This window comes from Gymnoscopelus braueri, assembly GCF_963280865.1.
Source record: "Gymnoscopelus braueri genome assembly, chromosome: 22".
Lineage (NCBI taxonomy): Eukaryota > Metazoa > Chordata > Actinopteri > Myctophiformes > Myctophidae > Gymnoscopelus > Gymnoscopelus braueri.
Genome location: NC_137624.1, coordinates 2,041,388 through 2,185,566, shown reverse-complemented (window position 1 = coordinate 2,185,566; position 144,179 = coordinate 2,041,388). Strand labels below are relative to the sequence as shown.

General features: G+C 40.5%; 5 protein-coding genes and 2 long non-coding RNA genes across 8 annotated transcripts; 4 read left to right on the top strand and 3 right to left on the bottom strand.

The window, feature by feature from the left end:
- The first annotated feature begins 19,762 nt into the window (after window positions 1–19,762).
- Window positions 19,763–25,960, top strand: LOC308078064. Of its 2 annotated transcripts, none has more exons than XR_013932489.1 (6): window positions 19,763–19,915; window positions 23,341–23,421; window positions 23,919–23,968; window positions 24,345–24,443; window positions 24,748–24,786; window positions 25,753–25,960. It is a non-coding gene; the product is annotated as an uncharacterized lncRNA (long non-coding RNA). The 2 variants fall into 2 exon arrangements; XR_013932490.1 differs by having other exon boundaries at window positions 19,763–19,927.
- Window positions 25,961–32,912: 6,952 nt separating this feature from the next.
- On the top strand, window positions 32,913–52,512 carry LOC308077890 (3-hydroxy-3-methylglutaryl-coenzyme A reductase-like; the record flags this gene model as incomplete). Its single annotated transcript, XM_080418867.1, has 20 exons — window positions 32,913–33,074; window positions 33,549–33,660; window positions 34,332–34,419; window positions 34,999–35,083; window positions 35,335–35,440; window positions 37,385–37,491; window positions 38,281–38,400; window positions 39,196–39,332; window positions 39,916–40,049; window positions 40,551–40,787; window positions 41,255–41,361; window positions 41,864–42,058; window positions 43,159–43,317; window positions 45,154–45,311; window positions 46,965–47,070; window positions 48,061–48,231; window positions 49,057–49,197; window positions 50,648–50,806; window positions 51,146–51,300; window positions 51,888–52,512. The coding sequence occupies 20 exons, from the start codon at window positions 32,913–32,915 to the stop codon at window positions 51,922–51,924; spliced, it is 2,676 nt and encodes an 891-aa protein (XP_080274993.1). The 3' UTR covers window positions 51,925–52,512.
- Window positions 52,513–61,535: 9,023 nt separating this feature from the next.
- Window positions 61,536–69,446, top strand: LOC308078188 (GTPase IMAP family member 8-like; the record flags this gene model as incomplete). Its single annotated transcript, XM_080419312.1, has 5 exons — window positions 61,536–62,232; window positions 63,350–63,462; window positions 64,198–64,201; window positions 64,909–65,646; window positions 69,264–69,446. The coding sequence occupies 5 exons, from the start codon at window positions 61,536–61,538 to the stop codon at window positions 69,431–69,433; spliced, it is 1,722 nt and encodes a 573-aa protein (XP_080275438.1). The 3' UTR covers window positions 69,434–69,446.
- Window positions 69,447–74,148: 4,702 nt separating this feature from the next.
- On the bottom strand, window positions 74,149–123,582 carry LOC308078373 (ceramide transfer protein-like). Its single transcript, XM_080419500.1, has 20 exons — window positions 123,323–123,582; window positions 119,667–119,785; window positions 115,360–115,494; window positions 110,323–110,439; window positions 109,692–109,757; window positions 89,496–89,612; window positions 88,735–88,870; window positions 86,390–86,473; window positions 85,119–85,276; window positions 84,679–84,771; window positions 84,180–84,266; window positions 83,482–83,577; window positions 82,663–82,710; window positions 81,901–81,996; window positions 81,593–81,725; window positions 81,131–81,201; window positions 79,469–79,597; window positions 79,220–79,349; window positions 78,570–78,706; window positions 74,149–77,872 (listed from the first exon to the last, which is right to left on the bottom strand). Exons 2-19 carry the CDS (start codon window positions 119,778–119,780, stop codon window positions 78,579–78,581), a joined length of 1,938 nt encoding a protein of 645 aa, XP_080275626.1. The 5' UTR covers window positions 119,781–119,785; window positions 123,323–123,582; the 3' UTR covers window positions 74,149–77,872; window positions 78,570–78,578.
- Window positions 92,724–104,525, top strand: LOC308077988 (uncharacterized protein). The gene is made up of 13 exons (XM_080419018.1): window positions 92,724–93,131; window positions 95,745–95,913; window positions 96,001–96,150; window positions 96,402–96,504; window positions 96,605–96,731; window positions 99,965–100,263; window positions 100,390–100,480; window positions 100,600–100,716; window positions 101,121–101,196; window positions 101,327–101,584; window positions 102,411–102,582; window positions 103,168–103,316; window positions 103,423–104,525. The coding sequence occupies exons 1-13, from the start codon at window positions 92,778–92,780 to the stop codon at window positions 103,620–103,622; spliced, it is 2,265 nt and encodes a 754-aa protein (XP_080275144.1). The 5' UTR covers window positions 92,724–92,777; the 3' UTR covers window positions 103,623–104,525.
- LOC308077889 lies at window positions 104,994–106,484 on the bottom strand. The gene is made up of 3 exons (XR_013932468.1): window positions 106,288–106,484; window positions 105,334–105,564; window positions 104,994–105,193 (listed from the first exon to the last, which is right to left on the bottom strand). It is a non-coding gene; the product is annotated as an uncharacterized lncRNA (long non-coding RNA).
- Window positions 123,583–131,535: 7,953 nt separating the features above from the next.
- On the bottom strand, window positions 131,536–134,163 carry LOC308078187 (glycine--tRNA ligase-like; the record flags this gene model as incomplete). Its single annotated transcript, XM_080419311.1, has 1 exon — window positions 131,536–134,163. One exon carries the CDS (start codon window positions 134,161–134,163, stop codon window positions 131,536–131,538), a length of 2,628 nt encoding a protein of 875 aa, XP_080275437.1.
- Between the last annotated feature and the right edge of the window lie 10,016 nt (window positions 134,164–144,179).

The window sequence follows — 144,179 nt, the reverse complement described above, 5'->3', positions numbered from 1 at the left end:
ATTGATTGATTGAATGCTTAATTAGTTAGTATGTAAATGTGTGCACGAGGTACAGTAAGACATTAAGGCCAAAAGGATAACACAAAAAAGTCCTGGGACTTGTTGCCATTGTGGTCCTATGTATTCAATTAATCAACATAGCATAAAAAAAGTACACAAACATGTCATCAACAATTACAAACACTATATGTACAAAGGAGAAAAAGGTAAAACGGCGGCAGTGAATGACGCCTCCTTTCTATGGGAATTTACATTTACCTCCCCTTGTGGTCTCCTGATAGATGATTATCAGGCCAATTTTGAAAGAAACCAGGGTTACACATCCTTCAATGGATGGTGTCAGGGCATTATATAGGACAGTGTTGGACCTGTAATGGGGTACCTACCGAAAGAGCCTACAGTATATATGCTGTTATTGTCAATTGTGTGAGGCCCATGGGTCCATTGTCTCATAATCCGCCTATATGCTGGACATGACTGAGTCTCACTCCACTCTACCACTAAATGCACATGGTGCAATGAACTGGTAAACACTGTGTGTGTGCGTGTGCGTGTGTGTGTGTGTGTGTGTGTGTGTGTGTGTGTGTGTGTGTGTGTGTGTGTGTGTGTGTGTGTGTGTGTGTGTGTGCGTGCGTGCGCACATGGTGTAGTGTGATATCTAGTGGCTGAATGATATACAGCAGCTGCATTTCTTAGGTTTCCATTTCTTACTTTATTTCCTCTTGCTCAGGTGCTACATGTGCTTAACTTGAGTTTAGATATGAGTCTCGTGCTGAAATAACAGTTGACATTGCACAATCAGGGTGTGTGAGCTATTGACTAAAGATCCTCGCGCTAACCTCTCTAAACTTGTTTTGTGGGGACTTGCAATTTAAACCTATTACTATTATGGAGATTTTGGTATGCTTAAATATTGTCTCTAACTTTCTAACCTTTGTATTTGAGATGCAATTGAGCAATCAATTTAGAGGAAGTTTATACTGCGGACATTAAATATACAATTTAACATTTATTTGAGTATATAATAGAGCCTTAGTCAATAAAACATCAACTGATGCACTTAATACAACAGTAGACAGCCCAAAATGTTGCATGTACAGTGAAACATAGCCTAATTCATTCATTGGCCCTCGTGAAAATGAAGTCAAATATCCTCTGAAGTTACAAGTTCAGATTTTTTTTTTTTTTATCATCTAACTCCGTTCCAATCGACTCCAAATGGCCTGAAACGTGCTCCTAATAGTTTTTTGGGTGGTCGATTTTGGCCACAACACTGCTTGATTTATCCACTTTCCCAAAGGTTTTGGAAATCGAGACCTATTAGAGAACTAATAAGCAAAATACCAGTGAAAGCAGGGCCACTACAGTGCAGAAAAATGATAAATTATTCCACTACATGTCATAATGACAATTTCTAGAAAGGTCTTTTCTCTCACTGTGCCACAACACTAAAACTGTGTGTGTGTGTGTGTGTGTGTGTGTGTGTGTGTGTGTGTGTGTGTGTGTGTGTGTGTGTGTGTGTGTGTGTGTGTGTGTGTGTGTGTGTGTGTGTGTGTGTGTGTGTGTGTGTGTGTGTGTGTGTGTGTGTGTGTGTGTGTGTGTGTGTGTGTGTGTGTGTGTTAGGGCTTAGCTTACCACAATGTCAGGTTACATAAAGTCACGTTGGTCCCTTCACTTTGTCTCTTCTAAGAAAACAAAGGTGTTAAAACCACACTGCTCAACTAAAGCACACGCCTTTCACACATCATGTCAACATGTTTAGAACACACAGAAAACTTTCCAACCGCAAATGTCAAGTGTTGATATTACTGCCCGGTCCCAAGGGGTCTTTGAGGGGTTCCAGGGAGTACTACAGCCAAATTAGTTTAATAGCAGCAGGATCTGCTTAATCACTTTAACCATATTTTATAATTTGGCTAATCAAAAATAAAAGATCTACAAGGCCCACAGCGCGCCGCGATGTAACGCTTTGTGAGCTTGTAGATCGGCTACTTTTGAACAGTTTTGAAAATGTTTGAGAATAATAGATTTGAAAATGTTTAACACAACACTAATCTTATGGGGATCCCTGGCAAACATTTTTCAGATGGGGGTCTGCAGACAAATACATATCAATTTGGGGTTCCTGAATTAGGGAGACCTGAGTCACAATGGTATGTGATTAAGGTGTAATAATCACATTTCAAACCACCTGGAAATGATTTAAAGGTACAACTTAAACTGGATGGATCACTTAAGGTTATGTTTTATTTTCTTTGTTTATGTACTTGTTGCACATTTCTGTTATTGTCTTGTTGTTTTGTTGTTTTTTTATACTGCTTTGGTCTAGTCTTAATCAGGTGTCACTGACACATTAAACATCAAAAAAAAAATCCTGCCAAACCCAACAGGCTGGCAGGGCGCACACCGGTAGTGCTGAGGTGCTGACCACGGTGCAAAGGTATAATAACAATGAAGAGAGGTCACACAGCTCGTAGCCAAGATGCAGACATTTATTTTACAATGAAACCAACGTTTGGACCTTAAACAGAGGTCTTCTTCAGGGAACAGCACAAGTTAAGGTGAACATCATGTAGGACACAGGTTAGGGTGTGTCCTCAAATCAGGGTACCCTAACCAAGGAGGGGCAACCAATTATCTATACTAGTATTACTACCACAATATACAAGATAATGATAAGAACAATTCACAGAAACATTATCAGCAACATTTAAACATGTTTTGAATACACTTACAAGAGAGAAACATAATAGTGTGAAGTACAACACTCAAGCAACAAGAGAAAAGACAAGTTCCCATTAATGGACATAATATGATGTTTCTGACATGATTGTATTTTAGTTATTTGTTTTAATGAATAATTTCAATACGTTATATTTATTTGGCTGTGTTTTCTTATTAATGTTATGTTTCTGCAATGTTGCCTCTTCTCTTTAAGGTCCAACCTATTTCAATAATTAATTCCATACGATTTACATTTTGAGATACTTTTAACGTTTATCTTTGTGTATGAGGTTTGATACGATTGTATTTGTGTGTGTGTGTGTGTGTGTGTGTGTGTGTGTGTGTGTGTGTGTGCGTGCGCACATGGTGTAGTGTGATATCTAGTGGCTGAATGATGATTTCTTACTTTATTTCCTCTTGCTCAGGTGCAACATGTGCTTAACTTGAGTTTAGATATGAGTCTCGTGCTGAAATAACAGTTGACATTGCACAATCAGGGTGTGTGAGCTATTGACTAAAGATCCTCGCGCTAACCTCTCTAAACTTGTTTTGTGGGGACTTGCAATTTAAACCTATTACTATTATGGAGATTTTGGTATGCTTAAATATTGTCTCTAACTTTCTAACCTTTGTATTTGAGATGCAATTGAGCAATCAATTTAGAGGAAGTTTATACTGCGGACATTAAATATACAATTTAACATTTATTTGAGTATATAATAGAGCCTTAGTCAATAAAACATCAACTGATGCACTTAATACAACAGTAGACAGCCCAAAATGTTGCATGTACAGTGAAACATAGCCTAATTCATTCATTGGCCCTCGTGAAAATGATACGATTGTTGGCAGTTATATTGAACATTTCATCATGATTCCAAATGATTCTTGTTTAGATCATTGGTGTAAATATTGTGCATATTTTCTGATTTATATCTATGAATCATCTTCATCTCTCACACTCATCACATCAATCTGGCTTGCAACTTCACTTTCATGTCCTGAAGAGGGCGATATTGTCCAGCATGTCTCAATCATAAACCTTGTCAGGTGAGTAGTATGAACTTCATAATAATAATAACTTAGTATGAACAGCTTCAGACAAGTATGGGTAACTGCAGGCAAAGATGGCGCTGGAACATGGGCGTGTTCACACCACACTGTGGTCTGTGGAATAGGCTATCATCACCTGATTCAAACCATATGTGTGGAGGTTATCACCTGATTCAAACCATAGTGTGTGGAGTAGGTTATCACCTGATTCAATGCTCATCAATGGTAAAGGGTGCAGCGCCGTTAACCAAAGCACTTGATAATGTGCATTACATTCACACTAGAGGTGTAACGATATAGTAACTGCATCGAAAAATCGTTTAGAATTTTCAACGATCTACTATATCGATATGCAAAGAGCAAAATATCGTATTGTTTGACTTTGTATCGTATCGAATCGTTTTGCAATGTAAATAATCATATCGAATCGTTCTGCAATGTAAATAAACGATTTTATCGATACTAAGTACTTGTGTGTTATATTTAGCAATTTTAAGAAGAAATATAGCTGCAAGCAGCGATAACACGGGGCCAGTGAAAGAGAGAGAGAGAGACATGGAGACTGAATAGATTGAAGAAAGAGAGAGACAAGGAAACTGGAGATGGAGAGAGAGAGACATGGAAACTAGAGAGAGAGACATGGAAACTGGAGAGAGAGAGAGAGATGGAAACTGAATAGATTGAAGAGAGAGAGACAGATCATCATGATCGCCTCAACACATTGTCGGGGACAGGGATCGAACCGGTGACCTCTGGACTCATAGGCTGCCTTTCTTCTCATTGAGCTAGAGATATGATAGTCCTGATAGTGTCTGTTGATATATATAAGTCTTTCCGTCCCTCATGGACCAGGCCTTTGTTTCGCTAACTACTCTAGATCACTGGTTCCCTAACCATCTACCGATAGAGAAATTGTATGTCTCCTCGGAACAGAAACCAGTGAAAGTAGCCGATCTACATGATGATGAGAGAGAGGCAGAGAGAGAGAGAGAGAGAGAGAGAGAGAGAGAGAGAGAGAGAGAGAGAGAGAGAGAGAGAGAGAGAGAGAGAGAGAGAGAGAGAGAGAGAGAGAGAGAGAGAGAGACATAATAGATTGAAGAGAAAGAGAGAGAGAGAGAGAGACATAATAGATTGAAGAGAAAGAGAGAGAGAGAGAGAGACATAATAGATTGGAGAGAGAGAGCGAGAGAGAGACATGGAAACGGAATAGATTGGAGAGAGAGAGCGAGAGAGCCATGGAAACGGAATAGATTGAAGAGAGAGAGAGAGAGAGACATGGAAACGGAATAGATTGAAGAGAGAGAGACACGGAAACATAATAGATTGAAGAGAGAGAGATGGAAGCAGAATGGATTGATTGGACATCTCAACCTATTGCCATTAACAGGAATCGAACCATTAACCTTTGAATTGACAGGCTGCAACACTACCTATAGTGCTATAGCTTTGTCCAGGCTGAGGTTGTCTGTTGAAGATAAAAGTGAACCAGTGAAAGCAGCCGATCTACAAGCTCAGAAAGAACGTTGCTATCTGAAAGGTTTTGAGATTGTAGATCGGCTATTTTCAGAATGAAGTATGTCATACATACTTCATACCCTCTCAAATAAGCATTTCAGGTTATCTTTATCAATTGCATATGTATTAAGTGACACAATTACTGGTAGTGTCTGTTGATATTTATAAGTATTTCCGTCCATTATGAACCAAGCCTCTGTGTCCCGAACTACTCTAGATCACTGGTTCACAAACCATTTACCAATAAAGGCATTTTTGTGTCTCCTCGGAACGAAAACTAGTGAAAGTAGCCGATCTACAAGCTCACAAAACGTTGCTATCTGAAAAGTTGTGAGATTGTAGATCGGCTATTTTCACAATGAAGTTTGTCATACATTGCAAAAACATACTCTCTCCAAGAAGCATTTCATGTTACCTTTAACAGTTGCACATGCATTAATTGAGAGAGAGAGACATGGAAACAATAGATTGAAGAGAGAGAAAGATGGAAGCAGAATGGATTGATTGGACGTGTCAACCTATTGCCATTAACAGGAATCGAACCCTCAACCTTTGGATTGACAGGCTGCAACACTACCTATAGTGCTATAGCTTTGACCAGGCTGAGGTTGTCTGTTGAAGATAAAACTGAACCAGTGAAAGCAGCCGATCTACAAGCTCAGAAACACGTTGCTATCTGAAAAGTTTTGAGATTGTAGATCGGCTATTTTCAGAATGAAGCATGTCATACATTGCAAAAACAGACCTTCTCAGATAAGCATTTCATGTTATCTTTATCAATTGCATATGTATTCATTAATACAGTCTTGTTGTTTGCAATGCACTTTAAATGAAGTCTCCACCAAGTGAGCCTTGAACCGGCAACCTTGGTGTTGTGAAACATTCACTTAAGCGGGAAGCCATTGGACCAACAGACCTGTTCCAGTGAAAACGGAGGTCAGACAGATGATACCATTTCACGCAAATAACTGAAAAATTCTGGGTTTAAGTGTTTTTCAAACTGCTCAAAATTGCAGACACTCTAAGGGCGGAGAGAGAGACATGGAAACGGAATAGATTGAAGAGAGAGAGACATGGAAACAATAGATTGAAGCAGAATGGATTGATTGGACGTGTCAACCTATTGCCATTAACAGGAATCGAACCCTCAACCTTCGGATTGACGGGCTGCAACACTACCTATAGTGCTATAGCCTTGTCCAGGCTGAGGTTGTCTGTTGAAGATAAAAGTGAACCAGTGAAAGCAGTCGATCTACAAGCTCAGAAACACGTTGCTATCTGAAAAGTATTGAGATTGTAGATAGGCTATTTTCAGAATGAAGTATGTCATACTAGAGTTCTCAACGGGCCTGAAAATTAAGGCTCGGCCCTAACTGGGCCCGACTGGGCCGGCCCGAGGCTCGGCCCGAACCCGACTATTTATATTTTATATTTATATCTAAAAAAAAAACGAGGAAAAAAAAAAGAAAAAATAATTTTTTTTATTTATTTTTTTTAAATATTTTTAATATTATTATTCTGTTCTGAATGTGTATTTATCTATTATGAAGATGGCGCTGACGGCGCTGACTGACATTAACTTACACTGTGCTTACACTGTGCTGATTTAAATGAAGTTAAATCCTTGTCTTGCTCACGCACCTCTGTGCAATGCAAGGCATCGTCTGCATTTCTCTGCCTCTCTCGACCGAGTCTTTGTCCCCCCCACACACACACACACACACACACAATAATTTGCAACATAATAGCAAGAACAGGAATAATACCACGATAACGCAATGGTGACTAATGACTATGAACCAGCAACAGATTCCACGTACCCAAAACAGTTGGAGGGTTATTTTCCCAAGCTGAAATCTGCGTTTAAACTGCAAGGCTGCATGGTTGTGTTGTTTAACACATACACAGTTTAACGTCGGGAAAGTTACACGACTCACTCGCCCAGGTGTCACTAATCACCGTAATCATAACAAAATTCAGAATCACATCGCTGCCTGTTTCGGATTCCGCACGTTAAAGTATATTTATTCATTTGTTCGTCTATTTATTAACTGCTACTGTAGTCTTACCCTGCGGTACATAAACTCCCGTTACAGTCATGGATCAACTTCAACCTGGTGTTTGCACTTTCTCCATTTACGGTCCGTACATCTATAGAAACGTTCAGATTTCAAATATAAATTGCTTACCCTATGGCCACGGATGTTAAAATGATGCACGGGACTCTCAAAAGTACCCGTATATTCTGTATTGTTCAATAAAAAGCATTTTAATCCGATCGGTGGCCATTTTCTCATAGAGTTATAATGTATCAGAGTGCAATACACCTACCAACCGATAGGGTCGCTTGGTTGAAAGTATATGGAGAAAATGGCCACCGATCAGATTAAAATGCTTTTTATTGAACAATACGGATGATACGGGTACTTTTGAGAGCCCGTACATAAATGTAACATCCGTGGCCATGGGATAAGCACTTTATATTTGACATATGAATGTTTCTGTAGATGTACGGGCTATAAATGGAGAAAGTGCAAACACCAGGTTGAAGTTCATCCATGACGGACGAGACAGACGACCGTCGTGTATCCATGGCTATTACTCCCTCTAACATTTCCCGTGTTTTTAGTTTATTGAAATAATGTCATGCACATTTGTCCAGTTCATAGCCTACTGCAGGCCTTGTTGACTAGATTTAGAAGAGATTTTGAAGCTATTGCTGCTGATTATCGATTATTTTTAAGGGGAAAAGCCGTCATTTAACATGCAAGTCAATGAGTGAGAAGCAGAGGGTGCCAGGCGCTGCCAGGCCTGGGTGTGACTAACTTCGCACCACCAGTCACCGAGTGGAGTGGGTGGGGCTTAGCGAAGGGTCCATTGATTTCTGAACGAACCTGACCACTGAATGTACACTATTGTTGAAGGCTGGTGTACTGTAGACCGAAATTGCCGTGGGTTATTGTATTAAAAGGGCCCTTGATATGGATGCATCATGCGGTAGCCCTGAAACATGAATGTGAACCATGGCTACATATGCGGCAATGGATTACAAGAACGCTCGTCCCCTAACACACTCGCCCGGGTCTAATCCGGCGGCCTCTGCCCGCGAAATGAATGGGGGTGAGTGTGTTTTGGGGCGAGTGTTCTGTTTACCACCGGAACGCTCGCCCAGAAACGCTTTTTTTTTACTCTCTCTCACTCTGCTGCTGGCTCAGTGAGCGTGAGCAGCGCAGTGCAAGTTAACGCCAGTAAGTCAGCACCGTCAGCGCCATCTTCATAATAGATAAATACACATTCAGACAGAACAGAATTCAAAAATATATTATAAAAATAAATAAAAATTCATAATCATTTTTTTTTTTTTTTCATGGAGCCCGAGGCTTGGCTCGGCCCGACCAATTAGCATACTTTTGAGGCCCGGCTCGGCCCGAAAACGTCGGGTCAGGTCGGGCCGGGTCGGGTTCGGGTAGAATTTGAGAACTCTATGTCATACATTGCAAAAACATACCCTCTCAAATAAGTATTTCAGGTTATGTTTAACAATTGCATATGTATTAATTGACACAATCATGTTGTGTGCAATGCAACTTTAATGAAGTCCGTATCAAGTGAGGCTTGAACTGGCAACCTTCAGGTTGTGAAGCACACGTTTAAGGGAGAAGCCATTGGACCAACAGACAAGAACCTGTGAAAAAGGAGATCACTCAGATGATACAATTTCACGCAAATAGCAGAAAAATCTTGGGTTTAAGTGTTTTTCAAACTGCTCAAAATTGCAGACAATCTAAGGGCGGAGCTTACTGGTCAACGTGATACATGTGTTCCTCATGAGTCAAGGCACATGTGTAAGCAGGTTTAATGGCTGTCGGCCAAACGAGGCATGACTTTTGCCTGTTTAAAGTTTGCATTTAAAAAAAAATGCTATAGCGCCCCCCTTTGACCAATTGGAGTAAGATTGGTTTCAGTGATATTTGGAATGACCCTCAACATTACCGCAAAGTTTCAAAGAAATGTGAGTCTGCATGTATATGTTAGGGGCAGATGAATAATTGTCATAAAACTGCAATATTCATTGGCTCATTAAAGCTTAATTTTTTCACTTATGGAAAATCTTTTGCACATGTTTGTCGGCATAGGTCCAAAGTTCATGTGTAAAACGTTTCGTGCAGATTACTAAAAAATCCCAGGAGGAGATAGGTTTTAACTGTTTTTCATATTATTCAAAATGGTGGGAGATCTAAAGGTCAGAGGTCAAAAGTCAGAGTGTGAAAGTTGTTGATCATGAGTAGACGCATATGTATATTGAAGTTTCATGGCTGTAGGTCAAACAGGGCATGAGTTGTACCTGTTCAAAGTTGGCATTTTGCTATAGCGCCACCTTTTGACGAAAGATTGTGAGAATTATTTCTTGATAGTTTTTCATGACCATCTACCATATGGCCAAGTTTCGTAAAAAGCGTATGCACGGTTCAGCCAGAACTGCCAAAAGTGGCGGAAGAAAAAAGAGGGGAACATTAAAACAGGTCCAGAGCTGAGAGCTCTGGCCCCGTAAAAATGAGAAAGAGGGGTTTAATTACTTTTCCATTACATATCACTACACTTGGTTTATCAATAAATGTGTGTAATTGTTCATGTCAAGGTGCGGGTTTGTCCATATGTGTTCAAATACAATGTCCATATATTTGCCAGAGAATCATGTGTTTACTTATTTATATCCATAATAATTCATTTTTCCGTAAAAAAACCTGCACTATCCACACGTTTCACACAGATATTTGTTTTTGTTAAATAGTTACTGTATCGATTTTAAATCATTGAATCGTATCGTATCGCCATGAATGTACCAATATCGTTCATGTATCGTATCGTCAACCATGTATCGTGATGCGTATCGTATCGCTGTATTGGGGCTGTAATTAGGGCTGTACTGTTACAGCCCTAATTCACACACAGACACACATGCACGCGCGCACACACACACACACACAAACACACACACACACACACACACTGCGGATATTAGGGCGTATTCATATTCCCTGATAATCCAAATGTAATAAATACTTGATATTTGCCATGAGTTCAAATTCTTGCACAAGAGGCTGAGGTATGTATAGGCCTACTTATTTGTTTTAGTACACACCGTATGCATATTTGATATTGTAGTTTTGTCATTACTTTTCTTTTGTTATGTACTGCAAGTTGAGTAAGTTTGCAGGGTAAATAATTTCATCCATTCTTTTATATCTGTAAATGTGTGACGTCAAGTTGAAGTAAAAACAAGACAAAAAAAATAATAATCAACCACTAGATGGTGCTGAGTATCCAATATCATCATAAAGATTGAGAGATCCTACAGCCAAAAGCAGCAGCTTTTTTGCATGTCATTAGTCCAAGGACGAGGTGGAATGTCTGGTCGTGGGAGATCCAGTGGTTTCATCACTTGTCAACGAGTCTTTCTCTCATCTGTTTCTGCTCACTGTCTTAGTTCAGAGAAATGAGTCCTTTGAGTGTGAATCATGATTATAGAAACATTCTCTCTCTACAATTGTCGCCATTTATCAGTCAGTCGGTTGCAGCCAGATTCATCAAGGACGTGGTCGTATAAGCTGATTCCAGGGCTCGAATTTAAGGTGGTTTCTACGTTGCATTGATAAATGAGGGCCACTGTGTCCTCTCTCAATTCAATTTAAAGGGGCTTTATTGGCATTAGAAAACATACGTTTACACATAATATATAACACCTAGCACCTTTTTAAACAATGTTACAAAGTGCTTAACAACTTAAAATCAGACAGTGAACAATAAAATACAATTTGCAACAACAAGAACAACACACAACAGTATCAGTGAGTAAAATGAGAAGCACCGAAAATCTGCTGTTAAGAGGTTAAAAAGGCCTTTCTATAAAAATGGGTCTTTAATTTAGTTTTAAAAATGGCTATGGAATCAGCAACCCTAACATCCAAAGGGAGGCTGTTCCAGAGTGTAGGGGCCCTGACGGCAAAGGCCCGATCACCCTTGGTCACCAGCCTAGATGTAGGGATATCAAGTAGGGCGGCGTCAGAGGACCTTAGGCGGCGGACAGGCACATGGGGATCGAGCAGGTCAGTAAGATAGTAAGATATTGTGGTCATTAAGAGCTTTAAAAGTTAACAATAAAATCTTAAAATCTATTCTAAAAGTTACAGGCAGCCAGTGCAATGCCGCCAGTACCGGGGTTATGTGCTCAGATCTCCTAGTTCCAGTAATGAGTCTGGCGGCGGCATTCTGTACCAATTGTAGACGGTGTATGGAACTTTTATTGAGAGTGGAGTATAGGGCATTACAATAATCTAGGCGGGATGAAATTAGGGCATTAACGACTTTGTGAAGGTTAGGAGTGGAAAGTATTGGTCTGATATAGCAGATCCCCCCCCTCTCTCTCTCTCTCTCTCTCTCTCTCTCTCTCTCTCTCTCTAACAATTGTTTTTATTGCAAATCAAATTTTGAAAAACACATTCACAATAAACATACTTTTAACAAATTACCTACAAGCTCACATGTGTTGTGAGCTTGTAGATCAGCTGTGTTCGTTCTTCGTGGTACAACAGCGTATGTAGGGTGTCTGGGTCGACTCCTAAAACACCTACAGTATGTGTCTCTTTGTGCAGAAGGTGCTTTTCAGACACATCATTTGTATTGGAATGAATCTAACCAGTCACTTTGACACCAGTAAAACACACACACACACACACACACACACACACACACACACACACACACACACACACACACACACACACACACACACACACACACACACACACACACACACACACACACACACACGTACATTTCCAGTCTGTCTTTCTGGAACCACTGTCAGTGTCAATGTTGTACTCACCGATAAAAACCAAGTAAATCAGTGTTTCTCAACCTGTGGACCGGGGCTCACTGGAAATTGCAAGTGGGGCCCCCAAATAATTGGCAAAAACCCTAACATTTAACCATAATATAACTTAAAAATGTAAGAAGAAATAAACTTTGTGTGTGGGAGTAATCTAACACACAAAGTTTTTTCAGTGTTCCAGTGGTTTCCTGTCACAGTACTGCTGTTGTGGTAGAGCACCCGGGTTAACTAGATCGCTATGAGTCACTAACTGGGCTTGTTGTGGCTATATCACACAAACTATGTGACTATGAGTCACAATCCCAAGAGTCACTAACAGTTCGCTATAACTCGCTATAAAAACCTAGAAAAATACCTTTTATTAAATAATCAAATACAAAAGCAATTGAAAGTGCAGAACGCATATTTTGACAGGGTTCCCGCGGATCCTTAAAAAGTCTTAAAATCTGGGGCAGAATGAATAAACGTGTCGCAAACAGACTAGTTGCTTTATCACTTGCTTTTTTCCCCCTGACTTATATATACTGTATACAAATCCACGGTGAGTCAGCCCATATGAAAACTTGTTACAGAATGATCCAACAGGCATCAGTCATGTCAGAGATGCATTATCCCAACCCAGAGATAACCTCTTTGCGGTTAGTTTTTTGTTGCTCATAGACTTATACATACTGTGGAGTATCGCTGGGAGATTGCCTGTTAGGTAAGCACCACACCTCAGAGAGGGAGCGGGACAGAGACAGAGAGAGGCTTCACAGACACAGCAGCAGGCTGGGCTGCGTCATAGAGGGGCGTTACCTACCAATTGCCCTCATGAATCAGCCCCATCTGAGCGCACCTGTGTGATCGCCTAGGTGTGGCACCAAACTACAAAACAGTCGCTCTGTCTCAGTCTCAGCCTGGCTCTCTTGGTGAACAGACGGGTGCTCAGGCGGTAAGCGATTCTCCACTGTTTTCCCTCACAACTGTGTGTGTTAGTGAAATGTGAAACTAAAAGGACATTCTCTGTTATCTTCATAGGCAACCTGCAGGAGGAGTGACAACGGATGTTATGATGAATGACAACAGAGGTTATGATGAATGACCATGGAAATTAAGATGCATGACAACAGAGGTTATGAAGAATGACCACAGATGTTATGATGTAATGCCCCGGACTCGGGAAGGAATTTATGTTGAACGTTAATATTATTTACCAAATATAAACATTGCTCTATGAGCCTGGCTGTTTCTTCCAATAAACGCCCTTGATTGGGTTTGTACCCTGACTTTTGCGTCTTGGCTTGTATCAGTTCCCCACAATACCTACGCCAGGTAGGTTACAATAACCAATTTTTAACTGGAGATTCATAATCATTTGAAGTCATTCTGTGCATGTGATTGATTTGAAGCTATATGGACAGCTGTGCATAAATGCCAGCCCAGCTCCACAAGTAAAACCAGAATCATCAGGCCATTCATACTTGATAGCCTAATTATTTTTCTGTAGGCTGCAGTGTTGCCACTGTAGGTTAATAATTAAAAGGGCAGAGGGACAAAAGTTGTAGACTATTGGTAACAAAAAGAACCCCTCAAACGTTCTTAAATCTTTAAACTAGGGTTTCCCACAGTAAAGTCAAGAGCACTATTCATTCTGTTACCACTACTACAGGGAGCTGTGCATTTAGCAAAACAGACTACAGTAATGTTTCTAATTAATGTGGAAAACAAAACATCGGACATAATATCAATCTTAAATGTCATGTTATTTGATGACTTGGGGAAGGCCATTGTTTTTTTTTCCTTTTCTCAGTCAGATGGAGGGTCATGCCATTTCATTTTGTACTTAAGAAGTGTGCAGATAAGGGGGCACGGTGGCGCAGTCGGTAGCGCTGTCGCCTCACAGCTAGAAGGTCCTGGGTTCGATTCCCGCTGTGGGCGCTGGGGGCGTGTTCTCTCCTCCGTGTCATCAGTGACCATACCCTAGGTGGGGTTGGCGAAAGGGCCTTTCTGTGTGGAGTTTGCATGTTCTCCCTGTGTAGGTACCCTCACAAAAACATGCAGTAATCCTGGTCACTATACTGCCTCCCCCTGGCCAGCCAGGGCGCCTGATGGAGGGGAAAGGAACTGGTTGGAATAACGTGTTCCTTCCACGCGCTACGTCCAACCAGGTAAACTCTCCCCTGTCAGGTGACAAGAAGGTCAGTTGGCTCTCATGCATTGAAGGAGGCATGAGCTTGGCCCTGGCCTCCCTAGGTTGGCAGAGGGAAGGTAGTGCCCAGGATTACATAGACAATTCGCACTGGGTGTAAAAAATGGGGTTACAAAATCGTGGGATAAATTTAAAGTAAAAAAAAAAGAAGTGTGCGGATACCCTGTTTGACATAGTTGTTTTCTATGTTCGTTTGTGTAAAAACACCTCACCTCTTAAATGGATGAATCATTTAATTGTGTCACATTGAAAGTCTAAATGTCCCTTTAACAGTGACATTAAAATGTCACACACCAACACGTTTCTTTTTCTTTTGAGTCATGCCTTTTTCCACTCTTAGAATTCCCTTGTTTTACTTAAAATGGTCAATTATAAGGATCTCACCAATTCACTTTGAGTTCCTTGTTATCGAATCACATTTATGTATGTATTTATTAAGTTATTTAGTTAGTTAGTTAGTTTTTCCAAGACAGAAATGACAGTCGTCAAAAATGCTGAGGTTTGTGAGTGTTAGTGATGTACTGTATAACTGGAGCTGCTGTAGCAGCTCTGTGTGTGGGGTGTAGAGAGCAGAACTAGAGCATATGCATGCGAGTCAGGATGTGGTGTAACTATAGACAGTGCAGGCGGTGCAGTCATACCGGGGCCCGTGGGGCGTGGTGGGGGGAGAGGGGGAGAACAAAAATGGGAAAATTCTCATTCTACTGCTTTGTCACCAAAATGTGGAATGCTCTGACACCATCCATTAAAATATGTAAATCACTGGTTTCTTTCAAAACTGGCCTGAAAAAACATCTATCAGGAGACCACAAGGGGAGGTAAATGCAATGTCCCATAGAAAGGAGGCGTCATTCACTGCTGCCGTTTTTCCTTTTTCTCTTTTGTACATATAGTGTTTTGTATTTGTTGATGACATGTATTAATGTGTAAAAATGTTTATGCTATGTTGATCACAGTTTTTCACAATTGTTAACACACAAAAAGCGACAATTCGGCACAATTTGCACACCCTTCACTTAATATACTAATCGCTCAACCCAATTTGGCACTACTTCACACTCCCTTATCTGCATTAGACTCTGACTTTCCCTCTTTACACTCTGATGTCAATTACATTATCACCTTGTTGTCCAAACACTACACACAATGTTCAGTTGTTGCACACACTTCTCACGTAAAATCGTAGCATCAACCTACAACACACAAATATTCAAATCTCTAAACATCCAGGTCTGGTGATCAATTTTTCAATCTGGGACAATGTGAGTTTCTACCGGGTTGCTCAGTTGCGTGAGTGGTTCCAGGACCACCCACATGCTTAGTTGTGTGTACCGTAACGAATGGTATGTGTGTGTCATTTGAAAATATGGCTGTGTGTACCAAATGAAAACACGAGTTCCATTTTGTGAACAGTTACGTAAGAGATTTGATGGCAAAGAGTCATCTTGCGATGGGAGTGTAGGGTTTAGCATTTTGTGTGTGAGGTTTTCAGTTTCGTGTGTGCAGTTTTGAGAAAGCCGTTATTGTTTTGAGAAACGTGTGTTAACAATCGTGAAAAACTGTAATTGAATACATAGGACCAAAATGGACTGTCCCCAGGACTGTTTTGTGTTATCCTTTTAGTCTTAATGTCTGACTGTACCACATGCTGTTTACATTTCTGACTAATAAAGTATTCAATCAATCAATCAATCAATCATACATTTCAAACATAAAAGTGTAGAGCACTAGGGAGGTGGGGTGGGGGGGGGCCCATCCTAAATAGCCCACACTGGGGCCCCGTTGTTACTACATTACGCCACTGATCTGCCCTCTAATTGCATTAGAATCGATTAGAGGATGCTTAGTACATAGAATTGACAAATGTGCCTAACCAATCTACAACCACTTCAGATCACAACAGAAATACCGCTGTGAGATGCATATAGGGGAAACACTGTATCCTCTCTACCTGGGGGTGTGTCTGTCTGCACTACTAGCTACCCGCAAATATTTATAACAGGAAAACATATTTTCAGGATTAAATCGATAGTATTCTCTAGTTAAAGCAGCACTATATAACTTTTTTTTATGAATAAAATGTAATTTTGTCTAATCTGTATGATGGAGTAAGTTAATACAATATAACTTATACAATCTGTATGGTAGAGTATGTTAATACAATATAACTTATACAACGTATACAATTGGGGTGGTTGTATTTTGTCTCCGTGCTCTTCAATTGAGACATTTAGACAGTGTCAAAGGTCATGTCTCACCTATAGACACAGGATCTGACAACATTTTTGACCAGATGGTTCATTGTTTCCCCTGAGCAAGCAGGCAGGCTCTATTAGCTCAATGGTAAAACATTTTAGTACATGTGCAGGAAACAGGATTCAAATCCGGGGTAGATCAGGAAAGGTACATAGTGCAGCTATAAGGAAACTTTTTTCCCTACAGCCTTATTCAATTTGTGTAGAGCCAAACTATATTGCTACATGAACTAGAGCACTGCGCGGGAGTATTTTCTTAATCCCACTCCCTTCTGCTCCTGTTGTTTTTTTGACCACTCCCGCACGTTCCCGCATTGATTTTTTTCCTGGCCGCCCGCAGTTAATTACTGACCGCCGCTCCCTCCCGCAAGAAAAAAAAGAATCCCATTCTGTCCTGCGTCATCCCGCGGGTTGATTTAACATTTACTCCCGCAGCAGGACCGCGGGTTCATTTCATCATTAAATGATAAAATGAACCCGCGGGATGATGAAAGATTTGGTACCGCATCATCCCGCAGGTTAATTTTATCATTAAATGACCAAATGAACCCGCGGGATGATGAAAGATTTAGTACCGCATCATCCCGCGGGCAGGGGTGCAATGCTCACTGGACGGCCTTGCACGCCGTGCCGGAACCTATTTGACCAGGAGCACACGCAGGCACACACATAGATTTAAAACTACTTTAAATTAGCACCTCAACAAAGTTTTCAAAGGCTCCCGACTCACACCTACCGAATTAACATAGGAATAAGCCTAGATGCATATTGTTGCAATTGTCCATTGTGTGACTTGCAGTGTAGGTGTTAAGCGACGTGCGCGTCACGTCATTGAAATAGAGTGCAAGAACATACCAAATGAGCATTGCATGCCTGCCCGCGGGTTAATTCTATCATTAAATGACCAAATAAAAAAAAAAAAACGCTCTAAAACCCGCAATATTTCCATTGAGATCGAAAAACATTACATACAGAAAAAGAGTGAGAGCGTGAGAGATAGAAAGAGAGGCCGTCTCACGGCCATATAAGGACAGCAACAATATTATATATATATATAAGGACAGCAACAATATTATATATATATATATATATATATATATATATATATATATATATATATATAGGTGCGTTACGTCATCCGGTTTACTGCGGGACGGTGCGGGATTTAGCGGGCCCCGCAGGTTTTATTTTGACCGCCTTTTCCCGACTGCGGGTGTTTAAATACCGCCCGCACCCGCAAGATTTGCGTTGGGTCCTGCGGGTACCGCGGGATCCCGCTCCCGATGCAGTGCTCTAACATGAACCCTCAACATATCACTCTCAAGTGGTGCTATAGTGACGGCATGTGACAACATTGACCCAAGCGGCAAATGTTTGACGTTTTTACCCGTTCTCAAACCCAAGACGTAGGTGATGGCTAGTCTAAAAACCTGTTACAAAGATGGAGGCACGCCATCTGAAGTGGACTTGAGCCACGAGATGCTCAAGTCTGAGGCTGAGAGAGCCGCAGGTGAGCGTGTCGCTGAGCCGAACCCTGCGAAGTCCGCTTCAGCCAACTCAGTGTCAGGGACAGAATCGTAAAATCCTCATATCCCCCGTCAGCATGCAAAACGTCAATTAGTGCTGTATGGTCAAATCCATGCCCATGCCTGCATGTGTGTAAGAATGCGGAACCCTATCTTCCCTATTTTGAGGCGAACATTCTGCAAATGTAGATCTACAAACACGTTGCAACCAGAGGTGGACAAAGACCTCAACCCAGTACTTGAGTAAGAGTACAAGATACTCCTGGTCAAATTTACTCCACTACAAGTAAAAGTAGCTCAGTCAAAATGTTACTCAAGTAAGAGTAAAAAAGTAATAGCTTTTAAATATACTTAAGTATTCAAAAGTACATGCAATTAAAAATACGTAAAGTACAAGTAAAAGTAGAAGTCCTTTGAGGTCCTCGACTACCTCGAGCACTGTCCCATCGGCAGTGGTAATGATGTCCTCTGTGTTAAATACCGATACTTTTGTTTTCTTGGCATAGAGCTTGAGGCAGATCTTCCTGCAGTCCATTTCTACTGCCAGTAGTAGTTCCCTTACATTCTCTGCTGTGTCCGAGACTCGGGCAATGTCATCTGCATAGTCAATGTCAGTAATCATGATGGGAGTTACTAGCTTATCAATCAATCAATCAATCAATCAATCAATCAATCAATCAATCAATCAAACTTTATTTATAGAGCACACTTTCACACAACCTTAGTTGACCAAAGTGCTGCAAAGGGCTGCACAGGTAAAAGCAAAGCAATTACATCAAAGAACCAAAACACATTACATGTATAAAACACATAACATGTATGCATATAGGAGACACAGACACAGAGCGAGATTGTACATTTACACCTATGTACACAGAAGGTAGGAAACGTTAGAGAGGAGTTAAAATAGGAATATTATTTTCTCATGAGGAAATAACAGGAGTCACACATGAGTGACACATTGCTGACAAAGCTGCACTCAGATCACTATTATATTCCAGTTCTTAAAGTACTTTGGTGATAAAGAAAATCTATTTGGTACAAATTCTCAGATCCAGGGCCATGAACTGTGATACAATAATATTCAGCTTCAAAGAGACATGGAGCTAACTTTAAACTGAGGCCATCTGTTCAAAACAATTAATAATAACAATTGGGTGCCGGGGATGACTATTGTGTGATGCTTTGTAACGTGCACAGGATGCATGATGTACCCGCTCTGATACCGTGTGTTATTGTGAACAGATTTCTGTCATTCAAACTATCTCTCTGAAATCTGCAAACGTCCTTATGCCAGTTATGGTTTCATCATCAGCCAATAATCAAATTGTATGACTTTAAATGTAGTAAAAAAAATTCCTTTTGCACACCTGGGACAGGTGCGTAGGCAGACAGTGCATGAGACAGGAAAGAATGGTGATCGCGTACACTGTCTTCACTTACAGCAAAGGCATCCGTGGTTGCAGAGATGGTGGTTGCAGAGAGGCAGGTGTTGTTTTCACGGCATGTGGTTCTCATGCCGTGTGACCACATCCTCTGCTCTCATGAGAGCAGAGGATGTGGAACATTACCGGTACTTTTTAATATTTGTCACTAGTGGTAGAGTAGTAGAGTGACAATCATGTCAGGTATGAGTCTCCACCATGTCTATCATCTCAGCATCGCTGTGCTGATGGTCTTAAGCAATGATGGACACTATCTCAAATATGGATGGACAGAAGCACAACTAATTGTATGGATAAATGCCTGATAAAAACAGGTCGGTAAATGGGTATGTTATATTTCTACCTTTTATGATGGAGTAAAATCTAACTTAAATGTTTCTATTGATTTGAAAGAAGGGAAAGGTGGGAAGTTGTAAAAGTCTTCAAAAGAAATTACGGTTGATGTAATTTAAAATAGATTCAAAGTAGATTGGCCTTGGTTGACACTATAGACCCAGATGCCCATTTTAAATTTTCCAATGCTGTCATGATCAGCACTGGGTGATCATACAAGCATAATATAATAAGCAAATAGTACAAGCATAATATTTAAATCAATAATGTAATAATACAACTTAACAAAGAATGAGACAATACATCTGAATGCATTATAAAGGTAAGATCAATTCTGACTATCTGGGTAGAAAAGTGTTACATATATCAAACAAATAATAATGATAACTTTAAAAATACTAATGAGATCATACAATTATTTTGGCTACATTTTGGCCACTTCGTTTTAAAATACAAAATTACTAAAGAAAGTAGTGCGTTTTCTCAGTTATCAAGATGTTTATTTGATATCGACTCAATAGCCCCATTAGTCCAGGCAAACTAGCTCATTTTGGAGCTCAAAGTCAAAGTAATTGCAACAGAATTTTTCTCTTCACAGACATTTTTTATTAAGTCACCAGAACAACATACTAAAAGTCCTAATAAATCGTAGTTGAGGAAATATGTTTAATTGGCATCAATCCAAAATGGCCACCAATTATTGTCAAAGAGTCATAAAATTATGGTTACAGATTATTTTTCTTCACAGATCATTTCTATGAAGTCACCAGAACAACATACTAAAAGTCCTAAGAAATCTGAGTTTAGGAAATATGTTTAATTAGCATCAATCCAAAATGGTCAAAAAGCCATATAAAAGGATGGTGAGGCCAATTTTCATTCATCTGAGATTTGAATTGACTTCCAAATACATGTTGAGGAGAGGAATTCAGATAAAATATAAAAACAATATTTTTGCCATTTTTTAACCAATATAACAGAACTACAGGGTGTTATTACTAGATAGTCTAGCAAACTAGCATTTCAAAATTAGATTTTTTTTTCTCCAAACATCATTTCTATGAGGTGTCCAGAACAACATACTAAAGGTCCTAAGAGATCCTAGTTACGGATATATGTTTAATTGACATTGACTCACCATCATTTTATATGGCTTTTTGACAATATTGGTGGACATTTTGGATTGATGCCAATTAAACATACTTCCTCAACTAGGATTTCTTAGGACTTTTGGTATGTTGTTCTGGACACCTCATTGAACTGATGTATGGTGAAAAATAATACAATTAGTAGGCTATTTAGTTACAATTACTTTGATGTCAAATTCTGCTAGAATATCTGGTAATAACACCCTGTAGTTTTGTTATATTGGTTCAAAAATGGCAAAAATATTTTGTGGATATTTTATCTGATTTCCTCACCTCAAAATGTAATTGGGAGTAAATCTCAGACGAATGAAGATTGGACTCACCATCATTTTATATGGCTTTTTGACAATAATTGGTGGCCACCAATAATTGGATTGATGCCAATTACATTTTCGCAACTAGGATTTCTTAGGACTTTCATGTTGTTCTGGTGACTTCAAAGAAATGGTCTGTGAAGAAAAGAAATCTGTTACCATCATTTTATGACTTTTTGACAATAATTGGCGGCCATTTTGGATTGATACTAATTAAACGTATTTCCGCAACTAGGATTTCTTAAGACTTATAGTATGTTGTTCTGTTGACTTAATAGAAATGGTCTGTGAAGAGAAAAATTCTGTTGCAATTACTTTGATGTGAAATGCTAGTTTGCCTGGACTACATCTGTCTGTTTGATCAAGAAAACATGGTTGCCCACCTCCACAGGTTGTAGGTTGACACTCCTTAAGTAACAGCGCACTCTAGTGGCTGAAAGCCATATAACCATAATAACCAGGCCAACACATCTACATGCAAATGCTGAATTTGAATGCAACAGTCAGTGTGAAGTAATATTCTTTAAAACACACATGGGTATTTGGGTGTGGTGTGTGGCCAAATCAACCATTGTCTTGGAGGAGCAAATTGCATTTGGGAGACGGTTTGTATACAGGGATATCTTTTTTTGTTTCTGTCCAAGAAACATTATACAATTATGCTTAAGTACTGAAGTGTAGGGACATGAACCACCATCTTATGACAAATGAAGGCGGGTCGTTTGATTTTTCATTTTCCAGGCTCCTGAGCCACGGAAAGGTGCCAAATCCACGCGAGATGTTAGTTTTCTTGCCTGCCTTGTTTCGGCAGTCTTCCTCGTTAAATAAACCCTTTGTTTTTGAGTCTCCTCATCTGCATTTGGGTCATGTAACATTATGTGAAAGACATATAGAGATGGTTATGACACGTCATGTTATTTCAGACAAATTGCTTTTATACAGTATATTACGTGACACGTCACACACGTAAAAGGAAATGCCTGTAAACAAAGATGGCCATGGCTCACCCGGTAGTGAATACTAACCGAGTAAATACTAATTTAAAGGTAATATAACAAAATGTTTGATATTGGGGCCAAGTACTTGTTACTTGGCAATGCAGATGTGGACGACTCTGCATCGATGCTGTGACATTATGTAATCGATTACAGTCGTACTCAAGTATATTCAGCATCTCATTGAATTGCGACGTTCGTTACGCTACATGCTAGGCAAAACGATACTGGTGAAAATAACTACAAACCTATCTACAAACCTATCAACGAGCTCACACCAAGCGAACAGATCGACAAGCTCCACAACACATCACATCACAATGTGATGTGTTGTGGTGAGTTACCTGTCAACCGTTTGGTTGCATTCATTAATGTTAGCAGCATAATATATGAACTAGGGTCTAGTTCGTGCATTTAGAAAGCAGCTTCAAGATGGCTGGATACTAGGCCCAGTTCCTTGGCCCAGTAGCCAGCCATCTTTAAGCTGCTTTCAACCACCTGTTGTGTCCTTCGCTTATGGGTCTTGTCTCATAACTGTCCTAGACAACAGTGACCACAGCAACCATGGCCTGCTAAATGCCTAAACTGTTAACTGTAACTGATGTTATTTTGTGCGTTTTAAACAACTGAAAGGGTTTCAAAACAAAAGGTCCTTTGCTAAACTCTAACACAAAGCATTTCCTCTCATATGTATTTGAGTATATAATGATATTTTTTTCCTCAAAAGTTATATGAGCTCAGGTCAATGAGGCCAGGCTATAAGTTCTAAATATAAACGCAGTCACGCTTAGCAGAAATACTTTTAATAAAAACATCTACTATAACATCAGGTGATAATATATGTAAAATGATAAATGCATAAACAGAATTAAAGATTGTTGACTGTGAACACAAGTAGGAAATGTCTACAAGGATTTAATACAAAAACATATGTTTTATGTTTCTGCAGCTCTCAACCCAGTGTGTTGACAACCCATCTGGAGTTCCCGGAGCTGTAGTGAATGAAGAGAAAACATTTCCCCTCTCTGTGGTGAGTTACCTGTCAAATAATTTAAAACAGTGGGGGGTGATGGGAGTCCCAGATGAGTAAAGTGACAATTTAAGGACGTTTAAGACCTTTTAATACCTATAAAGAAAAAAGAAAATAAATGAAAAGAGACTATTACTACATCAAAAGTTATCAACAAACTATACTACACTAAAAAAACTGGTCAAACATTGGCCAAATTGTCAAATAACATAAGAAAGAGGCAAACATTGTGAAAATAGCTGATCTGAACTTATAGATCGGCTATTTTCACAATATTTATCTGTGGAACAGAGTTGGGGGGGGGGTTCAAAGTTCAAATATGATTATTTTGGGGAGTAGCGGCCTCAAAAGGTTGAGAACCACTGGTTTAAAATACACATGCATATAGTACATAAAATACACAATCAGCCTGTGTGTGTGTGCGTGTGTGTGCGTGCGTGCGTGCGTGCGTGTGTGTGTGTGTGTTTTGGGGTGTATTTTGTGTGTTTACCAACTAGGAGGTCAGTGCATCGCTGACAGTCTTTGGTGATGGACGAGGCCATCCAAGGTTAGTAGATTTGTACCACTGTATTACTTCTTGGTTCTTGCAATTATACTATGTATTACTTTTTAAGGAAAAGAGAAAATAAATAAGTAATTCAACATGTTTTGCAATACAATACAAAACAAAACAATTAAATTGAACCAAACCAAACTAAATCAAACCACTACAGTATATTATAGTAGGAGTTGTGCTGTACAGGTGGTGGTTTCATTATACAGTATGATCATGCATGTTTTGTAGCACGTTCCAGTTCTCTCATGATATGATCATGTATTGCAGCTCAGTGAGAGCGTTCCAGTTCTCTCATGATGTATGATCATGTATTGCAGCTCAGTAAGAGCGTTCCAGTTCTCTCATGGTGTATGATCATGTATTGCAGCTCAGTGAGAGCGTTCCAGTTATCTCGAGGACAACATGAAGATGTTCCCATGGAGGTGGATCCACCAGACACTGGAGATGGAGATCATTCACACACAGAGTGAGTGTCACCTCACCTCACACACTTCTCTGATTTACACACTACACGTTGCTCATTTATGTCCGTCCATCATTAAACTATTAAAACATATCTGAAGCCAACATGTCTGTGATGAGAGATTACATGATAAATTTAGCTATAGTTAACATCATTCAGTCCATCTGACCCATAGAACACATAGAGATCACCATAAGACAACATGACCACAAACACACTGTATACCACACTAATTAAAACAAAATAAATCCAAAACATATCTTACCTATGTATTTATAGGTATTGTGTTACATTGTCTTTTTTTCAGTGACATGGAAGTTGACCAGTGAGTGCCAGTTATCATGAGGTAAGCAAGACATCATTTGTGGTGAATTATTGAAGTGAGTATGCACTTTTCCACCGGGACACGCCCCCCTCATCTAGACTGAGTGGCAAAACATTGAGCAGCATGGAGCGTTGGAGTTTGGAAGCGCTCGTTGGAAATCACTCAACGGTCCTGTGTACCACCTGTTTCTAAATTGCACGTAATGCAGGAGGCGGCAGGACGTTGCGTTATTGAAAACGAGCGCTTCCAAACTCTGACACTTAGAAAAAGAATCAATTGCACAGAATTTATTGACAGAAAGTAGCTCATAATAACATGTCTACGGTGGATTTTTATGAAACAAAAACTTTGCAGATAGAAAGAGGACAATTCTAGCTTTCCGTACAGCTGCCATGTTGGCGAGTTTAACGTTGTTTAATACAATCAGATAGGACTTTTCTGTTTGGATGTGGGCTGTCAAGGCCAGAAAGTATTTTTTTGCTACTCAGTAGGCGTTCCCGCATAACCTCCAGGTACGATGATGTCACGTTCATAGCCTCTGTAGAATGTATTGTATGTAATATTGTTGATTGCTGAGCTGTCCGAATGGACAGGTCTCTCTTGAGAATGAGACCTCAGATCTTCATAGGTAGGCCTGAGCCCACCCATTTGGTTTTTCTGCCCACCCAAAAAAAATATATATATATATAATTTTTTTTCTTTTTTTTTTTTTTTTGCCATTTTGATAACAGTGTATATGTAGGTATCCGAAATCCGTCACAAACCCGCAAAAAAGGGATCAAAAAACGCAAGAAATCGCACCATTTTGCGCTGGCCACACTGCGCGCACGTGCATGTGTGCATGTGTAACCCTAACCCAGCCTTCAACAAATCATTGGGGCATTTTGGTCAAGTTGTACTGATTTGCACTGGTCCATTTGTTGCTTTGTTTCTCCTCCATGCACAGCTCACCGTTTCATCTCAGTGTCTCTGTCATGTCTTTTACAGCCACCTTCAACTTCATCATCATCATCATCATCGTCAACATCAACAACAATATCATTCCATTCTCTTCCATTGAGCTTGTGGTCTTAATTCAAATTGTGCAAATGTTGTGTAAACTCTTCACATGTTTTATGTCACCAGACCATGTGTCATGCATTTAAAACGGGTTTTTTGACAGTCTCTACAGAATACCATAAACTAATCTTTCACATGTTGCTTCATTATTATTTTAAATGGGTTTGACACTCTCTACTGCAGTGTGGGGTCCGGGTTCCTTGAGGTTTGGACCTTGTTCACTTCTTAAGTGACTGAGTATTTAGAAAAGCGCTATATAAATTGCATGTATTATTATTAGTAATAAGTAAGTAGTTGAACAGCCAAAACAGACCAGAATATCTCTGGACCGTGTGGTGCTGTGGTTCTCAAACCTTTTCATGTCAAGGAAGGACCCCCAAATTGATGTATTTGGCCGTGGACCCCCATCTGAAAAGGTTTTGTGCCAGGGATCGCCAGAAGAGAAGATGATAGATATTTTTCAAAAAGAATTAGCAGATGTACAAGCAGCAGTGCGGTACAAAGTGATGTGCTGTGAGCTTGTCGATCTGCTATTTTTGAATATCCAACATATAAGTGGATAGAGTGGTTAAAATGATTGTGATGCTATATTAACTACTTTATCTGGGGACCCCCTGGAACCCCCCCAAGGACCCCTGGGGGTCCCTGAACCCCACTTTGAGAACCACTGGTGGGGAGGACATACTTCGTTACAGTGTGATTCTACTGCCCCCATGTGGTACAAGAAAACCAAATCATGATCATAAAATAATCCAGAAAATTGGTATCCTGACCTGAAAGACGGGGAGACCCCTGTTACTGGACAAGCACTCTATAGCTGATGATTGCTATCAGAATATTGAGCTATTTAACACAAAAACCACTTACTGCATAAATACCTAACTACAAAATGGTGCCGGTTATAGGCCAGTTATAGCATCACCATGAGGGCGATTTAAAACAATTTAGGTGGCAGTTCTTTCTTGGCCTACTGTGAGTGTGCATGCTAAGTTTCATTGCAATCGGACATTGCGTTCATCATTTGTGGCATTTTGTGCAAAAGGGGGCCCTCCCACAAACTTTGGAAGCCAATCGTAACTATTCAGTATAGAATATGAAACGTTTGACTGATACGCTTTGATCACATCACTACAGAGATAATGTGATTGGATATAGGATTTAAACTAAATATTGTGTATTGTACATGGCAGTTTATAAGGAAAGCGACATGATGTCATGAATTGAGGGCCAGTGCCGGCCCTACGCAATATTTTTCCTGGCGCCCCCCCGCCCCCATTTAAATCATAAGAGCACCTCAGTCTCTTTAATAAACAGAAAGTAATACAGAGGACCTAAGTCTCTTGTGCAAATAAAAATAAGAGCACCTCAGTTTCTTTAACAAACAGAAAGTAGGCTAATACAGAAAACCTATGTCTCTTGTGCAAATTCAAATAAAATAAAACAGTGGACCCAAGTCTCTTGAGCAAATAAAGATAAGAGCACCTCAGTCTCTTTAATAAACAGAAAGTAGTACAGAAGCCTATGTGCCGTGTGCAAATAAAAATAAATGCACCAAACAAACAATTTAAAATGCAGTGGCCCACGCATACAGCTGCATGCTAGCTGGGGAGAGAATAGATTCACAATTGAGAACAAGGGGGTATAAACACACAAGGACTAACTAGACACAGGTGAACTCAACTGGACAATCAACACTGGGATAGGCTGGGGGACTAAGAGGACACAGGTGGAAACACTGGCAAATCACAGGACTGGTGAGACTAAACAGGTGCAGGTCAGCAACAGAGGAAACAAGGACACAATACTACAAAATAAAAGGTGAACAAGTGTAACGTAAACTCCAATCTGGGAACCCATCGTCAAAAAAAAATAAGGAAAAACAGCGCCCTCTGCTGCAGCTAGTAAACTCTAACTGCAACTGCGTCCCAGCGTTGCCATGTCTGCTTATTATAAGCGACGTTGGGCTTATTTTTCTGTAGTTGCTTATTTGGGCTTGTTTCTTAAATGTTGTTTAAACCAGTGGTTTTCATGTCAAGGACCCCCAATTTGTACACGGACCCCTGTACCAGATTTGTGTTGTTAAAAAGTTCAAAAACATTCCACTTTTGTCCCAACTTTTGGGAAAATAGCAGTTCTAAAATAGCTGATGTATATAAATGATATTATTATAATTACATTCAATTACATCATTATTTTTTTTAAAGTGCTCTCAGTCTCAATGCTTCTTTTAGGCTTGTTTTCATATACCTGTTTTCATAGACCTGGTTGCTTATTTCTCACAAAATCTGGCAACACCGTCCTCCTGGTCGTCGTCTCCGTGACGTCACCTACTGTAATGTGGACGATGTTCAAGCCTCCAGAACCGCGGTGTGACGGTGAAGCTGCCGTCGCCTGGTGGTCAAATCTGGGATAGCAACACTTCCGCATTTGAAACCCTACTGCGCCCGCGTGTATCGTCTTAAACGTTAGTGCGCATGCTCCATTGGCTCCGACATTGGAGCCAATCCAGGAAGTGGAGGTACTTCCGGGTGCTTCACGCGCTTGTGAGCAACTTTCATTGAAACGAAAAGTGGTGGAGAAAGTACTCAAATTGTTTACTTAAGTAAACGTATCAATACGGCAATGTAGAAATACTGTCTTGTTACAAGTAAAAGTCCGGAATTCAAAATGTACTTGAGTAAAAGTACAAAAGTATTGGCATCAAAATGTACTTACAGTAACACAACTAGAAGGTACTCATTATGTCCCATTATGCCCCAAATGTATAAAATGTATAAAATGCATACAATCTTTTAAAAATAGCATTTTCAAATGGCCGAAATGTATCTAGGGCTGTCCTGGCTGAAGTGGTTTTGTAATAATAATCCAAATCTACAAAGTAACTAGTAACTGAAGTTTTCGACACATTATAGTGCAATTAGTATTAATTATTCCACTTGTAAAATATGTGGAGTAAAAGTACAATATCTTCCTCTGCGATGTAGTGGAGTAGAATTAAAAGTGCTGAAAATTGGAAATACTCCAGTAAAGTAAAAAGAAATACCTCAAAATTATACTTACACAGGAGTACTTGTACCAGTGGAATAGGTGGGGGCAGGGCACTCTGTCCGTTCTCTAGATATCTATCATTCTAACTCTATGGCTGTGTTGTGTCATCAGGGTTCTGGGGTCGCGCAGCTGTAGCAAATGAAGGTTAAATGATCCATTGATTAACGGTGAGATTCTACACGTTGTTTCATTAACGTACACAACGACAGGAAAGACGTTTAACGGCGCTTTGTGCCGCCGCGTTAACGACGTTATTATTATGTAATGTGACGGTTAGCATCACTAGGCTAGCATAATGCTAACATAATGTAACGCAGTGCTAACGGGAATGCAGTGGTGTAAAGTAACTAAGTACATTTACCGTACATTTACAAGTACTGTACTTAAAATTTTGAGGATATTTTACTTTACTGGAGTATTTCTAGTTTGTTATACTTTTACTTCAATAGCCCTGAATCATGAGTGTCTTATCACGACAGTCATGGCGCAACTTGCTCGTGGTTTTTAAATTTCTCCATTTACAGATAAACGTGCAGATTTCAAATATAAAGTGCTGACCCCACGGCCACGGATGTAACAAGTTAAAACGCCCGGGTCTAAGTACCCGTATCTTCCGCATTGTTCAATAAAAAGCTTTTTAAACCTATCGGCGGCCATTTTCTCATAGAGTTGTAATGTATCAAGAGTGCAGTACACGTCGCAACCGATAGGGTCGCGTAGTTGAAAGCATATGAAGGAAATTTTTAGAAAATAGCCACCGATCGATTAAATTAAATGCTTTTTATTGAACGATACGGAAGATACGGGTACTTAGACCCGGGCGTTTTAACTTGTTACATCCATGGCCGTGGGGGCAGCACTTTATATTTGAAATCTAAACGTTTATATAGATGTACGGGTTGTAAATGGATACATTTACAATTTACATTTACAAAAACCAGGAACAAGTTGCGCCATGACGCTTGTGACAGATGAGCGTCATGTGAACCACCTAACTCCACTACATCTCAGAGGCAAATATTATGCTTTTACTCCACTACAATTGTTTGAGAACTTTAGTTTCTTACTATGTAGATTTTGAGTATCATTACAAAACATACATCAAACCATTTTAGCCCTATTTAAACATTGGCTATTTGAAAATAGCAGATCTACAAGCTCACAATTGTGAGCTTGTAGATCTGCTATTTTAAAAGTGTTTGTATCAATTTTAGACATAATGATAACCTGTGAAATGGGACATGCTGCATAATGAGTACTTTCTACGTGTGTTTTTTTAAAGTACATTTTGATACCGATACTTTTGTACTTTTACTCAAGTAGTTTGAATTCCGGACTTTTACTTGTAACTAGAGTATTTCCACAATTCAGTATTGATACTTTTACTTAAGTAAAACAATTGCTCGTTGTGAGCTTGTAGATTTGCTGTTTTAGCTACATTAGAAATAGGGTAGTGTTCAGGGGTCTCCTTTTTCTGACCAAGGACCCCTTAGCCAAGGGAGAGATGAAGCAGGGACCCCCCACTACATATTGTATAGCATTGTGTTGTAGAGTAAACCTTTTCATAGATTTCATAAATAACTTTATAGACTTGTTTGACAGAACTTGTGTGTGTGTGTGTGTGTGTGTGTGTGCGTGTGCGTGCGTGCGATATTATCTATTAACATGTTGGATTCATGTTAACATGTATTTTCAGACATTTACCCACTTAAACCCTCGGTGCTTAGTCAACTTGACCTTTGGCTCTGTACCTGGTCTGCTCTTTTTTTCCCTCAAGAGTTACAAGCTCACAATGCGACCTACATGCCCACAATGAGCTTGTAGATCTGCTATTTTTGGCGAATGCCCCCCCCAGAATAGGCATGCTAGGGTTAAGTGGTTATTAAAATCAAATAAAAGTTCCAATATCACACAGATTTGGTGGCCTCCCCTGTAGTAACTCTGAGAATCCCCCCCTAGTAGTGATGTGCGGGTCGGGTTTTTTCATGACCCGCCCCGCCACGGAACCCATATATAAATCTGTGGCTCAACCCGCCCCGCGGTGGGAAAAAAAAGATAATCATCATCATCATCATAATAGTACAGATTTATATAGCGCTCTTTTAAGTACCCAAAGTCGCTTTAAATGTTTACAGTAGCACAACATTGTCATGGGCTAAATAAACAAGCATGTTGTTCAAAATAGTAATTTTTTTTTTTTGGCGTGTGAGAGCGCTCACCCGCAGCCCGCATAATTACCTCTGAAATCCTGACTCGACCACCCGCGCCGCGGGTTGACCCGCGGGTTACGGGTCGGCCCGCTCATCACTACCCCATAGGGGTCCCGGACCCCCTGGTATAGTGTGTCATGGTACAATGTGGTCTAAATGTAACCTTCCCTACACAGCTGAGTCACTGATAGGGCCGTCACGATTCCAAATTTAAGTTGACGATTAATTGTCACTCAAATAATTGCGATTAACGATTTAATTGTGTGTTTGGCATTGAACATTGGAACATGTGAAGCCTTCAAAAATTGCACAGGGCAGATATGACAAATAACTGAAATTCACAAAGAAATTATTGACATATTCAAAAATGTTATACATGTAAAAAAAAAAAGCAGAAATAGCTGATCTACAAGCTTACAATGTGTCACGATGCATTGATCTACAAACTTAAAAGCTGATCTACAATCTACCATCTTATGAGCTGATCTACAAGCTTAAAACACGTCGTAAGCTTGTAGATCAGCTATTTCTGATTTGTTTTATATATTTGAAAATAGGTGAACATTTTTCAGCATGGAAACGATTATGACGATTATGTCAAAATAATTGCAATTATCTCAAATAATTGCGACTAAACGATTATTGTAACAATTGCGACAGTAATACGGGTACATGTACTCAAGTACTGTACTTAAGTAAAATGTTTAGGTATTTTTTACATTGCTAGTGTATTTCCAATTATCTATACTTTTACTTCTACTCTACTACATCTCAGAGGCAAATATTGTACTTTTACTCCACTACAATTATTTGAAAACTTTAGTTACTAGTTACTTTGCAGATATAAAAGATTACATTATAAACACTTTAGCCCTATTTTATACATAGGCTATTTTGAAAATAGCAGACGTGTTGTGAGCTTGTAGATCTGCTATTTTCAAACATTTTATTACTTTTACTTTTGGTGCTTTAAGTACATTTTGATACCAATACTTTTGTACTTTTGCTCAACTAAATTTAGAATTCCCGACTTTTACTTGTAACGGAGCACTTCTACACATTGCAGTATTGATACTTTTACTTAAAGGGCAAGACCACTTTGGTAGAGGTTTGGGTTGTGTAGTTACCTTGCCAACTCCAAAAGGTGGACAAGAAATCAAAAATAATTGCTCCATTGATTAGAAATTGATCATTCTAAATTTGCTCCTCATTGACTTACATTGTACGGTAAAACAGCTCTCAAAGTCACTCTTTTAGCACATAAACAAACACAAACAAAGTTGATTCAGACAATATAGAACATCACCAAACCCAGTACTGTTTTTATTTTTTATAAAAATGTTAACTTCCTGTTGATTTTGCTATTTTTATTAAGAAGAAAACCCGGACTGGATTCGCGGATCCGGATCTTCAAATAGTAAAATAAGTAGGAAGTTAACATTTTTATTAAAAAAACAAACAGTACTGGGTTCGGTGATGCTCTAGATTGTCTGAATCAGCTTTATTCGTGTTCATTTACGTGCTAAAAGAGTGAGTTTAAGAGCTGTTTTACCGTACAATGTAAGTCAATGAGGAGCAAATTTAGAATGATCAATTTCTAATCAATGGAGCAATTATTTTTGATTTCTTGTCCACCTTTGGAGTTACATCATGGCAAGGTAACTACACAACCCAAACCTCTACCAAAGTGGTCTTGCCCTTTAAGTAAAACATTTGAGTACTCTTCCCACCACTGATAAAGTGGTATATTGTGGTGTATTGTGGTATTAACGAGGTATCATTTGAACCTTTCTCCATACAGGTGACTCGTTAAGCATCAGGGACCACACCATGCTGGCGGGGGTGTTCAGGCGCTACGGCCTGCTGGTGGCCTCCCACCCGTGGGAGGTGATCGTGGGGACCATCGCTCTGACCGTCTGCCTCATGTCCATGAGCGGCCTGGCTGTCAGCCAGCAAGTGTGCAGCTGGGACGAGTGTCCTAAAGTCCAAGAGGTCAGTTTACTATGGGAACTAGGGTAGCAACCAGTACTGGTGGAAAAAGTACTCACAGTTTTTTTTACTTAAGTGAAAGTATCAATACCTGCAATGTAGAAGTACTCTGTTACAAGTAAAAATCCGGATTTCGAAATTTACTTGTTTGAAAATAGCAGATCTACAAGCTCACAACGCGACGCGTTGTGAGCTTGTAGATCAGCTATTTTCAAATAGCCTATGTATAAAATGTTGCCAAAGTGGCTAATGTATGTTTTATAATATAATAGTTTATATCTACAAAGTAACTAGTAGCAAAAGGTTTCAAATAATTGTAGTGGAGTAAAAGTAAAATATTTGCCTCCGAGATGCAGTGGAGTAGAAGTAAATAATACTCCAGCAAAGTAAAAAAAATACCTCAAAATTGTAATTGTACTTTAGTTACTTTACACCACCGGCCTACACATAACCGTGAACATGAATCTATCTCTACAGAAAGTCCTCAGCAGTGACGTCATCATCCTGACGGTCACGCGCTGCATGGCCATCGTCTACATCTACTTCCAGTTCAAAAACCTCCGACAGCTGGGCTCCAAGTACATCCTGGGTCAGTACCATGTCAAATGTATCCGAGTACATCCTGGGTCAGTACCATGTAAATGTATCCAAGTACATCCTGGGTCAGTACCATGTAAAATGTATCCGAGTACATCCTGGGTCAGTACAGTACCATGTAAATGTATCCGAGTACATCCTGGGTCAGTACAGTACCATGTCAATGTATCTGAGTACATCCTGGGTCAGTACCATGTCAATGTATCCAAGTACAGGACCTGGGTCAGTACCATGTCAATGTATCCGAGTACATCCTGGGTCAGTACCATGTCAATGTATCCAAGTACAGGACCTGGGTCAGTACCATGTCAATGTATCCAAGTACATCCTGGGTCAGTACCATGTGTTGTTGCATTTCGTGGCTGTATCGGGTGGTTTGTTCAAAACTGTTCTGGAAATGTAAAAAAGGAACCAGCTGTGATCCAATGTAGTCACAAGCTCTTGTTAATACTTTTCATTGGTTCAATATAAAAATAAATAAATAGCCGATCTACAAGCTCACAGCGCATCGTGATGCGTTGTGAGCTTGTAGATCTGCTATTTTTTTGTGTGACTGTAGAATGATAATTCTACAGATTCTGTAGAATGATAAAGTTTATTTAAATCCACACATCAACACTGTATGTGTGCAGCAATAATTTGGTATTTATTCTATCTCTGCAGGTATTGCGGGGCTCTTCACCGTGTTCTCCAGTTTCATTTTCAGTACCGTGGTCATTCACTTCTTTGGGAAAGAATTGACCGGCCTCAAGTAAGTCATTGCATTTGCATAGAGATCGGTATTTATCATATATTTTCATGTCAAGGACCCCCATTTGAAAAGATTTTGCGCCAGGGACCCCCATAAGAAGAATATTTATAGTTATTAGGGATGGGACGATTAACCAAAATGTGTGTCACTAACAGTTTAGGACTAAATAACCGAAATTAACCAAAATCAAGTCAAAAAACAGAATATTAATGGCATAAATAAATATATACTATCTATAATTGTTCATCATACAATATTTTGCAATACTTACAAAAAGAAAACAAAACATTTATAGGGAAGAAAAAAAACGTACATGAGATATAGACCTACAATCCATGTTTTAGGCCCTATTTGAACTGCCCACTTAAAGGACTGCAATTCTATTTATTGATATGACGTCATAGACAGTTAATCACCCACAGTCCAAACGTTACACGTTTACATAAAAGGCCCAAATGCCTCTCCCTAATATTGATAACATTACAAATTTAACAAAGAGTTTTCAATTCTCTTTTTGAACATATCCATCACATTGTGATAATAATGCAGGGTTGTCATGTGTGTGTGTTTTCATTGCAGTGAAGCTCTGCCATTCTTCCTCCTCCTCACTGACCTTTCCAAAGCCTGTACGTTGGCCAAGTTCGCCCTCAGCTCAAACTCTCAGGTAACATTTCACCCCTGACCCCCATCAAATACAACACCCACCTATTTATATTTATAGAGTGTGGGTATTCTTGACATGTAATTAAGTGTGTGTGTGTGTGTGTGTGTGTGTGTGTGTGTGTGTGTGTGTGTGTGTGTGTGTGTGTGTGTGTGTGTGTGTGTGTGTGTGTGTGTGTGTGTGTGTGTGTGTGTGTGTGTGTGTGTGTGTGTGTGTGTGTGTGTGTGTGTGTGTGTGTGTGTGTGTGTGTGCAGGAGGAGGTAAGGGAGAACATCTCTCAGGGCATGGCCATCCTGGGTCCAACCTTCACGCTAGACGCTCTGGTCGAGTGTCTGGTCATCGGCGTGGGAACCATGTCAGGTTAGTGCACATCCACTTGATGTCAGTATAGGTCAAACACGTCCTCAAAGGTTTTGATGCTTGGATCTGCTGTCTTCACAGCGTAACACGAGCATACAACAAAGTATGACATAGTGCTTAAGTCAGCCGCAAGGAACTTGGAGGGTATCCATACAGCCCTGTTCCTGAGACAGAAAAGTCCAATCTGTATTAAACAACTATCCATCCATCCATCCATCTTCAACCAATCCATCTTCAACAACACATTCCAATAATAATAACTAGACCATACCCGTCGGGGGATATGAGCACCCAAAGTGTGCAGTTATGGGTTATGCGCTGTGCACAGACAGTATATCAGGGATGGAAAGTGAGTTTGTATTCTGTGCGTTGTACTACACGACACACGCACGTGCGCATCCCGTCGCCGCGTCGTGGAGCCACAGAGAACACACACCGCTTATTATAAGCGACTTGGGCTCTCTTAGTTTGGGCTTGTTTTCATAGACCAGGTTTTGCTTGTTTCTCTCACAAAACCTGGCAACCCTGTAAAAATGCATTCATTCCATCGGGCATGCGCAGTAACGGCGCAAACTGCGGTCGCAGAGTTAGACTGTGTTTTCAAAAAAGGAAAATAAACAGCTTGAATTTGGGTAAAGTGAAAAACAGGCTTCCTCACGGTGGGCATGTGCTAATGATGAACGGCCTTGTGCAAGTGCAGAGCAATTGCTTCTACAGCCACTGAAGAGAACCAAGCACTTCAGACAGACTGACAGACTGACATTCCTTAAATTATATGTAGGATAATAAAAATACACTGATACTCAAAGTCGCTTTACAACAAAACAAATTAAACAACTTTATTAAGAGAAAATTAGTTTTAAAAAAAACTGAGCAAAGAAAAAAAAATATCAAGCTAAAACTAAAAGGCAGAAAGGGAGTTTTGAATTAGGCGGGGAAAGAGAGTCTGAAAAGGTGGGTTTTGAGGGACGCTTTGAACAGGGCAAGGGTGGGGGCGGCTTTGATGTGAGGTGGGAGTGGGTTCCAAAGGGAGAGGGGCTGCAACTGAGAAAGCCCTGTCACCCCAGGTGCGTTGCTTTTTTCTTTTGACCCAGGGACCACCATCCTGACTAAGATAGGGCTTTCACGACTAGAGATTATTACTGGTCGACTACTTTGACCCAGTGGTAGTCGACTAGTCGACTTAAAAAAAAGAAGAAAAAAAAATCATATATATATATATTTTTTTTTGCCATTGTTTTAATGCCATTACTATTATCATTATCCTCCTGCCTTTATGTTTATGCCGTTTTAAGGGAAGCGCTTCTGGCACAGCAGCACAGTAGCGTCTCCAAGGATCCTCAAAAGGGGGTTATTGCCCAATAATAGGCTATTATTGGTCATACTTTTGACCCCCTTTTGATAAAAAAAATAAGGCAGGAGGATAATAGTAATGGGCCATTACTATGGCATTAAAACAATGTTTTGTTTTTTTCTCGCCAACTATTCGACTAGTACCAACAAGTGGTTATACTAGTCGACTAGTGGTTATACTAGTCGGTGAAAGCCCTAGACTAAGAGCAACCTGGGGACCACCACTATTGTGTCGGGTGGGTCCATCATATACCCACCCCACGCAATAGTGGTGGGGGGTTCATGCACCATTCCATGGGTTAAGATTAGTTTTTTTTCTTACTTGTTACTCACTAATCACACTATTACAGGTTACATCATACATGGGCAACTGGTGGCCCGGGGGCGACATGCAGCCCCCACCTTCACTTAATGCGGCCCTTAGGTTAATATCGGAATACTGACATATTATTGATTTCAGCTGTTACAATTCCAAACATGCAATTACAATCACAAATCAAGACACATTCTCGTTCTGTATGCGTCTCTCTGAAAATGGACAGATCCATAATCAATAATCAATAATGATGAACTCTCGTTGTTTTCCTACAGGTGTTCCTCAACTAGAGATCATGTGTTGTTTTGGCTGCATGTCGGTGTTGGCAAACTACTTTGTCTTCATGACTTTCTTCCCTGCCTGCGTTTCACTGGTGCTGGAGGTAATTAAGATAAGATAAGATACAGGAATACACTTTAAGACAAGATGTGTGTGTTTGTGTATTAGCCCTTTAAGATCCGGGAACGCATCTGTGTCATTTTAAGATTTCTTTGGCTATTCAAAAAACAGCAGATCTACAAGCTCATAGATGAGCTTGTAGATCTGCTTCTTTTTTTTTTAATCGTGGAAAATGTGTGCAATTTTTTATATATGTGTGTGTGTGTGTGTGTGTGTGTGATATATATGTATGTATGTATGTATGTATGTATGTATGTATGTATGTATGTATGTATGTATGTATGTATGTATGTATGTATGTGTGTATGTATATGTTTTAAAGCGGACATTTATTACTCCAATCTGGGCTTCCAAATACATAAAATTTTGGGTGGTCCTTGACATGGAAAAGTTGGAGCACCACTGTCCTAACATTACTGTTAGGATTTAGAAAACATTTCTAGATATCTATTTGGCCGCGGACCCCCATCTCAAAATGTTTTGTTCCAGGGACCCCCCAGAAGCAAAGATTTGAGTTACAAATGTTCGCTTTAAAATATATATATTTTCAAAGATTTGCACACCTTTTCCACGATTTTTTAAAAAATGGCAGATCTACAAGGAGCTTGTATATCTGCTATTTTTGAATAGCCAAAGCAATCTGAAATGACAGAGATATGTTCCCGGTCTTAATAGATTAAACATAATAATGATAGTGGCAGAGGCAGCAGTAGCAGCAATATTCATAATCATATATTCATACAGTAATAGTGTATTTGTACTGTGTCTACAGTTATCCAGGGAAAGCCGCGAAGGTCGTCCCATCTGGCAACTGAGCCACTTTGCCTCAGTCCTGGCTGAAGAAGAAGACAACAAGCCCAACCCTGTCACCCAAAGGGTTAAAATTATCATGGTGAGAAAAGACCTCCGTTTGATATGAACACGCACATACAGTAAAAAACAATACACTAAAGAACCATTTAGTTGATTTAAAAGCATTTAACACATCAAGTGCAAGAGGTTTTTTAAAACAGGGTACATCCAGTGCCAGCGTTTCTTACCGTTTACGCTGATATGTTTAGAGCTGTAGAAGCCTCCACAAGGACCCTGATGTAAACGAAGGGTGTGTGTGCGCGATGGTCGAGGGTTCCGACTAACGACTGGAACAATAATATTTCTAACGCGATCCGCCATTGCAGAGTGATCGCCCGTCGAAAATGGCTTGTTTTCACCAATGTAAAAAGATATGGAGATGTGGACCTTTCTCTCAAGATCCTATCATTGGATCGGACGGAAGAGACGTTTTTTGGGCCCTTGTCACATCCGTCCATTCCATTTTACAGGTTTATGGCACTCGACGGGTGTATTTGCAAACACGAGAATTCTCGTGTTTGGCACTCAATGTGTTAATATGAACAGACTCATACATGTAGAGAACATCTCTCATCAGCCTCAGGCCTTGTTCTGTTGGTTCTGGTCCATTAATTGTTCTCTTAATGTTCTCTTATGTCCTCTTAAGTCTCTAGGTATAGTTCATGTTGTTCTCTCTCCACAGTCTCTAGGCTTGGTTCTAGTTCATATAATTCATGTTGTTCTCTCTCCACAGTCTCTAGGCTTGGTTCTAGTTCATATAATTCATGTTGTTCTCTCTCCACAGTCTCTAGGCTTGGTTCTAGTGCATAAAATCCATGTTGTTCTCTCTCCACAGTCTCTAGGCTTGGTGCTGGTCCACGCTCACAGTCGTTTAGCTGCAGACGAACCGGGTCACAATCGCACATCAGAGGAGGGTCCCATCGCCCACAGGCTGGACTCCACCAGCTCCATGTGGCCCCTGCACATCTCCAGGTAACCCTGGAGTGTCACATCGCCACTGATTAACCCATTAAGACCGGGAAATCATCTGTCATTTTAGATTTTAACCACTTTAACCATTATTTTATACTTTGGCTATTCAAAAATAGCAGATATTCAAGCTTGTAGATCTGCTATTTTTGAAGACAGACATATTTTTTAAAGCGAACATTTGTAACTCAAATCTTTGCTTCTGGGGGATTCTACAAATGTCGTCTAAATCCTAACAGTTTTTTTTTAAAGTCATATGTTGCTATAATATCAGTGGTTCTCAAACGTATTTCATGTCAAGGACCACATATTTGTCCGCAGACTCCCCCCCCCCCCCCCCCCATCTCAACATATCTTGTTCCAGGGACCCCCAGAAGCAAATATTTGACTTATTCAAAGATTTGCACACATTTTCACGATTTCTTTTTTTCCAAAACAGCAGATCTACAAGCTCATAGCGTGGCACTCGGTGCCGCGCTATGAGCTTGTATATCTGCTATTTTTGAATAGCCAAAGAACATCTAAAGTGACACAGATGCGTTCCTGGATGGAATGGGTTAAATTGATTAGTGTGTGTTGTTGTCAGCATGGATCTAGAGCAGGTGATCACCCTGGGCCTGGCGTTGCTCCTGGCTGTGAAGTACGTCTTCTTTGAGCAGACGGAGGCCGAGTCTTCCCTGTCCCTGAAGAGTCCAACCATCAGCTCCCACAGAGGGACAGGTTGGTTCATTTGCACTGTTAAAACCCATGAAGACCTGAGGCCCATTCTACAAATTGCCTGCTAAATCAGTAGATTTCTTCTGTGATCTACAAGCTCGTTGTGCTCTACAAGCTCACAACGCGCCTGAGACCCGTTGTGAGCTTGTAGATCTGCTATTTTTTGGCGCACTGATAATTAAGTGTAAATCAGTGGTTCTCAAACTTTCTTTCTAGTCAAGGACCACCCAAAATGATATGTATTTGGCCCCCATCTCAAAATATTTTGTTCTAGGGACCCCCCCCCCCCACCAGAAGCAAAGATTTGAGTTGAAAAAATATATATATTCAAAGATTTGAGTAAAAAAATTATATATATTTTTTCAAAGATTTGCACAATTTTCACGATTTTTCAAAACAAGAGCTTTTAGATCTGCTATTTTTGAATAGCCAAAGGAATCTAAAAATGACCGATACCGATATGATGACGATTAATCCCCGATCGATGCTGCGTTCCTATGACAGAGACGGAATGCTGCAGAACCAGAACCACCTCGGAGTCCTCTCAGTCTCTGAAGAGTCCAGCCGCCGGCTGTCCCCCTCAGACCGTGAGACACAGAGGAGGAGGAGGGACGGAGACGGAAAGCTGTGGGACGACGGACTCGCGGTCGCACAAACCCCAGACGACCGCCGGCGCTGCCTCCACGGCCTGCTGCACCACTGCTGCACCTGAGCCCGACACGCTCTCCAAACACACGACCGGTGAGACTTCAGCACCCGATTCACAGTGATGTAAAGGGTTCTCAACTTGTGGGTCGGGGCCCCCAGGGGGGTCCCCACATGATTTTGAGGGGGTCCCCAGATGACAGTGAAGTGACAATTTAAGGACTTTTAAGACCAAAAAATAGAGAGAAAAGAAAGAAAAGAAAAAGACCATTATTGGATCAAAAGTAATCGACAAGCTAGACTATAAAAACTGGTCAAACATTGGCCAAATTGTTAAATAAAATAGGCAAAAATGTGTGCTTGTAGATCTGCTATTTTCACGATATTTATCTGTGGAACCGAGTAAAACTAAATATAATGCCTCAACTCAAATATGATTATTTTGGAGGGTCCCCAGTTCAAATATGATTGTTTTTTTTTGGGGGGGGGGGTTAAGTTTTTAGCATTAATTACTTGGCTGTCATATTGAACTATTCCTTTATGTCTTTATCTTTTTATATCAGAGGTGACTGATCCCCCGGTGACAGAGAGCCCCTCCTCTTCTCAACTTCACCTCCCCTCAGAGCCTCGAACCGTCGACCAGTGTTTATCCATCCTCATGGATCCACAGGTAGATGTTAATACATGCTTGTTTCTTTCATCCTTTTAATCATCTTCGTAAAATGTTTTTAAACCATTTAAACCGGGAACACATCTGTGTAACCACTTAAACCATTATTTTATAGTTTGGCTATTCAAAGATAGCATATCTACAAGCTCAGGGCAAAACCAGTTAACTCAAGATAGAGCCGTTTCCAGGAAACAAATAAACAGTAGGTGGACTGAAATGGAAATCTTCGGATGACATTATTTCCGGATCCGGGTGAGTGGAAAGTGAACCTGATCACTGGAGTGACAGACAACAGCGCAATCTTTTATAAAACAATTAAAAATGAATCTGACGGGAATTCCCGTCCTTGGCAATGAAAGAGTTAAGGAGGACTTAGAAGTAACATATGAGCCAATGTCACTTTTATAACACCACCAATGTTGTTAGTTGAGGATGTGTGTTTGTGGATATGTGATTTCTTTCAAGATGATGTGTAGATCAATGATGTTTTGTTTCTCTCCAGAGGGGCGCCCGTTACCTTAGCGACGCGGAAGTGGTGAACCTGGTGATGACGCGGAACATCCTGCCCTATAAGCTGGAGGTTGTCATGGAAACGGAAGAGAGGGGCGTGGCCATACGGAGAGAAATGCTGTCGTCCAACTTGCCCCACCCTTCCGCCTTAAACCTTTTGCCTTATAAGGACTACGATTATTCAAAGGTACTTTATACCGTTGGTTCTCAAAGTGGGGTCCGGGGACCCCCAGGGGTCCTTGAGGGGGTTCCAGGGGGTCCCCAGATGAATAATGGATAGTTAGGAACCAAATGGACCCTTATGGGGATGTAACACTGAGAGTGTACAAAATGGAACCAAATGGACCCAGAAGGGTCCATTTGGTTCCATTTTGTACACTCTCAGAGCTATGGTGGTCCGTGGTCTAATGCAGGGGTTCTCAAAGTAGGGTTTGGGGACGCCAGGGTCCTATATACATCAGCTATTTTCTAAAAAAAGATACATATTAAAAAAAGTTTTTTAAAATGTTTGAATATTTTTTTAAATGTTTAACCCCACAAATCTTGTATGGAGTCCTTGGCACAAAATCTTTTCAGATGGGGGTCCGCGGCCAAATGCACATTAACAAATTGAGTGCCAGTCGCGTATATCTACGCGAACCTATTTAAAGCCGCCACGTGCCAGTCGCGTAGATCTACGCCAACTGGTCTTTTTTTTTCTAAAGATGACACCAATCCGCCAGGGGGGGGCTGCGCGAGAAAAAAAGGACGCTCTGCTTCCAAATTCCGCCGATTTTCGTCGTTTTTTTTTCACTCTCGCTGTTTGGTGAACCCCCCAGGTTGGTGCCCTGTGCTGCGCTGCTTTTATCCGCCAAATTTGGGACGTTCACGGCATATTTTGCACCATTACGGTACGTTCATCATCGGTGACGAGTGCCTCTAACAGCCGCTGCGAGTCGCAGCCTGTCTGTGTGTCAGGATGCGAGGCTCACACAATCACAGCATGCGTCCCCCTGCGCCTATGGCTGTACATGGGGCCGACACGTGCTTTAGCGTGATTGTGAAGTAAATTCCTAGCCTCGATCTCCAGGCTTTTATTTTTTAGTTTTGCTAAAAAATAAAAGCTTGGAAATTCCGGTCCCAGCTGTTGGTACGCAAAAGCGCCTCGCGTCGTCTGATGTGGTGCTCATTATTTATTTTGGGTGCGCATGCGCACCTGCGCACCAGTTATGTGCACCCCTGATTATTATGGTATGTTACAGTATTGTATAGGATGTGACTGACAGGATGCCGATGTGTTTCCTATAGGTGATGGGCGCCTGCTGCGAGAACGTCATTGGCTACATGCCTGTTCCCGTGGGCGTGGCCGGGCCTCTCCTACTTGACGGGACGCAGTTTCAAGTTCCCATGGCGACCACAGAGGGCACCCTGGTGGCGAGCACCAACCGAGGATGCAGGGCGGTGGCTGTAAGTACAACATATACATAAACATGGTGAAAAATCACCGGCTTCGAATGCTATCAATGCATTGAATGGGAGATTATCACGTTTTATCAGACCTTTGAATGGGTGAGTAGGCGCGATTTAGACCTACCCGCGATTTGTCAGACCATTCATGGGGCGTAATCAGGAGCTACTGACCTACTTGGGGGCGGAGCAGTCCCCATAACAATATTTACGATTCTGTGCCTATCGGTACATAACTCGAACAGCGCTGAGTAGGCACAGGCGAACGTCACACCGTTCAGGATGGCAACTCGGTCGCTTTAGCTCCCTCGGTGGTCCTTCTCGCCTGTGACTGCGCGCCTCCGTCATGGTCCGAAACCAAAACCAAAACCGAAACTGAACTGAACTATTTAAGTCCTCTCCGTTGGTAGGTCAGTATGTCTTGATAACACCCAATGAATGGTCTGATAAATCGCGGGTAGGTCAGTATGTCGCCTATTTCGCCCATTCAAAGGTCTAATAAGAGGTGATAATGTCCCATTCAATGCATTGATAGCATCCGAATCAGGTGTGAAAAATCCACCCTTAGTCCGACTAGAAATTGTGTCGCTTTATCACCACTTGCTATTCTCGTTCTGTGTGGATGCACTAAGGACACAAACAACATTTTGAATTGAATTAATCGCACAGAAGGACCTAATACCTTTAAGACCAGGAACGCATCTGTGTCATTTTAAGATTTCTTTGGCTATTCAAAAATAGCAGATATACAAGCTCGCCGAAACTTTGTGCAAATCTTTGAATATATATATTTTTTGCGAACATTTTTAACTCTGTTACAACTTCTGGGGGGTCCCTGGAACTAAATATTTTGGGATGGGGGTCTGCGGCCAAATGCATATCATTTTGGGAGTCCTTGACATGAAAAAGTTTGAGAACCACTGATTATAGCCACATAATTTCTTTCAAAAAACTGTTTTGAGTTAAAGATTTGAGTTACAAATGTTCGCTTTAAAAATATATATTCAAAGATTTGTACACATTTTTCATGATGTAAAAAAAAATAGCCAAAGTACAAGATAATGGTTAAAATCTAAAATGACAGATGCTTTCCCGGTCTTAACTCATTCACTGCCAGATTTATTTCTGTCTGTGTTTGCCCACTGCCAGCAATTTTCGTTTCTTTTTTAACTTTCAACAGGTCACAAAAATGTTATTTTCATTATGATCGCATGTCCGATCATTTGTAAACACAGACGCTATCCGTGTGCGTCGCCCAGACAACACACATTTCAACTCGCCAAAGATGCACGCTTCTCTTACCTTTTCCAACTGGTCACAGAAAATGTATATCCCTTATGATCGCCTGTCCGCATGTCCGACACGTTACGTGTGTGTGTCGCCCAGAGAAAAAATATTCCATCCGCAACGTTTCCGACTCCTGTAGCAGCACTTTGAAAACAGCGTGTCTCGCGGAACACTGCGAAGAAAAAGTCAACTTGAGATAGAGACGTTTTAATGAGAAAGTTAAACGGGGAGTGGACGGAAACGGAAATCTTTGAATGACGTAATTTCCGTATTCGTGTGAGTTACAGTGAAAGTGGTCACTCCGGGTGACCGAGAACAGGGCGATCTTTAATAAAACCACAAAAAATATTTTGTTTACGTCCGTGGCAGTGAATGAGTTAATGGGTTAATACATACTGTACTATGTCATATTGCATTGTTGAAAATAGTGCTTGTAGATTAACTATTTTGGATGTCACCACCATACGACTAATCATAAGCCAGTCTTAAGTAGCGGCCTGTAAAGTGTGTGTGTGTGTGCACTGACATGATGTTTGCATTCCGTTCCAGTTGAGTGGAGGCTGCGTCAGCAGGGTCCTGGCGGACAGCATGACCAGGGGTCCTGTGGTTCGGCTGCCCTCGGCGTGCCGGGCCGCGGAGGTCAAAGCCTGGCTGGAGACCCAGGACGGGTTTGTTCTGCTCAAACAGACCTTCGACCAGACCAGCAGGTCAGTGCAAACAGACAGAAAAACCCTCATTCGATGCCATTTTGATTATGTGTGCACCTCTTGGTTCTCTCGACATCTCGATGTCACTAAAAAGCTAAGCTTCAAAGACCCTACCAAAACAAACTGATATGATTGCTTCTCGGGCCTTAAGCCCACAAAATATACTTAAAGTACAAAAGTAAAAGTACTCATTATGCAGAAGGTCCCGTTTCACAAGTTTTCAAATGTATAAAATGGCAGATCTACAAGCTCACAATGCGGCGCATCGCGACATACTGCGAGGAGCTTGTAAATCGGCTATTTTCAAATAGCCAAAATGTATATAGTGCTAAAGTGGGTAATGTTTTGTAATAATCAAAATCTACAAAGTAACTAGTAACTAACGCTATTTTGTAGTGGAGTAAAAGTACAATATTTGCCTCTGAGATGTAGTGGGGAAGTAAAACTACTGAAAATTGGAAATACTATGGTAAAGTAAAAGGACCTCAAAAGTTTACTTAAGTACAGTACTTGAGTACATGTACTTTACCACTGGTATTTAAGATAGTCAAGGAGATACCTGACTAACTACTTCTCCAAAGTGAGTGACACCCACAGTCACAACACTAGAGGGAGCCACCATGATCTGGTAGCACCCACATTTAGAACAAACATGGGCAAGTTCTCCTTCTGCTACTCTGTCACCAAAATGTGGAATACCCTGACACCATCCATTAAAGATGGTGTCAGGGCCGAAAAAACATCTATCAGGAGACTACAAGGGGAGATAAATGTACATTTCCCATCTCTTTACATACATGTAGTGTTTGTATTTGTTGATGACATGCACTGCATTATTGTGTTCACTTTATATGCTATGTTGATGAATTGAATACATAGGACCACAATGGAAACTGTTTTGTGTTATCCGTTTAGCCCAAATGTCTGACTGTGCCCCATGATGTTTACATGGCTGACTAATAAAGTATTCAGACAATTAATCAATCAAAAACATGGAATGGTGCAATGACGAAATAAGCTTTCATGAATGAAAGTTAGAGCCAGGGCGATATATCGGTCACTATATGGGCGGCAGTGGCTCGGGGGTAGAGTGGCCGGATGGGAACCGCGAGGTTCGATCCCGGGCTCCTCCAGAGTTAGATGCTGAACCCCTAATTGCTCCCGATGAGCAGGTCGGTGCCTTGCATGGTTTCCTCCGCCATCGTTGTATGAATGTGTGTGTGAATGTAATGCACAATCTATGTAAAGCGCTTTGGATAAAAGCGCTATATAAATGCACCACTTACTATTTCACTATTTTGACAACATCGTCATCGGCAGTTATGCAGCCGACGTGTCCCGGTTTTTCAAATGGAGTAGAAATGTTGCACTTTTTGACCAAATATCAGTAATTGGTGGTCGAGGACTCTCCAAAAAATTGGGAACGGGATCGGACAAAAAAATCTGGTATCTGTCTGGCTCTAAATGTAAGTGGGTTTTGACTACAATGGACCACAAAGGACACAATCCCCCTGGGGCTTTTTGTGTTTTTTTAGCATAACCTTTGACTGTACTACCTGTACTGTTAACAAAGCTGATGATAAAGTATTCAATCGATCAATCAATCAACGCTGAGCATCAGGCCTTTTAAAGTGAAATATGTGTGTGTTCCAGGTATGCCCGTCTAGAGAAGCTGCTGGTCGGTCTAGCAGGGAGGAACCTGTATATCCGCTTCCAGTCGCACACAGGAGACGCTATGGGCATGAACATGCTCTCTAAGGTAAGCTTGTGTGAGCTTGTAGATCTGATTGCTATGGACCCTCTGGGTTACTTAAGTGGGTTCCAAATGGGGGTTCTTACAGGTCTGTAACTCTGAGAGTGTACAAATGGAACCACATGCACCCTTACGGGTCCATTTGGTTCCATTTGTACACTCACAGACTTATGGTAAGACTTATGGTAAGGTAAGCCTGTGAGCTTGTAGATCTACTATAGACTCTTAAGGAAAGCTTGTGAGCTTGTAGATCTGCTATAGACTCTGTGCATAACCGTAGTCCTGGTTTCGTGTTCCGGTTCATAGATTGACAACCCCTCAATACAACAAACCGTCAATACAAATCTTATAGTGTGTGATGCCCCATTATTGTACAATCTTATAGTGTGTGATGCCCCGTTATTTTAAAATCTTGAATCTTGCATGTGTAAAATGATCTAAGATAATCTAAGCGTTCAATACTGAATCGTTAAAGATTTTAAAAGTGCCATAATCTGTGCACAGCTTTAGGCCTGCTAGCATTTTATGATCTCCCATACTTGCGTTTCTGTCACATGTGGTCTGTTGTTCTTTCACAATAAAGGCTGAACGTGTGGAATGGTATTTATGTGTGCACTGCAGGGACGTGCAGAGATAATGGCCAAAACGTCTTGAAAACTGACTTGCCAAAAAAACTTTTGCCGATTGTTGATTTAAGTTTTGGCCGTTGTCACCCGTTTATCTTTAATAACACGGGCTAGGAAGTTCTGACGGCGACGAGCTAGATACCTGAGTAAAGTGCACTTTGAGCTGCATCCAACACATCCACTGACATTTCTGTCGGCCTTACCGTTAGGCCGCTCGGGGCAGGTAAAATGCCTTTTTTGGGGGGTAATAGAATTTTTGTATTTATTTTTTAGTCTGGAGAGGGCACTTTTTTACCGACAGGTAAAAGGGCATGTGCTCAAGCCCCCTTTCATGTCTATGTGTGCACGTGCCTGTATGTGTGTGTTACAGGGAACGGAGAAGGCTGTGTCGAAACTGAAGGAGCGTTTCCCAGACATGGAGGTCCTATCAGTCAGTGGGAATTACTGTACGGATAAGAAGCCTGCAGCCATGAACTGGATTCTAGGCCGTGGGAAGTCTGTGGTGTGTGAGGCCACCATACCTGCCAGGGTGGTCAAAGAGGTACAAGACTACACAACTATACAACTATATGCTGCTCTAAAGCTATAATCTGTATGCAGTGGTGTAAAGTAACTAAGTACATTTACTTGAGTAGAGCTTAAGTACACTTTTGAGGATTCTTTACTTTACTGGAGTATTTCCCGTTTTCAATGCTTTTACTTCGACTCCACTACATCTCAGAGGTAAATATTGTACTTTTACCCCACTACAATTATTTCACAGATTTAGTTACTAGTTACTTTGCAGATTTTGATTATTATCACAAAACATACATTAACCACTTCAGCCCTGGCTATATATATACCGTATATATATATATATACATTTCCGCCATTTGAAAATAGCCGATCTACAAGCTCACAATGCGTCACTTGTGAGCTTGTAGATCGTCTATTTTCAAAATATTTGTTACGTGTTACCAATGATACTAATGAAGGCTCTGTTCCATTCTGGTCAAACAGAGTCAGGGTGCTGATATTGTGCATGTTGGCCCACTGGAAACACTCTGTTACACCAGTGGGTTGACAGTTGGGGTCCAGGGACCCTCATGGGCTTCCAAATGGCCCCTTTCAGGTGTGTAACTCTGAGAGTGTACAAATGGAACCAAATGGACCCGTTATGGGGGTCGTGGAAACCACTGTGCTACACTAAATGGAACAGAGCCTTCATTAGTATCATTGGTAACACCTGTGAAGGAAGTGATAATATGGCTGCTGTGCATAGAGCCTATTACAAGGGGGAGGGGAGTAGAATTTCCCTCTGGTTTCCAGGCCAGTACACATGGTAATAACATAACATATTCAGTGTATAATTATTATCTTTCAGGTATTGAAGAGCAGAACAGCTGCACTGGTTGAGTTGAACATCAATAAGAACCTGGTGGGTTCGGCCATGGCTGGAAGCATCGGAGGATTCAACGCTCACGCCGCTAACATCGTAGCTGCCATTTACATCGCCTGTGGACAGGTACTGAAATAATTCTATAGTACTACTATGCAGGTACTGAAAATATACTGATGATAATAAAACCTCTCCTCTCAAAACTGGGTTACAAAGTGCTTTACAAAGAAAACGGCAAAAGATAACACTCAAAATAGTACAAAAGAAAGATTCAAAACAATGCAGAAAACGATGGAGAAATGCACACACGTACATGCCACTTTCATACCGGTGCAGGACCAGCGGAGATGGACTAGAATCATTGACTAAGAATAGCTAATCTTCAAAAGTGGGTTTTAAACCAGGGGACAGAGTCACCAGTGTTGATTTTGACAGCAAACTTTGATTTAGTTTTTTGAATACATTTCCATTTTAGTTTTAGTCATATTTTTGTCAACTGAAATGTTTTAGTTTTTGTCTAGTTTTAGTCGACTAAATTACATAACATTTTAGTCGACTAAATCTACAATTGATTTAGTCGAGTGAAATGTATTTTGGCGGTGCCTTGATGGCGTTGTAATGGCTGATTTTACACTTGGTTGCAAGCTGAAAATAGCCGATCTGCTATTTTCAGAGCGCAACACCCTAGTGCAACCGAACATAAAATGACTTGTCTTTTAGTTCTACTGGATCTCTTCTCCACTAGATCCCTCACTAACATTTTAGTCTAGTTTTTATTTGTTGACGAAATTGTCAATATATTTAGTCTTAGTTTTAGTCATCGTAGCTTAGTTTTTATTTTGTTTTGGTCGGTGAAAAAAGGTAGTCAACGAACATTTTTCGTCATAGTTTTAGTCGACGAAATCAACACTGCCACAGACTCAGTGAGCCTGATCTCCAGTGGCAGGGCATTCCAAAGGGTAGGGGCTCTGAAGGCAAAGGCCATGCAACCTTTTGTATTTAACTGACGGATCTAAGACTACGTGCTGTGCAGGCACATAGAGGAGATGTAGGTCCGAGATATAGGCTGGGGCTAGACCTAGCCTGGGCTTACATGTAATGAGTACAATTTTAAAACTGATCAGGCGATATAGAAATGTGTTGAGGGCCAAAAATGTATCTCCCCTGGGACACAGATGGGATGGAGAGGATTTGTTTTAGCTTTGTACTTTACTTTGTAGATATAAATGACTATATTATAAAACATACATTAACCACTTTAGCCCTATTTTATACTTAGGCTATTTGAAAATAGCCGATATACAAACTTGCAACGCGTCGCATCGCGACACGTTGTGAGCTGCTATTTTCAAACATTAGTACTTTTACTTTTGGTACTTTAAGTACATTTTGATGCCAATACTTTTGTACTTTTACATTTTGAACACAGGCCTTTTACTTGTAACAGAGTATTTTCATATTGTGGTATTGCTACTTTTACTCAAGTAAAGATATCTGAGTACTTCTTCCACCACTCCGTAGAACTTAGATGTAAACATCTATTGATAATGAATCATATTGTGTGTTTGTCATCCAGGATGCCGCTCAGACGGTAGGATCTTCTAACTGCATCACGCAGATGGAAGCTGCAGGTCCTCAGGGAGAGGATCTATACATCAGCTGTACCATGCCTTCTATAGAACTGGGAACTGTGGGAGGAGGAACTAATCTACCCCCTCAACAAGCCTGTCTACGGGTACTACTACTACTCCCTATGGATTACAGTTCTCAGTCACCACAACTGATTTAAGTCAGCACCATCTGTGCATTTGTACACTCTCAGAGTTATGGTGGTCATTGAAATTAAAAACAATTGTAATTGCATAGCAGACATGAAGTCCACACCCCAGCTCTGACAGTGTGATAAAACCCGGTTAAAAATGTGACGGAAACCCATTCCGGTTCCTCAATGTTGGATCCGGTTCATTCCGGTTTCCGGATCCCAACCCTACAAATAAGACCTTTGATTGTGTGTGTATATAGATGCTGGGTGTCCAGCCCTACAAATAAGACCTTTGATTGTGTGTGTATATAGATGCTGGGTGTCCAGGGCAGCGTCCAGGATCACCCAGGCAGGAACGCCAGGCGATTGGCCAGCGTGGTCTGTGGGGCGGTGCTTGCAGGAGAGCTGTCACTCATGGCTGCTCTGGCGGCCGGTCACCTGGTGCAAAGTCACATGACCCATAACAGGTATGTAGTCTTATTAGAATGACGTCACGGTGATAATGTGTGTAAAGAAAAGTGTTTTTGTTCAAAAGTTTATACTCTATATTGTGATAGTAATCATTGCTATATAGTGTTTGTTCAGTAACTGTTACTAAAGTGCTGAAGAGACGGAAAATACAGAAAATACATGTGTAAGTTGGGATACCAATTTTATCCAATCAGAAGAGAGAGCCCCACAAAGATTATTCAATGTCACTTGTTCATCTTGAAATTGGTATCCCGACGTGACAATGTATTTTCTTCAAGGGGTGCTTGGGTGGCGCAGTGATAAAGTAGGTGACCTCAACTCGATTGGCCCCGTGAGGAGGGAAGCTGGGCGGGGAGGATGATACTTGTCACTGCACGTACTCCTACGGGCTGGGGGCAGGGAGACCCCTGTTAAGTAATGATTACTATGAGAATATAGAGATATGCAACACTTATTACTTACTTATTTCTATTCTAAAACAAAATAAATAACAAAAAAGTCACTTAGACCCCATTTAAAGCAATCCTTTTGTTCAATGTGCATGATTATGCAGTGAGTTTCACCTTTATTTTTTTCTTGTCAGATCTAAAGTCAACCTGCCGGAAACAACCAAGACGTGACGACAGTGATGCATCCTGGGAGTTTGAACGGCTTCCAGTCCTGCCGTACCGTACCGAACATCAGGATACAGCGTATGGTGTATTCCAGTGGTTCTCAAAGGGGGGAGTGGGTGGGTTCCACATGGACCATTACAGGTCTATAACTTTATGGGGGTCCTTGAAATGTATTGGTGTATTCTGAACATCAGGATACAGGATACAACAGTGAACCATGGCAGTCCCCTAACTACAACAGCAGAATCCAGTGACTGGGTCAGGGTGGCTGAAATGTTTTTGGTTCACAGACATTTTGAAAGGACAGCAGAGCTGCTTGGCTTGAGAAAACTGAAATATGATGGTTAACCCTTTAAGACCGGGAAATAATCTGTGTCATTTAAAAAAAAAAAGGGCTATTAAAAAAATAGCAGATATACAAGCTCATAGCTATGAGCTTGTAGATCTGCTATTTTTGAAAAATAAATTGTGAAAATGAGTGCAAATCTTTGAATACATATATTTTTAAACTGAACAATTGTAACTCAGATTTTTGCTTCTGGGGGGTCCCTGGAACAAAACATTTTGAGATGGGGGTCCGCGGCCAAATAACATGTCTAAAAATGATATGTATTTGGCCGCAGACCCCCCCCCCAATCCCAAAATATTTTGTTCCAGGGACCCCAAGAGCAAAGATTTGAGATATATTTTTTTGCTTTAAAACATATATATATATATATATATATATATATATATATATATATATATATATATATATATATATATATATATATATATATATATATATATATATATATATATATATATATATATATATATATATATATATATATATATATATATATACACACATATATATTCAAAGATTTGCACAATTTTGCAGATCTACAAGCTCATAGCTATGAGCTTGTAGATCTGCTATTTTTGAATAGCCAAAGTATAAAATGTGGATAAAGTGGTTACACAGATGCGTTCCCGGTCTTAATGGGTTAAAAATATTCAAACTTATGGTTTCTTTGTCGGCGTGAGTCATTTGTTTTCGTTGCATAATCGTTGCAATGAGTCTGCACCGTGACATCAAGGTAATGTCATGATGATTAGGACAACATTTGGAAAATGTTCTGTCATAATTGTGTCTTGAACTACGAATCCACCAGGAAGGGGTTAATTTAAGACCAATAACAAAGAGCCTTTTAACTACTTAAGCCCTATTTTCAAAGAAATGTTAAAAACAGCCAATCTACAAGCTCACAAAGCGTCGTGAAGCGTTGCGTGCTTGCAACATCGGCTATTTTCACTATTTTTGTTTTGCCTATAATGACAAATAGAGACGCCATTTTGAAAGTGGTCGGCACGTCCAGTAGATATAAACGCTACTCCTGCAGACCGTGTGTTTGTTATTCTGTCAAAAGAGTAAGGAGTTTTGCACTTTTCAGACCCGTTTGAGACGTAAAACTGCTACATTTGTGTAACTCTGAGACGGATATGATGATGATTTACTCCGGAATGTATTTTATCATATCAATGTCATTGTCACAGCATCAATGCACTGAAGGAGATCAGTCTACAACTCATATCAAACTACTGTGATGTGTTTGTTTGTTTGTTTTGGGGTTTAAAATCGGATGTTTCAGGTACCTGTCATCTTAACTCTTATTAACATGGCCTTGTTTATTTTTTAATTTAATTTATAGCAGTGTTTCTCAACCTTTTCTGGATCAGGGCCCACTTGAACGTCTCAAAAGCGTTTGCGGGCATTTTCAGAGCATTTTTATTTGATTTCTATTGATTGTGTTCCGGCTTGAATGAGTGGAACTAACATAGAATACTTTAATTTATTGGTATCACTATGAAAACTTTTTTTATAGAAAAAATACCATGAAATGTTTTCAACATTATTAAAATGAACCCACAGGTTGAGAAACACTGATTTATAGTAACTCAACGTTGGCCAAGCTATCAGAGATTTCACATTGTGTGCCGCCGCTTCTGTGAGTGCAAATGGAAAATCAAAGCCATATCAATGACTCAACTGAACTATGACATTAAAATGTACAAAGTCCTGTGTTTTCCATTAAGGAGATAGCTCACAAGTGGCCTTAAATAAATACTGGAAACTATTTAAGTCAATGTCTAATGATATTCTTATTCTATTTAATAAATCCTTATGCCTTTTACATGTATGAGTCTCGTCTACGTAACTGAAGTGGGGAAAACATAAATTTTCTTTCTAAACGGGGTAAAAGAACATGCATGTAAAAGAACATGCACGGCATGTTGTTTACAATCCGTCTAATGACAATACATTCAGTTCAGAGGAAATATGGTAACAAAAAACATTGATTTAGGTGAAATGGCCTCTTGCCACTTATCTACATAATGTCTGTTCTTTAAAATATGACTACCTTTTTTGGCCTTTATAAACATTTAGCTGAAACAACTTTTTACAGATCACTGTAAAAAGTCTTACTCTAAACAGCAAAATATGTGACTATTCTTTCAGTTGTCATTGAACATTAGTGGCATCAATAGATATCTATACAAATTCAGGTGGATGTGGATTTTCTTGCCATAACCCCGGAAAAGTAGTTGATATAGCGTCACAATCATGTATTTACTTTTATCCATTTATATTCTGTTGGCTATTCAAAAATAGCTGATCAACAAGCTTGCAGCACGTCCCTTCCTCAATCTCCCTCTCTCTGCCCCCCTTTCTTTCTTTACTGAAAACAACAAAACATGGAACTTACACAAAAACTAATTTCACCCACTGATTTCCAAACTTGTGATATGACAATAAAATTGTCATATAAATTGTGGATTCTGATTTAACAAGTCAATTCATAGATCCAATAATATCATGCAGGTAGATTAATCTGACTTATTCTGTTTCTATTTCATTTCTTTTATTTTGAAATATATCTGTAGAAATATGTGGTTGTAATACTTATAATTGAAATATGTGATACTGAGTCTGAAGTGAGACTAAAAGAGTTGTACATTGTTCACTGTATGTGTGTCCTACCTTTTTAAACTACAATTATAACATGTAAACTATAACATAACATTTATTTATTGCGCACAAATTCAAATCACAGGTGATACTTCAGTTGAACCTTAAGAGACAGAAGGTTCAGTGCTCAGAAAAGGTTGAGAACTCTTTATATTTACTTTATATTTTACATTTTTATAAGATTTACAACTGTATCAGTGGTACACAAACAATGGGTCGGGACCCAATTTTGGTCAGCAGATGTATTTTTTAAGTAAATATCCCTCTTTTATTTCCTAGATAAAAAACATAATTATATACAGATTATTTCCAAACATTTTCAAAATAATTTTCAAAAACATTAAAAACATTTTTCAAAAATCATTTAAAAACATTTTCAAAAGTATTTCAGAAAATATAAATATGAAAATGAAATAATCATCCTTAAATTCAGAAAACTTTTAAGAAATTATGAAATAGAGAAATAGTGAAAATAGTGATGCATTTCGAGCTTGTAGATCAGCTATTTTAAATAGGGCTTAAGTGCATGGTTAATTCATACATAGTTTTTCTAAGTTTTGGTCTTAATTGGGGAGATCACACATTTGTCTTTTGGGTTTTCATCTGGACACGTTTGGGAACCACTGCTGTATACAATATAAATACAGGACAAATACACTTCTGGTTTTGTCCAAGTGCAGCAAGGTTTTGTCATATCAGCTGATACTGATAGCTCTCTGATATAAAACAATAGTCTATGGACTTTAGTCCACAATCATTCCTTAGAGCAGGTTAATGATCAGTGTCGGAAAGGTTACTCAAAACCAATATATTACTTACTACATATTACTTGTTTAAAAAGTAATATCTTTACTTTACATATTACTCCCTGCCAATATTAACTAGTTACTTATTACTTTACTTTACTTTTTACTTTTTTTTTCTCGCCCCCAGTAATTGCATCCTTTCTCCCCAAAAGTCTGACTTTGCATGTTCAACATTAGCAGTTGTTTTTTTCTCTTTTCTGCAGCCTACATTGTAAAATCCTCATTGTAGATTTAACTCTGAAAAGTGTTCTGTACACATGACATGATGGGTCCATTTGGTTCCATTTGTACACTCATTTGAATTAAATGAACACTAAAGGTCCTTACACACCGGGGCGAATTCTTCATGCGAATAAATACGTTTTTTTTAAAAACCTTATAAAGTCAATGCAAGCGTCCACATCAGTTTCGCGAAGCGAAAAAGCGTCTTTTAATTATTCGGAACGAGTCCGAATTTTGCGTATATTCGCATATTCGCCGGTGTGTAAGGACCTTTAGACTTTTACTGCGTATGAATTCATAACTTATAGACTATCGGTATATAACTCGGACGGGGGCTGAGTAGGCACAAGCGAACTTCACAACGTTCGGCAACCAACGCTTTAGCACGCTCTGTGGTGCCTTACGTGGCTCAAGTTCGCTTGAGACTGCGGCCCTCCGTCGCGGTCCAAAACTATACTTTATCGGCGAAAAATAAATAGTCGGCGGTTGTTGGAAAAAGTTGTGTCCCTAACGAGAGTCCAACCCCGGAGGTGTAGATTGAGAGTCTAGTGATTAACGAGGCACGCCACTGAAGCCGGTGCTGAGATTGGGTATTCGGGCTGGTTTAGAATGTGACAACCCCCACCGTTCCCAACTCTTCTAATGTAGAGCGAAAGAAGCCTAGTAGAAGAGCTACTGAGATCCGAGGTAGAAACACTGCTCGCATTATTCACACACAGACAAGTGCGCAACGTTTCCGTATCCGCTCTAGAGTGTAAACTTAGACCGGATCAGCAGCCTGCAAAGCAACTCGATCCCAACCAGTCTACCATTATATCAATGGACCAAAAACAACACAGGATCAAGTAAACACACTCAAGCCAGTGGAGTACCACCAAGGCTTGTGAAAAAAAGTAATAACTTAATTTTGGAAAAAAGTTAAAGTAATATTATTACTCAAAACATGAAAGTAATTATCTACTTTACTAGTTACTGGAAAAAATTAATAATATTACTTTAGTTACTTTCCAACACTGTTAATGATTACACAATGTTCTTAAGTTACAACAGGGATGTCCAAACAGTTTTTAAAGGGTACCATATTTTATATGTATTATGAAAATACCTCAGGGCCAACTGCATCATACTGTGCCTTGCTTGATCATAACAAACAAATAAATACATACAAATCATACATACAAATTGAAATGCATCACATTTTTATTTAATTACAGAGAAATATACATAGTCTTTTGTTGGCAGTGTAAAATATCCTTTCTTTCACATCTTGACAATGAAACAGCATAAGGAACAAGTGACCAATTCTATTGAGAAATAGTGTATCTGCTCAGGTTAATTTCAGAACAGTCACAAACTTTAATGTATGAATTTATTTGTATTCAGATTTTCAATAACAAACAAAAGCCAGGGGCGAGCATACATAGTGGTGTCTCAAATCATTATTCCAAAAGTTAAAATACAATTGTAAAGCAAATTAATGAAAAGGCCTCACATCTGAGTGATCTGAGTTCAACCAATAAAGGATACACTTATAGGCCAAAACAGATCCAAAGCACTGATTCTATCAAATAGATAAAATCCCCTTCCACTATCCCCCCATCCTCAACCCCCAAGAATATCCAGGACAGTTAAAAGCACAATATCAAAAATATATATATAATACTATACAGACATAGCAGTTGAGTAAAAAAACGAAATAAAATAAACATTGTCGAGGTATGTTGCAATTAGGTGTCATAGTCATAGCTAAGAGGCACGCCATGTTACATAGTTTGTATGTTGTGAAAGAATGCAGAGAATGGACCCTGAGTCTTCCATCTGAGGAAACTATGAATCCTCTCACTTCTTCACAAGATTTTCTCTCTCCTGTTTGTGAGGCTGTTTATGATCACTAGCAGCTGTTGTGCTGCTCCTTGTTGCACCTTATGTCTAACCTCATGTACATACCTACTGCTTATTTATGCTACGTGTATATATGGTGTAGTGTATATGTGTATATCTTTTGTATTTTCTTTTCTTGACATCTTTCTTGTGTGTTTGTTTGTTAGTTAGTTAGTTAGTTAGTTTGTTTGTTTGTTTGTTTGTTTGTTTGTTTTTGTTCTCCTTGTTCTCCCTCTCTCTGCCCACCTTTTCTTTTGATAACAACAAAATCATGGACCTGACACAAAAACAAATTTCACCCCCTGATTTACACCTATTTATTGTCTCCGCCAGGCCGAAAGGCATGTACGTTTTGCCCCCTGTCTGTCCGTCCGTCCGTCCGTCCGTCCGTCCGTCCGTGTGTCCGTCCTTCTGTCTGCGACCAGCTAATCTCCGCCACCGTTGGCCCGGTCGCTGTGAAACTGTGCACACACACTCCCTGGATGCCACAGCAGAACCTCTGCCCCACATTTTTCAGAACAGCCTGTCATAGCGCCACCATGAGGCCGACTTTTGTAAAACATTTTTTTTGCTATTACTCCTACAAATGTTGTCCAAAAAACACGCGAATCCGTACACAGTATCTCTATAGCCATGTGATCAACACGGATCTGTCTGATTTTCCATATTCCATCATGATTGGCTAAAATTGGCTTCCAAAGTTTGCAGGATTGGTTCATTTTGAACAAAATGCCTCAAATCATGAACGCAGCATGCGATTTCCGTGAAATTTTTCACAGAGATTCCCACTTGGCCCAGGAAGAAATGCCACTTGAAAACGTTCACATCAGCCTCATGGTGGCGCTATAACAGGCCGTTTCACGTTTTTAGCTATAACTGCACAGATCTGTATGAAACTTTGCATGCACACTCCCTAGAGGCAAAGGAAAAACCTTTGCCCTGCATTTTTCACATATGCCTTTTAGAGCGCCACCAGGAGGCTGAGTTTTGTAAAACAATTTTTTTGCTCTTACTCCTTCAGGTTCTGTCCAAAAACCACGCAAATCGGTACACAGTATCTCTATAGTCATGTGATCAAGATGGATGTGTCCGATATTTCATATTCCATCCTACTTGGCTAACATTGGCTTCCAAAGTTTGCAGGATAGGTCCCTTTTGAACAAAATTACTCAAATCATGAACGCAGTGTGCGATATCCGTGAAATTGTGCACGCACATTCCCACTAGGCCGAGGAAAAAATGCCACCCTTTTCACATTGGCCTGTTATAGCGCCACCAGCAGGTCTAATTTAGCAAACCACATTTTTGGAACAAAATGCCAAAAATCATGAATGCAGTGTCTCTCGTGCAAGGCATTCTCGTGCAAGGCCTAAGAAGAAATGGCCCTTTCACATTGGCCTATTATAGCGCCACCAGGAGGCCACAATAATATACCTGACCTGGCGGAGACTTGTGCTCTGAGGAGCACTTTTTCTAGTTTTAAAATATTTTCTGTACAAACCTTTTGTTGTAATGACTTTTAATTGTATTACAAGTGTGACTGAGTTTAAAGTGAGACCACAAGTTCTAAATTGTTCACTGGTTATCTTACCTTTTTAAACAGCAATTAAAACATGAATTTCTATTCAGCAAAAAGAATCATATGGGTAACAGTTGAACCTTTGAGACAGAAGTGGTTCAGTGCTCAGAAAAGGTTGAGAACTCCTGATTTAAGGTCCATTCACACCAAGCACTATTACTGTAATTATTATAACTATACAGATATAGTTTTAAAAATCATTCTGACTCAAGTGGATAACAGAGTACATACACAAACAAAGGGTCAGGAGCCTATATGCATTACATACTGTAGGAACTGTACATGCTTTGCGTAGCCCTTATTTATCTGCATTTTTTATGTTTTTTGTAATAATGTTGTTCTTTGTATGTATTGCACTTTATTTGTTTATTTATTTTAAATTATATAGTTTTGTATGTTGTGATCAGGGCGTCCTGAGTTGCTCTCAACGGTCTTCCCTGACTAAATAAAGGTAAATAAAAATAAACATACAATCCAAATGCAGGATGAATGCACTTCTCTTTTTAAGTGCAGCATGGTTTTGTGATATCAGCTTCTCTCCAGCTCTCTGATATAAAACAATAAAGGATGTGGACTTCAGTCCAGAATAATTCCTTACAGCAGGTTAATGATTACACAATGTTCTTCATTTACAGGAATCACTTGTCAGTCGTACATGTTGACACTGGAGGACGAAGCTTATAGAGACTTGTTTCTTCAAAGACAAACTAGACACTAATAAGGTAAGCACTGATCTAATAATACTATTGTCACTGTTGGATGGAAACCTTGTATGTCAATGAAAGAAAGACGAAGAAAACAAAACCTGTGTTCCAAATGGATCCAATGTAATTATTATTTAGTCAAGCTCTTGTTAATACTTTTCATTGGTTCAATATTTATAAAAACCCACAGGCAGATGTCACCACTTTCAGGTTTGTAAAATGTGGCTAAAGGAGCAGATCTACAAGCGCACAATGTGTCACAATGCAATGCTTTGTGAGCTTGTATGGGATATTTTTGCTACTTTTGCATGATGTGCATCTTGTATCATGAGGAAGGGCATACAAAGGAAACATTGAAGGCATTGAAATATGCAGATACAGTACAAGGTTTCTGTCTAACAGCAACAATATTAGAAATAAAATTCAATCAAGTTACAGATGTGTTTTTATAGGTAGATCATATGAGATAAATGATGGAAGTACAGATTGCTGTATTGTACAATGGACTGTTCACCAATACAACCTAAATAAAAAAATAATAATAATAAAACACCTCCACCGCCGAGCCAAATCTCCGAAGGTAAATCACTGCTGTTTGTTAAACAGAGTTAAACCTAGTGGTATTTAAATCACTGCTGTTTGTGTATTAACAGTTAAAACTAGTGGTATTTAGGCCAAGACCTAAGTCTACAAGTGGGACACATATTTTAATAGGTCACCAGTTTCACTGTTACACGGCCATGCTGGAGGATGGAGGAGGCAGAAATTATTACTACTAGTAATATACAGAAACAAATATACTTCTTTATATAGTATTAGTGAGTATAGTAGAGGTGGTTCTCAAAGTGAGGTTCCTTGGGGGTCCCTGCAGCAAAATTAGTTTATGTAGCATCAAAATCATTGTGAGCTTGTAGATCTGCTATGTTCAAGAATGATGGCAAAAATGTGAAATTTCGGAATATTTTTTCATAACAAGTATTTTATGGGGGGGTGGGGGGGGTCCTTACAAATGTGACTTACAAGTGACGCGACTCATGTCACTTGATTTGATTGAGAGTCCTTGTCCTTCATTGGAGCTACTTAGCCCCGCCCCTATTCTGATTGGTCAATATTTTATATTTTCTCTGTTTTGCCGTAACTTTTGAACAGTCTGTCGTACAGTCATGAGTCGTCTCATTGGACTCAGTTGAAAATCCTTGTCCTTCATTATAGTTACTTAGCTTTGCTCCCTGTTTTGATTGGTCGATATTTGCCCCTAACGTGGACAGAGGTGTAAGCCCGGTCATCGCTTTAATTATCATTATTATTATTTTTATCATTATTATTAGTAGTATTATTATTAGTATTATTATTGTTGTTGCTGTTGTTGTTGTTGTTTTTGTGACTTATTGTGACTAAACAATATGACAGAAATGGCTTACCTCAGGATTACGTTGTTGGGAGAGTGGATGTCTGGAAAGAGTTCAGCAGGAAACACCAATCTGGGAGGAAGTATTTTTAAAGCTGGAGGTCAGAGGTCAGGGCAGTGTGAGGTAAAACATGGTGAAGTAGCAGGGAGACATGTGACAGTGGTGGACTCACCAGAATGGTTCTACTACAGAACACTACAGGACACCTCAGAGATGGACAAACTGGAGATCCAGAACAGTGTGTGTCTCTGTCCTCCTGGACCACATGCTGTTCTTCTGACGGTTCCTCTTTATAAAGCATTCACCAAAGCACAGAGAGTAGCAGTACAGGAACAGATGTCACTTCTGTCACAGAGCGTGTGGAGTCACACTATAGTACTGTTCACCCATGGAGACCGTCTGGGTGTCACAAGCATTGAGCAGCACATTGAGGCTGGAGATGAAGACCTCCGCTGGCTTGTTGACAAATGTGGGAACCGGTATCATGTCTTCAACATTGAGAAGAGAGATGACACTCAGGTCACACAGCTGTTTGAAAAGATAGAACAGATGGTGTCAGGAAACAGAGGTGGACACTATGAAGTTGATGGAGATGTTGCAGAGAAGTTGTCAAAGAGAAAGAGGAACATAGAGGAACATGTCCTGACATTGATGACCAAAACACACAGACAGAGAACTGTTCTGAAAGCTCTGTTTGAAGGTGATGATTATAAAATCAATCAATTAGTCAGTCATTCAGTCAGTCAGTCAGTCAGTCAGTCAGTCAGTCAGTCAGTCAGTCAGTCAGTCAGTCAGTCAGTCAGTATGGCTGGTAAATTATTAAACTGATAAAATAACATCACTTGTAGATTAGAGCAATGGTTCCTAAACTGGGGGTCAGGACCCCCAGGGGGGTCCCTTGATGATTAGCTGAATGTGCAACATTGTTTTCTCACTCAACAGTAAACAAACCAACATACAGTATACGTGTTTACAGGGTATCTGCTCATTTATGAAGTTACAATTTAATGACTTTTAGACCTTTTTAATACCAAATTGGTCAAATTGTCAATTATGACATAAGAAAGAGGCAAACATTGTGAAAAAACGTCTTGCAGTGTGAGGCGTTGTGAGCTTGGGGGAAAAATATCTATTAAATTAAGTTATATAAATATAAAAAAGCTATTAAAATAAATGAATAAGGAGGCTAGGATGGCCAAGTACATACAGGGGGTATAAAGGTCATAGTGTAGCAAAAGTCACATGGTCAGGCATTAATCATTAGTTATCAATCATAATCATTAATCATTAGCCTGCAAACCGGGCATAACACCTGGTATAGAGCATACTGTTTATATGGAGATGAAATATCTGTGTGTTTATATCAGCCCACCCATAATGTGTAACCTGACACCACAAATGGTAGTTGTGTGTGTGTTGTTTATAGATCGGCTATTTTTGGTACTTTTGTGCGATACTCTTGTATGATGAAGTAGGGCATCAATTTATGGAAAAATACATGAAAAGATGAAATATGAAGCTACATGGTTTCTGCTCGACAGCAGCAATATGAAGGCTACTGTAAAATGTAAGTTTGATGTTATAACTGATTTAATGACGAAACAATTTACATATTCCAGGCATTAATTGATTAATTTTCAACACATTTACATAATTGATCACGTGAGAACATACAATATAATACCATGTAAGCAATACGTTACGGTTCTGTGGTCAATTCCGCCAGAATGTATTTAATAATTAATATACTGTAGCTTAATCTCTGAATCCAGACCTAAAAAGTGAAATAGTGAACTAATGTAGAGTGTGTGTGTCAGGAGAACATCAGAGTCTACCAGATGTGAAGCTGATGTTGGTTGGAGGAGAAGAGAATGCGAGGAGCTTGGCTGTATCTGTCATACTGCAGGATAAAAGGTCTCTATCAACGTGGGTGAGTAATATTTGATAGACTTCTTGTTATAATGAATGACCTCAAAGTAATAAACAGATCAAATATAAATGTTTTCTGATGATAATGTGAAAGTATACTGTTATGAATGTTTGAGCCATCATGTGACCAATGAACTGTCAGTGATCAATACACACACGCGCGGACACACACACACACACACACACACGCACGCACGCGCACGCACACACACACACACACACACACACACACACACACACACACACACACACACACACACTCACACTCACACTCACACACACACACACACACACACACACACACACACACACACACACACACACACACACACTCTCAAGATGAGAATACAGTATTGTCCATTACATTTACAAGACATTTGTCTTCTGTATTCTGGTAGACAGTTAACATTTTAAATGACACAAATGACTCTTGTAACATTCTTCCTCCTGAAGAAGAATGTAGAATGATGATTTGATCCACTGTAGAACTGGCTTGTCTTTTTAGTTCTGGACTGATGGTTTACATTGTTCAGTCTATAGTTTGTCTTTATTATTCATGTTGCTGTTGGTAACTGTCATTGTACTTATGTCCATCATGTTTGATTTATATTAAGTGGTTAAAAGCTGATTGTTGTATTTGCAGACAGTCCAACAAATATATATTTTCATTCACTCTGTAATCGTTCATGCAGCCTTCTGTGTTTTACATTTAAATCTCACTGTGATCCATGGTCAGGCACGTAAACACATAGATATCAAAGGGCCCTTTTACCCACCTTTAAAAAGTGTCCTCTCCAGACCATGAATTCAGCTTTTACTATGGTGAAATAAACGCCCTCTCTCTCCCTGCCGTACTCGAAGGCTGCATTCAAGATAATTGCATTTTCAAAACTCCCTTGAACTTGAATGCAGCATTTTTTGTTGAAAGAATTGTCCTCTGTGTATGCAGATGTCGATGCCGTATGCAGCATCTCCAGTAAAGGCTTGATTATACTTAGTTGAGTGCTGTGTCGCGCACTGAAAATATTCAATCTACAAGCTCACAAAGTGTCATGCTGTGCAGCGTTGTGAGCTTGTAGATCTGCTATTTTTGGTTTAGGAATGTCAAACAAAATTCAGGCCAAAAATTCCCTTTTCAATCCCTCTAACACTCTCTGCATGTCCCTGTCCGTGCTCTTACTTCCATATTGTAGCTCTACACTGGCTGTAATTATTAACCATCTTCAGATATAGTTAGGTTTAATAATTCTATATAGTTCAATACAGTTTATTTAATTTCTGTGGTCAGTGTGGTGCTATTAGACAAAGTTTGGGGGAGGAGAGGGGGGGGGGTCTTTATTCATGGTTTAGCTTAAAACTTCCTAAGTCACATGTATTGACTATTATAACTAACCCAATTTTACAGGCTAAAGTTAACTGACACAATGTGTCCGTCGATGGGGACAAGTTGCTGACAGACATGTGAGTGTGGTGATCTGTCCAGACTGGTCGACTACACCTCCATCACAGAAGATCAAAGATGTCCTTCTACACAGTGTGACTCTGTGTTCCCTTGGACCCCACGCTGTCCTGTTGAATGTTCCTGTCCTGTGCAGTTTCTCTGAAGCTGACAGGAGATCAGTGGAGGAACACATGGAGCTGCTGGGGGACAGAGTCTGGAGACACACTCTGGTTCTGTTCACATGGGGATTCTGGCTGGGAGAGAGACGTGTTGAGGAGTACATAGAGTCTGAAGGAGAACCTCTGAGGAGGATCCTGGAGAAATGTGGCTACAGGTACCATGTTCTAGACTTAATCAACAAGGACATGTCGGAGTCAACAGAGCTGATGGAGAAAGTAGAAGACATGGTGACGAGGAACAGAGGACACTTTGTACCTTCAGACTCAAGAGAAGACAGGTCTGTCAGAGACACAGGGCACTTCAGGGAGGGAGATGAGACGAGGCAGAAGACACTGTTAGAAAGACTGAAAGGAAAGAAAACATTAACAGATAAAGAATGGAACAGCCTGGAAGAAGAATGGAAGAAGAGAGAGGAGGAAGGGAGGAGGAGAGAGGAGGAAGGGAGGAGGAGAGAGGAGGAGATGATAGAGAGGATGTTCAAGTTTGTGGTGAAGGAGCCAGAAGAACCAACCCTGACAGTTGTCAAGAGAAAAAAGAAGAGCATGGACTGGTCTCCTCCAAGTAGTGAGTATATAAAATACAATTGATCTGATAACACAGTTACAATGTGATCTTTTTTTTTCTTTAAAAAAAAAAATGTATTTATTGCTTTTGACAGGTACATGGGAATACAGTTGCCATAGGATGTCAAAAGTCCTTTTTTTTTGTGCCCTTACATCTACCCCCCACCCCAATCCCACATATAACATGCAACATTCAGACATGAAACATACAATTACATAACTCAAAATAAAAAATAAAAAATATATAATAATCAATTCATAAGTATTATGATTTCCCTCGCTAACCCTCCTAGCCCTCCCCATGGTACATATGGAGTGTATACAAAAAAGGAAAGTAGGAACCCGTTATTTTCTCCCTTTAGCATGTATTAACCTAGAGCTTGTCAACGTGTTGATGGTGGTGTTTGCTTTATCTGTCCTGTAACGTCTTTAATTTAGTTATATGTTTAATCATCGGGCCCCAAACCTGATAAAATTTTCCCGGTGATCCTCTCAGATTAAATTAAATTTTCTCTAAATTTAGGTCATGAGGTCTTTAAGCCATACAGATGCTTTAGGGGCCAGTGGTGATGTCCACTCCAATAGTATCCTTCTTCTTGCTAATAAAGATATAAAGGCTGCTTTATACCCCTTCCAATATGTTGGTGATCTGAACAAGTTCCAAACAACGCCATCTCTGCACCCGGTGACAACTCTATGTTCCAAGCTTCAGCAAGGTGTTTAAAAATGGCAGTCCAGTAGCCTTGTAGGCGGTGACAAGACCAAAACATGTGTGTCATATTTGCTGGGGACATATGGCATATATTACAGAAATCTGTGATACTTGGGTATATTTTAGAAAGTTTAAGATTAGTAAAATAAATACGGTGCACCGTTTTAAATTGTATTAGGTTCAGCCTAGCGCATGATGTACTGTCATTCACTCTCATTAAAGCCTCCTCCCAAAATTCATCATCTATAACCCTGCCCAGTTCGTGTTCCCAATCTGTTTTAATTTTGGCCAAAGAAATTACTGTATGAGTAGAAATTGAGGTGTAAACCTTTGAAATTAAACCTTTCCCCATCTGTGTCAATTAAAGAATTGGGGATAGCATTTGGAAAGGAGGAGTTATTATTTTTTCACAAAGTTTCGAACCTGGAAGTATCGGAACAGATGAGAATTTGGGAGGTTAAACTTTTCACACAGTTCGCTGAAGCTACAAAATATATTGTCTATATAAAGATCCCTTAACTTAACAAGGCCTACTCTCTGCCACAAAGAAAAGGCTGCATCATTCTTGGGCGGGGAAAAAAGGTGGTTGTTCTGAATAGGACTATGGTTAGACATTCCTCTGAGTCCAAGGGCAACTCTGAATTGAGACCAAATTCTTAAAGTAGAGACCACAATTGGATTAGCTGAGAATGTTTTAGGTTGAATAGGTAATTTAGATGTAAGTAAGGCTAGAAATGAGGTGGTAGGACATGATTTAGCTTCAAGGTCACACCAGGTCAGTGTAGGTTCCTGTATCCAGAGTATCATTTTGTGTATATTGGCTGCCCAATAATAATTTCTGAGATTAGGCAAAGCTAATCCACCTTCAGAACTATGTCTCTGTAAGAGCTCCTTCCTTATCCTAGGTATTTTACCTTTCCATGAAAAAGATTAAATTAGTTTATCTACTGTTCCGAAAAAGGATTTGGGTAAGAAGACTGGCAGGCTTTGAAAAAGATACAGAAAGCGTGGGAGCACATTCATTTTGATGCAATTTACTCTCCCGGCAAGGGTTATATGTAAGCTATTCCACCTTTCCAAATCCAATTTAAGCTTGTCCATTAGAGGTGGGAAATTATTTTTGTAAAGGTCTGATAAATGTCTACAGATATTCACACCTAAATATTTGAAATAGTTTTTAGACATTTTAAAAGGAAGACTCATTTCTGGAATTTGAAGGGCCAAACTGTTTATTGGGAAGCATTCACTCTTTGAGAGGTTCAATTTATAGCCTGAGAAATATCCAAATCGGTTCAATAGTTCTACTGTCTGGGGAATAACGGTTAACGGATCAGATATAAATAATAACTAGAAAAAGTGCTCCTCGGAGCACAGGTCTCCGCCAGGTCAGGTAGGTTATTGTGGGCCAACAATGTTCGGAATTTGCCAATCAGGATGGAATATGAGAAATCGGACAGAACCATCTTGATCACTTGACTATAGAGATAATGGGTACCGATTTGCATGATGATTGGACAACATTTGTAGGAGTAATACAACAAAGAAAAGTTTTGAAAAAATCGGCCTCCTGGTGGCGCTATAATAGGGCAATGTTAAAGGGTGGCATTTGTTCTTCAACTTAGTGCGAATGTGCTTGTAAAGTGTCACCTCAATCGGACGCTGCGTTCATGATTTGTGGCATTTTGTTCAAAACGGGCCACTTCTGCAAACTTTAGATGTCATTGTTAGCCAATCAGGATGAAATATGAAAAATCAAACAGTTCCATCTTGATCACATGACTATAGAGATCATGTGTACCGATTTGTGTGAAATTTGGATAAAATGTGAAGGCTTAATATCCAAAAATGTGTTTTACATAAGTCGGCCTCTTGGTGGCGCTATAAAAGGCAAATGTGAAAAATGCAGGGCGGATGTTTTTCCTTGGCCTCTAGGGAGTGTGCGTGAAAAGTTTCACGCAGATCGGTGCAGTTATAGTTAAAAACACAAATCAGCCTTTTATAGCGCCACCATGAGGCTGATGTGAAAAATGGCAGGTGGCATTTCTTCCTCGGCCTAGTGGGAATGTGTTCGTGAAATTTCACGGAAATCACAAGCTGCGTTCATGATTTGAGGCATTTTGTTCAAAACGGACCAGTCCTGCACATTTTGGAAGGCAACCTTAGCCAATGAGGATGGAATATGGGGAATGGGACAGATCCGTGTTGATCACATGACTATAGAGATACTGTGTACCGATTTGCATGACGTTTGGATAAAATCTGTAGGAGTAATGTAAAAAAATGGGTTTTGAACAAATTGGCCTCCAGGTGGCGCTATAACGGACCCATGTGAAAAATTTGAGGCAGAGGTTCTGAATTGGCATCCAGGGAGTGTGTGTGCACAGTTTCGGAGCGACCGGGCCAACGGTGCAGGAGATTTGGTGGTAACACACAGACAGGACACACGGACGGACGGACACACGGACGGACGGACGGACAAGGGCGAAAACATACTCTCTCGCCATGCCTTTCGGCCTGGCGGAGACAATAAATCATCTGCAATCTTTTTTTTACAGTGACTTTTCTAAATGTAACATTACTTCATCAGATAAACTCATAAAAAGACACTTGAAAAATAGTGACCTAGACTTAAATGAATTTCATTTCAGTTGTATTGCATATTAAATTACCTCCTTATGAAATTACACGTGTACACACACACACACACACACACACACACACACACACACACACACACACACACACACACACACACACACACACACACTACTACTACTACTACTACTACTACTACTACTACTACTACTACTACTACTACTACTACTACTACTACTACTACTACTACTACTACTACTACTAATAATAATAATAATAAGTATCTTGTTGTGTGTTTTCTTGTGTTGCAGTGAGTGGTGGAACACCATCTGAAGCAGGAAGTTCATACTGCTGGTCACCTGATGAGGTTCATGATTGGCTGAAGGGACATCCTGGACAAATAGCGCCCTCTTCAGGATATGAAAGTGAGGTTCTCAGCCAGCTTGATGTGATGAGTGTGAGAGATGAAGATGATTCATAGATATGAAGTCAGATGAATAATTTATACAATCATATGCAATCATGATGCCATAATATAACTCCCAAAAATGTTATAAACTCATACAAAAATAGTACATTAAAAGTAGCTCAAAATGTACATAATCATATGGAATTAATTATTAAGTAATTATTCAAGTTGTTTGGAACTTGAAACACTTGACTGTCTCTGTTCACAGACAAGAGAAAAGACAGAAAATAAAATAATACAATAATGAAATAATTCATAAAGAAATTAAAATACAAATCATGTCAGAACATTTATTTTGAACGTACATGTCACAATATTGATGTTTAAATCAGTAAACTTCTATCCAGGAGAGTCACATTGAGGTTCTAGACCTCATTTACAAGTGACACCTGGCTAAGACGAGGCAAAAGCAGTAAAACAGCAAAACAAGGGACAAAACAATAAAAACAATACAAGTACATAACCAAAGAAAATAAAACATCTCCTAAAATGTATACGACAGTATGTGTGTTAAAAACATGAGCAGGACATTGTCCGCCTCTTAAAATCACCTCTTAAAGAGATTAGGTGATCCGGTTTAAGTTTAGCCTGTAAATCATTGATAAAACAAACTCTTGCCTGACTCAGTTTGAACAGCAGCTATTGTGCAATGCAACCATTTGTGTCAACGTAAATGATGACTGCTCTGTGAAAGTACAAATGTAGCGTTCATGTACACAGCCAACCCAGAATATCCTCATAACAGGATCATGGTGTAGCCGTACATTTATGTGATTTATGATTACATTTCATCTTAATGTGCGTATGGCATTGAAAGGGTTAATCTGTAGACAGACTTGACACATCCTGGATCAATAGCGCCCTCTTCAGGATGTGATGCGGGTGAGAGAAGCTCACACACATTGTAATTATGATTTCCTCACCTTACATTTTATATTGTTGTCAGGCAGAAACCTTGTATCTCCATTTTTCAACTTTGTATGTATATTTTTGGCAAATGAATGCCCTATTTCATCATACTATATCACACAAAAGTAAAAAAAATAGTAGATCTACAAGCTCACAACGAGTCGCAGCGTGACTCGATGTGAGCTTGTAGATTGGCTATTTTTGCTATTTTTGAAAAAAGAAAATACTGAACCAATGAAAAGTATTAACAAGAGCTTCTGACTAAATAATAACTATTGGATCCATTAGAACACAGGTTTTTTTTCTTCTCTTTTTTTTACATTTCTTGAAAAGTAACAGTTTTAGACAAGGTTTCCACCTGACAGTGATGATATCATACATGATCATTGTCAGAACATTGACTTATTTTATATGTTTATTCACGTCATTTATTCATCATTAATGATCTCAGTAATATTTGTTATGTGTCCTTCCTGGTTCTTTATTATTTACTTACTCTTAGTCTGTACACATGTGGAGTGTTTATTTCATGTGATTAATTCACATTCATTTAAACTGCTGTTTGTGTCATATAACACAGTTATAAAGTGACAATAATTTTTTTTACGAAAGGAGGTTGATTTTTCACCTTGAATAAAACCATCAACCTGTATGAATGAGGCATCATCACATTAATAGTGTGATGTTGTGCAATGACCTTTATTTCTGTCGTAACTTATCATTTCAGGGAAACATATTTTCATTATTTTCTTTTATGAACTTTGATCAAATCCACCTGAGGTTGGTTTCATTGTTGATAACATCATGCCGTTTATGACAATGTATTTCTATATATCAATGTGTATTACCAAGGTTACATTAGGTTTGCCTGCAGATAAAATTGTTTATATGTATTGATGATAATTCAGCAAAATAAATAATTATTTTATTAAACACAAATGAAAGTGTTTTCCTGTTTATTATAATATGAAGTTTATGACATTTCTACATGTTGGTGTAAACTATATCATTGTTTAGGTTAAAACTGATTTGTCAATGTCAGCTAATGACTAAAGGAGCTTAAACAGCAAATGAAAATACACAATAGTTTATCATTTATCTATACTTTATCTAAAAACATTGATTACTAAATCAGCTTTGTACACAAGAACATTTTGCGCATGTAATTCTTTACACATTTGAAACTAGATATTTTCAGATTTCAGTTCAAATATAAAATATATATATATATAAATTCACTGTGAACTTCAGTTCATTGAGATGATGACTGAAATATAGATTCATGTTTGTTGTATTTTTAATTCCATTTGGTGTGAGGGATCCTGTATATTAATGTATGGTGTTTTGTCTCATCTATCAGATAATAAATCACTGGTTCATGTAAAAATCACACCCAGTGTGAAGAGAGTGGTGCCTTTCATGAGTTCATTTCATTAAGCTATTATTAGCCTAAGACTGCTTTAAAATAACTTTATATTGGCAGAAACGTCTTTTAAATATTTTAACTCACTTAAGTTACTTTTAAGTACTTAAAGTACGTTTACTCAAATTGTAGATCGGTCGTTTTAGTGTGTGTGTGTGTGTGTGTGTGTGTGTGTGTGTGTGTGTGTGTGTGTGTGTGTGTGTGTGTGTGTGTGTGTGTGTGTGTGTGTGAATGTGCGTGCGCAAGTATTTTTACTCAATTTAGTAACTTTCAAGTGCTTTGACTTAAATTAGTTACTTTTTACAAACTTTGATGACTTTAAAGTATTTGTACTCATTTTAAGTACTTTAAAATGTTTTTACTGACTTTTACGTGTTTTTACTCATTTTAACATCTTTTAAGTATTTTTACTCATTTTAAGTATTTTTACTCAGTTCAGGAACTTTAAAGTATTTCTACTCATATTTAAGTATTTTTATTCATTTTAAGTACTTACTCAAAAGTGTTTGCGTGTGTGTGTGCGTGTGTGTCTGTGTGTTGCACTTCTGTTTGTGTATAATTAATGTAGCTGGTTGGATCTTTGTGTTGCAATCAGCCGCAGATGTTGAGGCCGTGCTCAAACGGACGGACTGATGGACAGATAGACCCACACACAAAGTCAGTCCTTGGAGTGGCTAGCACCACTAAAAAAATACAGTACTGGAAATGATTAGTTTGATCTCTATTATCTACCAGCTCTATTAAATCATGTGTTTACTGTCTAAATAGATGACTGACTGAAATGTATGGATTAAAGGCAGGGCAACAGATTAAAGGACAACAGAACATAGTTAAATACTAGTTCATAAATTATCTAAACAACAATATCAGTTTCTTTCTTTATATAATTATATGGAAATGATTTAAAATGAGACGTTTAGAAAAATTTGTGGTGCAAATGAATACATTATTGTTTGTTTGACTAAAAATGGACTAAACCAGAACAGCTGTAACATCTGGGCCAACAAATAAAAGCAGAAAATAGAATATTGTCTCTGTAGGGCAGAAACCTAGTATCTCCATATCTCAACTTTTTACGTTTCTTTGTAAATTAATGCCCTACTTGGTCATGAGGTAGTGTTGCACAAAAGTAGAAAACATAGCCTATCTACAAGGTGTCGCGATGCAACGCCGTCGCCTTGTGAGCTTGTAGACAGACACACTCTGGTTGTCATGCCAGAGCCATGAGCGATTTTTGTGGCAAGTTTGAAGATAATTGGACAACTGCTGTTCAATGAGTTTGTAGTCCGCATACATACAGGCTGGCTGGGGCCGGGCTTCAATTATAGTAGAGAAATAGAGACATTTTGGATCAGGAATGTAACATTTTTTTTTTTTTAAATAAATATTTCAAGGCTTAATGGGGTGAATAATTGGTAGAAGATCAGCAGAGACTGTACTGGCTCCGTCGCCTGAAGAAGTTCGGAGTAGGACACTCAGACTGTATTACAACAGCTCGGTTGAAGGCGTCCTATCAGGCTGTGTTACGGCCTGGTATGGGAACTGTACTGCCTGAGAAAAGATCAGCCTACAGTGAGTAGTACGATCAGAAGAGCACATAATGGGAGGCGAGCTCCCAGCGCTCCAGGAACTGTACAAAAAGCGGTGTGTAGTCAAAGCCAAGTGCATCAAGGAGAAGCACCATCCAAGTCACAAACTGTTCAAACCCCTATAACGACCGAGCAAGGGGGCCTACCGCAGCACCACCAGGTTCTGGAACAGTTTAAATCCGGCTGCTGTCAGACTGCTGAATGAGGCATGAGCCTTATTCAGGAGCCTGATGATAGGCGGTACTGTCTAGCTGGTCTCGGACCTTTTGCTCTTCTTTGAACACACCTGTAGATTATACCAGGACCAAAATGACTTGGATTTAGCTCTTCCTTCGACCCACCTGTGGATTACACCAGGTACAAGAGACTTTTTCTTTGCTCTTCCTCATGGAACTACTTGCGGATTATACCAGTGTCAAGTCTACTTTATGTGGATTATGCAGTTGATACGCACTGACATTTTGCACCTTAATCCCATCATCTTTTATTGTGTTTTTTCTCTAAGCACCTCAACTAAAGTCCATACGTATATCATGCACAGCTGCTATACTCACGCGGCTTTTCATATCTTATCTCAGGTAATAGTGTAAATATGTAGATAACCTTTTCTTTGTGCTCTTGTTTGATCTCCCTTCCCACTTGCCCCCCCTCTTCTTCCTCCCCCTTCTTTCTATGGAAATAACGTTACGATGGGAACGATGTAAGAAAACTAATTTCACCGACTTTTTTTACTTTGTAAACCTGTGATGTGACAATAAACTTTTTTATGTAACTGGTGGGGAAAACAAGAGTCTAAAACAGACCAATTAAAATTAATTGATTTTATTTTCTTTCTGAACAGGGTAAAAGAACTGTCATTCAGCATCTTATTTACAAAATGTCTAATGACATCGATTTACATTCAGTTCCAATGAATATGCTAAAAAAAAAAAAAAAAACTTTCTAGTAAACATGTTTGATTTAGGTGAAATGGCCTGGCCTCTTGCCACTTATCATCTGGCTTAAAGCAGCCATTTTGTCTTTGAAAATGCTTACCTATAATGACATTATAATGGTATTATAATGACATAATATTATGTCATTATAATGATATGCATTGATATTAATGTTGACATCATATTGTCACTGTTGGGCAGAAACCTTGTATCTCCATATCTCAACTTTTAGGGTCAGGAAAACGTAGCAGAAACAGCAGATCTGCAAGATTATAGATCTGCTATTTTAGCTCTGAAAGTTAAAGCGGTTAAGTTTGTCTATACGTATTATAAATATTGAACCAGTGAAAAGCATTAAAAGCAGCTTGTGACTAAATAATAACTGCATTGGAACACAGGTTCTTTTTTTTCTTCTTTTTTTCCAGAAAATGTAAGGTTTTGGACATACAAACTTTCCACCCGACAGCGAAGATATACAAGAGCCTGAAAGACAAAGAGTGAATACGGCGCCACTAAATCATTCGAGAGGCACCCGGCAACAGTCTCGGCCAATAAAACCGTTCGCTTGAATTGGATTAAGCGCCAACAACCAAGTTGTAAAGGTACAGTGAGAGAAAACATGTAAAAGTAACTCAAACAAATAAGAACATGTGCTAGCAGCCAGGCCATTAGGCACTTCCCTAACCATTTTTACATTATTCTCCCAATGAATCGAAAATAGAATTCTCTCTTCCTGTTTTAGTCTCAAAAGCCCGAACGAAGACGAGTTTATACTTTGGCGCACAACGGTGTCACTCACCAAAAGTAACTCAACTATCAATTTGTTTTCGGCGAGTGACACCACCGTACCACGGTACCACAAAGTATAAATTAGGCTTCGTGCTTCGGCGACAAAGCGCCGTGGGAGGTGTCAATCAACAACAAAAAAAAGATTTGATAACGACGTGGTTTCCGTGGCGATCTGGGACGTCATGTGATCAGCCTGTGACATCATTCATCCGTGACCTATAACTCCATATTTGTTCATTGGTGTCAGACCGATCCCACTGCCATTTGCTTTCATTATACAAGTCAAATAAAAAAAAGGTAAATATTTCAAACATTCCAGAGGTTTAGCGAGATCTTCAACAGATACAGACACACAGACTGAACCTCAGACCCATTTCTAGGCGGATCTTACAGGCGCCACGGCGTTAGAAAAAAAAGAAGGTTGACACGTCGCGCAACATTTAGTGGCCGAAGCAGATAGCGGGCTTAAGGCATACGAGGTCCATTTATTTGCATTTGTAACGGAACATTGTCCACAGAAAGCGCTTCTTTGAGCTGCCGGGTCCTTTCTGCCATGCGTTTCTAATAGCGTCTCTGTCGGGTGGAAACCTCCCGACAAACCTGTCCAAAACTGTTACTTTTCAGGAGTCAAATTCAAAAACAGCAAAAGTAGCAGATCTACAAGTCATTCCGAGCTTGTAGATCTGCTACTTTTGATGCTTTTGCGTGACACTGTTGTATGATCAAGTCAGACGTCAATTTACGAAAAACACAAGTTAATATACGGAGATGAGAGGTTTCTGCCAGACAGCAACGATATGTCAAAGACTTTCTGCCATGTGTTGGTAAAGATTAATTTCAGCGCTGTCATTGTCCAGTGTTTTTTGACAGAGAGCTCTGCACGCTTCAAGGGGAAAATAGTTCAACTTTTGGAGGAGGAGCGTCGCTCATCAATGTCAATCCTCCTGGCTGTGTCTGACAACCCGCTCATTCACCGCCATTCAATCGTTACCACAACCATGAGAAGTCCCATGTTTATGTTGTTTAAGCTACGTGTGCTAATAACTCAGATGACAAGACGTCCGATGACAGAAAACGTTGATCGGTTTGAACGCTGCGGACGTCAAAGCGCTCCTCTCATAAAATGCTTTCTGTGGACACAGGCCCCCTAGTGGTGCTTTAGTGAAACAGATGTTGACCTTATAAATACATGTCAATAAATGTCATTATTTATGCTGCATCGTATCAGCAGCAATTAAACCTAATTCACTACGCTGCGACGACTCTAGCAGAGATACAAACACGAAACACAAAATCGGTTCGCCTCGTCCCTCCATCAGCATCGACGTGTGATGTCATCACCGACATGTGATGTCATCGACAACGTGCAACTTCATCACCAGAGAGACGAGGTCAAACAAAAGGTCAAGTCTTGTGTCATAGGGTTTGTTTAGTGAATGACCTCTAAACGCCCTCGGGGACTTAATGTTTTGTATTTTTCTTTTTTACAATATAAACAAACATTTGAGCTGAAAAAGTGACTCAGTCATTTTGTAGCAAAAAATTTGCAGCCTGTAAGAAAGCTACTGAATCACGTATTATTATAGAAAGCCAAATCAATACTAACTAATGCCTGATTGTGAAATGATTTTTAAAATAGCAGATCTACAAGCCCACAACGCTGTGACGCGTTGTGGGCTTGTAGATCAGAATTTATTTTGTGAGCAACGCCGGCACACAACTAAGTATATATCAAGCTTATTGACAAACTCCATGAGAAAAAAATGCAGCTTCAAAAAGCCAAATTGAAGATGTTTTTTGACAAGTGTTGTCTGTTTAGCCTATCAGCCAAGAAGATGTCTTATAATAAACGTACAGCACATACAAATATTCATATTATTAATATATATCTGTCAGAAAACTATATTTTCTTTCTCTTCCAAATAAGACATTTTCTGTAGCTTTAAAGACAGACACGAAATGTAGCATAAGGACCTAGTGCAGGAATTGATAAATACCCCCTGTTGGCTGAAATCATGAATAAAAGTATACCACCACATACATACAGTATGATGCAAATGTAAAGTTTTTGTTGCAAATGCATTAGGCCACCTATGTATTAGTTTATTTGGGACTAGTACACTGTAGAATGGAAATCTATCTAATTATCTTATAGATTCTATGTATAAGAAAATGTTTTTTTAGATAGCAAGTAGATTGCAACTTCAAGTGCTGTTAACATTGAATTTTCAATCATTATTGCATCATAATTGCCAACATTAATTATATTTTTCATATTATGATACAAAATTCCTTTATTGGTCAAATTTCCTATTCAGCCAAATGTCATACATACTATAATTCTCATTACATTTTCTTTTCATACGTAAAGCTATAGAACCAAATTGAAATGTTAAACGAATTCAATAAAACAATGAATGAAAATGGAATCCTTATCATGATTAATTATTGCATGTAGTACTATGTACAGTTTGTTTTATGTACAATGTACCCATTATAATACTGTTGTTGCTTTGAATGCAACCTACAGGGGGAAGCATCACTTTCCACATTATTATTATTGAAACCAGGACACATATGGCACCTCTGGCCACACTGGGCGCTAATGTGCAAGCTAAAGACACACTCTGCTACCGCATGGTAGCTAACAGTCATTAACGGTATTAACGACTATTAATTCATTAGCTATTAATAGTCATTAACAGCTAACAGTCATTCAGAGTCAAATAGTTGGTTGTCATGACGTTGAATCCTCACTAGAGGGAGCTGGAGGTCTGTTCCACGGGCTCAGCATGGCTCCTGTTTACTGGAAAGAGGTTAGGAATAATTAAGTATAATAAAGGAATACATAGGAATTATTCATCAGTGGCCATTTAAAGGGGTATTTCAATTTAAAACACTCAAACTTTTGAGTGCATCCCAGTTGTTTTCTTTTTTCTAATAAAAACATGAAAAAAAATGAAAATGAAATGACATTATAAGGACAATATCAGTCACAAGAAGCAGGGACGTGTGTTTTCAATGAGTCTTAACATTCATTATAAGGACAATATCAGTCACCAGAAGCTAGGACGTGTGTTTTCAATGAGTCTTAACATTCCTTAGAAGGACAATATCAGTTACCAGAAGCAGGAACGTGTGTTTTCATTGAATCTAACATTCATTAGAAGGACAATATCAGTCACCAGAAGCAGGAACGTGTGTTTTCAGTGAATCTAACATTCATTAGAAGGACAATATCGGTCACCAGAAGCAAGGACGTGTGTTTTCAATGAGTCGGACATGGTTAACATTGAGTTTGAAGTTACAATGGATTTACTGTATATAGAAAGGGGGCATGTCTGATCAAATGCATATCTAATATGTAAATATTGAATCAAGCAACTTAAAAACTGTCTGAGGGGCTCACAAAAGCCTGAGTAGACGTTAAAATGCCCCCAAAAGTGTTTTAAGTATGAAATACCCCTTTAACATAAAAAACAAAAAACTCAGATATTACACACCTGTGCGTCTCAGAACAGGATGGGTTTGCCAGCGGTCTTGTCCTGGACGTAGGAGGTGAAACGTTTCAGGAACTTTGGATATTCTCTCTTTGCCACCGCTCTGAGTACCGATGCTGGTGCCCAACCCCCTGGATTCACTGCACACACACGCACACACATATATTAATTTTAAAGCAAACATTTTTGACTCAAATCTTTGATTCTGGGGATTTTACTAAATGTCTTCTAAATCCAAACAGTTTTCTGAAAGAAAATATGTTGCTATATATCAGTGGTTCTCAAACGTTTTGAGAAAAAGGACCACCTAATTATATGTATTTGGCCGCAGAGCCCCCCCATCTCAAAATATGTTGTTCCAGGGAGCCTCAGAAGCAAAGATTTGAGTTACAAATGTTTGCTTAAAAAAAAAGATTTGCAAAAAAAAAAAATCATGATTTTTCAAAAAGCTCATAGAAGCTATTTTTGAATAGCCAAAAATAAATCTAAAATGACACAGATGCGTTCCCGGTCTTAATGGCTTAAGTACTGTGGGCTACTTTTAAATAAAGCATATCTTTCAACATAGCAGTTCAAAGACATCAACGTTTGGATAACAGTGGCTGATGGATTCATGAATGGACCACATTTACAGAGCATAGAAGCAGATGTACCATTTGCCACATAGGTGATTTTACACAGGATGTTGTCTCTGCTCAGAGCTTTGTCTCCCTCGGGTGGACTGACCAGCGTCTGACATATCAGGCCTATGTTGATTTTGGCACGAACACACCTGCTGGAAGGCTGAACAAAACAACAACATTTATACGGTAATTAATGTAAACATTATGCATGAACCCAACAAGATGAGTGACAGTGAATGAGTTGTGTGAGAGTCACAGTAAAAGGGATAAATGAGTCACCTGGGCTTTGTCATGGTCCACAGAGAAGTTGCAGACCAGCCAGGTGTCTGGGTCGCTCTCGTTATCTGCCAGGATCTTCCTCATGACGGACAGGTAGAGGACGTCCCTCTGAGACGCAGGCCACACCCTCTGCAACACGCACACAAACACACAGTTAGTATTTACAATAAGCACTCTCTGCAATGCAACAACACACTCGCATCGCGACACGTTGTGATCTGCCATTTCTGATATTTTTAAAATATTTTTTTGTATGTATAAAATGATTAAAAATCTCAGTCATTTCTTTCTATATTTCAGTTATTTGTCATGTCGGCCCTGGGCAATTTTCATTTATGTTCCAATGTCCAACGCCAAAACTACAAATAAATTGTCGCAATTATTTGTGTTACAATTAATCGGCACTTAAATTGGTACTAGTCGAATAGTTGGGGAAAAAATAAAAAATAAAATAAAGTTGTTATTTGTTTTAATGCCATAGTAATGGCCCATCTTACTATTATTATTATCCTCCTGACTTAATTTTTTATCAAAAGGGGGTCAAAAGTATGCCCAATAAAAGCCTATTATTGGGCAATGTGGATCCTTGGAGATGCTGCTGTGGTAATGTGCTGCTGTGCCAGAAGCGCTTCCCCTTAAAACGCCATAAAAATAAGGGCAGGAGGATAATAATAATAGTAATATAGTAGTAGGATGGCATTAAAACAATGCCCCCCCCCCCCCTAAAAAAAATAAAAAATAATTAAAAAAATGTTTTAATGTAAATTTCGACTAGTCCTTGATCAAATGAGTCGACTAGTAAAAATCATTAGTTGTGAATGCCCTAGTGTGCAGCCGCCAGAGTGCTCCAGAGTGCAGGAATGTAGACAATGCTCTGATTAAAATGCACAACAGCCTGCAAAACACACACACACACACACACACACACACACACACACACTGTTCTCTCCCCATCATGGTGAAATAACACGGATTACAAGTCCGTAAATACACAACATTTTCGAGCTGCGTTTGCTTCCAGCGTTCGCGCGTCTTACTTGTTATATTAAACACCACAGGGGAGCACAGGGGAAGCGGTCACTTAGGGGTTAAGTGTCTTGCTCAGGGACACTTCCGACACGTATAGACCGGGGCCGGGAGGTGAACTGGTGACCTTCTGATTACCAGACCTCTCTACTCACTCAGCTAACGCATGACAATATGATCCATGACGATACTATAATGAACTGAAGATAATATTATTTCTGACAGACAGTGATTCTCAACCTGTGGATCAAGATTCAATGTATCCCCTGAGCAAGCAGGCCGGCTCTATTAGCTCAATGGTAAAAAAACGTCAGCACTTAAGCAGGAAACCAGGTTCAAATCCGGGGTGCAAGAGGAAAGTTACAAAGTGCTGCTTTAATATATATTTTTTAAAGTTCAAAAGAATGTCATGGTATTTTTTCCCTTATAATTTTGAAAAACAAGCTCTCATTGTGATAGCGATAAAAATGTTGATTTTAGTTCCCATTTATCCAAGCTGGTACACAAATAAACATGCTCTGAAAGAAATTCAGAGCATGTTTGTTGTTCATCTGGCCACAATGATAACATTATAACAAGTAAGACGCGCAATGAACAGATGATAACATGTTCATTGTATTCATTTTAGAGTTTTACCTTGTGTGTTTGATAGACGATCACAGCATCTTCTGACAACGTTTCCACCACATTGAAGTTTTCAATAGTGGCTAAAAGAGGAGAAGAAAACAGCACATTAATCAATATTTAAAGTGAGCTACATCTATGTCTAAGAGACAAACGTTTATCCTCATTCAACCCTACATTGTGTCGCTCCTCGTCTGTAAACCCTATGCTCTTTCCAGTCATTACGGTAATGGGTGTATTCTTTAAGGACTTACTCTCCCAGTCATTACGGTAATGAATGTATTCTTAAAGGACTTACTCTCCCAGTCATCACGGTAATGGGTGTATTTTTAAAGGACTTACTCTCCCAGTCATTACGGTAATGGGTGTATTTTTAAAGGACTTACTCTCCCAGTCATTACGGTAATGGGTGTATTTTTAAAAGACTTACTCTCCCAGTCATTACGGTAATGGGTGTATTCTTAAAGGACTTACTCTCCCAGTCATTACGGAACTCAGTGTTCCAGAAGTAGTTGCAGACCTCATGGCCCGTCACTCCCTTCACACTGTGTGTTGCCTTCAATGGGTCCAAGACTATGTCGTTCTCCACCAGCTCTCTCCTGTACACCTGGAAATATCATTATAATAATTATAATATGCTGTACAGGCTCACAGCACGTCACTTCATGCTGCGCTGCGAACTTATAAATGTACTATTTTAGAAAAATATTGAAAGTGTGATTTATTTAGAAGGCATTGGAGATTCGGCCTCAGGTCTTAAAATGAGTGAAGTGTTCATTTACCTTCATCTCTCCCTCTTCCACCACCAGCTGCCAGTTGGCATCTCCGCCCACATCCTGCAGGGAGTAGGTCATGTGACTCTGCACCATCTCCTCCACCTATCACAGGACAGCACAGAGGAAGAGCAGGCGGAGTGAATGTCAGCAACAAGCAGAATGAATAGCACTGCTCCAATGCGACACTGCCGGCGTTATCTACCCGGAAACACATTTTTGGATGTGGAGACATCATGATGATTCGGTCTATAGTCTCTGTGTGTGAATCTAGTCGCAGGTTTCCAGGCAGTGGCACACCCGTTTCCTGTTTCGGTGAATTTTCCCATAGCTTAATTTGATTGGCTCGGCAGCAATCAATCAAACGAGCCAATCAAATCAGCCAATCATATGAAGCTAATGAACCGGAGCAGGAAACAGGTATGCCACCTTCCGTAAACCTACAACTACAGTTATGCACGGAGACTCTTCTGGGCATGTCGTGATAGGTGAACATTTGACGAAAACACACAATCTACAAGCTCGCAAACACATCGTTAAGCGATATGAGCTTGTAGATTGTGAATTTTCGGCATGAGACGCCGTCATACGACAAAGTATCAAGAGGCTTGAGGAAGGAGTTGGGTAGCCTGGCATGGCCAGACTAATATCACTGGGAGAGAAATACAATCTCTATTGAGAGGGGCCAGACCTAATCTGCCAGGGGCAATTTTGTTTTGCATTCGTCTGGAACCAGGCTAGGAGTTGGGTTCCTGGAGGAAGGTCAGTTACCTCTGAACTGAATCTGTGGACATCTTTAGGAGGAGGAGCGGGGAGTGTCTACAGAGAGGATGACAACACACGCGCACACACGCACACGCACACACACGCACACACACACACACACACGCCACAGTATGGAGATGAGGCAGAGATAGATGACTGGAGGAAAGGAAACCATGGAAACAGTATTATGGGATGAGAAGACTATGTGAAAGGAAGTGAGAGGGAGGAGCACTACATAGAATGATGTGATAAGCCATTCCCAAATGAACGTTTATTTATTTATTTTTATTTAGAGAAGACAACTAATTTTTACCCCCTTTTCCCCACAATTTAGTCGTTTGTGTCAATTAATTCCTCCACACACATTTCTGTGTTGTCACTGCTGTTGTATCCTACTGACTCACCTGCCAGTGAGGAGCCCCCACCAGGAGGCCTCAGTCCTACTCTTCCCGTTCAACTCTAAGGTCTGTAGGTGTACATGCAGCAGTGGTGGAAAGTAACTAAGTACATTTACTCAAGTATTTAAGTAATTTTTTTTTGTATTTTTTACTTTACTGGAATATTTCCAATGTTCCATACTTCTACTCCACTACATCTCAGAGGAAAATATTGTACTTTTACTCCACCTCCACTACAATTATTTGACAACTTTAGTTACTAATTGCTTTGCAGATTTAAATTATTACATTATAAAACATACATCAACCACTTTAGCCCTATTTTATACCTAGGCTATTTGAACATAGCCGATTTCTGAATTATCAGAGGTCCCTAGATAATACTAATCCCGTGCGAATAGGGCTTTATAGGGGCTTCAAGCCAAACCTTGTCAGAGAATCTGTGTGTTTCTGTGGCTGACAACATTTCTCCAGATGGAACAACTGCACCGCTTCTCTGTGTCCTTGTCTTCTCTGTCTGAGACTGGAATGAAAAAGAAAAAGACAAATAATACATATAAAACATTTCTCTGTGTCCTCTGTGCTTTCTCTGTCCACTGGAATACAAAAATAAGATATATATATATAAAATATCTAATGTTTCTCTTTGTCCTCTGTCTGACACTGGAATAAAAAAAAGATATATAAAAAATATCAAATGTTTCTCTTTGTCCTCTGTGCTTTCTCTGTCTGACACTGGAATAAAAGAAAAATATAAAACATGTCTCTGCGTCCTCGCCTTCTTATCTGTGTCTTACACTGGAATACAAAAATACATAAAAAACACAGCTGTCCTGAACTTACACAGCTGTCGTGTACTTGCATACTACTCCATCAAAACCATGTTATGAACATGAAAGAGGTCACTGGCTTTGAAGTGATGAAGGAATTTGACTGAGCAACTTTCACTTGTAGTTAGTATCTATGCTTTGTCTCAAGTACTTTGTCTGAGTACCTTTTGTCCAACACTGGTTACATTATAATTAAAATTGTAGTTTGCGCCACACCAGAGAACACTGTTTGCATGCTTTGTGATGTACCAAAGTCCATCATTTCACCTTCAGAAAACTTGACATGTGATATTACCTGTTCCTCTATCTTGTCTTGTCTGTCGAGGGCAGCTTCAACGGCGTCGAAAAACTCATCCTCATTGATGAGGCTGTTCGGGCCCTCCTGCCGACAGAACAAACGGGAAGCATATTGATTACATAATTTGATTATACTATATATTGATTACTTCAAAAGGACTCAAACTTTACATTGGAAGGCTCTGTCCCGCCACCCGCCCATACACCTTTACTTTAGACCAGGGGTCTTCAACAGGGGGTCCGGGACCCCTAGGGGGTCCTCAGAGTTACTACAGGGGCCAAATCTTTGTGATATGATTTTTTTATTTTTCCTTAACCACCTGAACCCTAGCATCAGAGAACTTTAGCCAAAAATAGCCGATCTACAAGCTTGAAGATCTGCTATTTTTGTAATTTTTAAATATTTGAATCCTGACAAGCAACAGCTTTGGACATATGAGGTTTACATCTGACAACGATGATATGCTGCATGACTTTCTATGAGTCAGTGTCCTTGCCTCATAATCGGGTCCTCCGAAGTGGGCTTTCTTCTTCAGCTCATTGATAGATGATTTATAGCTCTCTTCTGTTCGTCTCCGTTTGTCGACCTCCTGCACAAACAAACACCATGTTGTTTTAAAACATTTAAAGCAAAAAGCCACAGAACGTTTGCTTTTGTTTGAATCTCTGAATGTCTGTGTAATCTCTCAAGGCAGATTCTGCCAACAGCAGATTCTGTCAGCGCCACTGCCCTAAACATGTAGTGTTTTTTTTAGTGGGAATATACACAGAAGCACCCGGGAGGAAGTGGACTAAGAAATGGGAGGAGCCAACCCGGCTTTATTTACTGCCTGGTCAGATCGTGCCAGCATCGTTTGTGTGAATTGGATCAGAACGAGACCATTTGTTTGCTCTTAAAGAGTTAAATTAACACTGAGGATTGTAGCGTGTTTGGTACCTTATCCAGTCTCTTTTGCCAGCTGTCCTCTCGTTTCAGCATCAGGTCGATACAGTGGGACAGCGTAGCCAGGATGCCGGCCGTTGTAGCTTTGAACGTGATGGCCTCGCCTTTGAAGTCAATGCCATTGATGCCCTTTGTACTCACGCACTGAAGCACTGTGCAAGAGAGGATAAGAAACTAAATCAAATGGCGTTCATTGTAACGAGTAATGCAACGTTACTTGGCTCATTCACCCATTAATTCCAGGAACGCGTCTCTGTCATTTTAGACGTCTTTGGGCTATTCAAAAATAGCAGATATACAAGCTCGTAGCGCGGCACCGAGTGCCGCGCTACGAGCTTGTAGATCTGCTGTTTTTGAAAGATCTTGAACATTTTGTGCAAATCTTTGAATACATATATTTTTTTAAACATTTTTAACTCAAATCTTTGCTTCTGGGGATGGTCCCTGGGACAACATATTTTGATGGGGTCGGCGGCCAAAAACTGATTTTTTTCTTTTTTCAACTTTTTCATGTCAAGGACCACCCAAAATGATATGCATTTGTCCACGAACCCCCACCTCGTGGTTCCAGGGACCCCCAGGAACAAAGACTTGAGTTACAAATGTTCGCTCTAAAAGATATATATCAAAGATTTGCACAAATTTTCACGAAAAAAAGAATGCAGATCTACAAGCTCGTATATCTGCTATTTTTGAATAGCAAAAAGAAATCTAAAAATGACACAGATACTTTCCCGGTCTTAATGGGCTAATATGTAATAGATAGATAGATTTTTATTATAGTGTCCTGCACCACAAGATGTCCAGCCCGCACAGGCTTATAAGACACTCATAACATTTGCATACACCAAAAACAGAATACATAAACATATTGATTGTCCAGACTGTGAGTTACGGATACATCGTCCTCCAACGCAACTGCCATGCCTTCTCTAGGAATTTTCCTAAGACAAAATCTTCCTTATTGAAGAGCCAACTTAACATGTAACACAACACCCAACACTGCATATAACTATATCCATCCTACTGTACAACTATATCTATCATATAAGTAAGTATATCTAGCATATTCTATCTATTACATAACTATAGTCCTATATCATGTAAATCGTTTGTAAAAAGAGGTTGTGGCCCAGTTGTTCAGGATTCTGAATTTCCACTTGTCTGTGGACAGTGAGCATCCCAGATATAGGGATACTCATACCTTTCTTTGCATCGACAGTAAATGTCTCCCGAGTATAAAAGAAAACTTTTATTTCACTCACTTTTGTCTTTGCTTCCATTGTTGCTGTGCAGATAGTCTCCGTCTGTGCGAGTGCTTGGGAAGTCATCCTCATCATCCTCCACAACTGAGAGAGAGATACAGACAGACAGAGAAAGAGACACACAGAGAGACACACACAGACAGACAGACAGACAGACAGACAGACAGACAGACAGACAGACAGACAGACAGACAGACAGACAGAGAGACAGAGAGACAGACAGACAGACAGAGAGACAGAGAGACAGAGAGACAGACACAGAGAGGGAGAGAGAGAGATGAGTCAGAGAGGTGTTGAACAGCAGTGTTTTCATGTAAGCTCCTTCTAGCTGTCATCAAAGCAGTGCTACTGCAAACATAGATACTGTAAATACAATACTATACAATAATACAGCCACACTATGAACATCCTTACTGTAGCTGCAATGCTGAACACTACAACAATGACATGGTTTCATCTGCACCACGGAGAGAGAGAGAGAGAGGGGAACAAAAGCAGGCTTCATTGTCGCTGGTCAGTCCAGTGACAAATATTCTGGCATCAGACAGACGAGGGGGAGGAACAGTTCCAGAGAGACACTCGGTTCACTACAGTCATTTTTTATTAAACTCTTAAATCTTTTCCTAATGCACCCACGGTCGGTTTTGTTTTATGTAAATGATTTAATAACACACGCTGGTCCATACCCGGGGACTAGTGCTCCACTGGAGTGGTTCAGTTTGGGGGTTCGGTGTTGGAGGGTGAGTGGTGGCCATTCACTTCCCCACCCAGATTTTTCCTGCCGGTCTAGGGAATCAAACCGGGAACCTTCCGGTAACAAGTGCGCTCCTCTAACCTTTAGGCCCCACTTCCAATCTGCATGCGAGTGCTATGGAAAGGACAGGGATTTCAGGGAGGCCACGAAGGCCATGGCCATCGTTGCCCCTCAGTTTGGCCTTGTGCCCCTCAAAAAAGTGGCATGCGCTGAGGCCAAAGTGGCCTTAATGCCCCAGCTGACTGACTGTACCACTTTCTGCTCTCTCTCTCGCTTTCTTGTCAATATGTAGACACCAGTGTCTCTTCCTTGTCATGTAGACACCAGTGTCTCTTCCTTGTCATGTAGACACCAGTGTCTCTTCCTTGTCATGTAGACACCAGTGTCTCTTCCTTGTCATGTAGACACCAGTGTCTCTTTCTTGTCATGTAGACACCAGTGTCTCTTCCTTGTCATGTAGACACCAGTGTCTCTTCCTTGTCATGTAGACACCAGTGTCTCTTTCTTGTCATGCAGACACCAGTGTCTTTTGTTGAGATTCTGAATTGTTAACTCCCCTGCGTCCCCATCTTTAAACCAATCCAGTAACGTGGTGCAGGGCTGAGCATGGATACCTTAACCCTTAACACAGTCCCTGCCAGAGTTTTTTTTTTATTCCCACCAAGTGCCAGCATTTTTTAAGATATTTTAACCTTTTTTAACCATTTTTTAAGTACCGGTAGTCACAAAATATTTTCTGTGATCACCATCCTCACGGTGATCCCCTCATTACACACACAGGAGTCTTGTAGAATCGTGGGAAAAAAAATATCCGATCGCGGTAATCTGTTCCATAATTGCAACCAGTTGAAAAAAGCATGTTTCACCAAAAAATACATGGTAAAAAAAAAAAGTACACAGGAGCCGAGATACAGGATTTTTAAGTACCGGTAATAAGTTAACCAGGGAGTGAATGGAGCAGTAAATCTTTAGATAGCGATTTCTCTGGTTCTGTGTGAAAAAAAAAAAAAAAAAGAAAAGACGGCCATGTCCGTCTTTGGCGGTAAACGGGTGTATTTTTAAAAATGTCCTTTTTTGGCAGGTAATGTGTAATGTGTAAATTCATTATTCCAATGGACTAAAATCTTATTTTATTTGATGGCCTTCCTGCCCTGGCAAGTGGCCTTGCCCCTAAAATGTCAAAATTCCAGGCCTGGCTATGGATATGATATCCAAAACGCTCTGCTCATAAAACGCTGTCTGTGTGGATATGACCCTTAAATCAAAATCCTTTCGAATTTTGTAGCGCTGCTCGCGCGTGTGCATGTGTGTGCGCGCGCGCGCGCTGCAGCCCCAAAGGTACAGTAGGTCCATCCGGTCATTGATCCTATAGCCCGCGTTGACCGTAACCGTGACAACAGAGCCCATAGTCTGGCCACGCATGCGCAGTAACACTGAAACTAATTTTGACAGTCAAACCTTTGTTAATTTCTCATATTCAAATATGGAATATTCGTTGACAGGCCTTATAGGTCTACAAAAGGGAACCACAGGGACCCTTATGGGTTTGTAAAAATGGAACCAAATGTTTGTGTGTGTGTGCGGTTCCTACTTTTGTCTCTTTGCAGCTCGTCCTTGGACTCCGCGTCTGAGCAGCTGTCAAAGTATTTCTGCAGAGTGTCCACCTGTCTGCACAGGATGTCTCTGAACGTCTCCATCTCTGCCAGCTTCTCTCGGAGGCTGTGGCCCTGAGGGACAACGCAGAACGACATGTTAAAAACATACTACATGCATCAGGCTGAACCCATCAGGACCGGGAACGCATCGGTCATTTTAGATTTCAACCACTTTAACCGTTATCTAATACTTTGGCTATTCGAAAATAGCAGATATACAAGCTCATAGCGCGGCACCGAGTGCCGCGCTATGAGCTTGTAGATCTGCTATTTCTTTGGAAAATCATGAAAATGTTTGCAAATCTTTGAATATGTATATTTTTTAAAGCGAAACATTTTTAACTCAAGTCTTTGCTTCTGGGGGATTCTACAAATGTCTTCTAAATGTTGCTATAACATCAGTGGTTCTCAAACTTTTTCATGTCAAGGACCCACAAAATTATATGTATTTGGCCGCGAACCCCGATCTCAAAATATGTTGTTCCAGGGACCCCCCAGAAGGAAAGATGAGTTAAAATGTTCGCTTAAAAAAAAATATATATAATATACAAAGATTTGCAAGATTTTTCTAAAATAGCCAAAGTATAAAATAATGGTGGTTACACAGATGTCTTAACGGGTTAAAGAGGAGGTGGAGGTGGTGGAGGAGTAAAGAGGAGGTGGTGGAGGAGTAAAGAGGAGGTGTAGCAGAACGTACCTTAAAAGAGGAGCCAGAGGTGGCAGAGTATCCGCTGGCAGCAGAGGTCAGAGACATCATGGAGCCATGTCTCCTCAAACTGGATTCTGAGCCGTAGCCAGACTCGGCCTGCACACACTGACAAGACACACAGAAATGGCATACAGATGATTATATCATTATCAACTTTATGCACCACTTAAACCCCCAGGGAGGTCCCAACATTATTGTTGGGGGGTCCCCAGATGATTAGCTGTATGTGCAACATTGTTTTCTCAGTAACAGTAAACAAACCAATTTGTAAAAGGGACAATTTACTTTGCTGTACCATATTGGTTGTATGTATTACCGAATAGCGAGAATAGTTTAGTACATATAGTACGCTCCTTTACCGCATCTTTGTCGGATGTTCACCTTTTATGAACAGAATATGGATTCTAGTGTTCTACAGACAGCCAGACAGACAGCCAGACAGCCAGACACTTATATCCTTTTGATATAAGAATCCACAAATATGTTATTAGGTATGTCCATATTATGACCACGGATATGCTCCAAAAGTGTGAAAAAAATATATATATATTTTTTTTATTTCACCACGTCTTTAAGCCCATTGTTAAAAAGATGTGCTACTGAAGTGACAAATGATTCGGTTTCTGAATGACAATCTGCTTACAAAGAAAATGTCAAACAGGCCACAGCTTGGCCACCAACAAAAACGTTATTCAGCATAATATCATAAACCACAATTTTTTATCAAGATTTTAGATAAAGTGGCACTATGTAACTTTTTGTCCAATCTGTATGGTAATGTCAATACAATATTCGTAACTTATACAATTGGGGTGGTTATATTCTGTCTCCCTGCTCTTCTATTGAGACATTTAGATCGTGTCAAAGGTCATGTCTCACCTAGACACAGGATCTGACACGAAGTTTGACCTGATGGTCAAGATTAAATTGATCCCCTGAGCAAGCAGGCCGGCTGTGTTAGCTCAATGGTAAAAAAAATATCAGCACTTGTGCAGGAAACCAGGTTTCAATCACTTTTTCCTGATAGAGCAGAACACGGGACAATAATTTCACATGCTGCGCACTGCTAAACAACAACATGACCCTTCTTGAATGGAACATAGCGTAGCAACGGAAAAGATACAAGGAAAAATATGAGTAGAATCTATTTGAGGACATTAACCCATTAAGACCTGAGATACGATTCTACAAATGTCTTCTAAAACAGTTTTCTGAAACCCTTACGTTGCTATAATATCAGTGGTGCCTTTTCATGTCAAGGACCTCCCAAAATGACATGTATTTGGCCACAGACCCCCCATCTGAAAATATTTTGTTCCAGGGACCCCCCCAGAAGCAAAGATTTGAGTAAAACATTTTGCCTTAAAAAATATTATGTACTCAAAGATGTGCGCAAATTTTCAAGATTTTTCAAAAATAGCAGATCTACAAGCTCATAGCGCAGCACTTGGTGCCACGCCGCGCTATGAGCTTGTAGATCTGCTATTTTTGAATAGCCAAAGTATAAAATAACGGTTTAAGTGTTACACAGATGTGTTCCTGGGTTTTAATGGGTTAAGCCACCAGGGGGCAGCGACGTCCTACTGAGCTTAAGATAGCTCTAGGTCAGTGACCTGGTGTAACCCTAGTCCTTCTGTCATGTTCGAGTTCACTCACTGAGGCTGAGATGAAGCTAATCTACATACTGATCAATATAAAACTACTAACAAAAAGTTTGGAAACTTTATTTCAGTCGATTATTTCTCTCCTCTTCAATAACATCGATTGGTATTGTATTTTATATTGTGGAAAAAGCCTTATTAGTCACCCTTCACAACAACGCACAACTTGTAAGGATCGTGCATTGGTGGAATGAGCAACGCAGCTCAACGTGTGGGTAGCGCCCCCAAAAAGATGTGCCAAAATGTGCCCCCTGTTAACCTATTGCACAGGCCTTATCCTGAAGGCAGTGGTGTAAAGTAACTATGTACTTTTACTCAAGTACTGTACTTAAGTACAGTTTTGAGGTATTTTTCCAATTTTCTACTCCATTACATCTCAGAATAATATGTTTTACTTCACTACAATTATTTGAAAACTTTAGTTACTACTTACTTTGTAGATTGTTGATTATTACAAAACATACATTAACCACTTCAGCCCTATATACATTTCGGCCATTTGAAAATAGCCGATCTACAAGCTCACAATGCGTCGCAACGACGCATTGTGAGCTTGTAGATCTGCTATGTTCAAATGATTTTTTTGAAAACATGGGACATTCTGCATAACGAGCACTTTTACTTTTGGTACTTTAAGTACATTTTGATGCCAATACTTTTGTACTTTTACTCAAGTAAATGTTGGATCCCGGGATTTTACTTGTAGCAGAGTATTTCAACATTGCAACTTTTTTCCACCACTGCCTGAAGGGACAACCGTGGCATGGTGATGTTGTGCTTGGAGCATTCCGAGCATCTCACAAACTCAACAAAGTTGAAGGACCCAGCGACACACACCTGTGACTGGCACACACCTGCCAGCACTTGAAGCTCAAAACGAGAGTGAATACCAAACGGAGGAATGTTGCAGAGGATTTTGGCAGATCTTTTGGGAGCGCTACCCACACTGTTTGGCCGTGTCATTCCCAGCCGATGTACTATGAATCACCCCATTCAAATGGAAAGGAATTCCATCGGGTGCCATTCCACGAATGCACCAAATGTCTAATGTTAACCCTAACCTGAATATGTTTCGAAGATTTATTATTACAAAACATACATTAACCACTTCAGCCCTATGCATACTGCGTTGTGAGCTTGTAGATCGGCTATTTTCAAAGCATGTTTATACATTTGAAAACCTGTGAAATTCTGCAAAATTTGTACATTTAGATTCAGTACTTAAAGGCCAACTTGCAGGTTGTATTTTTGTTCAATACACAATGTGGACTAGGACAAAGGTGACTTTCATGAAGAGGAAAAAAAAATTTGCGAAATTGACCCAGTTTTAGCGTTTTTATCGAACATTTTGTCCGCCCAACCACGACCCTCATGCACGCGCATATTTTGGTCCACATTTCATAGCGTGCGTGTGTCAGCGTAATGATGACGTCACAGCAGGTATCAGGCCCGCAGGGGGCGCTGAGATTCACACGCAGGTAGTGGCGGAAGCAAAGAGCCCTCTTGTTACTACATCCTGGTTGCACTTGTTGACTACTAACCGAGGCAACACGTTGTGAGCTTGTAGATCTGCTATTTTATCTTCTCTAGCCTGACTTTAGTTGCAAGAATGGTAAATATTTGTGCGTGTGGTGGGTGTACCAATTCCACCCTTTCTGGACATAAAGTGCATGCTTTTCCAAAGAAAGGCACGCCAGCCTTTAGATCATGGGTGAGGTTTGTACAGGTAAAGAGGGCTGATTTTACTGCGTCGTCGGTGAAAGACCGGCACTCAGTAATATGTGGAGCCCATTTCAAAGAGGAGGATTATATCCAAGGGGATCTCATCTCCCATAGATTGGGATTCCGGACTTTGGACCGGGTGAGACTTATGGAAGGTGCTGTACCTTCTATACAGTCGCCTGGACAAGCTTCTGTGGGTGCAAGATCTGTTGCTGCAGTAAACAAACTTGGTTTGTCTCGGGTAAGTGTGGATCTAACTATCTTTTTGACGCTAACATGTGTTAGGATTTGCAGGACTATCAAAAGTACATGTAAGCAGCAGCGGTGGAAAAAGTACTAAAATGTAAAAGTAAAAGTACTCTTGTTACAAATAAAAGTCCGGAATTAAAAATGTACTTGAGTACTAGTACAAAAGTATTGGTATCAAAATGAACCTCTAGAGTTCGACACCTACGTGCCACTGCCGAAGTGGGGGTCGGGGCCGGGGGACCACCGGGGGCGAAGGGCTCCTTTTAGGCTTGTTTTCATATACCTGGTTGCTTTTTTTCTCTCGCTAAACCTGGCAACACCGACCCTGGCATGGGGCAGCACGCAGAACTGTTGTTTATGACGTTGTTTGTAATGTTTTCGCGGGGGTCCCGGGACCCCCTGGTGGTGCCCGGACCCCCTGGTAGTCCCAGGACCCCGCGATGTGTGTGTCCCCGTCCTGCTCGTGTTTTGGACCCGATGATGGTTAGTTGTTTTGCTCGGATGTCGTAACACCAGCGCTTGTTTCTCGCACATGATGGGCAACACGGGAGAGCCGTACATGCCCGTACACAGCGAGTAAAAGTACGCACATGTTTGAAAATAGCCGATCTACAAGCTCACAACGCGTACAGTACTTGAGTAAATGTACTTAGTTACTTTACACCACTGGTAAGCAGTCAGTAGCGATGCCAAAAACAGAAGGGGAGGGGGTAGCCATGCTTCACATGACGCTTGTAAACAAGCGTCATGGTGCCGAGTCCCCCTGGTTTATAGCGGTGTTCGTTTTTTTTTTACATTGCCAACTCTCACATGTACATACACGTTCAGATTTCAAATATAAAGTGCTTACTGCTTACCCCCGAGCCACGGATGTTATAAGGCAACCCGGACCGTGATAAGTACCCGTATCAACCGTATTGTTCAATAAAAAGCATTTTAATCCGATCGCCGGCCATTTTCTCCAAAGTCTCCGATACTTTCAACCATGCGACACTAACGGTTGGGATGTGTATTTGCACTCTGATACATTACCCAAAAAAAAAGAAAATGGCCGGCGATGGGATTAAAATGCTTTTTATTGAACAATACGGGAGATATGGGTACTTATCGCGGTCCGGGTCGCCTTGTAACATCCGTGGCTCGGGGGTAAGCACTTTATATTTGAAATCTGAACGTTTATGTATGTGAGAGTTGGCAATGTAAAAAAATTGAACACCGCTATAAACCGGGGGGACTCGGCACCATGACTGTTATGGTATGACAGTGTCATGGTATGACAGTCATGTTTCAGGGCTAGGGAGGGGGAGGATAGAAGCTATCAGCATTTCCCTGAACACTATAAGTATAAATGTTGGTATGAGCCCTCAGCTAGGCGAAACTGAGCAGTTATAATGCTATTCAACAGTGGTGGGAAAAGTACTCAAGTTTTGTACCTAAGTAAAAGTATCAATACTGCAATGTAGAAATACTCTGTTACAAGTCAAAGTCCGGTAATTCAAATTTACTTGAGTAAAAGTACAAAAGTATTGGCGTCAAAATATACTTACTATACAAGTACTAAAAGTAAGAGTAGTCATTATGCAGAATGTCCCATTTCAGACGTTATCATATTTCCAAATATATATATATTGAAAATAGCAGATCTAATCAATCAGCCTTTGATTGATTGATTGAATACTTTATTACAGTTTGCAAAGACAAATACAGGGAAGTACAGTTCAATACAAGGTCACAAGTTGTAAGCTTGTAGATCGGCTATTTTCAAATAATCATAGGGGTGAAGTGGCGTATATTTTGTAATAATCTAAATCTATGAAGTAACTAGTAGCTAAAGTTTTCAAATAATTGTAGTGGAGTAAAAGTACAATATTTGCCTCTGAGGTGTAGTGGAGTAGAAGTAGTGAAAATTGTTACATACATTTTTATTTGTACAGTAATTGAGTAAATGTACTGAGTTACTTTACACCACTGCTATTCAATGTATGATATCCTATGTACATTTAGTATCATGTGTAGTATGTGATCTATTTGCAGGCTCATGTGCAAATTAAAATGTTACAAATTGTTATCCACATGCAAAAGCTTGAGGTACAAGAATATCATTGTCTAATGCAAGCTGTTTCCTAAGTCAGTGGCTCTCATTGTATTGTCAATTACACGTTAGGCTGCAGACCCCATTTGAAAATATTTTGTACTGTAGACTATCTTGTCATGTAAAATCAGGTTTCCTACACAAGTATGGAAAATCTGTAATGATAAAAGTGTTTTTCATGGCGTTCGGAGCAGGCAGCAAATGTTTTTTACCACTGTGTAAGAGCACAGGCCAGAGTGAGTTTGATTCATTGAAAGCAAGGTTATGATCAGATCAAGTAGATTGCATAATGAACATCCCTTAGTTCTGTTACTTTAGTGTAGGGGTTGAAGATATACAATTATTTCCAATATTTGAAAAGGTTGAGGTCCACAGTCCGTGCCCTGCCTGCGGTCTAAGTGTTGGAGTGTAATTAATAATAGTGAAATAAAACCTTTTCTCATTTTAATGGGTACCTCCTGGAACCCACTATGAGAACCGTAAACACTGAATGCTCCTTTTTTTTAACAACAGACGCTTCAAAGCCACTCTGCGACTCCTGACGTGACAGAGGAGCCTATGATGGAAGAGGAGGAAGCTGGCCCATCTTCTGAACCCTCTCTTCCACCCTCTGAGCCACAAAGGGAGTCGGCACACAAGGCAACTCAGTATAGCTACCGGAGACCACCACACCGTTCTTTGGGTAGGTTTTAATTTGCTTTGCACGTTTTAGCCAACACAGCCTTTTATAGAGAATGGTTACGATTATATCACTTGTTGTTTTCTACAGGCATCCAGGTTTTCCCCCAGATGTTGTCCTTGGGGACACAGGCAGTCCCCCAAATGGTGTCTGTGGAAACACAGACAGACATTTCAAGCTTTGAGGCCAGTCCGATGCAAAGCCAATGCACCATCTCTCAGAGTGATAGCGAGCAGTCAGGTGAGGGGCCGTGCAACCAATTATAATCGATATTGGCCTCCCTAGGTTGGCAGAGGGAAGGTAGTGCCCAGGATTACATAGACAATTGGCACTGGGTGTAAAAAATAGGGTTACAAAATCGTGGGATAAAAAAACAAATAAAAAAAAAGATCATTTTTTCCCCTACCGAATGAATGATATTAATTGCTTTTAAAATCAGAATGTGTTAATTATGTTGATGAACTAATCGATGTATCGACTAATCATTTCAGCACCAAAGAAAGGTGATGACAATTGGGTTCCAGAGGCTGAAGACGAGCTCTTCTCTGAGAACTCAGATGACTCGCCACACCTTGAAGCTTCCTCTGCCCCTTGGTAAGACACACTACACAGTTACACTAATCTGTTCATGTCACGATACTGACTGTTCAGTGTTAATCAAACTTTTGTTTTTTTTTCCTTTATTTTTTCTCAGCTATATCGATAAGTATATAGTGTGTCACAGCCAACTCATGGAGCTGTTTGCCACTTGCCCGAGCTGCTGTGAGGCCACGCAAGCCATCATACAGAGACAGGAGGGGACATTTGTGAAAATCCAACAGGTACTTTTTATCCTGCACCTGTAGAAAGCTCTGGTGGCGTGTACCCTCTTGGAATGTGTCAATGTCATGCATTCACTTTGCATAGTGGACTTCATGTGTTTTGTCTGATCTTAGTGCAGTTTGAAGCGGGTTATCACTTTGCATTATGCTAGTAGACCGGGAGCCAGGCCCAGCCCTCAGGATGTTCTCTGCTAACTTTTTTTCACTATTATTTCCTGTTTGCATATACCTTGGGCCATCACAAGTTCATACTGAACACCACCAACTCGGGGCCGTTTGGTCTCAGGGGCCCCAAAACCCCTTTTTGGGGCGAAATTCATGTTAATGGCAATATAAATTTACTAAAATTACATAAATTGTCTTACACATATGAAATTCGGCATGGACTATCCTGACACATAGGGGTAAGTAGCAAAATAGGATTCTGGTGCTTGCTACCATTGTATTTTTAAATATGACCTACAACATCCCCAGAAACACACACAAAAAAACTGTCTGCTTGACAAATAACAACAAAGATGATTATTTTCCAGCACTTTATGGTGAATATCACTGCCTCACTTGTATATAGAAAACCTCCCATGTCCCTAAGCTTCAATTTGAGCCCAAGATGACCTTTGTATCTTGAAAATTACTCTTTCTGTAGCCAAAATTCTGCACTATACATCAAATCGGAGAAAATGTAATATTCAGTCATAGTAGAGGCCTTAGGAGGGGTCCACGTGCGATTGCTTATTATCTATTTTTCTAGTTTGGATTTTTGGCATCCAGGACCTCTAATATAGGGATTTTGATCATCCCAAGAAAAAAAGTGTGTTTTTTTTCAATGTTTTATTACCCCTATGAGACCTGCGGGATTGCTGGCTGGAACGCCGGCGAGACTGTCTTTCGGAGACTGTGGCACGCTCAAATTTAGACGTAGCCCAAAGATGGAGATCCTTGATTCTAGACAACCTCAGGTTTCCAATGGGACCAACCTTGTCATGCTAGAACACATTTTGGCGAGGGAAAAACAGCCATCACCACTTTCCAAATCTCATTCAGTTTTGGGCAAGAACCATTTTGCACGCAGTACAAATATGTATATTTGTACTGCGTATTCTGCCTATTTTAAAAAGGAGACCACTGTACTGTATCTATAGCTGTATGAGACCACTGTACTTTATCTATTGCTGATATGAGACCACTGTACTGTATTTGGACCACTGTACTGCATCTATAGCTGTATGAGACCATGACTGTATTGCATCTAGACCACTGTGCTGCATCTATATCCCACTGTACTGCGCATATAAAGACCATTGTACAGCATCTTGAGACCACTGTGCTGCATCTATAGACCATTATACTACATCTTAAGACCACTGTACTGCATCTACATACCATTATCCTACATCTTAAGACCACTGTACTGCATCTAGAGACCACTGCACTGGATCTATAGCTGTATGGGACTACTGTACTGCATATATAGACTAACTACTGTATCTATAGACCACAGTAGTGCATCTGTAGACCACTATACTGCATCTGTAGACCGTTGTCGTGATCTGTAGACCACCACAGTGCATCTGTAGACCACGCTAGTGCATCTGTAGACCACTGTAGTGCATCTGTAGACCACTGTTGTGATCTGTAGACCACTCAACTGCATATGTAGACCACTGTGGGGCATCTATAGACCACTCTAGTGCATCTATAGACCACTGTAGTGCATCTATAGACAACTGTAGTGCATCTGTGGACCAATGTACTGCATCTACCGAGTCTTTGCGGCGACCGCCCCCCACTGAGGGCAAGCTGTTCCAGAGCCTGGGCCCCCCCCAGGCTCTGTAGACCACTGGACCATTGGTCTATAGATGCAGTACAATGGTTTATAGATTCAGTACAGTGGTTTATATATTCTGTACAGTGGGATATAGATGCAGCACAGTGGTCTAGATGCAATACAGTTATAGTCTCATACAGCTATAGATGCAGTACAGTGGTCTCATATAGCAATAGATGCAGTACAGTGGTCTCATACAGCTATAGATGCAGTACAGTGGTCTAGATACAGTACAGTGGTCTCATATCAGCAATAGATTAAGTACAGTGGTCTCATACAGCTATAGATACAGTAAAGTGGTCTCCTTTTTACAATAGGCAGAAATTACATATTTGTACTGCGTGCAAAAAACTGCATGGTTCTTGCCCAAAACTGCATGAGATTTGGAAAATGGTGAGGGCTGTTTTTCCCTCGCCAAAATGTGGTCTAGCATGACAAGGTTGGTCCCATTGGAAACCTGAGGTTGTCTAGAATCAAATGATATCTCTATATTTGGGCTACGTCTAAATTTGAGCCTGCCAAAGTCTCCGAAAGACAGTCTCGCCAGCGTTCCAGCCAGCAATCCTGCAGGTCTCATAGGGATAATAAAACATTGGGAAAAAAACACTTTGGACCACTTTTTTTCTTGGGATGATCAAAATCCCTGTATTAGGGGTCCTATGGATGCCAAAAATCCAAACTAGAAAAATAAATAAATAAGCAATCGTGCGTGGACCCCTCCTAGGGCCAGTGATGTGTTCTACCGTGGTACGCTGTGTACGCAGTATGGCCTGCAGATCTTTTTCGTCGCCACCGTATACATCCAAAAACGGTTCGAAACGGCGTATCTGATACGCTGCACCCAGGAGTGGCTGGGCTGGGGGGCAGCAATACAAACAGCAAGAATGTGGTCTGACCGTCTGACTAGTCTAACTCTGAGGTGAAGCCGTGAAGGCTTATCATGTGTGTGGCTATCGTTCTTGGGGTGATAATATATGGCTACTGGTGAAGGAATTCACATATTTTAACGACCTGCCATTCACTTCATTGAACGTAGGTCACTGAATTGAGTACTTCATTAGTATTCATTAGTATTGCCATTAACATTAATTTCGCCCCAAAAAGGGGTTTTGGGGCCCCTGAGACCAAACGGCCCCGAGTTGGGGGTGTTCAGTATGAACTTGTGATGGCCCAAGGTATATGCAAACAGGAAATAATAGTGAAAGCAGAGTTAGCAGAGAACATCGTGAGGGCTGGGCCTGGCTCCCGGTCTATAGTGCTTTCAATCTGATTTCAGCATAAAACCCAGTGTCTTATGCTGAATTCTGTGTTTTTTTCTTCTTCAAAAACGTTCTCACTTTATTCCTCAGCCATAAGAAAGTACACACAGACAGTACACCACTGATCATTTGAATATATTTCATAGGTCTGTTCAGCATGTGGATTCAAGAGGGTTTGGCGAAACCAGTCAATGCTGCACAGAAATATGCCTGAGTGCAACCTGCAGCTCAGTGGAGCTGTACACTTTTCAGGGTGTATGCCCCAGCAGACATTCAGAATGCTCCAGCTATTTGGCCTACAGTGCACCAGCGTGAACACCTACTTCCGCCATCAGCGCTACTACACCATTCCCACCGTCATCCAGGCCTGGCAGAGCCAGCAAGCCAGTATCCTCAGTGAGCTGAAGGAGATGGAAGGAGGATTGATTCTGTCTGGAGACTGCAGGTTGGTTACCATGCTCATTGTTATATTCATCATTAGAATATACACATAAGTACAACATTAATAATTTGTATATTAAGACATTTGGCATCTATCCATAATTTTCCTCTTGCCTTGTGCTTTTTACAGATCGGACAGTCCAGGACACTGTGCCAAATACGGGACATACTCCCTTATTGAGGACCGGCTGAATAAAGTCATTGACCTTCAGCTTGTACAGGTCTGTTATTCATGCATCATGTACCTTCTGCCATATCTATGTGGCTACATTCTACTTTGTTTGTGTTTGGGATTCCCATTTGTTTAGGTTTGTTTTTTGTTTCTCTGATTGTGCTCCAGAGTTCAGAAGTTGCTAACAGCAACTGGTGTGAGATAGAGGGCCTGCAACGCAGCATCAAGTTACTGAAGGAGCAGGACTTGAAAGTCGCAGTCCTTGTCACCGACAGAAACCGCCAGGTACAAGTGACAGACAGACACACACAAACACACACACACTTTCTCTGGTGATAGTTGAATTGGCAGAAAAGTCATGGAGGGATATTTGTGTAAACTAAGGGAGGCCACGTCAAGGGTAACCAAATAAATGTTGGCAGTGGAATTGGAGATATTTACCTCTGAAAGCTGTTGAATAAAGTCTCCTGTGTTTATAAGATGGCAATTTGGTTACAATGGGTCTCATGTGGCGATCAACTTGTGGCGATCAAGAAACTGAGAGGGGCTCTGTGGTGATAGATACTTTTTGTATTTTTTTTACTTTAGAAATAGAAATATTTGAATGTGAATGCATTTCAAGTTTACTTGAAGGGTTAGTTAACTCATAAATTCTGGCATGTATCTGTACAATTCAACCAATTCTGCAGGTAGCAAAATGGGTGCGAGATGTGCTGTGCGCTGAAGGAACACAACACTTCTTTGATATCTGGCATATTGCCAAATGTAAGTATTTGTCCTTGAAAATGCATGGCTACATGGAAGGCAAGACCAATCACAGTAGTTCAATTTTGTCAGTGCCATTTTAAAGTGTGTGTTTGTGTGTGTGCGCGTGTGTGTGTGCGTGCAATAACAGCCGTAGGCAAGAAGTTGGATGCCCTTTCGAGAGAACGTGACTGTGAGGTTGTAAAGCTCTGGAAGCAGTCTTTTGTGAACCACCTCTACTGGACCGCCGGTTCTACTCCCAGTGGCAATGCAGACATGATGGAGGCAAAGTGGAGAAGCCTGGTCAATCATGCTCAAGACATACATGAGCATGACACGCCTGCATTCCCTGCCTGTCAGCATGAGCCATTGGAAGGAGAGGACAGAAACAAGGAGTGGCTTGAACCAGGTATCTATCGCTCAGGAATGTGCAAACGTTCACTTTTTCATGATCTGTTACTTTGTTGATGGTCTGAATGAATATCTATGTGAATTAAGCAATATTACACGAGAGGGTGTGCTTTACCGTCATTATTGGCACGCCAGTGATGCGGTCAGGAACGAGGCGAAGCCGAGTTCCGCGAGCATCACTGAAGTGCCAATAATGTAAGGTAAAGCACACCCTCGAGTGTAATATTGCGATTATACAACAGTTACCAACAAAACACATCCAAATGTATTCATATTGTGGGGCAATTCATAATAAAAATGTTTCGCTATTATCCGTTTCCCTGTAAAGAGACGAGTTTATTTGACTGAGACATTAAATAGTCCCTGTAGCAGCGCTCTGAGGCACCGTCTCATCAACACAGCTGAGCTATCAATGCTTGAGCAGTGGAATGAATTCTAGTAGGCTATATGCTCCGTCGTACGACCGTGTCACGTGGCCAAAATAACTGATCTACAAGCTGACAATGCGTCGCCATTGCGACGCGTTGTCAGCTTGTAGATCAGTTATTTTCGCCTTGCTGTTTGTTTTCCTACCGTGGGACAGCGTGACGTCACAGCACAGCTGTGCCATATATGGTCTAATCAGGTGCGGAGTGATTTATTATGTGATTAGGCCTGTGCTATCATGCTGGTTTGAAGCACGGCTAGATGGCTATTTCAACCAATCAGATTGCTTGGTCGGAACTACCTGTTGTATAATAACCTTTCACAAATATGTACAAAAAAGCATATGATCAGGGAGAGATTGAAAAAACTGTTGATGCTGATGTTGTATGTGTGTGCAGGTTCATCAGCAGCTGTTCAACTGGAGGCTCTTGTGAGTCAAAAACTGTTCATCAAAGACGTACGGCAGCTGTCTCCCCAGAACCAAACCTACTCACTCGAGGCGTTCCACTCCCTGATGATCCGCTTTGCCCCAAAGCACACAGGGTTCTCCTTCCTTGGAATGCATAGCAGGTACAGTCACACTATTAAGGATCAGTGTCGTAAGATAATTTGGTTTTGGCAGTAAAAATGCAAAATTAGAAATTTCAATACATTGAAATTTCAGAATGATTAAGTAAATGTATTCTGAATGAAAAGATCTTATCCTCATTACAGTAGAATAAAAAGTCACCGCACACTCCTGTGTACACAATATGTTTTTGCAATCGGCAGCGACTCTTATCCCACAGTGTTTATTTCGTTGGCTGGCACCTTGCAAGGACTGGTGTGCACTTGCACCCTTGGTAACTGTGCCTTCATCCTCATCTCTAAATGAAGGAGAGACATGCGCAATCCACAACCAAACTTGGGCCGGTGCTAAGCAAAAAAATATAACATGAAAACTGAAAGAGAACGCTTGCACACTGCAGGCTCCAGTTGTAGGATTTCTTTTATTACACCTGAGTGCTGCTGTGATGTTTCGGGCTCTCGAAACGTCACAGCAGCACTGTTCTTACAACTGGAGCCCACAGTGTGCGAGCGTTTCAGTTTTCATCCTCATCTCTGACATTAATTATCATAAAATTAATTCTCATAAAATGTTTCTCCTTTCCATAGGCTCCTTTTAGCAGCTATACATTACAACCACAATGGGAACAGAACAGTGGCCACTACTTGTGCTGGAGAACCACGCTACGCAGTGTCCTACCCTAGGTTCCGTAAAGGGCAACATGTTGTGCATCCCATCAAAGACAAACCATCTTACGGTGTGTGTTCAATAACTATTTGGAATTATCAACAATTTGCACATTTGGAAATACTGCTATACTTTTATAATGTGTGTGTTTCAATATAATATTCTCTTCTCTTCAGACTATGCATTTGATTTGATGGGCTCTTTGAAGGACCAATATGCCAGAAGTCCATCAGCCCTGAGAGCCGTCAGTGAAGGTTTGGCTGCTGCTGCTCCTGCCCCCGTTGCAAGAACCTTCCAACAGGTCGACAAGGCTGAAGCTGTGACCCAGTACCTGACACAGCAGTCCCGCTTTTCTTCTGGCCACCAGGATCGCTAGCTCTGCTATCTGTGGTGTTGGGCTGATGTCACCTTGAAGTGGGTAGGGTCTAACTCTGAGGCGATGGCTGTCTTGGAGGACTTTATATCTGACCCCAGTATCTCTGTCAGAGCATCTATGACTGTGTGTGGAACAGAACACCAACTCCCACTGACTAATCCCCTCCTATGGGCACAACAGCAAAGGCATTGGACTGAACTGAGGTTGCAAGGGAAGACTGCATGTCTCGCTGCTGCGGACCATTCTGTCTGTCATTCTGTGTTCAAAAATGTTGCTTTAGACGAATGCATTGTTGTCTTTACTCTGAAAGCGAGGTTGCAGGTTTTACCTTCTAAACTTAACCTCTCCATCTGGTTTCCAGGCAACCATGCTCCTCACTGTATACATCATGGTCATGAACAAATAGCTGAAACCATGTCCCACATCTTAAATGGGTGCCATGTATACAGGGGACTCTACATAAGTAGGCATGACAGAATAGTGGATTTGTTATCTAAAGATATCACTTCTATTTTCAGGTCCTCCATCATGCTGTATAAGCATTCTACTGTGAAGCCGAGCATGTTTAACCTGTGTAACGATGATTCTGTGTTCTCTAACATTTCAGCTAACACCCCTGATGTCATTGTTGTTAATGAAAACCATAGGGAGGTGTTCATTCTCGAGGTCGGCTGTACTTTTGATTACAGCTTAGAGTAAGCCTTCCTAACCAAAGTGCTGAAATATCATCGGCTAGAGCAGACCATCTCTCAGCTAGGCTACAGATGTATGCACAATGCTCTGCCTTACATGCACTTTGTAACTGGCTGTTTCCCCATTATCTGACTGCTCTGGCAGTGTTTATGTCCTTTGTACATCTTGTACTTCGGTCCTTTGTACATCGTGTACTTCTGTTTATGTGGACATAAATAAATATTTCAAATGTGTGTCTGTCTGTGATAAATAAATGTTTTCTTCAACTCAGTCTATATCTTGCGTTTGGCTTCCCCTGTTGATAACAGATGATATACTTGTGTTGTGTAAGCAACTGCTCTTTAGGTAAGCACTTTGACATAAATGCTACTTCTTGATATCTGTTAATGACATGTATTTACATTTTGACAACCTGGTCTGTAAGTAGAAGAAAAGATTAAATGTTGACTATACTACACATGACCGTTTACTGTGTAAGAAGCAAATGATGAGAAAATCATTTTGTGTTCTTAATCAAAACCCTGCATGGTTATTTATGACTTGTAATGCTATAGCAAGTCCAATTGTATTGCCTTAATCCATATGGTCAATCTGTGATAAATGATAACATAGATGGCATATAGTATATCATATCTTTGACAATAGTGACCAAATGTTTTTGGCATCTAAAGAAGAAAAACATGAATACCGTCAATTCAGTTCAATAACTTTATTGGCTCAAGTCTGGCCATGAGAAGCCTCTGTAGTTTCCACCTTCCTCTGGAAATGTCTGTCTGATGGCGTGGACTACACAGGCAGGTACGACCCTCCTACTGTGGCGACCAAGTTTACCGTAAGCCCAGCGAACCATCTGTCTGTATGCTGTGTAGCGGTATTGGCTGGAAGAGAGAGATAGATTGTGCTTTATTAATCCTGCAAGGGAAATTCAGGTGTCAGCACTGCAGTAGGCATGAAATACAGGTCATGTTCATTTCAGGTGCGTCATAAAACTTAAAACATAAAATATTGTACAACTTACTCAAAAGTCCTGAGGGTTAGTGCTCCATGCTCCTGGCGGAAGGCGAGATATGCTATCTGCAGCACGAAAGGATTCAGACAGGAACCTTCAAATCCAGGGTGTTGTGTTAGACACCGGATGTTCTCAGGTCTGGGTGCTAAATCCTCTACTAGCTTCCAGTAGGGCTGTCTCTCTCTGCAACACACGCTCTCTATACCAGTGGTCATAGGTTGACATTCTCCACACAGACACCTGAGTTCAAAGACAAAAAAAAGAAAAGGTCTATATATTATATCAATGTGGTCTGTGGCCTGATGCATATCAAACTGGGGGTCCTTGAAATTAAAAAATACTGATAATGAGTTATTTAGGCTATATAACAACCTGGACTATTCTATTAGCAACAGCATTCAAGTAACAATCAACATATTTGTAGCCTACTTTGTGAAAATGGAGGTCAGAGGCAAATTATCATACTTTTAATAAGGTTGACAGTGGTGTAAAGTAACTAAGTACATTTACTCAAGTACAATGTTGAGGTATTTTTTTTACTTTACTGGAGTATTTCCAATTTTCAGTACTTTTACTTCTACTCCACTACATCTCAGAGGCAAATATTGTACTATTTTTTTGAAAACTTTAGTTACTAGTTACTTTGTAGATTTCGATTATTATTACAAAACATAACTAACCACTTCAGCCCTACAAGCACTTGTGAGCTTGTAGATCTGCTATTTTCAAAAGATTTTTCAAAAACATTTTGTACTTGTGAAATGGGACATTCTGCACCATGAGTACTTTTACTTTTGGTACTTTTTGACAGTACTTTTGTACTTTTACTCAAGTACATTTTACTTGTAACAGAGTATTTCTACATTGCAGTATTGATACTTTTACTTAAGTAATACAAGTACTTTTCCAGCACGTTATTGATACAATGCAACGCTAGGCTATACTGTTGATAATGGCGCTTACCAAGACGTCTGACCGATCCGCCACATGTTGTTGTGACCCCATGTCTCCATCTCCTGGCGATATCGAGGTCTGACAGAAGAGGCATCTGCTGCTGGTCTCGGTTGCCTAACAGGCTCGAAATTGTATGGTGCTGGTCCGTCAAAGTCTCTCCGACGATTAAACCCATTTTCCTCTTGTAAGGCGTCCATTTTGGATCAAGAAAATGTCTTTCCGCGCTAGTCAAACTCCATTGTAGTGGATGAGAGGAAGGGAAAAGTAACCTTCGGTGACGTCACGGCGCTGATAGCGTCTAACAAGGTTTTTGACTGGCTCCATACATGTTGTTCGTGCGTGGACGTTTTTAACCCTTTCTGAGCGGAATTTCCGGCGTAAAATGGAAAAAAATAAATATTGAAATTAGATACCAATGATGTAAACTACACATAATTGAAGAGTAGGGTTTAACCTGCAAGTTGGCCTTTAAGTATATTTTAATGCGAATACTTTTGTACTTTTACTCAAGTAAATGTTGATTACCGGACTTTTACTTGTAACAAGAGTATTTCTACATTGTGGTATTATTGGTACTTTTACTTAAGTACAAAATGTGTGTACCGTAGTTCTTCCACCACTGATTGAATTGAACTGAGAGTTAGCAGAAGAGTAGTGCAGTAAATGTGAGTTGACAGTTCACTGGGGCCTTTAGCAGGGAGAGAGAGGTTTACTCTGTGAGTCACCATGGAGGGAGGACATGACTCACTGTGGCTGACTCACACTCTCACACACACGCGCATCCTCGAGTTGAGGGGAGGGGGGAGGGGGTGGGGTGACAAGTGGAGGGATTTCCCTGGACCAGAAATGAACTCCACATGTTTTGGCAGAGAGAAAGAAGGGTGTGGTTGGTGTGTGTGTGCGCGTGCGCGTGTGTGTGTGCCGTGAATCCCCCCTCATCAGTGACAGATGGACTCAATATAGATAAATATATATTATATTATATAATATATAAAGTTAACTCTGTAGTTTGCTGTAACTGCAGCACTGACTCTATAAGGGTTATTAGAGTTAACTAAAACTAACCAAATGACAGAAACTAAAACTGACAAAACATGTTGGTTAACTGAAATAAAAACGGAATATGATGCTTTACAAAGAACAATAACTAACTGCATTGTGTTAACAAAACTAACTAGAATCTAAGTGTCTTGAATGTCTTGAATAGCATCAGTGTTAATTATGTCAACTAGGACTATGATGAAACATTTTCGTTGACTACCTTTTTTCACTGATGATGACTAAAAACATTTATAATTTTGTCAACAGATAATTTAGACTAACATGTTAGGGAGGGACTAGTGGAGAATAGATCCAGTAGATCTACACGCAATGTAGATTGGCTATTTTAAAATGTTTTTCGAAATGGTAAAAAATGCCTACAAAGTTTAGGTATAAGGGGTAAGGCGGGCAAGATAGGGCACTAAGACTAAAACTAAATCAAATGTCACAAATAGCTGATCTACAAGCTCACAAAGGGTTGAGAATTTGTAGATCTGCTATGTTGGGTGCGGTGACAGCAGCGTGCAACAGAGTATAAACCAGGCTTAATGCAAGTTAAGTAGACAATGCCTACACAAAGTTTATATCCTGCTCATTAGCATAGGTGGGTTTGTACTGTGATGTAATAGTGTTTTTCTCTGTCTAGACGTGGGATAAAGTCTAAATACCAGGCCAATAAAATGTGATGCAAAGTCTATGAGTGTGTGTGTGTGTGTGTGTGTGTGTGTGTGTGTGTGTGTGTGTGTGTGTGTGTGTGTGTGTGTGTGTGTGTGTGTACAGTATGTCTGCCAGGTAATGTTCTGCACATGATAACAAATAAATGTCAACATTCCCACACCACGTGTGTGTGTGTGTGTGTGTGTGTGTGTGTGTGTGTGTGTGTGTGTGTGTGTGTGTGTGTGTGTGTGTGTGTGTGTGCATGTGCACGTGCAAACCACTCCCTACTTCCTTAATCGCACAATGAGATCAAACAAATGGTGCCAGGAGTTCTCTCTCTCTCACACACACCCTCTTTCCTGCACTTCAAATAAAATACTATTGAAAACCACACACACACACACACACACACACACACACACACACACACACACACACACACCAGGTACAACAGGAAGAGATATGCTGTGCTAATCTAGTAGTATGCTCTAATCCAGGGGTCGGCAACTTTGATGATGGAGAGGGACACAATATCCATACTCACTCCAGAGGGCCACATTGCATATCGTTGCTGTCCGGCAGAAACCAGTTAACTGAATTTTTCCGCTTTTGCATTTTTTCCCCATAAACAGCCTTTACGTCTGTGTGTTGATTAAAAAAATATTTAACCAATGAAAAGTATTAAAAAGTGCTTCTGACAAAACCAGCAACTCCATTGGATCCTCAAAACTTTCTGCTAAACCAGCTAAGTCCACCAAAGAGGGGGTGGAGTTAGCTGGTTTTGCTGACTCCAGGCTCCACCCCCTTTTGACCTCCAACCTCATTGTGAGCTTGGAGGTCCATTTATCTGTTAGTTGGTTAGCTGGTCTCTGCCGGACAGCAGAGAAATACTGTCGGGCCAATCTATGTCACACAAAAGTAGCAAAAATAGCAGATCTACAAGCTCAAAACGCGTCGCAGTGTGTTTTGAGCTTTTAGATCTGCTAATTTTGCTATTTTTGAATTGGAATCCAGATTTTGTTTCGCTATTTTTTTATTGGATTTTTTATTGGAATCCTGAAAAATAACATTTTTATTTAATTTCAAATGCATTTAGTTATACTTATGTTGGGTAACTTTATGAACTTAAATACAAATACATTGGACATAAAGCAGTAGAATTGTAATACTAGTCATTAAGCTACTAATATAGATTGAAGTAATTAAAGCGGGTCATGTTTGGGGGGGCAGTGGCTCTGGGGGGGCAGTGGCCAGGTAGAGTGGCCGGGTAGAGTGAACTGGAAACCGCAAGGTTCTCAGTTCGATCCCGGGCTGGGGCGCTCCCCCAAAGTTAGTGTCGAAGTGTCCTTGAGCAAGACGCTGAACCCCTAATTGCTCCCGATGAGCAGGTTGGTGCCTTGCATGGTTTCCTCCGCCATCGGTGTATGAATGTGTGTGTGAATGGGTGAATGGCACAATCAATGTAAAGCGCTTTGGATAAAAGCGCTATATAAATGCACCATTTACCATTTTTTGCATGTTTGGAATTGTAACTGAAAAGCTGAAATCAATAATATAATCAGTATTCTGATATTAACCTGCGTGCCGCATTAAGTGAAGGTCGGGGCCGCATGTGACCCCCGGGCCGCCAGTTGCCCATGTATGCTCTAATCTATGTTGTTGTTTTCACGCTGAAGATGCTCTCCCATCTCATGATTGGCTGGAAACAAACTCACCAGTGGAGGTGGGGCGAGCACCGACACCTGGACTCCTCCTTTTTCTCTCCTCCCCTCCCTGATACTCTGATGGAAACATACATACATACATACATACAGTTAAAGGTTTCATGACGTTCAGTTTTACCACACATTAAAAGTCTTTGTCATGGTCCTTCAAACGTGTATAGAAAGTTTTAACAAAAAATTCCACTCCATTGATCCATGGCAGGTGTTTTTCTCTCACATTTCTAAAGCCTTTTCAACTGCAATGAAAAAAGAAATCTTTGCCTGCGGGTGTCGCTGGTGAGGGATTTTGCCTGTCAATCATCGCCTCTGCTCCGCCCCCCCAAAGGAAAGGATAGGGGAGGGGAGGGGCGAGGAGGAGAGTGGGCGGGATTAATCGGCTGTGACCTCACTGTCGAAGGGCCAAGCTCAGATTACTTTTCAGCCTAATTATTCAGAAAACCCCAGACCACAGAAAATGCACTGAATGTTCAAAGTTCAGATTTTTTGGGTGTAATTGAGGTCATAAAACCCCCAAAAAAAACAAAAATAAAAAAAAGTGAAAATGAATGTCATAGAACCTTTATTATATACTGTAAATGGCCATTATGAAAAGGACAGATTATAAAAGATGCATTCATATTACCCTGTGTAGCTCTATGGACTGGATCCATGTGGTTCTGTGTTGAGGGTCCTGAGCTCTCAGGTACCAAACACTGTCGTTCACTGTGATGTCCAGCCTGCACTCATCAAACTCATGAACCTGAGAGAGAGACACAGAGAGAGAGAGAGAGAGATTGTTAAATTGAATTGAATCGAGTTATTCCATTAAGACCGGGAACTGGTGTGCAATTTTAGATTTTTAGCTATTCAAAAATAGCAGATATACAAGCTCATAGCGTGGCACCGAGTGCCGCGCTACAAGCTTGCAGATCTGCTTTTTTTTTTTTTTAATCTTGAACATTTGTGCAAATCTTTGGATACATATATTTTTTGAAAGAACATTTTTTAACTCAAATCTTGCTTCTGGAGGTCCCTGGAACAAAATATTTTACAAATGTTCGCTTTAAAAAATATATATATTCGAAGATTTGCAAACATTTTCACGATTTTTCAAAAATAGCAGATCTACAAGCTCATAGCACGATGAGCTTGTATATCTGCTATTTTTGAATAGCCAAAGAAATCTTTTGTAACAAAAAAAAAAGGCATGGGTTTCCGAGGCTAAATGATGTGCAACACGGAAGAAATATGCGCATGCTAGCCATTACATTCATGTTTCTTGTTTTTATCTGTAGTTGGCAGGCAACTCAACAGAAGTCAAAAGTTATTATAACGACTTACAATGTGTTTGTGCCAGTGATTTGATTTGATCTCGTCTCAAGACCTGACGTCACGTCACACTTACATGGATTAAAAGCAAAATGAAATCTCACATGTTTTGTGTGATCAAGTCCTAATGTGCGATTTGTGAAACATTATGAAAGGTCCCCCCCCACACTAGCACTGATTCCTAAACAATCAACACAATGTAAAATTATGTTTTAGTAATATTGTTCCTGCTGTTCTACATACTGCCAACCAGGTGAAGAAATCACAGATTGATGCTTTAACCTTTGCATTTATCTGAAATATCCGAGACTTAAGATTGTATGAGTCTGCGACACATGAGAGCTTGTAGATCGGCCATTTTCGCTGCGCAACATGCTTCCATCCAGACATGCTAGCTTCATATGGATCCAAATTAAATCAGTCACGGCGACTGAGAACTTTAATCGATGCACTTAAGTCTCGCGAGCCATACTGTTGCCTCCCAACAATTTTCAAATGCTTTATCCTAATATAAATCTAAATAATAGAAGCCTATATAGCTTGCTGCTTAGCAGAAAGGAAATAAAATAATAAAATGTAAAGATATTTTAAAATATATTTTGGGGGACGGAAATGACATCTTCCGTTTTCGGCTTTTGGGATTTATAGTTCCAGACTCTATATAGCACCGCGAGACTAGGTCACACTGGAATCTATAAGAGAATTGATAAGCCAAAACGTTATTGATTTACAATTCTCAATAACAGAATCGATACCGTGATAGAATCCAGGCTATGGGACTTGCAACCATGACAACAGATCCCATAGTCTGCGAGGACCGTTCAGAAAAACCCAAATACATTTGGGAAAAGTGAAGAATTGGCTTTGTCACCGTTTTCATAATGTCAATGGTTAACGTCTGTGTCCGAGGATTCTGAATTTTAGAGTGCGATTCATTCTAAATGAAATGGCAGGTGTGTTGCTGTATTGTGTGACATCCATCCATGCAGCAGGTCACTGAGACCTCTGCTGCATTCGGTTGACAAACAACACACTTCTCTGTTAACATGAACCCTAGCAAACACACACACACACAGCCCAGGAAAAACAAGTGCTTTCACAAGCAGGTTAGAAGAACTCTTTTAAAACTTAGCGGTAACCACTTAAACACTCTATACCTCACTGACTGGGGTCCCCTAAGGGCCTATCCTTGGCCCCCTCTTTTTTACCCTCACCACCAAATCTCTCTGTAGAAAATAGCCGATCGGCAATTTTTCTCAGAGATTTGTGTCTTTCTGCCATTTTCCAGTGAATGTTGGCCTATATGTTGGTTGTTGGTTGCCAGAACAGGTTAGTCTGGCGAGCCAGACTGTTATGTGACGCCTCCTCCCGAGTCCATCTGGTCTTTACAGTGGCACAAAATGTGCCCTAATAAAGACGCCCATGTAGCTTGCTGCTTAGCAGAAATGGAAATTCTAAAATAAAATGTAAATATACATATATTTTGGTGAATGGAAATGACGAACAGATGAGAGGTGTAGTTCCAGACTCTAGAGCATTCGGAGAACTAGGATTACACTGAACTGATGTCATCTCACAGGCTGATGTAGAAATTACCTGTACTATGCTAGGGATGTGTAAAAGTGACCAAAATGAAATTTGATTACTATAATTATATTAACACATGGGGTGCCAAAAACGGTCCGAATCCAAACGAGGAGTGCCGAATACGGTCCGGACCGTTTTTGACCTAATTTTATTTGTATACGTGGGGCGCTCTAACGAAACTTTGGGATCATCCGAGTTTCTGAGAAGGAGAGGCCGGATGTGGATCCATGTCAAAAATCCTTCCGGTCGGCCTTTCCAATGTTATCTCCTTGACTAAAAGCTTAATATCTCCATTTCTTTTTAACGTGGTGGAAGCGAGCCGTTTTCGATCGGCGATCACTCTGCAATGGAGGATCGCGTTAGAAATATTATTGTTCCAGGCGTTAGTCGGGACCCTCGGCCTCTGCCGTCTCGCATGCACGCTTTATTTACATGCACTTCCGCGTCGGGGCTTCTACAGCACGAAACGTATCAACGTAAGTGGATGGAAGAATAGCCGGTACTTAACGTATAATATTTGAATAAACCTCTGGCACCCAATGTGTTAATAACGATTATTTGAATATTTTGTTATGTTTGGGGGGGATTTGTTTGGGTAGTTTTTTCATGTTACAAAAACAGCATTGCATTGGCCTATACACTGGTTTTCAGAAATAAACAAACAGTGCATCTTTTACATTATTGCAACTAAACCATCAAATGCAAAATATGTTTTTCACACTTTTAGAGCATACCCACGGTCATAATGAGGACACATTTTGTCTTTTTAAATTATTTCCTGTTAATGCAAAAATAAATACATATTACACCTATCCTCTAAAATGTAAGAAAAAATATATATGATTTATTTTTTTATAAAAAAATATATAATATATGGTTTTTGATATTAGATTTGTATCTTATATTCGATTATTCTGACCCATCCCTATACTATACTACTATTTACTGTACAGTTGTGTAGCTGTCTGGGATTACACTGACTGAACTGCTCTGTCACAGGCTGATGTCAGGGGTAGAGAAGACACCTGCACTGTTGACTAGTCTCTGCAACCACACAGTTTGTCAGTTTGTCCGTTCACAAAAATCTATTTTAATTTCCATTTCTGTTCAGCAGCCAGCTAAATTAATTACCTAATTAGATTCACAGCAGTATGCAAAGATGAAAAGGAAGAGTGTGTGTGTGTGTGTGTGTGTGTGTGTGTGGTGCGGGGGGGGTCACTGTTGCAGACAGAAGCGTTTGAAAATTAAGTGCGGCAGGCAATAGTCTGTCTGGAGAGACTGTACAGTACTGCACCACTTTGGTACTGAAAGTGGGGTCCGGGGACCCCCAGGAGTCCTTGAGGGGGTTCCAGGGGACCCCCAGCTAAATGTGAAAACCCATGAAGACCGGGAATGCATCTGTGTAATTTTTTGATTTCTTTGGCTATTCAAAAATAGCAGATATAAATAGCAGATATACAAGCTCATAGCGCGCGCTATGAGCTTGTATATCTGCTATTCTTTTGAGAAATCGTGAACATTTGTGCAAATCTTTGAATATATATATTTTTAAAGCGATTTTTTTTTTTACTAAAATCATGTCTCCTAAATCCCAACAGTTTTCTGAAAAAAACGTATGTTTCTATATCAGTGGTGCTCAAACACTTTCATGTCAAGGACCCCCAAAATGATATGTATTTGGCCACCGACCCCCATCTCAAAATATTTTGTTCCAGGGACCCCTGGCAAAAGCAAAGATTTGAGTTAAAAATGTCGATTTTTCGAACTCACGATTTTTCAAAAATATCAGATCTACAAGCTCGTAGCGCGGCACTCAGTGCCACGTATGAGCTTGTATATCTGCTATTTTTGAATAGCCAAAGTGTAAAATTATGCTTTTTAGCTCAAATCTAAAAATGACACGGATGGCGTTCCCGCTCTTAACACATTGACCGCCCAGAGGTTAATCTCATAATGTACTCACCAGTGCCAACGTTTTATTGTTGTTTTTTGTTTTTTTCACGTCGCCATAGACCTCGTTAAAATCCTTAAGATTGATCTGTGCACTGTTTGTAAACATCGCGGACATCTCCCTGCTGTCTACCAGTCCAAACCACGTGTCAAACGGGGCATCCATGTTTGAGTTAGAACGGTTTATGTTAAACAGTGATCAGCGAGGAGAAAAACTACAATCGAAGAAAATGGCGTCTCAGTGTGCGCTTTAGAATGGGAGCCGGCGTGATCGTCAAAACCGGATCCCAAATAATTCTGTTTCCGGTGGCGTTACAATGAAATGTGCCGTACTAGAAAATTGAAAAAAGTTTTTTTTTTTGAAAAAAAGGAAAAAGCACCACAGCCCGTAGGCTACGGGATCGGCGCTTTACCGCTGGATTTAACGGCCCGTAGAACTACGGGCCCGGCGGTCAATGTGTTAATGGGTTAATATAGCATCAAAATCAGTTTAACCGTTTTAACCCTATATACATCGGCTATTTATTTTTTTATAATGGAAAATGTGGCATATCTTCTTAAACATTTCAACAACATTAATCTTGTATGGGGCTCCCTGGCGCAACATACTTTCCGATGGGGTCTTAGGCCAAATACGTGCATTAATGTGGGGGTTTTCTTGACATGAACATGTTTTGATAACCACTGATGTACCAGACAGTCCGTGTCTCCAAGGAGGAGTGGTTGATGATAACTGGCCTTTTTAAGGAGGCTATAACATTCTTTACATACCATGCGTGTGTGCATGTGCGTGTGCGTGTATGTGTGTGCTCACAGTGATGACAGCCTTGCTGAGGCACAGAGAGCCTCTGCATCCAAACTCGGTCTCATCCTGTGACTTGTAGTAGCTGAGAGTGTTGTTCTTTAAGACCACCCAACGGTCCTGCCAGCCATGGATGTAGTTTGTCCACTGGAGGAAAGGGAAGAAAAGGGAATCAGTATTTTTTTTTATAACACTACATTTTCAGTGGAATCTTCAAATCCAGCCCTATATAGCACTGTTTCCCAAACAGTGGGTGTTCCCATGCTCGGGTTAATGACCAATTTTTATGGGTTGCGAATATCTCCTTTTTCGTTTCCTACATAAATAATAAAAAAATATATAAAAATATATATATATTTATATAGTGTGTGTGTGTGTGTGTGTGTGTGTGTGTGTGTGTGTGTGTGTGTGTGTGTGTGTGTGTATATACATATACAACATTTAAACAAAGAAATCGCAACTTTTCATCAAATACAAACAATTCCAACATTTTTCAAAAGTAGTTCATAAATAAAAAAATAATGTCCATAAATGAATTTAAAAAACAAGTTTAAGCAGTGCAAATAGCAGATCGACAAGCTCACAACGCGGCGCGAAGCGACGTGTTGTAGATCTGCTATTTTCACTAGTTTGGGTCCCCAAACATCTAATTTCTCTTTTGGGTCTTGAGCTAAAAAGTTTAGGAACCACTGCTATATACCGTAGCGCTGAGAAGAGCGATGGTCACCGAGTTATGGCCATTTGCAGTGTTAAACACTGCTGTAGCGCCCCATATGTGTGCAATGTAAGGTTGTTTGGTGTGACAATGTCATTTTAGATTTTTATAGCTATAACCATTATTTTATACGTTGGGCTATTCAAAAATAGCAGATATACAAGCTCATAGCACGGCACCAAGTGCTATTTTTTAAAAATCTTGAATATTTGTGCAAATCTTTGAATACATCAATTTTTTTATTTTTGGGAAACAACCTTTTTAACTCAAATCTTTGCTTCTTGGGGGGTCCCTGGAACAAAATATTTTGACGGGTTTTTCAGGCCAAGGAACCCTTAGCTGAGAGAGAGATGAAGCAGGGACCCCCCACTACATATTGTATAAAATCGTGCTGCAGATTAAACTTTTTCATTGAGTTCAAAGCTAGCTTCATAGACTTGTTTAACAGCGCTATCATCAGTTTTGCGTAAATTCATGTTTTTGTTTGTGCTCCAGTGAAAGTAGTTTTTATGTGCAATTATTATTACTGGGAGTGGTGGCAATACTAATCATTTGAGCCTGGGATTACATCAAATCCTGTGTTGACACAAGAATAACATACTCTCTTGAAACAAAATAAGTCCAGAACCAGCCACTTTAATTGAAAGGTTTGATTGTTACAGTCAATGTAATGCACATGTATACATATAGCAGCCGGTGGTAGGCTACATACGGAAACTCATCTCCTGATCCTACAGTAGACCTCTTTGCATGCTCCTTACACACACACACACACACACACACACACACACACACACACACACACACACACACACACACACACACACACACACACACACACACACACACACACACACACACACACACACACACACACACACACACACACACACACACACACACACACACACACACACACACACGTGTCTTGGCTGCATCCCATTTGAATGAAACCCGAATGAAACCAAAACACAAGGGCGCGCATGCACACTAGGATTGTAGAATTTTACATAACATCTCTCTCGCTCTCTCTCTCAAAAGGATCAAGGGAAGACAAACACGCGTTTCACAGACAAACATCCAGGAAATTAGGAACAAATAAAGAGAGCCAATCGGAGAGAACAAATTGGACCAGTAAGGGTCCATTTTGGTTCCCTCTCACACATCAATAATTGCAGTATTGATACTTTTACTTAAGTAAAAAATGTGAATACTTTTCCCACCACTGTGGCAGCCATGCAGACACTCGTTAATTGGTTACACACATACCTTCGCTTGGTCACTCTTTCGTAACTTAGGTTGACCACAATGTTAAGAATGTAATTTAGATAGCATGTTGTTTAGACAGATAATAGGTTTGTTGTTTATGTGGTATGGTATGATATAGTTTCAATGTCGAGATTTTAGATACCATGGTCAGGTGTTTATACAGATACTAGGTTCATTATTTACATGGTATCCTATAGTTTCAATGCACAGATTATCATTTTGATAGTATATTGTATATTGACTGATGGGATCGGTTCTTGGTTTACCTGATCCTAGTTTCTTGAGGCACTACACTGTCTCTCTGCATTCTATGTATGTGTTTACCTTGTTTACTGTAAGTCGCTCTGGATAAGAGCGTCTTCTAAATGCCTGAATTGTAATTTGCAGCCTGAATAATGGACTATTTCATTTCATGTGCCGGTGTGCCAACTGTGGTTGTGTAAGAAATGAGAGGATATGTGTGTGATGTTACAATATGCAGGTCAGTGCAGCAGCGCGCAGACAGATTAGCACAGCATATGCTGTCACCCGCCTGCTGACTCACTGTGTTAACTGAATAACACACACACTGACCGGATTAACTGTCAAATAAAGAACACTGGATTAGAGAGCTAAGCTGCAACGTTTGTTGTGTTACAAAACAAAATGGAGGACGCTAGCAAGCAATATTTAATTGCAAAGTTCAGCCGCTTGTTGCAACAAATGTTTTTGTCCTATTACACGCGCCACACACGTGCACACACACACAAACACACACGCACAAACACACAGAGTTAGCACATAACAAGCATAGTTAAGTAGCTCAAGTACTATACAACACCCAGGAGCACTGAAAGATATATTGTTTCTATTGGGCAGAAAACCTTGTGTCCCTTGAGCAGGGACTTGTACCAGCGACCCGCTCTAGCGGCACACACTGTTCTTCTGACAGGTTCAGCAGGGACTGGCGCTACCGTGGAAACACACACAAACACACACACACACACGCATGTCACGACAGGACTGTCACATTTCCTGGCTGTGACATCATTGTCAGTTGGTCGTAATCCTGTCAAATTGCACCAACAATCAAGCATTGAGATCAAACTGGTTCCCACACTCATTCACCCTTCAATAGGCTCTATGCACAGCGCCCATATTGGAAAGAACTTGGGCCTCTTCCTTACAATTTAGGCATTTAGCAGACGCTCTTAATCCAGAGCGATTTACAGTAAGCAAGGAAAACATGAGGTAATACATCAAATGCATAGAAATAGTAATCTAGGATCATAGATAAACCTATGATTCCTTACTTCCTTCACAGGCGTTACTAATGATAGTACTAATGAAGGCTCTGATCCATTCTGGTCAAACACAGTCAGGGTGCTGATATTGTGCATGTTAGCTCACTGGAAACACTCTGCTACACTAGTGGGTCTCAAAGTGTGGTCCAGGGACCCTCTTGGTTCCTTGAGGGGGTTCCAAATGGTCCCGTATGGCTGTGTAACTCTGAGAGTGTACAAATGGGTCCATTTGGTTCCATTTGTACACTCTCAGAGTTATGGGGGTCCTTGAGTTAGAGAACCACTGTGCTACACTAAATGGAACAGAGCCTTAATTAGTACCCTTCTACACCTGTGTAGTAAGTAAGGAAGAGGTCCAATTTCTTTCCAATATGGCTACTGTGCATTAGAGCCTATTTCACCCACAGTCTAATACAGTGTTTCTCAACCTGGGGTCCAGGACCCCCCTGAGGGACACCAAAGATCACATGACCTCGTCTGTTTGGAGGCAGTCCGACATTTAAAAAATCATAACTTGCATATCCAGGCCATTATATCGACAAAAATGTGTTTTTTTTCCCCCCTAAAAGTTTAATAAAATAGCAAAAATAGCACAGCTTGCAGAGCTGCTATTTTCACAATCTCTTGGAAAATTTAGAGAAAAAAGGTTAACAACATAAATCTTGTATTGTATTATATATTGTATTGTCCCTTGAACAAAATATTTTCAGATGGGGGTCAACGGCCAACCATTAAAGGTAGGGTAAGTGATATATTTTGATATAAAACAAAACGTTTTTTGTTAAAAGGTTAAAGCACTATATTGTGATATTAATCATTGCTATGGAGTGTTTGTTCAGTAAGGGGTCTCCATGTCTCTACAGCAGTTATGCCGTTGAAGGGATCATAGTTATATGTCCATGTAATAACTCTGTATCTTTAGGCTCTGCTTCAGGGGGTTTAGTGATAGTGTGTGTCCATGCTTGCACAGATAATCTGCAGTATCACAGAGTCACAGAAACATAATACCATATCATTGCAATAAATGGTTTCATCTTAACCAAAGTGTTTACCTTGCTGAGGACTCCGCTGTACTCCACCACACCCACAGGGGGCACTGCTGCAGAATCCAACGGCTCCAAATCTTCATCAGACCCAGAAGAGTTCCAGCTCTGGCTGTCTGACATTATAGCTGAAAAAACATACACAATATATGAAACTATTAATTTATAATATATATGACATTATAGCTGAAAAGTGTCTTGCTCAATGACACTTCAACACTACCACAGGGGGAGCCGGGGATCGAACCGGACGGGAACCTTCAGATTCCCAAGCTGCTGCTCGACCTCGTGAGCACGCTGGGCAAGACCTAGCCGGTTGAGTGTCTAAACGGAAGTACAGGAATTTGGCGGAAGTACCACCCCTGGAAATGACGTTGACTCTTTACAAATCTGTTTGCATTCTCCGTGAATGAAACAAGTGTTGTGATCGGTCGAAAAAGTTTGTTTACGGGGTCCTGCCCCAATTAATCTCTCAAGAACAGATTCTGCTCTGCGTTGGAATCTGTCGTGAAGGTTCGTCATAACGTGTACGCACTGTGTGGGCGTGCCTTCAGATCAGGAAGCAGGCCGCGCTTTACCCAATCAAATGTAGTGGGCGGGATTTACGTGTCCGCTGATCCTTCCCTACTCGAAACAAGCCGAAACTAATTTAACAATAGCGTCCGCGGAGCAGACAAAACCACGGAAAGATATTCACATTTTAACTTACTCTTTCATCATAGAAACAAGTGGGCTTATAACCAAAACGATCCATGTTCTCTGGGAGAAGTGGTGTTAGTGTTCCGTGTAGAAATATTGTTAGTGGGAATGAAAACATAGTCGCACCACCCGGAAGTGGAGCGTGAAGGCAGACTAAAACCCCGGTTTCCTTTGCGCACGTGTGCTACGTCGCCATTGTCCCAGAGCCAATGTAAGATAGTACAAACAGCAGAGGGCGCTGTTTTTCATTCTTATTTGGTTCTGGGTTCCCAGATTGTGCCCCAATAGACACTCTTCTTTAGGTCGTGACCAGGCTCTTCTCTTTGCAGCTGAGTAAGGCTTAGCCCCTTTCGGGACCCTGTTTACCTTTTTTGTATTTGGGAAGGCGGTATCCAGGGTCCCTTAACGCTGATTGTCATGCAAGCATGTACGAGCTCGGCTAATCAGAGCCAGTAACGTAGGACGCGCAGCTAGTCAGTCACAACGCGGGGAGGCGGGACATGGGAAGTGGAGAGGAGTGTGAGAGAGGAGCTTAAGTTTTACAAAATGATTAAAAATGTTTAACAGCAACGCCGATCCCCGCCGATTAATGCAGCTTTTCGCGTCATACCACTGCAGTTGGGGGTACCTTTGAAAAACCTCTGCAACTTCTAAGCAACCAGATATTTGCCCGAGACCAGACAGTGGTAGCCACGAGTACGAGAGAGAGTGGTTTGAGCGTCAAGGGACCCTGGATACCGCCTTCCCAAATACAAAAAAAGGTAAACAGGGTCCCAAAAGGGGCTAAGTAAGGCTGGGAACGAGGCTACCTCCTGAGCCACTGCCACCCCACTAATAACAACTCTTTCCCGCCATTTCTTATTTGTAAAGTTATATCATATAAAAGGTGGGTTATCATTATTTCATAGCATCATTATGCTAGTTCTGTTGTTTTTTTTAGCAGTTTTCGAAGCAAAATGTTGTAGTCGGGTAAAGGGGACAAAATAGTGCACTGAAATGTCTTGTAGATCAGTGGTTCTCTAGTCAACTTTTTGTTCATGTCAAGAAGATGTATTTGGCTGTGGACCCCCATCTGAAAATATTTTGTACCAGAGGGAGGGACCCCCATACAAGATTTGTGTTGTTAAAATGCTTCACAAATATTCCACATTCCATCCAAGTTTTTTTAAATACTACCACAACAGTATTTAGCCAATCTAAAGTTCACAATGCATCGCAATGTGATGCATTGTGAGCTTGTAGATTAAGATTAAAGTGGTTGTACCAGCTAACTACATTTTGCTGGGGACCCCGTAGAACTCCCCTCATAGACCACTGGGGGTCCCCGGACCCTACTTTGAGAACCACAATTGAAAGAGCAACTATTTCACCCTCTCAAAAATTACAATAACTTGAAATGGCAAACACAGCTAACAGACAGCTATAATTGCATTATACAAATGAGGGTGTTGTATTTAGGAAGTTCTAAAGAGCAAAGCACTGTCAGTCAAATCCATGGAACTCAAGAGTGTACAAATGCATATTTATAGTTAAATTACAGCAATGTAACTCTGAGTGTACAAAATGGACATTTATGGTTAAATTACACCTATGTAACTGAGTGTACAAAATTGACATTTATAGATAATTACAGCTAACTGAGAGTGTACAACATGGACCTCTGCAGTTAAATTACATCTATGGAACTCTGAAAGTGTACAAAATGGACATGTATAGTTAAATTACATCTATGGAACTCTTGAGAGTGTACAAAATTGACCTTTAAAGTTAAATTACTGGTTAATGTAACTCTAAGGGTACAAATGGACCTTTGCAGTTACATTACATCTATGCATGCACGTGCACACATAGACATGAAAGGGGGCTTGAGCCCCTGCCCTTTTACCTGTCGCTAAAAAAGTGCCCTCTCCAAAAAAGAAAAAATAAATAATAATAAACGAAAAATGTATTTCACTCCCCTAGCAGCCTAACGGTAAGGCCGACAGAAATGTCAGTGGATGTGTTGGATGCAGCTCAAAGTGAACTTTACTCAGGTATCTAGTTTGTTGCCGTACGACCTTCCTAGCCCGAGTTATTAAAGAAAAACGGGCGACAATGGCCAAAATTCAATCGAAAATCGGCGATCGAAAACCAGCGAAAGTGTCCCTTTTCAAGATGTTTTGGCCATTATCTCTGGAACAGAAGGACCAATCTGCTCAGTTCAAAGCTTTTTGGGTGCGTGACTTTGAGGACATTAAGCACGCAATGATACCTCTTCGGATTTGTCGGGTTTTCGGGCCTAAAAGTATGGTAATTGTTTGTTAAAAAAAATATCCAGTAGGTGCCCTTTTCAAATTCCAGCCCCTGCCTCTCCAAATCCTTCTGCACGTCCCTGCATCTATGTAACTCAAGAGTGTACAAATGGACCTTTATAGTTAAATTACTTACCTTTGCACTTAAATAACTGGTTAATATAACCTTAGAGTGTACAAATGGACCTTTGCAGTTAAATTACTAGTTAATGCAACTCTGAGAGTGTAGAAATGGACCTTTGCAGTTAAATTACTAGTTAATGTAACTCTGAGAGTGTACAAATGGACCTTTGCAGTTAAATTACTGGTTAATGTAACTCTGAGAGTGTATACATGATGGACCTTTGCAGTTAAATTACTGGTTAATATAACTCTGAGTGTACAAATGGACCTTTGCAGTTAAATGACTGGTTAATGTAACTCTTGAGAGTGTACAAATGGAACCAAATCCATTTGGTTCCATTTGTACACTCAGAGTTCCACAGTGACAGAATTCAAGTCAATGCTAACTATAGTTAGCTAGACTGTCTATTAAACCAAATGCACCTCCAACTGCACATGCAATGACGCACTTACTACACACATACTGTATGTATGTATATATATATATATTATATAATATATCAGCATGTACACAAGTGTAAACAATAACCATTAATTAGCCAACATAGTCACCTTCGTAGAGAGTAGTGATCGCTGTAATCAGTAGAGGTGGCAGACCAGCTGTGTGACTCAGATGTTAATTTAAACGATAAAACGATACTCTGACGATCCCGATGAAACGGCAGATCGATCCCGTGTTGTTTGTTATTGATCTCCGTACTGATCCATTACTATTCCGTTGAATTGATCACGATACATTAATTGAAATCCCTTCTGTTTGGTGTGTGTTGTTGAAGGAAGAGAGAGAGAGGGGCGCTGGCTCTCGGGGCTGGCTGGCTGACGTCACCGACTACCGGGCTCCGCCCCCGTGAACTACAGTAACCCCCTCCACAGCGGTTACCGTGGTAACCTAACCCCACCGGGTTACTTCCGCAGTAGGACGGTGTGGCGTCCCCCCCCCCACCAAGCTAGCTGACGGTACACAGATCTGCTCATTGTTTGACGGCAATATGATTCCTGAGGTAGAATATAAATAATAACTAAATAAATAGATACATAAAAAAATGTAATGATCCAAAATCAATCAATCAACAAACAAATAAACAAACACATATATAAATAAACGGAATAATCCTAAATTAGTAAATAAATAAATAAATAAATAAATAAATAAATAAATAAATAAATAAATACATAAATACATAAATACATAAATACATAAATACATAAATAAATACATAAATAACTAAAGTAGTAAATAAGTAAATAAGTAAATAAGTAAATAAATAAATAAGTGGAATGATCCAAAAATAGTAAACGGACCGCTTCAGAACAAATGCGGCCTCGCTACAGTATAGACCAATTATTTGTTTACCAACATTGAGACTGGACGCACAGGTGATTGTTTCATGCAATCAATTCCCAACATATAGTTTTGGGGTGCGCTGGTTTCAGTTCATTCAACCTCCTCTTGTGTGTTGGCTAGTGAGGCGCGTCTTAGCGAGACCTGACAGAATGGGTTTCATTTGGTGCCGGCCTGCGAGCGCATACTGGTTCTTATCAGTGTGACGTTGACTGTTATAGTGGGATAGCTTAACAAGATAATCGAAACGAAGCGGATAAAAGCACCACATTTTTTATGAGGCTTCTTTAGGACCTACTGATGGATTCTAGCCTTGGGTACCAAACTTTATTTTGAAAAGTATCCATACAATTATCCATATCAATATCCATAAAAAAAAACAGGCCGATTCACTTTTTGGCCTATAAGTCTTGAACCGTAGGTCATAGCATCAAAAGTATTTTTTTCCTGGACTCCTTAGATCATGACGCAACTTCCCATATAGGTCCCGCCCATTTTCCGATTTCAAGATTTTACGCCATTTTGCGTTATCTTCAAAACACATATTTTGCTATTACTCTTATAATTTAAATCCAAAATTCACACAAATCGGCACACACTGTGTCTTTGGTCAAGTGATGTAGATGTATCAGTCCGATTTCTCATATTCCCCTCAGATTGGCTACGATTGGCTTCTAAAATTTGTGGGAGGGTCCGTTTGGCAAAAAATTGCACAAATCATGAACACGCCGTCCTATCTGCCCAAATTCGTATCATTGATGAATAAACTAATAAAAACAGAGCCAATGCTATTTCACTTCCACCCATAGGGGGCGCAACAAATTCTACAAATATCACTGTTTTTGCACCAAATTAAGTACAAATTGTCTTGTGAGTCAAACATTTGCAATTGCAAAGTGGTGAACAGTCCAAATTTGATTTGCCACATTTGCAGGTGGAACAGTCCCCTTTACAAGAGCATTTGATCAACTCTCTGCATGCTCTGGAGACTTCTGGAATTGTCATCCAAACTGGCACCCATGCCTCCGTGTGGGGAAGGAATAACTTGTTCTGTTTGTAGGCTGGTCGCCCAGATGCCTGCTTGATAAACTGCCCGCTTAACATGCTGAAGTAGAGCATCTTGGGTGGGTGGCAGTTTCTCCATCGACCTTTTCCCATGACAGAAGAGATCTTTTCTAGTCTGGTTGATGGAGATCAAAGGACTGGATTTGTCATACAGGATAATTGTCAGTCTCTCAAGCTTCTGGAACTGCTGACTGTCAACATTCAGCAGCTGGAAGGGATGTTTGGCCAGACTGACAAGTATTTTTGTGACATCATCATAGGCTTGCCAGGCATGCCAAGCTGACTTTTTGCCCTTACTGTGGAAAGCAGATGTTGTGTCACAACCTGACAATGCATGGAACATAGGCAGAGCACGAGATTTTGGCTCCCCCAGAGATTTACACATGATGTTGATGTGGTAAAATCAGTATTTTTTGCCCATACCAAAAGCTACCCAGATGTCAGCCAAAGATTGAATCGAAACTAAATCATGGAACAAGCCTGCAAGGATCACTATGACATCAGTGTCCACAGTACGCACTAGGATCGTTTTTGCTCCTTGCTCCAGTGCATGCCGTACATGAACTAGAATCCTGGTGTCTGCCTCTTCATGATTGCAACAGGTCATGGTACTACTGGAACCAAAAGACGACACAGCTTGCCCTGATGTGACATACACAGCTTTGGATGGTGGCCAGTTGAACTTTTCAGGTCTGGAAGTCAAAAAGGCAAACAGCTCCCTCTTATTTGCTGGGTCACGAAGAAAATCCATCCAATTGCCTGGTAGCTTTGTCTGACCTGACACTTTCCTGCGAACACCTTGTCCTCTCTTTTCGTGGGTGGACTCCTTCAAACTATCTGGGATGTATGTGTCCCATGCAACATCCAACCGCTTGGTCATCTGCATACTCATCAAATGCTTTTTCTTTGAAGCCAATTACAGGAAAACAGTATGGAATATCAAAAGCCTGTTGCACGGTCATCACATGACTCACAAGACTATTTGTACTTAAGTTGGTGCAAAAACAGTGACATTTGTAGAATGTGTTGCGCCCCCTATGGGTGGAAGTGAAATCGCATTGGCTCTGCGTTTATTAGTGGCCCCTCAATGATCAACATTTGGGACAGATAAGATGCTGTGCTCATGATTTGTGCAATTTTTGACAAACGGACCATCCCACAAATTGCAGAAGCCAATCGTAGCCAATCCGAAGGGAATATGAAAAATCTGACTGATAAATCTTGATCACATGACCAAAGATAAAGAGTGTGTGCCGATTTGTTTGAGTTTTGGACCAAATTTGTAGGAGTAATAGCAAAATATGTGTTTTGAAGATAACGCAAAATGGCGGAAAATCTTGAAATCGGAAATGGGCGGGACCTATATGGGAAGTTGCGTCATGATCCAAGGAGTCCAGGGAAAAATACTTTTGATGCTATGACCTATGGTTCAAGAGTTATAGGCCAAAAAGTGAATCGGCCTGTTTTTTTTAATGGATATTGATATGGATAATTGTATGGATACTTTTCAAAATAAAGTTTGGTACCCAAGGCTAGAATCCATCAGTAGGTCCTAAAGAAGCCTCATAAAAAATTGGGCGCTTTTATCCGCTTCGTTTCAATAATGTAAACAAATGGGGTTAAGCTTCTACACTATTAAGGGGTCTCAGTGATACAGGTTTAGCCTCTGTGTGGGCCAATGTAGGCTCTACGCCACAGCAGCCATATTGGAAAGAAATTGGGCCTCTTCCTTACTTCCTTCATAGGTGTTACCACGATGATACTAATGAAGGCTCTGTTCCATTCTGGTCAAACAACAGAGTCAGGGTGCTGATATTGATTGTGCATGTTTTTCTCACTGGAAGCACTCTGCTACACCAGTGGGTCTCAAGGTGTGGTCCAGGGTTCCTTGAGGGGGTTCCAGATGGCCCCTTACGGGTGTGTAACTGAGAGTGTACAAATGGAACCATTTGTACACTCTCAGAGTTATGGGTCCTAGCATTTAAAAGATTTGAAAACCACTTGTGCTTCACTAAATGTAACAGAGCCTTCTTTAGTATCATTGCTAACACCTAACACCTATGAAGTAATTTATTTCCAACATGGCTGCTGTGCACACAGCCCATTCACATTCGGAGCATTTAAACCTAACTGTACAATGATGTAACTCGTGTTCCTGGTCCATAATCATTCATGTGTTCATTCACATGAGCTGTATGACTCACTGTTTCACAATGTGAGTATGTGAGCCATAACACCACGAGTCATGCGGCTATCCCTGCCGAAGTTCAACTCTCTCTCTCTCTCTCTCTCTCTCTCTCTCAATTTCAAAATGCTTTATTGGCATGATAAAATATGCATAACATTGCCAAAGCATAACATAAAACAAGTCAGCATTATGTGCGCAGACAAGAAGTGAATAATATACAACCCAACAATGATGAATAACAAGCAATATAGTAATAATGAGAACAAGTGAATAACATACAATGAAACAATGATAACAGTGATATGCAGCAGTTAGTGAGTTTGTTGGCTCTTCTGTCAACTGGCTGTCCCTCAGTTGATCACAACTTGAATGCAACTCACACATAATGTGAATTTACACTTTTCTCCTAGAACATATAGGTCTCTCTCTCTCTCTCTCTCTCTCTCTCTCTCTCTCTCTCTCTCTCTCTCTCTCTCTCTCTCTCTCTCTCTCTCTCTCTCTCTCTCTGTAATTTACAACGACTGCTATGCTCTTCACTATGTTAGAGAAACCTATAACTTCATATAATGACCACAATAAAAATGTTGATAATGCACAACCTCCTCCTCTCAAGGTCCTTGTGACATATAGGCCTATCTTCTCTGCTCTTGTTACTGTAGTTCTTCTCACACACACACGCACGCACACACGCACACACGCACGTCGCACACACACACGCACACGCACGCACACATGCACACACACACACACACACACACACACACACACACACACACACACACACACACACACACACACACACACACACACACACACACACACACACACACACACGCACAGTAAACACCAATATACAGTAACACTGTTTTAAAAATGTCTTTGTTTCAATGATTTTACTATGTATTATTCCAAGGACCCCCGTATAACTCTGAGAGTGTGGAAATGGAACCAAATGGACCCTTACAGGTCCATGTGGTTCCATTGCACACTCAATGTTACCAATATTTTAGCTATAGGGACCTACTGGAACCCCCTCAAGGACCCCTTGGTCACTTTGAGAACCCTGGTATCCAGGCCAGTATGAGAGAAGTATTGTCACAAATAGCGAACACCTTATTAGGATTTTGTATAACCGTTCCTCATCACACATACACTACAGTTAGTTACAGTAAATGTGATTTTACAAGCAGTGTTAAACTGCTCAGTACGAATTATTATATTTTACAACGTATATACGCTTGTATTTCGTGTTGGACAACTCGACCCCAGTACTTGAGGCAAAGTATGGATACACCCGTCCCAGACAAATATTACTCCACTGCAAGTGAAAGTTGCTCTGTCAATTATATATTATAAGACAAAAGTGCTTATAAGAAACTTGTCCACAGTTTATTGACTGCTTAAGAACATTAATAAAAGCCGTACCTGACCCTAACACTTTGTTGGATTTGCTCAAGGACCACAATAAGCATAAAAAAGACTGTAAGACCTTCCTCACGTTAGCCTTAAAACGTTACCTCTGAGGTTAAATATTTGACTTACTGATTTTATTTGTTTATGTTATCTGAAAACATGTATACACAGTCATGTTTTATTTTCAACCTGGAATCTATGTAAACATCTGGCATGTTAATGCAACCCTGCAAAATGGGAAGCAAATTATTACTTTATCTATTTTTGGCCAATAGTGGGTAAGGTATGTGAACAATTCATCTTATAGTGTATGTATGATTGAAAACCGTAGGTTTTATCTTTGTGTGGTGTTGGTGAATGGTGATAATATAACTCTGTGTTATTTGGCATTGGTCCAATAAGCTTGGTAGAGGGTTGGATCAAATATTGATATTGTTTCTGAGTCCTCATTTAACCTCTGGAAGTCAACGTCCTTCTTCAAAGAAGTCCTTCATGATTAATTAGTAATTAGTATAGACCCCTTAACAGACGTCGTCACACTGGTTGCAAGGGTCATACTGCGCAAGCGTCAAACCCATTCTGTCAGGTCTCGCTAGCGCGCGCAGCACTAGCCAACACACAAGAGGGGGTTGGGGTGTGCTGAAACCAGCGCACCCCGAAACAACAGGTTGAGAATTGATTGTATGAAACAATCACCTGTGCATCCAGTCTCAATGTTGGTAAACAAATAATTGGTCTATTAGTATTAGTATTATTATATTTAGCATAACTGCTTTTCACCTGTGTATCAGTAACAGTGTTATACACAGATGAAAAGCAGGTCATAATACATCAGTATTATTATTAGTATTAGTAGTAGTAATATGATTTGCTTTACATCTGTGCAGGTTGACTTCATTCACAGTCACAGGTGTTCACATCTACCAGCAAGAGTACTGTATCACTGCAAACGCACACACCCACACACACACCCCACACACACACACACACACACACACACACACACACACACACACACACACACACACACACACACACACACACACACACACACCCACATACACACATGTGCGCGCACGCACACACACACACACACACACACACACACACACACACACACACACACACACACACACACACACACACACACAAACATACACATAAACGCACGTGCACACACGTACACACACGTGCACACACGCACACACGGATGTGATCAATATATGATCAATGAAAGATTATTAGAAAGTCTCGCAATGCAGACTCATTATAGATATGATCAATGTATGATCAATGTATGATCAATGCAACGTTTATTATTAGAAAGAACGTTATTCACACTGAAGACTCACTGTACAGATTTTACCAAAACAGGCCTATTTCTTCCCTATCTTGGGAGTGTGATCCCTCCGTAAAAGGGCTCGATGGTCGGTAGGTATGAAAATCCCTCAACGATTATTTCCTATAACAATAAACCACACAAAAGAGGACGTGTCTTTTTGCTTTATATGCCTTCCACACTCACAATCACACATAATACACACAATAAAAGTATACCCAAAGCCTAATGTGCCAGTCTGCGTATATGAGCGGCTAGCTTTAGCCTAGTAAACACACGCTAGTCCTTTGTTCACAGTAGTTTGCAGTCGTAGGTTCTCATAGGTAATATAACTGTTGAAAATAGAAATATAAACACACATAAGCAACCAATAATGAGCATAGCATACTACGGAAAGGAAAACTTGTATAGATGGAATATTTGGAACAACTTTACATTATATTTGCAGCTTATAACTCCGTACATACCAATTCCCCCTCCAATCTTCATCAAACTTATTTCACACTGAACAACACGTTTGGCGCATGCGTATAAGCCCTGTACGGCGCAACTTCCTTTGGAAGAAATATAGGTTGAATGTATTTCACATTATCACAGTTTCACCAGCAATAAAGTGCCATACCAATAATAGGTATATTGCCCCTGAGTATAATGAAATATCCATAGTAAACTCCCGCACCAATCGGAAGTTTTAGGACGTTTAATACTGCTAAACGGACTTCGCAAACTCTCTCGTTGCAATAACCCTGATAGTCCGCTAGATGGTAGTAACTCTCCATGCATTATACCTTAACTACGGTATTTAACCCCTGAAAGTTCCACACTCACACAACTCCCTGGAGACTTCCCTAACGGATTCAAAAGTGGAGTTGGATTTTATTACATAATATAATTTCAATTACAAAACATATTTTGAAATAATTAACAGGAGGGGACAACTTTTTTTTATAAAGTTGTCCTTCTCTCCTGGAATCTGCACCCTGGGGGAGATGGGGCCATGTAGCGTATGTACCCTGTTACACCGTTAGCACTTATTTGGCGTTTCCCCCACCCACCCTGGACGGTGCTGATTAGAATGAGCAATTACTGGAGTTTCCACCAGCAAAAAAAGATGAAAAAAGATGACGGTAACGATCTCTAAATGAGCTCAAACCCGCGAGTGGTACGCATCACATAACTGTGGTATTGCGGTAATGTGACGTTTGTCTCGGGCCTGGATTAGGAGCGCTGTAATTGGCTAGTGTTGTATATGTCATAGGCCGGATGGACAGCTTGTGCCTGATTGGATAGTTCTGTCTTACTCGTTTTGCATTTGTTGTTGGGATGCTCTTCCAAAGCGTCATTGGCAAAAGTAATTTCTTTGTTGTTGTTGCTGTTGTTCTCTCCCGATGCAGTCCAGCTCAGGACACAGAAACATCTCACGTTCCTGCCTGTCCTCCTCCTCCATGCTCTGCTCCCGTCTCTGTTTCCGCAGATCCTTTGTCAGGTCCATCTGCTTTGTTCTGATCTTTCTTTCCCCATCTCTTTATCCTACTCCTCAAAGCCCCAAGCATTCTCTCCATTCTCATCTTTTTCAGACTGGCGCGTTTCATGGCCTCCTCCGAGGGTGCAGAGCTCCTCCAGAAGATGCCCATCAAATTCTCGATCCTGCCTTTTTCTTTGGGTTTGAATTCTTCAAAAGCCTTCTTCTCACTGTCCCAAAGAAGTTCTTTGACGGTGAGTTTGGCGTTCTCCTCTTTCAGAGTGTTAATCTCATCCTCTAATTGTCTCAGTCTCAGATCTTCAAAGTCTGTTTTGGAGGATGATTGCTCAACCACAGGGTCGATCTGCTTTCTAGCTTCCCTCTCTCTCAAGATAATTTCTTCCCTCTCACTGGCCAAAACAACTGCTCTGATGAGTTTGGCGTTCTCCTCCGCCAGGGTGTAAATCTCCCCCTCTAACTGTCTCAGTCTCAGTCGATCCATGTCTGCTTTGGAAGCAGGCGGCGAATTCTGGTTGCTGTCCTTTTCTTCTTCCTCTTGCGCAGAATGGAAAGCCTTCACTTTATGTCGAAGTTCTTCCTGGAGCGCAGAACGGAATGACTTCCCTTTGTCTCGAAGCTGAGTTTGGGAAACAGTGTAGTTCCGACAGACTTCTCCCCAAGTCAGCGTGCCGTTGACCAGATCTCCGATAATCACAGGCAACTTGCTGAGCTCGGCTCTGATCTGTGACATCGAGTCGCGGTCTCTCAGAGTGGCTGTGACGGGTGTCCTTTTCACTGTGTCAAAGTCAATGGTGATGCCAAAAGCCACGCCAATCTCATCCATCTTAGCATAGCGCCTCCCGATGGATCCAGAGCAGTCGTCCACTTTGTGAGACACACCGATTTTGGTCAGTGTGTCAGATAACTCTGTCACGAAAGGCATGAATTCCTCTCTTTTACTCAACGGAAGAATAACACATTTATATGGAGCCATGGTGATGGGAAAACTGAAATACGTTCTTTGGTCATCGCCTTCTCTGACGTGGAATGTGTGCTCCAAGATGCTGTACATGATTCTGCCGATGCCGAACGAAGGCTCAATGACGTTGGGAATGATGGTTTCCACGTGCAGGGTCTTCTGGAAGCGCTTGACGCTGACCATGTCCTTTGTGAGTTTGAAATACTTTCCTTCCGTCTCAAAGGTTAACTCTCCAGTCTCACTGAGCAGCTGCTCCTGCTCCGCTATGAAGCACTCATCACACACAGCAAGGTACTTCATTGCTAGCTTAGCATCTGCTTTGTAGGCTTTGCCAATGGCCCCTTTGTTGGGCTCAAACTGGACGACATCTATAACTTTGGGCTTCTCTGCAACCAGAGGGACCTGTGTAGCCTGTGTGTGGCATTGCAGATCGTTACAGCCACGGTCTGCGCACCCGACAATCTCTATCCAGCCATAAGAGGTTTTTGTTTCCGCATCCCAGCAGTCGTGGGCATAGTGGGCCAACTCGTTCTTCATGTGCTGACGAAAGCGTAGCTTATTTTTGTCCACACCAACTTTAGTGAGGTACTGGTAGATCCTGCCAATGAAGTATCCAAAGATGGAGTTATCGATGACTCCCTTGTCCACAGCATCACCCAGCCTCATGAGGTGGGCTGACTTGCCACTGGTCTGATCCTCGGAAGAGTACAGCATTACGTTCAGGTGCGCTACATTTTGGAACTTAGGATGGACCATCTCAGTTGGGTCAACAAAGTGCTCGATCTCAGCCATAGTGAACTCTCGGACATGAATGAGTCCTGAGTGGGGAGAAATTTCATTTCTGAAAGAGTTGCCAATCTGAGCAGCAGCGAACGGAAGTTTTCCCTGGTTGAACAACAACAGGCGCTTGAAATTGAGGAAGGTCCCCTGAGCGGTTTCAGGTCTCAGATAGCCCGGCGTGTTCCCTCCTGGCCCGATAGACGTCTGAAACATCAGGCTGAAGGAGATGGGGGCTGTGAGGTCATTTCCTTCGGTGGGCGACTTGATTTGGTAGTCCTCAAATAGTTTGGTCAACTGTTGCTGAGTAAGGTTGTCCATCTGAGTGATGACGTCCTCCATCTCAGCTTTCTTATGTGCAGGACACTTCCTGTCAGACATGAGCTTCTGAAGGTGCTCTTTGAGGAGATGGTCGGCCCTGAAGCATTGACCATTCTGGACGTCTTTCACCATGAACTCGGCAAACCTGTCCACATGCCCGGAGGTCTTGAATACAGGCTCTGGGGTTAGCATGGTGCAGTCCAGCTCCAGAATCTGCTCCTCCTGGATGAAGTGCTTCCTCCAGGCCTCCAGGATGTTGTTCTTCAGCGCACAGCCCATGGGGCCATAGTCATACAGGCCACTGACCCCTCCATAGTTGGTAAAAGCCTGGTCGTAGAAGAACCGCCTCTTCAGAGTATCTTCCATCTTGGTTCTGTCAAGGATGTCGTCTTCCGGCTGCGCGGGGCCCTCTATTGTTCTCTTCCTTCCTTTTAGTGCAGCAACAGCTTTATTAATGACATCCGCTTGACTGAGTGGAGCCAGAACATCTTTATCAACGCCACCCATGTTCTGTTTCTATACGGCCGTCTCTCTTTCTTTTCTGTCTCTCTCTCCTGCCTCTCTCTGTCTGTCTTCACTCTTATTTAGGCTGACCGGAGTTCTGGTCTGACGTCACAGCGCAAACCTGTTGACATCCATCCATCCATCCATCCATCCATACATCCATCCATCCATCCATCCATCCATCCATCCTTCCATGCATCCAATGCTGGTGTGGGTCTTTCATCATATCTGTCCATCCAACTTACGTAATCAATATGGCATCATCAATGTTTTGCCGCAGTATATAGAGTGAAAATAGTCAGTACAATTTTATTTTCCTGTGTTTTCTGGAACATATTCTGTTGATATTGAAACAATAGTGAAAGGTAATTCGTTACGTAGATAATGCTAATCTGAATTATGAATTATCATTGCAAGCAAATAGAACTGGTGTGTAGAATTCGCGAGCCACTTCTGGGACGTGTCGGAAACGCTTCTGGTGTAATCACAAGCAGTGTTCTGCATTGGTTCTCAAACATGGGGTCCGAAACCACCAGGTCCAAATGGACACTTACAGGTCTGTAACTCTGAGAGGGTACAAATGGAACCAAGTGTGTACCCTCCGAGTTAAATTAACACATGGGATTTTGCAGTGTAGATTCGGGGTCAAAGTGTTAAAACATGGTGTCAAATGGGGGTTCGTCCGTGGCTGTTTTTTGAAGAATAGCCAAACATTCATCGAAAAAGGAAGATCTACGAGCTTAGCGTAGAAGGGAAAAAGGAGGGAGTCAAGAACAGAAAACCAAGTATTGAGAACCTTGGTGTTTCCCTGGTCCATCATGTCCCAGGCGAAACCCTGTGGAAGGCTGTAGATAGACAGATACCTTTATTGATCCCGCAGGGGAATTTTAGTCTTCCAGAGGCAGCACAGCAGTTAAGAGTTACAAAGTTAAGCTAGCTCTCCACCGCACCGACGTCGGATGGCGTTAGAAATTGTCTTTTGCCGACAACCTGCCGACCACCTGATGTAGATGTTGCTGTGCCGTCGGGGTCGGGACGTCGAACGGGACGTTGAAAGCCGACAGAGCAGGTTCGGTCGGGTACCATGCCGTCGATAACTTTGGGGTAGTGAAGAGGGGGGAGAGAGGGTGGGTAAAGGCTCCGTAGAGTGGACCTCTCGTCTGCTACTGGTGTAGCCATGAATCACACAACGCTAGTCATGTTTCAGGGCTACTACTGGTGCAGAAGCAAGCCCAAATAAGCCAGAGACATTTGCGAGTCGCACATTTGAACTAGATACCATATTCTCAATCTCAACTCTCAATTCCTATACCAATCGATCAACTCCAAAACAAAGCAGTAGGCTACGATAATGCAAAAATGCTCTATGTTTATGCTTTGGTCCGAGCTGAGAGTGTTGCCAGATTCTGTGAGTGAAACAAGTGACCAGGTCTATGGAAACAAGACCAAAAGAAGCGACCAGTTTCACCACTTGAGCCCTATTACATCAGCAATTTTTAAAAAATAATTTTGAAAGCAAGCCCAAATAAGTCTACACTTCAGAAACAAGCCCAAACAAAAGCAACCCGCAACTATTTACAAGCGACTTACAGGAAAACAAGCCCAAAGTCGCTTATAATAAGCAGACCTGGCAACACTGGCAGACTGGTGCTGACCAGCATTGCAAACTACTGCCCCCTCCTGGTGTGGAGAGTTGTGTCATCTGATTTCATTACGCATGCTAAAATGACAACTTTTGCCAACAGACTGCCAGTCTGTTGTAGTCTGTTGTAGTCTGAAGTAGTCTGTTTGGTGGAGAGTCACCTTTACAGATATCGGAAGCTACTGTCAGATACAGCAATACAAAGCTAAGAAATTACAACAAACAGCATCATCAAGCAAACCTTAGCTTAATGAAATTAGCACAAACAAACAGTTTCATCTGATGCCGATAGCAAAAGGTTTTACCTGGAGGTGATCTAGGCTGTAGGGAAGCTAATCCAAATCCAATATAGCTTTATTAAATTCAATGTAGCTTTAGCTGTAGTTGCCTTCCTTCAGCAATGACAATTTCAAACCCCCTTCAGCAATGAAAATGTCAAATTAAGTCGCCTCCCGCCTCCCTCCTAAAACCCTGCCCCGGCCCGCCTCCCGTCCTCACTGATTGGACGGGCGCGAGAACCAATGAAATTGAGTGCTGCCCTCAGAAGGCATTCCAATGACTATAAGTCACATCTGCTATACGCCTATACAACTATCCTGCACTATTAGTGTAGAAGCTTAACCCCATTTTTTTACATTATTGAAACGAATCGGATAAAAGCGCCACATTTTTTATGAGGCTTCTTTAGGACCTACTGATGGATTCTAGCCTTGGGTACCAAACTTTATTTTGAAAAGTATCCATACAATTATCCATATCAATATCCATTAAAAAAAACAGGCCGATTCACTTTTTGGCCTATAACTCTTGAACCGTAGGTCATAGCATCAAAAGTCTTTTTCCCTGGACTACTTGGATCATGACGCAACTTCCCATATAGGTCCCGCCCATTTCCGATTTCAAGATTTTCCGCCATTTTGCGTTATCTTCAAAACACATATTTTGCTATTACTCCTACAAATTTGGTCCAAAACTCACACAAATCGGCACACACTCTTTGTCTTTGGTCATTTTGATTAAGATTTATCAGTCAGATTTTTCATATTCCCTTCGGATTGGCTACGATTGGCTTCTGCAATTTGTGGGAGGGTCCGTTTGGCAAAAATGGCACAAATCATGAACACAGCATCTTATCTGTCCCAAATGTTGATCATTGAGGGGCCACTAATAAACGCAGAGCCAATGCGATTTCACTTCCACCCATAGGGGGCGCAACAAATTCTACAAATATCACTGTTTTTGCACCAACTTAAGTACAAATGGTCTTGTGAGTCATGTGACAATGACCGTGCAACAGGCTTTTGATATTCCATACTGTTTTCCTGTAATTGGCTTCAAAGAAAAAGCAATCGATGAGTATGCAGATGACGTTTTCATCCCTTATATCTGCTGAAGCAGCTGCAGGAAACCAAGCGGTTGGATGTTGCATGGGACACATACATCCCAGATAGTTTGAAGGAGTCCACCCACGAAAAGAGAGGACACGGTGTTCACAGGAAAGTGTCAGGTCAGACAAAGCTACCAGGCAATTGGATGGATTTTCTTCGTGACCCAGCAAATAAGAGGGAGCTGTTTGCCTTTTTGACCTCCAGAACTGAAAAGTTCAACTGGCCACCATCCAAAGCTGTGTATGTCACATCAGGGCAAGCTGTGTCGTCTTTTGGTTCCAGTAGTACCATGACCTGTTGCAATCATGAAGAGGCAGACACCAGGATTCTAGTTCATGTACGGCATGCACTGGAGCAAGGAGCAAAAACGATCCTAGTGCGTACTGTGGACACTGATGTCATAGTGATCCTTGCAGGCTTGTTCCATGATTTAGTTTCGATTTAATCTTTGGCTGACATCTGGGTAGCTTTTGGTATGGGCAAAAAATACAGATTTTACCACATCAACATCATGTGTAAATCTCTGGGGGAGCCAAAATCTCGTGCTCTGCCTATGTTCCATGCATTGTCAGGTTGTGACACAACATCTGCTTTCCACAGTAAGGGCAGAAAGTCAGCTTGGCATGCCTGGCAAGCCTATGATGATGTCACAGAGATACTTGTCAGTCTGGCCAAACATCCCTTCCAGCTGCTGAATGTTGACAGTCAGCAGTTCCAGAAGCTTGAGAGACTGACAATTATCCTGTATGACAAATCCAGTCCTTTGATCTCCATCAACCAGACTAGAAAAGATCTCTTCTGTCATGGGAAAAGGTCGATGGAGAAACTGCCACCCACCCAAGATGCACTACTTCAGCATGTTAAGCGGGCAGTTTATCAAGCAGGCATCTGGGCGACCAGCCTACAAACTGAACAAGTTATTCCTTCCCCACACGAATGTGGATGGACCAAGGAATCGGAGGCATGGGTGCCAGTTTGGATGACAATTCCAGAAGTCTCCAGAGCATGCAGAGAGCTGATCAAATGCTCTTGTAAAGGGGACTGTTCCACCTGCAAATGTGGCAAATCAAATTTGGACTATTCACCACTTTGCAAATGTTTGACTCACAAGACAATTTGTACTTAATTTGGTGCAAAAACAGTGATATTTGTAGAATTTGTTGCGCCCCCTATGGGTGGAAGTGAAATAGCATTGGCTCTGTGTTTATTAGTTTATTCATCAATGACACGAATTTGGGCAGATAGGACGGCGTGTTCATGATTTGTGATTTTTTTTTGCCAAACGGACCCTCCCACAAATTTTAGAAGCCAATCGTAGCCAATCTGAGGGGAATATGAGAAATCGGACTGATACATCTACATCACATGACCAAAGACACAGTGTGTGCCAATTTGTGTGAATTTTGGATTTAAATTATAAGAGTAATAGCAAAATATGTGTTTTGAAGATAACGCAAAATGGCATAAAATCTTGAAATCGGAAAAGGGGCGGGACCTATATGGGAAGTTGCGTCATGATCCAAGGAGTCCAGGAAAAAAAGACTTTTGATGCTATGACCTAGGGGGGTTCAAGAGTTATAGGCCAAAAAGTGAATCGGCCTGTTTTTTTTATGGATATTGATATGGATAATTGTATGGATACTTTTCAAAATAAAGTTTGGTACCCAAGGCTAGAATCCATCAGTAGGTCCTAAAGAAGCCTCATAAAAAATGTGGCGCTTTTATCCGCTTCGTTTCGATTATCTTGTTAAGCTATCCCACTATATGCAGAACAACACCAGGTTACAGTGTCCTCAACCAGTGCCATCAGTGCAGTGCAAAGAAAAGAAAAGTGACTGTGCACTGTCAACAGTGCAAACTGTTGACATCATGTCCCCAGTAGAACCCTGTGGAAGTTTGATGTCACCATGTCACCTACTAGTTCTCAACGTCGGGCCAGGGGAGGGGACCACCAGGGGGTCCAAATGGTCCCTTTCGGGTCTAACTCTGAGAGGATTTAAATGGAAGCAAATGGACCCTGTAAGGGTCCATTTGCTGGAGTACTTCCCTGTAATTTGCTTCCATTTAAACCCTCTCAGAGTTAAATTCATTCAAGAATTGTACGGTACCGCTTAGATTGGGGTCCCAAAGATAATAAAAACAAATGGTTCCATTTGTACAGAGTTACAGACCCATATGGACCCCTGGTGGGCCCCGGACCTGACATTGAGAAACAGTGATCCCAGCTGAGACTGGCTGGCTGTCACACAACATGGTGTCTCATCCAGCTTGTTGTCTCCACCATGGTGTCAACAGCAATTTTGAGGTATTTTTACTTTACTGGAGTACTTCCAATTTTCTTCTCCACTACGTCTCAAAGGCAGATATTGTACTTTATGCGAAAACTTTGGTTACTAGTAACTTTTTTCTATACATTTCAAAACTTGTGAAATGGAACCATCTGCATATTTGACTACTTTTACTTTTGGTACTTTAAGTATATTTTGATGCCTATACCTTTGTACTTTTACTCAAGTAAATGTTGAATACCGAACTTGCACTTGTAACATACTATCTCTACAATAGGGTATTGATACTTTTACTTAAGTAAAACATTTGAGTATAGGGGCTTACTTCTTCCATCACTGATTTTGTCATTCCATTCTGTAAACATGTTGTAAAAGTAACAAGAACAATACTGTGGTGGCCTAGAGGCAAACACACTAACTACTGCATTAGCAGATTCACTAGACCGTTGAAAACAACCTCTCCAAAACTTGAAACCTGCTAGAGAGTTACGTTGGCATCAGTGGTGGAAAAATTAATCCAATGTTTTACTCCAATGTAAAAGTACTCTGTTACAATTAAAAGTCCGGAATTCAAAATGTACCTCAGTAAAAGTACAAAAGTATTGGCATCAAAATGTACTTAAAGTACCAAAAGTAAAAGTACTGAATTGTTTGAAAATAGCAGATCTACAAGCTCACAACACGTCGCAATGCGATGCGTTGTGAGCTTGTAGATCGGCTATTTTCAAATAGCCGAGGTATAAAATAGGGCTAAAGTGGTTAATGTATGTTCTATAATATAATAATTGCCGGACCCAGGGGGTCTGGCTTACATGAGGCTTTGTACCTGTTTTCTCCATACATGGGCATGGTCACTTTGTCCTTAGGCCCCAGCCATAAAAGTCTGTCCCCCTTTCGTCCATACATGGGCATGTTTTGTACCTGTTTTCTCCATACATGGGCAAAAAACAGGTTTTGGTCACTTTGTCCTTAGGCCCCAGCCATAAAAGTCTGTCCCCCTTTCGTCCATACATGGGCATAGACACAGGCTGACACGTCATGTGAAGTCTGGGTCTGGCAGAACCAGGTCTCCTGGTCTTGTTTATATCTACAAAGTAGGCCTAACTAGTAACTAAAGCTTTCAAATAATTGAAGTGGAGTAAAAGTACAATATTTGCCTCTGAGATGTAGTGGAGTAGAAGTAAAAGTATAGACATTTGGAAATGTCTATACTTTTTCCGAGGTGGCGTTGTGACGTCGTTGTGACGTCGTTGCATGATGATGTCATAGAGTACGACAATGACATCACACACAGGCCGCCTCTGCAAGAAATATGAATTAAAATGTTGGTTAACAACACACAATGTTATGTCCAGTGACGCCAGATTTTGCAAGAGAAATAAGCAACCAGGTATGAAAACAAGCCCAAAAGAAGTGACTATTTGAACAGAGGCTATTTGAACATAGCCGAACTTGTAGATCTGCTATTTTCAAAAGAATCTTGAAAAAAAAGTGACATATGTAACATTTTAAAAACACAAATCTTACACAGGGGTCCCTGGCACCAAATATAGATTGGGGGGTCCGTGGACAAATATACATATTAATTTGGGGGTCGTTGATATGAAAATGTTTGAGAACCACTGGTTTAAACAGCATTTAGGAGGGAAGCCCAAATAAGCAACTACACTATAGAAACAAGCCCCAAAAAAGTGCTACCCCCAACTACCAATATTAACAAGGGACTTTACAGGAAAACAAGTCCAATGTCGCTTATAATACACACACATGGCAACACTATTTATGTCATGATACACCCACCCACACACATGCACGCACGCACGCACGCACGCACACACACACACACACACACACACACACACACACACACACACACACACACACACACACACACACACACACACACACACAGACACACACAGACACAGATACATGCATGCATTTAAATGAATGATCAAAAATAGACAGCTAAATAAAAGGTTTAAAGAAAAACAAAGTAGGCCTATATTGACAAATATTTCATGTTTATCATACTTTGATTGATTGAATACTTTATTAACAGTTTGCAAGTTTGTAGTACATGGTACGATTATACAAATATGCTAAAAGGATAACACAAAAAGCCTCGAGCGCTTGTTTCCATGAGTGGTCCTGTGAGGCTGTGACAGTTAATTAATTCATTCATGAATTACAATTAATGTAATATCAGTTTCCTATTAACTCTGCCATATATTACATTCTAAGTGCAGTCAATGAAATGACACGCTGTTCAGGACATTGCATCCTCAGGTTGTTTGGTTTGTAGTGACTTTTTCAACTGAAAGTGAACTAATCTGCAATGTCAGGCAAAATGATGGAAAACGGAAAACAAAACAAAAAACAAAACAAAACACTGCTGCCATCTAGTGTTCACATCATGTATCTCACTTTAACCTTAAGGGACATTCAGGCTCTGAAGACTGTCCGGATCCGGATGGACAAAAGTTATATACTGTACAGTAAAACTACGTCTAAACCTAACCTTATTCCTACACGTAACCTCAGTAAAACTATGCCTAAACCTAACCTTATTCCTAAACGTAACCTCAGTAAAACAATGCCTAAACCTAAACTTATTCCCAACCTTAACCCCAGTACAACTACTTCAAGAATACAAGAACCACTGGGGGCTTGCGGTCTGTGAAAAAAATAGGGGCAAGTGTGTTTTGGGGCGAGCGTTACGGTTAGGTTACCCTAAAATAGCCGATCTACAAGCTCACAACAAGTTCACAATGCGAGTGACACCAAAACATGAACTTTCAGAAGATTGCACCGTGAAAATAGCCGATCTACAAGCTCACAATGCGTCGCGATGCCACGCATTGTGAGCTTGTAGATCTGCTATTTTCAAAAAAATTTAATACATTTTATACATCTGAATACTTGTGAAATAATGAGTACTTTTACTTTTGTACTTTAAGTATATTTTCATACCAATACTTTTGTACATTTACTCAAGTACATTTTGATTACCAGACTTTTACTTGTAACAGAGTAGTTCTACATTGCAGTATTGATACTTTTACTTAAGTAAAACATGTACGTAATCCACCAGTGGCCACAGGCACACCATTGCTCCAATACTCACCAAACCTGGCAAAAAGGCTGTTCAGGGGTCTGCCATGAGCATAGTCACACCAAAAAAACAACAACAAAATTGCACACATGGAGCACTACAGCAGTGTTTAACACTTCAAATGGCCATAACCCGGTGACCATTTGAAGCCAGCGTATAGCAGCTTGAAAAATCTAGTATAGTACAAGGGTCTTAATTTGTGTTTTTGAACACAACAGTGCAGAATATATATGAGCTAGTACTGATGTGGAATATACAAGTCATTAGTCACGGACACAGGCATGCTGTGACCTTCCTGAAGACAGGCAGGCAACGCCGACTCAGCGCTTTTTCCACAGCCAAATTACAGTCATCATCCGCATGAGTGGGAATGGTTGCCCCCAACACACACGCACGCACGCACGCACGCACGCACGCACACACACACACACACACACACACACACACACACACACACACACACACACACACACACACACTCACACACACACACACACACACACACACACACACACACACACACACACACACTAACCACATGAGTGACTATGCCCCCCCCCTCCACACACACACACACACACACACACACACACACACACACACACACACATGTACGTACGCACAATCTGCTATTTTCACAAAAGAAATTGGAAGATAGAAACACATTATCGTGCTGTTACAAATAATTAATTAATTTGTTCACCTTATGAACGCTAATGTCCCAATTCTGCATGACATACGAATCTGATCAAGACGGATCTGTTTTTTCATATTCCATCCTGATTGGCTAACATCGACAGGTAATGTTTGCAGGAGTGGCCCGTTTTGAACAAAATGCCGCAAATGCTCCAAGGAGCACTTTTTCTAGTTTATTTTGTGTTTTGTATATTATTGACTGCATTTTTCTTTCTGATTTATTGCAGATGATCAAATCGAAAGGGGTCCTGTCCTGGGCTTTGGCCAACTTTCAGGAAGTGCACTTGTCATGTACTGTAGCTCCCAGTCACATTGTGTTTCCTCCATATATAAACCTTGATCATCAGACTAAACCTTTCACTTGAGTCAAAACACGAAAAACTTCTGCTTCTTCTGACAACAGTGTGTAAGTGCATCTGCGGAACGTACGACTCTTATTTAGATCATATTTAGCTTATTGTAACACATACATACATGCAATGCACTGCATTGTATGTAGTATGTTAATAAAAATCTTGAAGAAATATTTTTTACACCAGATGATTTTCATTCCATGTATTTGTCAAATTGTTGGTATTTGCTTTACCTGGTTATTATTATTATTATTATTATTATTATTATTATTATTATTATTATTATTACATTTATTATTATTATTATTATTATTATTACCCTTATTATTATTATTATTATTATTATTATTATTATTATTATTATTATTTTAATTGGTCATTATATTTGCTTACTATTTTTTCCCTCTACTGTATTGCTGGCATGTACTTCTGTAACTTAGCTGAATATCCCAGTATGCAGAATGGAAGCGAATGTCACTGTTACTGTGACTGTCCACGGCCAATGATCGTCCACGGTAGGCTTTGCATTTGTTATCT

Excerpts from the sequence above, each read along its gene's own strand:
- LOC308077988 (XM_080419018.1), top strand. The coding sequence starts at position 92,778 with ATGGTAAATATTTGTGCGTGTGGTGGGTGTACCAATTCCACCCTTTCT. Across the intron at positions 100,264-100,389 it reads ATTCTGTCTGGAGACTGCAG|ATCGGACAGTCCAGGACACT; the intron begins GTTGGTTACCAT and ends TGCTTTTTACAG. Across the intron at positions 100,717-101,120 it reads TCACCGACAGAAACCGCCAG|GTAGCAAAATGGGTGCGAGA; the intron begins GTACAAGTGACA and ends CCAATTCTGCAG.
- LOC308078373 (XM_080419500.1), bottom strand. The coding sequence starts at position 119,780 with ATGTCAGACAGCCAGAGCTGGAACTCTTCTGGGTCTGATGAAGATTTG. Across the intron at positions 115,495-119,666 it reads ACAGCGGAGTCCTCAGCAAG|TGGACAAACTACATCCATGG; the intron begins GTAAACACTTTG and ends CCTTTCCTCCAG. Across the intron at positions 81,726-81,900 it reads TGGAAGAGGGAGAGATGAAG|GTGTACAGGAGAGAGCTGGT; the intron begins GTAAATGAACAC and ends TGATATTTCCAG.